Genomic DNA, 123,053 nt, shown 5'->3' on the forward strand with positions numbered 1-123,053 from the left:
ATTTTTACATAAATGAAGCTGAGAGCAAATGTCATTCTTCTACCACGTCCCGCTCTGCTTTTGGCTGGGCGGCGGGCTTGGCTAAGGGGAGCAGCAGTTAGGTTGTGTACAAACATGAACCTTTGGAAAAAATCTGCCCTTTAAGTTTAATTTCTCTGAACCCTGGCTCTGTGAGCTGGCTCTGCCAGGACAGCTTCACCTCAAACGAGGTGACGGGTGCTGCTGTGCTCCCCGCAGAGCCGCCCTGACTGCAGGGACGGGCTCTCCCCTTCGGCTTGGTTTTCAGTTTGCCGTGGACAGAAAAACTGGGAACAACTGGAGGTGCTCCGTAGCCAGGGCGCATCAACCCCAGCGTCCCAGGGCCCGCCGTGAGCAGGGGATTGCTCAGGGGCCTGAGGGCGCAGCAGCACGCTCCAAGGGGGCAGGGAAGCTCTGTGTCCTAGGAAAGGAAAAACAGGGAACAAGGCAACTGTCAAGGAAAGCTGGCAAAATTATAAATGAATGTGAAAATCAACCATTGATATAATAGTAGAAATTTCTTTCAGTGGTTCCAAGCTATGGTGGTTAATGTAGTTTGAGGGAAAACAAAGTCTTAACTCCAAGTTGTGACAAGGGTAGTGGGTGCCTTCTGAAGTTTTAGTGCAGCTGCTTTTTAAATACCTCCCCAACGTTCCTCCAGCTTAGTTGCTTCGGAGTGATTTCATTACTTCTGGCTGCGGTGGTTAACTGGATGTATAAACCCCTCCCAGCCTGTGGCTCTCGGCTCCAGTGCTGTTGTTGGCCTCCAGCAGGACTGGGAGGCAGGACCAGCCTCCCCAGCAGCTCCAGGCTCTGGCAGGTCCCACACCAACTCATCCCACTGCTGTTCAAATGTAAAGTGGGAGTCACTGATGAAGATCCCATCAGCTGAAATCAGAGCTGCCCTCAGCCCACGCCACTATTCCAAGTAATGGCTGGCGGCCCCTTGCATCCAGACCCTTCGTACCTCCAAAATCAGCGGTTGCACAAAGCCAACGGTGCACGTTCCCCTCCGGTGTCTGTGCTCTGGCTGTGCCATCTCCCGCGGCCCCGTTCTTCTCGGAAGTTGGGCAGCCCTCAGCCGCAGTCTTTAAACGCAGCCCCACGGGTGGAAACCCCCTCCCCGGGGTGGGGAGACCTCGCCTATGGGCTGCACAGTCGCTGGGAAAAGGCGAAGGGTGTTGAACAAGCAAAGCTCAGAGCCCTGGTCTCTCTTTCCAAAGGTTAAGCTCCTGACTGGCAGGTAATGACTATTGCTTTCATTCCTCTTATGGCAGCTTTTAGATTAGGCTGTAGAAACAGCCTGTAGGTGCTTTAATGTTTAAAATAAATGAGCGTCTCTTGGTGGGGTTGAGTTAAAAATAACATCTTCATCATGATGAAACCAAGGCAGGGAAAGCTGGAGGTGTTTGCTCACGTTTGGCTGGTGAGTCAGAGCAGGCTGGGGCTGGGGCTGGCTCGCGGGCAGCCTGGGCAATGGCGGTGGGGCTCAAAGGTAGCGCAGGTTGTGCGCACACCAGGCTGTGGTCACGATCGCTTATCGGCGACTGCCACGCAGCTGCCTCGGTGCCTGCAGACGCGTCGCTCTGGGGGGGACGGGAGCGGTGGTGGCGTGTCTGCGGGAAGGACGCGCTGGAGCCCCGTCATGTCGTGTCTTGCGGGTGAGACCTGGGAGCTCTCCCTGGCTGAGCATCGGCTGGTGGCCCCGTGCAGCCCTGCCCAGGGAGCGGGTGGCTGGGTGCTGTCCCAAGCCCGGTGGCGCGACCATACTCGGTGCAGCCGCCCTGCTGGGCGATGCGAGGCAGCAGGGCAGGCAGGGCCATCCCCTCCCTGCCTGCTTTCCTCCCTCTCTGGCACAGCGGCTGCTGTCAGGCTGGCCAGTCTGACCATAGTTTTAGTAGCCCCAAGAATCAAGGAGCTCAGAGGGGACTTTGCAAAGGGGGATTTTGACTAGTGGGGAAACTGAGGCACAAAGCAGGCATGTGAGCTGGCAGCAGTGACAAGGCAGAGCAGGTTTGCTGTCCTCTTGAGCAGTGGAGTGAAACCTGGTACAAGCCCCTGCTGTCTTGGGGAAGAGGCTCTGCAGGGCGTCCTGCCTCTCTCATGGCCTGGCTGTGCCAGCAGGCATCTGCTGGGCGAGGTGCTGTCTCCTCCCGGTGCAGGGATCACCTCCTCCTGGCACAGTCTGCCGGGATGGAAAGGGGGTCTGCTCCCTGCAGCCCCCGCCGGGGCCTGCCCGTGTCACAGCCGTCCCCTGGGGACCTCGCCAGCCCATGCACTGGCTGATGGGAGCGGAGCTGCTGCTGGAAACCCCTTTTCCTTGTTTCCTGTAGCAGCTCTGTTGCATCCTTGGATCAGGCAGGGCTGCTGAGCTGGGGGAAATGCCGGCTCTGTGCCAGCACCCCGGGGTGGCTGGGGAGTTTGGGTGACTCCCCTCGCTCCTGGGCCAACCCCGTGCCTGTGGCCCCATCGCCGGCACAGAAACAGGGAACTGGGGCTGGGCTCAGCCCTGCCTGGCAGTGGGAGCTTCAGGGTGCCATTGCTGTTCCTTGCCGTGGATGATTTTTTGCCATCCGCAGCCAAGGCACCTTGTTGTGGGCTGACGCGGCTGTGGGACGGGCTGGAAGAGGGAAAAGTAACTTCTGGGAGGCTCCGAGCTGCCAAAAGCTCTGCTCTGGGTTCCCCCTGCCTCTCCTTTGCATGGCTCCTTAGTTGTCGAGAAACAGCCACCGGGTTTGCAGCCTGGCAGAACTCGAGGGCCTCTGTAATTAGTAACATCTGCATTGTACTTCTCGGTGGTTCCATATTTAAGAGAGCAGAAAAAAAAACCAAGTTTACACTTGCACGAACTTACAGATGACACCAAATTAGGCTGGGGCTACTAGTACTCGTGGAAAGAGGATTAGAGTTTAATATTGCCCTGATAAAATAGGAAACAATCTAAAGTAACTGCAAGGCAAGTCAATAAGGAGACACTAGTTTTTCTTTTCCAAGCATATTGCTTTAAGTGAAGAAATCCAAACTGCGGATGACTGTCCAAACAAACAACGACTGTCACAGAAAAGTCAATGTATTGGTAAATGAATACGAAAAATTGGTCACTGAAATAATGGTAAAAACTTCTTCTGTTGGTTCTAAAATGAGGATGTTGGTGCATATTTTGAGAGAGAACAAAGCTGTCTTAATTCCAAGTTTTGACAAATGTAATATTTTATTAAGTTTTAGAATGGTTGCTTTTAAATTAAACCAGCCAAATTTGCTCCAATTTAATTGCTTCAAAGTGGTTTCATTAGTTCTAGCTATATCAGTTAATTGCTTCAATTTAATGCGTAAAATTCTTCCCAGCAAACGGCTCTCATCAAGTGTGGGAGCGCTACCGCGATTGCCAGCAGAGGGCACAGACCGATCAAGTCACCTTGGTGGCCGCTACCACAGGGCCGATCTGGTGGTGCAGATGTTTATTTGTCAGGCGACCCATTTCACCGGAATAACAACAGAAATTAGAGGCTATTTTATATTTCAGCACGACTATGGCATAACGCTAAGCTCAGTGTAATAGCATCTCGATCAATGTGCACCTTCCAGTGCCAAGAGACGCTCCCCGAGAGCTTCCAGCCAGCTCCTGGGCTTAAGATCTTCAAGTTGAGAAACTGAGTAAGATGGATGGGTAACTAAAAAGTAATTAAGTCTACTGTTGTCTCGAAGGGTGAAGAAAAGGTCTGATTTTTACACAGCTCCTCTCCTAAGGATAAAGCAAGCACCTATCGCTTTTTCGGTCAATGCCCAAAGCTGAGTTCGTGCCCTGCTCCGGCTCCCGCCAGCGCGTGTTTCTGCTCTGGGGGTAGCAGAGAGAAGCTCTTTGAGCTAACAGGGAGGGGGGAAAAGGGGGAGAAGGGGGTCCTGTATCAGATGTGTTATTTTGGAAATAATGCTCAGACAACACAGGATTCTAAATACATTCTTGACCTTTTATTCCTCCCAGCAGGTAAGCAGTTGATTAAAAACCTTAGTAGCAAAACCAGACCAAAAAATAAGTGTCTCACACTTTCAGAAACAAGCATGTGCACTTGCGTGGCAGACTGACGTGCAGAACTACAATTTGCATTTCAACAGTGAATATGCAAATGACTAATGAGGAATTTGGGTTGGCAGGGAGAGCAAACTGCTGCCTGCGTAACCATGGCAAACGTGCAACAAATGCTGCGTGTCTGTCGAGCTGTATGCAATTTTGAGCAAACGGACTAGGCCGTGCAGACGATACTGCTGATTTTGAAACAGCGTAAGCAGAAGAGAAAAATCATGTTGACAAAGAGGACAGCTTAATGAAAGCTGCTTGGCACTTCCCACCTGAGGCAGCTTCAGCCATGTGCAACATTAACCTTTCTGTATCTGGATTAGGTTTTGCAGACGACTCTTCCTCACATATGCGTGTAGTTCAGCAAGTGAATGATATGAAAAATGCTGCTTTTGCTTCCACTCGAACCTAAAAACTCCACTAGTGAATTCTGGAGTGTTAGGGACACTTCATGAATTAAGCAAAACAGAGCTGCTGTTTTCCAAGATTTGAAGCCAAAGTGCCAGCAAGGAGCAACTGCCGGTTACAGAAACCCAACTGCAACTGGCTTTAGCCAAAGGAAAAAACCCCAACACATTAAAACTAGAATTTCAAATGCAATTCTGTACTGTGTCATACAATCCTTCACTCCCCCAAACCATGCTATAATCAGCACTGTGGATTAGGTACTTCAGTATTAAAAAACAAAACAAAGAAAACACACCAAAAAAACCCCCCAAAACCAAACCCCCCTCCCCCCCATAAAATAGAAATCAAGAATTTCTTAAAGGACAAAACTACCAGTTTTCAGAGGTGCTTCCTTGCACGTGCAATACCTGCTTTTTGTCAAGGTATGTATCTTCTCTGGATTCATAATGTGCAAATCCCGTAAATTATAGATTTATTCCAGTCAGATTCCCTTACTAGTGCTGAAACAAATTCACAGTATAAACTGTCAAGACTCTCCATGCTGTGAATGAATATATATATATAAAAAAAAAATAAAGTGCGATTCATTCTGTTCTGCAGAGTCATACAATGGTTCTGTACTTCAGCGTACCTTTACAGCAGATTTCATGAGAGAAAGAAGAGCCCCCCATTAAACACCGTCATCATTTCACGGCAGATGTTTCTGCTTTTCAATAGGCTGCATGAAATTTGCTGTGCTGTAAAATCTGAATGAAAGGTTCTTCATTCAGTCCAGTGTCTGACACCTATGGGTTTCCATCACTGCCTAGTAATATCAAGCACGGTAGATCTGCGGTTTTATACCTAAACATGTAGCACAAGACATGCCTGAAATCAGAAAGTTCATTCTTAGCTCTCCAGCTTTTGTGCAGGCAGACTCTTGATACTTAAATCCCCTTTTTTTTTAATGCTCTAGTGATAAACTCGTTGCACTCCTGCCCTGGGCTGCTATAGCAGCTCTTGCTCATCATCTTCAGATCCTGAGGGTCCTTGTCGTACCTCTTCATACCATTTGTTTGTGAGGGTTTTCATCTGTATGCGCCCGTGATGCAAGTCCTAAGGCAAAAGCAAACCAGAACAGTTTCTTAGCTGCAACACTACTTGTGTGTTAGAGCAACAGAGAAAGACTAGTTTAACATATTCCTTAGGAAATAATCCACTCCTGGTCTCTAAGCATGCAAAGCAATTCTGTTTCCTACAAGAAAATACTTATCAAGTGTTCAATCAGTAATTATTTCCATGGACGGTATTTTTGATGATAGGTATTTTACCTGTGTTTTCTACACAGTCCTGTTCTGTGGGTTTCAAAAATCCTATTGCTCTCTGGATGGCCTGGCTTTGAATCTCACTCCTCTCTGTGTTCCCAGGGACAGTGGGAAGCTTGTGGCCTGCTTTGGTGATTCACATACTTATTTTTCTAGCCCTTGGTTGCAATTTGGATGGGAGCCTGTGCTTTTGGCTACGAACTACGAATCAGATGCTTACTCTGGTTTCTTGATTCCTCTTTGGTTTTGAAAAAAATGCCTTTAGTTTTTGTGGGAAAGTGCTGAAAGCATTCTTTCGAAAAGAAAGGTACAAAACAAGAGGAAAAATAGTACTTTTGTGCAGGCTAGGAAAATGGAATGTGCACACTTTACACAAAAATGATCAACTCGACAGCAAAAATGCTTAATTCTATGGCAAACTGGAAAAACAGTGAGTTATACAGCCAAGGAGTCTCAGGTTTCTGAGGCGTGGAGTGAAAATGGCATAGTATTTACACCTCTTGGAGCCACTCAGTGTTAAGTTACATGTTCAGCCTGGTGTCATTTTGCATTTACAGCTTCAAAGTCTTGGTCTCCCAGTGAAGAAGTCTTAAAAGCAAAGGCTGCAATTCTGGTGCATATTTCCAAGATTAAAAGTGCACTCTGCAGAAAAATCACAACTCCAGAATTCACAGGACCATGTCCAGCAAAAGGCAGCAACTTTGTGTGATAGCACTTTAAAAACTCTGCATGAGTCGCATCAGCTTTTTCTAGCAACAGTAGTAACTAATAACTCCTGATACTCCTCATGGTTTTCTGCAAGATTAAAGACAAGTTCAATAAATCCATACGCCTTTTAAAGTTTAATTGTGGTAGCCCTGAGAGATGCTCATTTAATCCAACCTGCAGTTTTACAGTGCAGCTTTTCATTACAGCTGCTCTACATATGCACAAGTAATGTATTACAAGGCTCACTGTTCTGGTGTTGAAATTGCATGGCTACACTACGAGCCTTGAATGGTGCAGAGTGAAACGACAACCACCTCTACCAGAGTTTCTTTTCTTCAAGAAAACAAGACAGACTTACTTCTTGTGTGAGTCTTCTGGTGAAGAAAGGATTCAAATACTTGGCATCAAGCCACATAAACCCTTTGAGGTCCTGGCGCTTTATGTACTGGGCTTCATATTCCTCCTCTGTGAGCTCTGATAAATGTTCAGATTCTATGGTATTTCCCTACGAAAGATCACAAATATTGGAATAACCTGAGAAAAGTGGCAGTCATCCCTCCAGCTTGCTTCAGACCCCTGCTCTGTGCTCTCCCTTCTCACAACCAATTCCCATGCTGGAAATTATCACCCCCGCCTACCAGGGCTTATGGCTGTATGAATCTGTCCAGCTGTTGATTCCTAGAGCCACTTAGCTTCCCTTTTCGTGTTGAAAGGTAAAGGACCTCAAATATTCCATGTTTTGTATTGTTACTATTGCTGAGAACAGATTTCTAGTGTGCAGGTTTTCTCTTGTGAGCTGGACAATGCTTTTATCCAGCAAGCAACATTAATGTCATTGTCTCACTGAAAACAAGCCCTGTATCAGAACACGTCCTATCCCTGTGCTCTTCCTCTACACACCTCCCTACGGGGACAGAGTAAGGTAATTCTCAAGACTGCAAACTTTTTGAAACCTCATGCCAAGAGGAGCTGTTCATCAGATCCTACCCTGAGAGTACTGTTTGATGGTTTGGGGAAAAACGGGCAAATGCTCTGGGATACTTTAGGTACTTCAGCCTTTTCCACAGGAGGTTTCAGACTGGCTCTTAGTTTTCTTCAGTACTCTTGCTTAGCCAGAAATTGCTTTAAAATAAAACCCAGTCAGAAGGGTGCTGTTGTTACCACCTTCTCATGGCCTTTGCTATGACTTTTGAAATATTCCCATCTGCCTTTTATGATTAATTCATGACTCACACTGTACTAGCTACTTTCCCTCTGTATATGACTCAATCCTGTATCATCTCCTTTATGCTTTTGCAGGGGTTACTTTAATTTGTATGGATTAATTTATAATTAGATTAAGAGACTATTTCTCCTCCTTTTGTCCAAACAGTTATTTTGTGTAAACACTAACCAAGCTCTGTCTTTGGGATATTTTAAAATTATATTGCTTGGCTTTTTCCTACCACCTTGGCTTTTTCCATTGCTTTCGTTTTACTTTTTAGTAAAAAATAATGTACTAGTCATGGAAAATGTAAAAATTAAAAAAAACCCAAAACCAAAAAACAACCAGTGATCCCCGGAATAAAAAACCCAAACAAACCATCTTCTCTGTCTTGCTAAGATTAATGTCCTTCTTGTTCCTCTTGCGTGCTTTGGAGTCCTCAATGTCAATCAGTCTGATGAGGGGCATGGTTCCTCCTCCCAGCAGCAAAATCGTGAATAGCACTATGATGATCGTTGTTGTCCCAATGAGCTGCCGCTTCTCTATTGGCTCCAAGCCCAAATGGAGGCTGAGGGCATAGGGAATTGCACCACGTAAACCTTATCAGACAGAACAATAAATCAATGAAGACTGAACCAACAGCTACATTGGTCCACAGCACCCTGATAATTCAACAGGAATTCTCCATCTTTAAAAGATTTTTGCAATCCTATACCATGTCCATTTATCAGTCAATTGGTTACCACCCTAAAATGAATCTGAGCTCTTCAGATACTGTTGTTCAGTGAAGTTGCTAGACCTAGAAAGAAAAGTAAGGTTCTTTACAGAAAAGATCCCTTTAGTGGAGATCACCACTGCCTAGTCCTCTAGCACAAAGGGGAAAGGGAACATATCTATTGCACTTGGGTTTGAGAACAGTGCAAATGTTCAGTTGAGTTTTGCTCCGCTGATTAAAAACCAGTTCTTCCCAGAGCAGCCCACGCAATGAAAAAGATAAAGCATTTTTTCCAGTTCTCCATACTTTGAGCTTTAACTTACCACTAAACCACATGATAAACATCATTTTGGGCGTGATTTTGTGATCACGGAAAAAGTTGAGTAGGTAGGAAAGTGGGAATATATTCACTGCTCTACCAAACAGAACAAGTACCTGAAAAACAGAAATGAAAGCGAAAGACCATTTGATGTGTTACAATCACACAGGCCCCAGTTGCATCTGGGTTGTACAGGGTAAGGTGAATACGCTCTTTTCGCTCCCACGTCTTGCAAGTAGGTGTGCTGCTAAACTAACGTAAAGAAATCTCTAAGCATAGGCCAGTGTGAAATTTAGCTTTTTAAACATTTTGTCTGCTTAACTGAAATTAAACCAGACTTGTCAGTGACAGAGACCAGACACTACTTTACTTATAATACATAAATGAAACCCAAGAGGCATTCCAGGGAGACCAAGAATTACTTTGGGTAAAAGCTCTCCTCAGTTCAGTCAGTTTAGCTCCTTTAATCATTCCCTTGGCGCAGCAACTAAGAGGCAGTAAGATATTTCTGTTGCCTCCCCATGGACCAGCTCCTCAGAGAAAAAGGCCAGAAGCCAAACAAATAGCATGTAATCTGGTTCCTCAACACTTCCCTGGGTATGGTTGTAAAACATACCACACATTGAAGCAACATTTTGAGAGGGGGAGAAAAAAAAAGTACTATTGATTTAATGGCAAACAATTAACAAATACAGTAAAAACTTTAACTCAGAAAAGCAAAGGTTTTCAGAATGGCACTGCTTTTAAGCTCCACCACAAGCAGAACTTGGTAAGGTAAATATCCTAGAATTAGTCAGCAGGATCCTTGAAGAGCTGTGCTGTTTCCGTTTATGAATCACCCCAAAGTAACACAATTTGCATTATGCCTGTGAGGGCAATGCTACATAGAAGGAGGTGTCACACCTTAGATATATATTAGATGAGGAAGTTGGGTGTAATGCAGTGAGAGCAGTTCCCCATGCTGATATCGCTATCTGTAAATTGTAGATAACAATTCTTCCCTTGAACCACGGACTAAAATGCGCTAGTATACGTTGCTGTACGCGACTGGAAATGGATTCACATTTCCCTCTTTTGACTCTGCAAAAGAGAATGTGTCTATATGTCTATTCATAGAACACGTCTATTTCATGTCTATATTAAACAATTCTAATAGCAATAGATGTAGGTAACCCCCACGTGAAACATAATTCAAAGTGCCACTACGTAAAGTTACACTGAAATACAGAATGAAAGAAAAAGAATTAAGAATGGAGTCAAAGAATGAATTGGAGAAGGTTTGAGTAAGGATTTCCTCTGAAGAAGGTGAGCTCAGAGTGAAGAAGTGATGTACGGACTAAACAGGTTTATGTAAACAAACTGCAACGATATATGAGAGTGAAAGACTCAAAAGCTGTAGTCCTGGAGAGATGAAATGGAGCAGAGTTTGATACTGGTTTGCGCTGTAGCTTCTACAAACTGCCCATTCACACAAATCGTTCATATGAAGCTAAAGATACGTAAAAACTCAGGATTGTTTTCTGGTAAAATACATTCTGCAATAAAGTGGCACGTATAATAATCTCAACATCTTTTGAGATTTGTTTTCTTTTAATAAATCTAATAGTGTCAAAACAAGCAAGGTTCTTCTCCTTGTTTTTAATGATCTTATACAGAAGGGCTTCAAAATAACAGCAAACTGGAATTCCTTAGAGAAGACTGATGTATTTGTACACCAAATTGCTGAGAACAAGAATAATAATTTCATGCTATTAGTGAGAGTTAACTTCGTGCAATATATAAAAATGTAAAGTATTTTCATAAAAACCTATAAAACATAATAACTATTCTAAAATACTTTAACTGTAAGGTGTCTCCCCCCTCCCCAATACCAAAACCGCATCTAAACAAGTATGGAAGAAAGTAAATACCTACTATGCACCAGATGACAAAGGACATTTCAAACTTGTGAGGAAAACTAAAAATTGACAGGCCAAGAAATGCAAACACACATGTTTCTGAAAAAGAGAAATCACATTTAAATGAAAATTCTATAAAACCTTTTCTACTCCTATTATAAGTTACTACACATGGTACATAACATAGTATTTCCGGACTTTTGAATGCACAAAATAGGCACAAATGCCATCACGCGAAAGGCCAGATTCTTCCACTCTCGCTGTCAGTGGACAGCACCTTAGTCTCTGTGTGTAGGCTTTTTTCAGCTGTAAATTACTAATGAGTATGAACAAAGCTAGCAAAACTTTGTTCTAAAGGCTGAGGAATTTTTTACTTGAGGAATACAGGACAAACTGCAGAACACAAGCTACAGGAGCGACTACTAACGACTTCTGTAGCTTTGATTCAGATTCTATAAAAAGCTGAAACATCAGGCACAATCTCATCTATTGCAAGTTGAACACTATTATAAAGTATTCAATTCATTAAATTCTTGTAAATGGCAGCAGTTCATGACTGTCTTTGCAATAAAATACTGCACTGTATGATCTAACAACCTTTGTATATTCTAATGACCTCTAGAAGGGATGTTTGCAAATCTGAAATAGTACCACCACTGCACAATGACTACAGTAATCCAAACATTTTATTTCCACAGCACCAACCCGTTACCATCAGAGAATCACAGAGTCAAGATGTTTCGTCAGTTCACTGCTGTCGTAGCAAGGTAGGTTCCTTATCATAAAGGCAGTTAAAAACAGGACTGTTTTGGACAGACAGTAGCAATACCCGAGTTACTGCAGCATAAGACATTGTTTGGTCACGCTTTGGGTACTGGCTGCTTACATTTGCATGTTCAAAACCTGCTGCAAACGTGTGTGAAATTGCACAGTATCTTAAATAACTCCTTTACAGTGACTTGAATGAATACGTGCTTTTTTAGCATTTGTAACAGATTAAGACCAAACCCTGATGAGCTACTGGTGCTCAGGTAATGAGTGCTTAAGTTTAGTTTGCAGCAAGGCCACTCCCTGACCATGTTCCAAATGCATGTTCCTGCAAACAATACGGAACACATTCATGCCATCCCCTAAAAAACAGGGATATATTTGTAATACAGAAGCATGTCATTTCTTTGAAAGTTTGGCTTGTAAAAGGCAATGGAAAGGCTACAGGACTCTGAGCTGCTTGTATCACTACTTCCAAAAACTTTTTCACAATTTGTGAAGCTGTTGTTTTTGCAAGCAGCTTTTTATATCCAAAACCAGTTTAAAAAAATACCACTAAAAATCCATCTCCTAAAACTAAAAATAGACCAGAGAACTACAGGAGTCAGAGATCTCTATTCAGTTATCAGTCTTGTGGGAAATCTTAGCAGGAGCCTGCAGGATGGGAGAGAGAGATTTACTGTATGTTTTATCCAGTATGGCAGGAAAGGTGACTTTTGACTGCCTTCCAGCCTCCACTATTAGGAATTCTTCTCTTAAAGACATGTACCACTGACATAAAAATGGCTAGAAGAAAATTCACACCTCTGCCACTCCCATCAGTATCACCATTTCAGGCAAATAAAATTTTAAACTATTAATATTAGGTATTAATAGTAGGTAGCACCTACCACACATGAAAGCAACAGTTCTCAGTGTCTGCTGCATTAAAATCTGCGTAACCGGCGACAAGTTATGGTGTGTATAGTGAGACATCACGATGCCAGAGAAGAGGATTGCCATGATACCTGTAGATAAAAATGTGGCAGTCAACACAAGAATAGCTTGCACTCTGCAAATACCTGCGTTTATAGCCCTTACTAACGCAAAAGCTTACGAGGCAATAAGTGGGGTTTCTGTTACCATTGTTATTCATACTGGTCTCATTCCACTGGTCATATTAAATACTAGGCGGTGCAGTATAGGTCACTTGCAAGCTAGAATAAATCCTTGTTATGTGACGTTTTCCCATAAAAGTGAGGGAAAAAAAAGACAATTCTTGAGTGGTTTTCCTGCTTTTCACTCTCGTAACAGGTAGAGAGGCGAGATCAAAAGAAGAATAAAAACAATTTGAGAATAGCGGAGCTAGAGAACTGTATGATTCAGTTCTCCCAGAAAATGTGTCATTCTTTCCTACCTGCTGATCAGCCAGGCCCAATCACTCCACCAGAAGTAGAATGAGACCAAGAGGGCATGGGTGTGAATCCACTCCCATGTGTAGTATTGGTGCACCACATCTGATACCATAAAAGATTAAGAATGAATAGCACACACAGGTGTCCCCCCAATTTTCTATCAATCTGAGAATCAGAAAAGCTATTGAGACTTGAGAATTCAGGGCAAAAATTACCTTTGTAGGAATCATAGAATCGTTTAGGTTGGAAAAGACCTTTAAGATCATTGAGTCCAACCGTAAGGAAGGTACAGCCTGATATATAGGGCCTGCAAGGAATGCTACTGTGCAGAATGTCCCTTGCCTCCAGCAGAAAGGGTCACTAAACCATCTGCTGTAAGTTACTACAAAGATTAATCTCAGCTATCAGCTATGGGAAAAGCCACCAAATTTTCCATTACAGAGTTCTGTTGCCCTAATGACATGCACAGCTTGGACAGGGGTACAGCAACCGATATCACAGGCCAGAACAGCTACCTCAGATTTCATTATATTTCACAAATCTTTGATTTGTGTTAGGGATTTTTTTTTCCCATCTACCTTGCTTCCAAGCTCTTGGTTATTTACGGGAAGAATCTGAATTTCAACCTATTTTGCTAACTGCTTAAGACATATCACAGACGCTGTCAGTTGTTCACTGTTCATAGGGAGCTGGGTATCTTAAAGGAAGTTTTAAGCATTTCCACAGCTTCTGCCTAGACTTACACCTGCAAAGGATGTCATTTGCGATGATGATTAGGATTGTGGAAAAATTTAGCAGTCTACTTGAACAACAACTACAGTACTCCTTGTGAGGAAATAACTGACCAAAATTGACAATATAACCCCAAAGAAATCAATTGCAATGAAGATCTCGAGAGGCCAGGGTGACATGTGGGAGTATGCCTGCTTTGCCCAAAACAAGGGAAGCTTAAAAGACTGCAGGTATTTGGCTGGAGCTACGTGCCCAGGAGTGGCCCAGATGAACACAACTGGAAGGAGTAGAATAGCTGAGGTAGAGTCAAAAGAATCCTTTGTTTGAAACACAGAGGTGACCTGACTAAGGTCATTAAAAGTTTATATTTCTTGAGAAGTCGTTCTTGAAGGCACTTGAGCAAATTAGAGTGGTTGTCTTTACAAATAAAATGACAAAGAACCTCTGTCATCCTGAGAGTAACTAACTAGGAACCTTACTGTAAATTCATTTTCACTGGATACCAACATACAGATGTGTTGGTTATATAATGCAATGGCACTGCAATTCTGTAATATTTTATTATCATTTTATATTAATAAGCAATATAAATTAGAAATAGAAAAGGCCACATGCTGAGACCCTCCAGAATAATCTTCTAACAAGGCAAAACTTGTTTTTACAGCAATACAAATATTTTAACGTATCAAACTGCTTGCTCAGCTTTCATGTAATTTAATTTCCCTACATATCTGTTGGCCAACGCACACATACAGAGCAGTTCTGGATGCAAGCGGGCAGAATGGAATGTTTGCGTTAGGATTATGCATCTTGATTGTGTAACTGCCATGATTATAGGTCACGTCTTCATACACATAAAAAAATACAACTCCACTGACATCAGTGAAGGTATGCTGATATACACTGCTACAGTTCCATTCCAAAATATTCACATCAGCGCACATGTATGTTTTCAGAAAGTCTGATTTCATACCTGCAGCTCACTTACAAGAAATCTAGTCCTGCTACTACTCCTCACAAACTTGTAACATTCTTATATAGTCCAAGTTGGAGAGCAAATGTATCTTCTAACGCACTTAAACACAAAAAACAACCCAAGGAAAAAAAAAGAAAGAAAACCAAACCAAGCAGATTCCCTAGCTATTTGAATTATACTAACTGCTGCATCCCTTCCCACTTTCCTTTGAGAAATGAGACAGGCTGATTGCCTTAAAAAAACACTTAAATCAGCAAAGGTCAGAAGCATTGGGCATCCAGCAGAACTGGACCCTGTCTTTGTAGCCAATTCTACAGAATGATGGAAGAAGTTCACCTGTAAGCCTCTTCTCGTGGCCTTCAGCAAAACTTCTACCAAGTATTCAGAGATATATACAACACTCAGTGGTCTCAGCTGATTTCCCCAATGGCACTGAAGGACAGGCAGAAAAACAGCTACAGGGTAGTAGGCTGGACATTATCTGAGTTAGCTGATGTAGGCGAGACCTACAGCATGCAGCTGAAATTTTAGTTCTGTGTTAGGTAGAGGTAACTGGGAAGAATACTAATATTTATGTTGGCTAACTAATGCTTATGAAAACTGCAATTACCTTTTCTATACTTTTATAACATGAAGTAGAGATTAAGTGCTTTAAAGTAAGCCAAAGTTAAAAGTAAGAGCACAGGTTAAATGAGAAAACGTGTAAAAAAACCAGGGGCCCTCTTAGACACAAATAATATCTGCTCCCTAAGTTTATCAAAGAAACTTTCACATACTCATTTTGCTACTCACCTGAGAGTGAGATACCTTCTGCAAGTCCATAAGGAAGGTAAGCGAAGATAATCATCATCCCAAACTCTAGGGAGGGTGTCTTCCTTAAATCAATGTGCTTGAGCACGTACACATGAAAACGTTATGGAAAAAATAAATTAAAAAAACTCCAAAGAAAAATTTAAATCTGTGTCATTCCACTACAAAGCAATGATTAGGCTTAATGTAGTTATCTGTCACATAGCCAATAAAGTCTACACATTGGCCTTTGACTCAAGTATGGAAAGATTAATAATTTCTTCCGAGGAGTGTTATAGAAGCTATTGCTTGTAGAAGTCTACCAGAATAGACAGACCTAGAGACAGAAAAGATCTCCTACTGATGCACCTATACCATACTGATAACAACATGCCGAATCGTTTGGATCTAGAAGGGCCATTTCCCTACTTGTTCAGTCTTTAAAATCTCTGCTCCAAAACTATAGCAGAAAAACCGCAGAGGATCATTAAATAGTAAAGGCTTTTCTAAAAATAGGGGAGAGCTATGAAACATCAAATTAAAAGTAAAATAGCTCTCATTTATGTTTTAACAAAAATAACGTCCTTTTGAAACTCAAGATATTTAAAACTTACTTCACATTTGTAGTCATAAACGTGGACATTTGTCAAGGGCCGCAAGTTCTGCTTTGCATCTCACGTACGATTCTGCAGCACAGCTGCCAAGTACAAGTAAATTTTGTCTCAGACATCGTTATTTGCCACACTAAGCATGCAAGCAATCTCCTCTGTTCAGTCACTAGGCTTCTAGTTACTTTCAAATGGATACGATAGATTTGCAGTAATATTAACAGTGAGGAATATTCCTTCAATCACATCCTTGCCTTAATGCTTAAAATACTCCACCTACCATCTTTGTTAAAATTCAGAGGATTAGATGCCTGTGACATGGAAGTTCACATTTCTGCTGGGTCATGAACCAGCAACAACCTTCAACTATACTTATCTGCTGGCAACCAATAAGAGATGTCCTTTGCTGCATTGAAATTTTGCATGCATAGGGTAAATCCAATACTTTAAGGCACAAATAACTGTAATAGGGCAGGTAAGCTGCTTTTCTCTTTGTCTTAATATCATTTAGGTATCAGTGAAAGAGGTGTTGAACATCTGTCTCCCTCTTTTGTTGTGATGTATGGAATAATTTAAAAGTTCATAGAATCAGGCTAATGAACCAAGAGAGGAAATAGGTCTATATTTAATCACTCTATTCTTGTTATTTACAAACAAAGTGCCTAACTGTATGTCCCAGATGACACGAATAACTGTTGTACAAGCCTAGCACAAAAGATTACCTACAGTGAAGTCAGTGTTAACATTAAACAAGCTCTGAAAAGTAACAACGATGTCTGACTTACAACAAACATCCTTCCTAATCTCAGCAGAGAAGCTTCTGGGTTGTTTAGCAACCAATTCATGGAAGCGGAAGAGGCAAAATATAACTCAACGTAAATCCAAATAGAACCGTATTCAGCTGCCTGAATATGATACATAGGGACAAATGAGCTAGTCTGACTCAAAAGCCCTCGGGAAAAGCAGCTTTTTTTCTCTTTTTAATTAACTGTTTTATGTATGTAAAAAAGGAGCCATATGCTTGTAAAAATGGATCAGTATTGAAATGGAATTACCATATTTTATAACACTCCAATGCACATAATATAAGCTACTTAGAGCATTTCAGACCTTAATTATGTTCATAAAAATTTGATGAAACTTTTTAATACACACCTATGCACACTAACATAAAAACAAAATAAGCATGAGAAAATCCTCAGCCAACAAAATAACGTCTAATAAGAAATTTCCCCTAAGAAATGCTGGACAAGATGGGAAAGAAAAATACTATTAGAATGCTGAAGTTCACCAAGTTATACATGTGCATCACCAACATTAAAAAAGGATATTAATGCAGAAATAAGACCAGTAAGTGTGCCAAGCGCTGCAGAGCCAAAGAACATCTTAAGAAAGTATCCTAGTGCCTGTAGAAAGGTTTGCCATCCGCTTACATCTGACATATTTTCTCTTGTCAAACCTTCTGCTGTGCTAGATATAAGGAAAAAATAAATAAAAAGAAACGGTTATAAATTCTAAGCCTGGATCCAAAAATACCAAGCATCTTTTGAGAACAACAACAAAAAAGATTTCCATTTCTTTGTTGCTACCACTCTTAAAAGGCTTTTACTGTGATATATATATATAACAAGAGGAATGTCAAAAGATGTTAAATCAAGTCTTAGTGTAATCCCCAAAGGGAAACCTAATTCTGCTAAAAATCTGGAAATCCAGCATCGCTCTTGTGAAGAATCCCCAGAATGGCGTAAATAGGCTATGATAATGCCCAGTACTGCAAAACAATTTTCAAACTTTGAAAAGGAAAAGAAAACACATTTTGCAGTGGTAAAAACTCAGGGCATGAAAAAGAAAAGAGACAGATCACATGATCTTCGGAGAAGAACAAATGAACAGGACGACCTCTTATCAAATATTTAGGTGTGAATGAAAGACAAGAAGGTCACGTAAGAAAAACGAAGAAGCTCTTAGGAAGAAAGGGGAGAAATCTCTTTGAATTTCAGGAATGTATTTCATCAAATTCTATGCAAAGACGACATGGATTCTAACTAGTGTTCCTTTTGACTGCTGTTAGCCTTCATGGTCTTCCATAAAAGAACCACGACTGTATTAAAAGAAATTAGTTCAAAGAAAAGTTACTAACTTCAGCACCTTCTTAGTATATCTGCTCCTTCTATACATTCAGAGTCACATCTATTGACTTCAGCAATAACATGAAGATTTATCTATATTTTTTTTTTATTCTCTCAGCCCCAAAGAATTATCATGGACAAAGGCTAAGGATGTTGGATGTTCTTCCTCCCTGTGATAGCCTCAACATAAATATAAAACTATTGCATGGATGTTGATGTAGCCCCCTCACACTCCCAACTGAAGTGTGACTCTGGGTATAAGCCAACGATATAGGAGACACGGCTGCGTGTTTGGCAAGGTAAATATTTGTGTGCAAGCCTGAAAGGACACGTGTTGGTTTTCTGTTGTCAGGACCCTCAGATGGAAAGAGAGCTGGTAAATGTATGAACTTAGAAAGCAATCAGTTATCTGGGGTCAATGAGATGAGGTACTGAGGTAGTGGTAATAAGACAACCATTTACTGTCTTCTGCCTGCGCAGTTTATGTTACGGATTGCTTTTAACAAAGAAGGATCATACAAAATTCAGCTTTACACCAGAAATACATGATTTGTTCCAAATGGAGGTAGAAGAATTACTGTAGATCTGAATAACTAATTAACAGAAAATAACGTGGTTGCTGTTTCCATAAACACGTGTAGTTCAAATGCACTTACTTGGTCAAGACAATAGAGACTGCATCATTGAGAATGCTTTCTCCAAAAACCAACATGTTAAGTACAGGATCCACATTGAGGGCATTGAAAATGGCAATAGTAGCCACAGGGTCAACTGCAGATATTAAAGAGCCGAATGCAAAACTGGGAGGACACAAAACAAAAAAGAAAACTAGATGAAAGAAAAATATGTACCTAGTAAACTTACATGAACAACTAGTAACAAAGACGTTACGTGTTATAGTTTCTACATAGTGAAAAGTTACACTCTCTATTCCCATTCATAAAGAACTTGAAGTGACAAAAGGGAAGTTTTTGTTTTTCATTTACTGATACACCAAAGAGAGAAGTAGTTGTCCAGCTGGAAGAGATGTTGGAGAAATACCTATCTCCCAGCTCTCAACAACAGTGTCAATGTCTTACTCCAACTAAATAAGAAAACATCAGAGGAACGGGAAACCAAACAACTTTACAGACACAGCCCAAACCCTGTAGCACACATGCATAGTGTTACCTGTTCAGGAGTACTAGAGAGGAACATTTAAAGGGAACTGCTAAAACTTCATTACTTTGGAATCCAAAGATAGACAATACAGAGGCAATGGGACTGCTCAGCTGTGTAAAGTCAAACACTGGAACCAAGTAAGCAAGATTTCTGCTGTTCATAAATGTTTTACTTGTTATGTTTCTTGCTTGCCACCCAATCTATTTATGGATTTTAACAGAAAACTGCTGCATTGGCTATACAATAAACAAACAAACCCCAAATAAACCAGGAACGAACTTTATATAATGGCAGGGTGGTGTACTCCTAAAAAACTGATTACGTCCTTTGTGAAGTTATTGAAAAATCTACATTATTGACACTGAAAAACTCATTGTGTCTTTTAAGAGAAGATTTGGACAAGGAAGTTGTGCCCTTATCACACATATTAATAATACCAACTAATCAAAGTTTACATATTTTAACTTTAAAGGTTGGCTAAAAAAACCACTATCTTTCCTGTCTAGAAAAATCACTGAGCACAGAATACTATTTGGAAATAAGGGTGTCATAAATAAGGTTTAGAAGAATGCGATCTATTTATTAGTTTCATACACCATGTTGAATCTAAGCAATCTAAACAATAACCAGAAGAGCTGGCCAACTACAGTGCATTTCCCATATACAGTTATCTTCAAGAATGCTTCATTTCATATACTACACCATTTTGCCAAGAGCTTACCTGTCTGTCATGTTGAGTTTATAAATTACATCAGCCTGAAAGAATAGGTAAAACATAAAAAAAAAAAAAAAAAAATCACAATCAACTGTGTTTTTCTGCTGTTTTTAAAAATGAAACTATTCATCAAATCCTAAGTTCGTTATCACGAAAAAAATCACAGTAGTGATGTTACCCAGTCTAACACTGCCCTCCAACAGTGATCTACTGCTACAATTCTGGTCACCCAAAATCAGGGAAGACCAGATGAAACTGTAGCAGCTACATGTGAGTAAGGTAACTAAGGCATTCAAAGGAATGGAAATCTGAGAGGCAAAGAGGAAAGTATGGATTGTTTGCCTACCAAAATGAAGTCTGAAAGAAAATATAATTATGTCTATATCTAATCAATGGGGAAACACCAAAGCAGAGAAGCGAAAAAAATTATTGACAGAAGAACAAACAAGTTTAATAGTGGAAATTAGAAGATGGCTCTAGAGAATACGGGTTTTGGCACAGCCTTCCGATAGGAAGATTGAGTAAGTCAAAAAAAGTAAACCTCAAGTCTTAATTGCTTTTAACACAGAGCATGCTGTATCTGTGGAAGGGGTTGTATAACACTGCCTCTGCGATAGCAGAGAACTGGACTTTGTGACCCAGGAATTCACTTTCACTGTTTGTCTGCTCTTGAAAAATGGACTTTCAAAGAGCAAGCTGGATAAACTTAAGTGCTTCAAAGCAGTTATTCTCACCTGGCCCAGGAAATAAATTCCTCCACCTACAATGAAAGCTGATATTGCAGTGCCAAATACAGAAAACAGAGTGATGGAACCGATGTTCTGAAAAAAATTACCCTGAAACACAACAATAAAGTAAGTAAATTAGTGAAAATGATCTGAGGGAAAACTCATGTTTGGATTTGCATCTAAATTAGATTCTGATTCACAACTGGGATTCCGACAATAAAGCTTTGTTAGTCTGGTTCCAGGTACCCCAGGACATACCTCCACACCATCTCCCTAAAGAGCCTGCTCTCCTGAGGACAACAGCAAATCCTTCTGACACCCCGGACAGGATGGCAGCCTGGTACCCTAACAACAAACCAATCCTCAGACAAGCAGCTGGATATTCACCAGCCCTTTGACATACTCCCCACCTGACAGAACTGTAAATTAATCTATCTGTTGCAGACACGACATGTTGAAAAAGGCTTGTAAACTTCCCAATTGCTAGTCCATTTCTTATGTTGTGATTTTATATGAAAAAATCTTCAGTGCTGGTACCAATTCAGGATATTACTATTGCCCACTGCTCACTCCCTCTCCTGCAGCACAGCTCAAGCAGAAAGGCAGCACACAGGGAGGACCAGAACCACTTCAGCCAGGACAACTGCTGTGAGAAATGCCCATGGAAACACAGGCTCCCAGGCAAAGGGTGAAAACCCTCATAAACATTTTCCTCTTCTTTAGCTATGGAATGACCCCACCTTTCCCACTTCTGATCCTAGTCCTTCCCATTTTGCCTCCTTCACATCAGCTCTTGTACAGCTCTGATGAGGTAAGAAACCTCTCCAGCCAAGGAAAACCGCCTCTGCGCAGTACCTAACACTTTGCCAACATTCAGTTAACAGTACCAAGCTACATTCCCTGCATTCTGGGTTGAAGAGGCTTAAATTCTGCACTCTCAGTTCCCCAATGATTAATATGATGGAATCCAACACAATTATTCTAAACTTCATGAACTAAAAGCAGAATGTGTTCCAAACAAAACCTCAACATGTAAAATGAGTGTCTGGCAGGGGCTAACCTTGTGCAATGAGTATCCAGATTCAAATATAATAGGTGGAAGCAAAAGCAGAAAAAACATATTTGGACGAAACATTTCTTCTTCCTGCAAAACAAAAATGAAGTATAATTTCAAGGATATCATAATTATTGAAATAACAGCAAATCTTCCAAAAGGGAAGTTATTTAAAAAAAAAAAAAATGTTGGAAAATGAAAATGGCATTAATCTTTCTCCCTTCTTATCACAAAATAAGAGACTGAAGAATAGTAAACTACTCCAGGGCTGCTACTTCTATTGGGATTTTTTTATCCAGTGATAGAAATATAGGCCTTACTTATTTTAAATTCCTGTCTCCCAATAAGCTGCACAGAAAACAGGTTATTTATGGCAAAGGAGAAGTATTTCTGTTTCCACAAAAAGTATTCCTGTTTCATCTCACAGTCTCAAAATCTGTCAGGACTGTCAACGCATGGCGACCTCTTGGCCACTGGTTTGCATATAATCTAGGTTAACTGTGATGAAGTACAGTTTCACTAGAAAACTCACCACCTGACAAGAAGAAATCAGATCATCATCTTAGTACACTTGCAAGTGAACAAGCTTAAGATATGTACCACTGTTAACAGTCCGAGGCTTGATTCTTCTTGGCAAATGTAATTTATGCCTGTAATTTAATGGTACTATTCTGATGGTTCCTTTTTACCATCAGAGTGATATAAATTAAACCTACTGTGAAGTAAGATGTTATTTTTTGGTGACCTTACTCTTTTGTCGCCTGTCTCACCACTTGGCTAACACTGCTTTATGGAGTTGTACCCCCAAACTGACACTGATTTTTTTTCTGCTGGCAGACTAGGCACAGAAGGCAAATTAATCACGGCTGAATGTGCCTCTCTCTCTCCTTACCCACCAGGCTCCCTCCTGGTCCCCACAGTTGTGAATACAGCAGAACGTGTCGCCTTTGTAAGTAATGATTAATTTGTTTAAATCCATGTTAAACAGCTGATTGACTGTTCTGTTAATACACCAGCTTTCAAAAAAGAAGTACTCATCTCTTTAAAGTCTCATTCCTGTCTGTACCAGCGATAATCATCTTAAAGGATTTGGGGGACTTAGAAAATAAAACTCATCCTTTATACTGAAATGCTCTAGTCCATTATTCTGCATGCACAATTCCGCGCGTCGAAGGCTAACGCTACCTAGTTTCTGTCAATACAGTAACTGCGCTAGAACAAAAAACCCACATACCTGATTAATCACACTGTTTAAAAGCCCCTGAAAGCAGAGCTGGACAAGGAGGCGAGAAATAATGAAAAGGAAGAACTGCATTTGTGCTGCATTGAAGCAGAGACCACGACAGTAAAACCTGAGGACTGTAATTATCAGCCATGCGAGCCAGCAAGAATTACCAGCAAGTACGAGGTCCACTGAAAACTGAGTAAGTCATGATTGCAAGAAATTGCATTACAAAGTTTTTAGGGCAGGGACATGATCCAAGATTTGCTTTGTACACGGATACAGCCTGCAGTTAAATATCCTATTTTTTTCCGTATCAGATAAACAAAAATTCTCTAGTAGATTTAACAACATTTAGAACCATTTAAAACCATTTTATAAAGTAGATAATAATTCTTGATTAGAACATTTCACATCTGAAATTATGACAGCCTATGTTAAAACCTAAGCTTTAATACAGTGAAAGTAACTTAAATAAGCACATAATAATGTGATTTGTGACCCCATACCTTAGCTGATAACCTGAGCAACCAGCTGCAGCATCCCCAGTGCCTCCCAAGATTTGACCAATGCTTACCAGAAATAACCTACGTAATTCACTAGCTATGATCAGTATTTCCTGTGTTCATGGAATCAGTGCTCAAACCAGAGCATACTTTAAGCTTTCTTTTTTCTTCCTACCTACTGATTATCTTCAGGTTATTTTATTTAACTAATAAGTTATTTTAAAATGCTGATTTTGTGGCTGTTTAACTGACTTTCAACTTTAAGTCAAATCCAGTTGACACAAATCAGGAATGAAAAAACACTAGCTAATGCACTACCCACTGTTTCTAATAAGTAAATGTGTAAAAATGAAATATCACAACATGACTCGAACTATGTAATTGCTTAAATGAATGTATGCAGAATTAGTGTAGTTAGCTGACAAAAAAAAAGTATAATACATAATTAAAAAGCTACATCTGATTGAAAATCTATGCATTTTAATGTATTTCAACTAAGGAGAAAAAAAAAAATCTTCCTTTAGGGAAATAACTGCCAAGAAATATTAAGCTGCAAGCTAGGATTAAAATTCACTACTCAGACCAAGATTTTCAGCTTGCTAATATAAATCCTGTTTAAAACTGGAGATTCACATCACTGTGATTTCAACCAGTTCACTGATCTAATCCTAATAAACTGATCCTATGAAACAAAATCACAATTTAAATACTGCAAGATTTTAAATTAAAGCAGGACTAGTGAAGAGTTCATTGCTTTGATGATGTGGATAAACTGTAGGAGGCAAAATCCTTGCTTCACTGTAGACTTCACTTCTTGGAGATACTTCTGCCAGGATTCTCCCTCTCTGGGGAAGCCTCTGTAACTCCACATGTGCACAGATAAGCCCTCATAGCATTACACGCTAATGCAGGTTGGATGGGACCTCTGGAGGTGTCTGATCCAAGCCCCTGCTTAAAGCAGGGCCAACTCAGAGGAACTTCAGCTGCTCAAGGCTTTTTCCAGCCAAGTTTTGAGTATCTTTGTGGATGGAGATTCCCACAACCTCTCTGGTCATGTGTTCCTATGTTTGGTTGCCATCACTGTTAACATTTTCTTCCTAATACCTAAGTTTGTAAAGCTCCAGGCACCAGGACAAGGACAACCTTCTGCACACAAGCTTTGCCTGTATTTTCTGCTGGAAATAAAGCTGCTCAAGTCATGTTTCCATGGTCTCAGCCAGTGTGAAAAATGCTGCTGCTTCAGGCACGTTGGTTTTGGCAGTCTTTCCATGAGAAGCAACGGAGTACCCAAGAAACATGCCATGCTGAATGGATTGCTTTGTGGACTGTCTGTTCTTAGCACCACAATTTGTTGCAGCTTTAAGTATAAGTAAACAAAAATAAGTAAATAACATGACTTTTAGCACAGCTATTCTGAAGAAGTGCTCCTTTTTACCTCTGTGAAATCTATGCTACCATCTTCAGGTGAAACATGTGACTTTACAACCCATCAAAACACTTTTTTTTTTCCTATGAAAACACCTACAAAATTAAATCCAAAAGGAGGAAGAGGACTAAATACAGTCAAAAAGTATACAAGACAAATAACTGAATTGCTGTATTTTTTACTGTAACTGATTCCAAAGATGCCCAGTACCTTCTTCTACCATGTATCTAATAGGAGCAGATTTGGTATCGTAAAAAGGATTACTCAGGGAAAAAAATATTGTGTAGAAAATGTTCAGCAGGATCGGGACTTCAAACTGCTTGTATTATTATTAAAAAAACCCCAAACTTTGGCATCAAGTATAATGTACATACATTTTTGGAGATTACATCTAAAGAAACTAATATTACAAACAGTCTTATTTTAAACGTTTAAGGATTGTTCTACAATTAAAAATCAATTGCTTTGAATATACCTTCCAGTTGGCCAGCTTTTGAGCCTCTATGATTTTTATAAAAGCTCCCATAAGGATACCTAGGAGAGAATGAGATAACATTCTGAAATATTCACAAAACACATTACTGGTTCCATTAACTGTTTATCGACTCTCAGTCAACAAAGTTTTAAAGGTGAAAACAACGCAAGACATGAAGCAGCAAGTCTTTCATTCCTAAATCACAAAAAACACAAAGTGGTTTTGGGTCCAACATATGACAGTTTCCAATAAGTTACATAATTACATAGCTTCCCTACACAAAAGATTGTCACTTGGGATATCCAAATACTGAACACGCATACTGAGACTGCTGTGTTCATTGGTTCATAAAGGTAACAGGTTTAACTACTCAAAAACACTTCTCATCTGAGCTGCATTCAAATAAAATCCCACCTTTCTTGCTAAAGAACCAGGAAGTTATGAGTTAGATATCTGTGTGGTAGCACAAAGCCTTCATGTCACTTCAATGCTATTTGCAGGGTTAACACGGCTCAAGTGAAATGCGTCTTCTCCACAGAAGTGAATTTTGTCTCAATGAAATCATAGCACTTACTGGCAATGAGGTAGGCAACAAATACTGATCAGGGTGGAGACACTGTCAGAACTATTTCCCAAATGAATTACACATCTTTTAAGTCATGTAGAAATACTAATTTGAGTATAAAAGAATTTTATCAAGGGTGCTGCAAACTCAATGGTTAAAGGTTATAGTGGTCTTTTCTCCTATATATCTTCAAACAGATAAGACAGAAAACTCCAAACTAACAAGATTTCTTCTGGAATTCATGAAGATAATTCATGACCTGTCATTAATTGCTTTCAAGGAGTTATGAGGAATTTCCCTTTAGTCAGATTCCAGATCTATGTTTCTGCATAGTTGTGTTTTATTATTTAGAGAATGGAGACTTCATAGTCAAACACTGGGATGTAGAATTGAAATACATTGAATAAAAGGTAAGAAGTGGCCGAGAAGCTTAAAATATGCTTTCCTGTAACTCATGTGTTTTTATTCTCTCATGCTGTAGCTATCAAAAGAGTCTTACAAATAGCATCACGTGGATTACTCCTGATGGATGTGTCATACACACAAAGCCATGAGGCTTAAGCCTTCTTTCATACAAAAATATGTGAAGGCATTGGTCCCAGAGGATAGAAATAATTGTTCCATGAAATGGTTTCTATGGAAAGGAAGAGCAAAACATTAATGAAGGCACATCAGAGGTCTGCTGTTCTTTGAAGGAGGACAGAATGCAGAGATGCAGCCACTCACATGCCATATAAACACAGGTCTCAGTACTAACAGTCAGGCTTTCCATTTTGGGGTGGAAGCTGTGGCAGAAGCCAAGGACTAGAACATTTCTAATTTTTGCAGAGCAGCATCGTCTTCAACTGGCACAGGCAGTACTTGTATCACTTAACAAGAAATTTATATGCGGAAAAAGCACAACATGACAACCAGAGCCTATACATCTGAAGGCACAGACTTCAGGACGTGTACTTCCTGAACAAACTTCCAGTATTTTATGAATTAGTATTGAGAGCCCTCAAATAAAATTATGTTTAGAGGGGATTTAAAAGAAAAGAGAATCCTTTAAGTCACTTCTGCTGACGTGGAGGGCTCCAGCGCAACTTTGTGAAATTGGACCCCTGTGAGCAGGCCAACCATGGCCTGTGGGCTACAAGCTGGGCACTCCTAAGAGCTCAAGAGGCTTAAGTAAAAGGCCAGTCTCAATCTCTTTTTTAGAGGAAAAGCTAACCACAAACTGAGCCTAACAACAGTGTCATGGACAGACGAGGCCCTTTCATGGTATCAAAAGTTAAATGAACAACAATACAAATGTAAGGCAACAGCAGAGGTTCAGGGAAAAGGAGGAGCGCCTCAATCATACAACTTACACCTTCATATAGCACAAGTTACTTCTAGCTGCATATTACACACAACAGTACTACTAAACTAAGATTATGCTAAGCAAAGTCATGAAAGAGAGCTGCACAAAATAATGCATCACCCAGAGGGTTTAATAGCAGCAGAATCAAACTTTGACGCTGGTTTTCAAAACCTGTCCCAGACATCTTTACAAACTACTCTTCTTTTGTTACTAGATTAATGAAAGCAGTTTTTGTTCAGCTGCTTCCATCTGTTAAATCAGGTAGATCGGTTTTGTTAAGGGACTAATTGGAAAGCTAAGTCTGTAAGAGTTAATCTAAGCCTCATTCTTTTGAAAATGTTATAGGAATTTTCTTATTATAACCAACATTTATTTTGCCTGAGAACATCTTAAACCTTAGTACCAAATCAAAGAGAAAAACTTTTCTGGCACCTACTTTTACCAACAAAATTCCAGTAACTTTTAAGGACGAAGATCAAAATCCAGCCTTAGAGAATGCACTCCTGCCCTGTCCACCAGGAGAGTAACATGGCCTAGAAACTGTAAAGCAACAGCTTAGACAATAGGAGGAAAAACAGTTGTGAAAATCATACTTATCTTCTCTGCTGCCATTATTATTAGCCTTCAATAACTGCATGAGAACATTTGCTTAATTTACAAGTCAAAATAGGACACACCTCACTTTTGGCGCTGCTAGCAAAACTGGATACTTGAAACTCAAGCTGTGCTCTTGCAGCTGTGTAGATCATTACCGGTAACAGAGGTTCACTGACCAGCAATTAGCTGGCAATTCCAATGATTATTACAGATGCCACGTCCTGTCAACAGAGCTGACAGTAGTTTAAATATGACTGAGTCAATAAACTAAATAAATAAGGCTTAAGTGACACAGGACATCTGTTAGCTGGGTTGCTACTGGGTATAACACTCTCTTGACTTCGTGGAATTGCATTTACTGGTATCATCTCATCTGGTTTGGGAGATACACTACAGCGATGCTGTGGTTCACACTGAAAACCAAACTGTGAAAGTTTCCTACATACCCTCTACGAAAATACAAGAGAGGCACTGCTGCTCCTTCTTACCCATCTTGAGTAGCAGTGACAGCCCCAGCACAAAAACTTAGCACTTTCATGAACAAGCTTTTGTTGGGACTGACAGGAGGACAGAACATACCAGCACAGCTAAAATCCTTGTCCTGCTGCTGAGATGCCCAGAACAAGAAAAAGAAGAGTGTCTGTACCTCTGCTGCTCTCTGCAAAGCTCAGCAGGAGCAGTGACACAAGCTTGTCTAACACCTCAGCTCAGCACTGCCCAGTAGCTGGCTTGGGGCAGAATATAAGCAACGATAGTAAAGAAAATCCAAAACTATGCCAGCAATGGCAATCAATATACTGCTGCATGTTAAATTGGGGATTATGCTTAAGTTTAGATTAGCTATTTAATAACAATGGTAACTAACCTGATTAGAAGCCAAATCAACACCTTTCACCTGGATTTTTGTGTACAAAGAGGATGGACACAGTAATGTCCTTTTGGAACCTTTCAAGACACTGGAAGATATACTACACAAGAGATCTCACCTGTCCACAGCAATAATCTAAGAAGGGAAGGAAAGAGAAGTGTGTCAATAGTGAATCAAATACTGCACGGTTTCTATGGGGATAACAAAGTAAGTCAGGATGAGCTGCAGCAGCTCTGATCTCTCTATGTCATACTATGGTAGACAGAAGCATAAACGCACAAAGTCTGATGGATGCTGTTCCTATAAAGATGAGGTGTGCGTGCAATACCCAGGAAATCCATACCAGCACTATGACAGATGTCTTACAGTTTGTGCTGGTTTTGGCTGGGATAGAGTTCATTTTCTTCATAGCAGCTAGCATGGGGCTATGTTTTGCATTTGTGCTGGAAACTGTGTTGATAACATAGGGATGTTTTCGTTACGGCTGAGCACTGCTTACACAGAGTCAAGGCCTTTTCTGCCTCTCACCCCACCCCACCCCACCCCACCCGCGAGCTGGCTGAGGGTGCACAGGAAGTTGGGAGGGGACACGGCTGGACAGCTGATCCCAACTCACCAAAGGGATGTCCCATACCATATGACATCATGCTCAGCATATAAAGCTGGGGGAAGAAGAAGGAAAGGGGGGACGTTCAGAGTGATGGTGTTTGTCTTCCCAAGTAACCGTTACGCATGATGGAGCCCTGCTTTCCTGGAGATGGCTGAACACCTGCCTGCCAATGGGAAGTAGGGAATGAATTCCTTGTTTTGCTTTACTTGCATGCAAGGCTTTTGCTTTACCTATTAAAACAGTACCTCAACCCACAAGTTTTCTCACTTTTACTCTTCTGATTCTCTCCTACATCCCTCCCGGGGTGGAGTGAGCAAGCAGCTGGGTGGTGCTTAGTTGCTGGCTGGGGTTAAACCACAACATAGGTCTATTTGTTTTTCAGCTGCACAGAAATATTGAAACTCAAATAGGGCCCTGCAAGTGAATGTCTCTTCAAGCTTCAGTACCTTCTACTATACTAGTAACGTGATGTGGTCTGCATCAAATAGAGTTATCTAAAAATTCAGGGAGTGACACCTGCAGGAAAATACGTTTTTCTTTCTGCTAAGTAACAGCTCTAAGATCTTCTCAATCTAGCACCCAAGATGCAAGAAGATTCCTGCTTTCCAGAAAGCATAAGGTACTGACAAGCACCAGAAACCTCATCTCCTCCCACTGAGAAACTGTGTGAAAATACAGTTAAGAAATATGAAAGAAGAAAGTACCAGGGAGTACAGTAGGCAAAGCCCAAGAGAAAGACAAAAATCTACCTGCTCAACAAGTATTACACTCCTCCACACTACGTTTGAATTACAGCTAAGCATCTTTCTCTTTTTGTTGTATTTTTAGAATGGCTGTCAGTGAAAGTGTCACTAGTAACAGAAGCAAAAATATCACAGATTCTTGTAAACAAGTTACAGAGACAGCTGAAAAACTGCTGCTGGGATTAGTTAGACCAGGTTCTTTACATATTACGTTAGGCAGTATGTACAGAAAATAATAAATGTATTTGGCCTGATTTCCTCCTCATTTACACATTTATAAATCAGGAGCAACAGCATACAAATAAATGAAATTATCCTAACATAAAACTACAGGCTTAGGAATACTCCAAATTTAATTCAAATTAACTAAGCACTTGATCTTCATTAAGGGTGGCATTCTTATAGCTCAAGTCACAGGAAGAGTTCGTCATGGTACTACAGGGATAGTTAAGTATCTGGCAGTCCAGGCAAGTTTTCAGGATACAATTTCAGTCCCCAGATAGATTAAAGTCACATATACAGACATAATTCTACTGAAACTCATACAAATACATGTAGCACTTCAAAGGGAAGGCCGGAGTCTCGCTGCCAGGGAGTGCTGCAGTATCTTGTCCTACAGTGCATATGCAAAAATAGAGGAAGCTGCCAAGGTACTTAGGTAGTGGCATCCCTATAGTGCCTATATGTGTCATTTTACTGGGCCAGAGACTTGCTCATCTCTTGATTTCTTCCATGAATTTAATTCTATGAATTGGTTGTTTTCTTCACTGCATCCAGTTTCCTGCATCTTTCTAGTGATGGTTAACACACAACAGAGCATTATTTCAAGTACAGACTACTGAGAGTCCCTGAATTAACACAAATTCAGTATAAAAATGTCATGGTTACTCACCTAAAGAAACAACAGCCACACTCTCTGGTAAAAAATGAAGTCGATATTTTATCAGTAAATGCACCAATATGATGCAGATAGCTGTGAAGGAAAAAAAAATAAATAGTAGATTTAGAAGTCTTAGAAGAGAATAAAATATACTTTTAAGTAGTATTTCTAAAATACATGCAGCAAAACTTCTCCTAATGATTTAGTAGAAATCAACTAATGCAAGTAACCAAATTTTAGTTCAAACCTAATTCTCACTGAAGTACGTAAATGGATCTACAGATGGCAGAAAATAACTAAGACAAATTTTAGGATTTAAAATTATCTTCTAAAAATACCAGTATTACTACTTTTAGAGCCTGATTCAGCTTACAAGAAAACCTTCTCTGGGCAGTAGCTGTAAAAAATGTCAGTTATACAGAATACACTGTTGTAATAACGTTTTTGGTAAACATTTCCTGTTTTTTTAAACAAAACATACATGTACACATGGCCTCAATTAAAATTTCAAAGCTACATACTTTCACATCTGAGTCCCTCTGAGCAGATGGGCTTTACCCAAATGAATAATCACAGAATCAGAAAAATTCACACTGGAAGGGATCTCTCGGGGTCATCTAGTCCAACTCCCTGCTCAAAGCAGGGCAAACTTCTAAAGTCAAAGAAGGTTGCCCAGGGCCTTGTCCAGTCATGTATGAAAAGCTCTGAAGATAAAGAGTCACAACCTCTCTCAACCCCAGTTCCAGTGCTTAAGTCTCATGGTGAAGAATTTTCTTCTTCTCTCGAATCCGCATTTCCCTTGTTGCAAGTTGTGACTGGTGCTTCTTGTTCTTTTGTGCACCTTAGAAGAGTCTGGCTCCATAGCCTCTGTAACTCCCATTCAGTGGGACTATGAGGTTGCAGAATGGGTAACAGTTTAAATATCCTAGCTCTCATAACAAGCATCAGCCAAATTCTTATCCAAATCAGCAAGAGACATTTACTGCTGAGCATTGGTAAAAGTTAAATCAGTGAGGGGAAAGGACCAGTGTAGAAAAATACAGAACAGATTTGGCTTGAAGTTAAAAAAAAATCTGAATTTAAATCTGATGCAACACTCACTTTCTGTTTTTAAAAATTTAGTTTTATACTGTAGTAATGTCTTTCACCCAGTAGGGAGAACGTCTGTGTCTCACAACAAAAACAAAGGTTACAGTAATATGAAGATCCCATCACAGCCTCTATGCCAATGCCAAAGGCAAATTACAAAGGATCTACAGCAGATCTGGGTACCATCCGTGGGTACGGCTGGAAAACACCACTTGATTCTTCCAGAACTACTGCAGACAGGAAACTTAGCTATAAGAATCAAATAATCCTGGATCATTAAATTCCTAACAATTTTGATCTGAATATTCCCCGCATTGAAAGTACCACAATTCTTTCATTTTAATTTAGCTCAACAAAGGGTCAAACAAAGAAACAACGTCTGGCCTGCGTGTCTGTAATACATGTATTTCGCTCTATTTGCTAACAAATCATCCTGCAGTGGCCTGGGATATAAGCAGTATTACTGCTCGCGTTTTGTCAGAAAGCAACTGAAGCTCAAGCAAAGTCAATAGCATTTGATATACTGGAATCAAGTTGTGGCCTGTTAATCACAGCAGAAACTGTTTTAAACTGTGTATCTAGCAAACCTGCTCATAACTGCAATGGGAATCTTCATTCTCCTTGTGCCTTGTGTCTGTGACTCTCACCCTATTGCAGTGTGGGCATGGGCAGCACAGTGCCAGGCCACACTACAACGGCACACATTCTGAACTTGGGAATGAATTAGCTTCTTGGAACTGCTCTTAGTGATTCGGTTTAACAGCTCCTTCTAGTTAACTAAAAACCAAACAGCTACTCGCAGATGGTTCAGAAGAATTTCAGTTTACAACCTGAAAAGGTGCAAAATGGTCAACAGGTAGTTCTGAGCACTGGCGTGGTTTGCTGGATCACACCACCTGTGAACTACTGAGGTCTACAACATGATCTGTATTTACTACGCAGTGTCACAAAAAAGTACAAACCTCATAAATACAAATCTCACTTTTCATCATCCTACTCTCCACTATGGTGCTAAGGAATAGGTATGACACTGATGCCTGCATTCTCCCACTTGTTAACTCATACACCCAGTTCATACACAACATGGTGAGCATTTCATTGATGTGCATGTGAATAGATGGACGGGCTTACGAACTGAGCAAGAACTCATGAAAAACAGTAACGTTTGCTCAATTACTGGCATGGAATTTGTTCAGGGCCAAAGCTGCACGTTTGGAGTGATGAGCAGGGACGGCTCCATTCATGAAGACTGGCAGGGCTCCATTCCCCACGTATTTACCCCACTTCCACTCCACCAGTCTTTATGATATCGATCAATCAGTTCTCAAAACACCTGAGTTTACAGTACAATACTTTAATGCAGACTCAAACTGGTGTTTACTTTAAAATGCTGTACTAGAAACTGCAGCAGTTCAGAAGCTGACTAACAACTCAGACATTTGGCCGCCAACTGCTAAACAGACTATGCGAGCAATAGCTTCATCGTGTATCCCAAGCAAAGTTTTTATTCACCTGTCAATCAGTATTATTGAGTTTCATATCAATTTCCTGCCTGTTAAACATGAAAAATATGTATCCAGTAAAGACATTACATTAGGATTACTGCGTTAAAAGCATTCTATACTACTCTTTGGGATAGATCCATAAAGGCATCTGGACAATACTGATTTCCAGCAAACTCCAATGCAAGCACAAACATGCTTTCTATTTAGCAGATCTAATCACCAGCTCCCTTCTAGCAGCTTTTGACTACTTTGCTTTGGCAATAAAAGAAAAAGCAACCATAGTCTAAGAAGTAACTCCCACCACCATAAATATTATGGCAGCCTGGTATATCCTTTAGCTGTTGATCACTCATTCCTTCTGGAAGACTGCTCAGTTTGTATCTGGCAGCGTATCATCTGCTCCAGGCACTTGCACGTATCAGGAGTGTAACATCAGGCAAAAGGCTGGAAAAAGCAGTGTCCTGGACAGGCTAAAAGAACATTTGAGTGTCCCCTTAAGGAAGAGCACAGTAAAAGCATATAACATAACAGAAAGGAATTCATGGATCACATGAACATGGCAGAATAGAGGTATGACTTCGAAAGTGAAGCAGTGTTTGAACAAACAAACAAGCCATAGAAATCTGGGGTCAGAGACTAACTCATGCTACTTCAGGCACTTTAAAATTACAGCTTGGCTTTGACACAACACAGCTCAGAAGGGATCTGCTTCTGGGTCTGTTCCAGTTTAGAACATTTTAAAGGCCATTTTACAGCTCACGACATCCAGATTTAAGAGTACTGTGGACACATTCATTTCCACCCTTCCTACACCCTTAAATCAGAGATTATGAATGGGAGTAACTATGAACAATAAGCTTTTATACTGGCTTTACTTTGTTCAGGAAACTCCCCTGTCCTGAGGGTGATGCTTTTAAGATCCATCAAGCTATCAGACTGGCATAAATAGGCTAGAACACAGCCAAAAAAAAATCATAGCTCTGTTCGTAAGTCATAGGAATACAACTTTACCATGAATGGCCCTTTTAAAATCCATGAGACACACATATTCAGAAATTTTATTTTATCTTAGAAGTCTTCTGATCTACTGCATTTTGCTTTGGCCTTTCTTTTGTTTCTGTTCAAATTCTAATATGCCATTGACCTCTGGAAAAACATTAACCCTCTTTGAAGACAAATAGATACTATAGAAATAAGCAGAAGCCTTCTACTTTTTGCTGCACTTAAGAATAGTTATTTATAGGAGACAAAATTTTATTTTTTTTAAACCCAAATGACTGGCAGAAGTTTCTGCATTGCTGTCAACTCCATACCTATTATTTTCTCTATTTGCTACTGGAAAGAATAACCACTTAGAAGACTACGTGACCCATGTGTCACAGAAAAGTCTCTCAGTTTAGCTTGCTTTGGAGGAACCAAGCACACAAACACACAAAGGAAAACGGGCAACCCTTAACCCTCCATCAAAGTTTTGTTGTTACAGTTTTGACTACAGCATCGCTCTAAGCAGACGGTGAGAGATAACTATATCCTATTAAAGAAAGATAACAGCCCAGACTTACAGAAAAGTTGGGCGTGCATCTGCCATTCAAAACGCCTATATATGTACAACAGATGTTAATATAATTATGGCAATCTACATGTTATTATTGCACTCTTGTAGGAATGTAAGAAAGTAAGGAGAGACAGAAAAATAGATACTGAACTTTAGTACTTGTGCATGTAAATCTGACTGCCTTGTATTGTCTTATATAACAAAATACCTGAGGGCTGTCCAGAAGTGCTAGAAGTAGTTAAACTGACATCTGTCTAGTACACTGTCCTCAAAGACAGCTGCCAGCACCATGGAGTATTCCAACAGGGTCTTTTTCATACATGAACACATGCCATGTGCTTGATAAAGACAGCAAAGACAATTAAACATGTTGTTTGCACTTTGAGACCATGGTGAAAAGGTTTGCAATGGTCCTCAGCGTCCCACAGCTTTGGGAGGTTCAAGTAGTTATACACCCAACTTCCTAACTCCCTGTGCCTGTACAACATTCCACTTCATAGAGAAAAAAACAGAGGAGAAATAAAAAGCTATGATTTTGAAAACTGGCCTATGTCCTCAGACACAGACCATGATTAACAGAGATTAAAAGACATTCAGTTCATCATTCACCTAAAACAAGAAGACTAAAAAAAATCGTCATGCCACTAGATTGCTCCTCTTGCTGTGCTTGGACTCCAGTCTGAACTGGAAGGATGGGTTTAGCAGGTGTAGGTACCACCAGTTTGGTAGTAGCAGCCAGCGTAGTGTGGAGGGTGACATTGATGACGTCATGGGTGGTATTTGCAGACCTGCCAGGATAATATAATACGTGATTACACTGGATGGGAGCAGCACGATAAAGACTTAGCCTACTGAAGACGCACGCACATGAAACAACCACCAGATCATACTGAATTTATACTAGTGACCAACACGTTAAGGTTGCTTTTTAGAAGTGGTCTCTGGTCACAGACAAATACTGGATGTTCAGATTCAGACAAGTACTGGATGTTAAGATTCATGGAGCTGATTATTGCTGAGTTCCTTCATGCACCGCAGGCACCAAATATCCTGCACTGCAGTGTGGGATGCAGGTGAAAGCCTGACACAGAGATACCGAACTAGCCCACTAAGCCTGTCGGGGGTGACAAACCCGCTGCGCCAGGGACGGCGCTTGCCAGCTCCCACAGCCCTCCCTGCCGCGCAGGGCCGCTTCGGAGCCCGCCTCCCCCTCCCGCGGGTAGGGTGCTCCTGGACCCCCTCCAGGGGCCCGCGCCGCAGCCCGGGGGCAGGCACTGTCGGGCTGTCCCCGCTACACGGCGGGGCGGGCCGCCCCGCAGCCCCAGCCGCCGTGCGGAGCGGAGGGGCCGGCACCGACGGGCTGAGGACACCGCTCCCCGCCGCAAGCCGCTGCTGAGGCAGCGAGGCCGTGCCCCGGAGGCGACGCTTTCCGGCCAGCGGGGCCCAGGGGAGCGGAGCGAGCCGACCCCTCCCGCCGCCCGCGGCCCGCCCGCCACCACACTCACTCCGCCATCTTGCCGGCCGCCGGCTCAGACCTCCCACCGCGCTCCGGGGGGCCGCCCCGCACGCAGCCACTTCCGGGGCTCCTAGGCGACGCTCTAGCGAGCGCGTCCGCGATCTCTATGATCGGGCCGGGCAGGGTCGCGGGGGCGAGAGCGCGCATGCGTGCAGGGTCGCGGCCGCCGCCGGCGTCCTCCAGGCGGGCGCGTGAACGCGGGGGGGGTGTCACGTGAGAGCGGGGGTGGGTATGCGCGCGCGGGGGGGCGAGCCGTCCTGCCGTTGCGTGGCGACGCCGCGTCGTCACGGCCCGGTGCCGGGGTGTGATGTCACCCTGCCCGGCCGCCCCCGCGCTCGCGCTGGGGACAGGCCTTCCGCCGCCATCGCCCGGCGGCTCCTTCTCCCTCAGCCCCCTCAGCCATCGCTGCCTGGCACCGTGTCCCTCAGAGCCACCATCGCCCAGCGGCTCCTTGTCCCTCAGCCATTGCCGCCTAGTGCCATGTCCCTCAGCCGCCGTTGCCCAGCAGCTCCTTCTCCCTCAGCCATCGCTGCCTGGCACCGTGTCCCTCAGCCGCCATTGCGCAGCAGCAACTTTTCCCTCAGCCATCGCTGCCTGGCATCATGTCCGTCAGCCATCATTGCCCAGTGGCTCCTTGTCCCTCAGCCATCACTGCCTGACATCATGTCCCTCAGTTGCCACTGCCTAGTGGCTCCTTGTCCCTCAGCCATGGCTGCCTGGCGCCATGTCCCTCAGCTGCCATCGCCCGGCGGCTCCTTGTCCCTCAGTCGCCACGGCCTTGCACCTTGTCCTTCAGTTGCCATTGTCTAGTGGCTCCTGCTTCAGCCACTGTTGCCCAGCAGCTCCTTGTCCCTCAGCCGCAGTCACCCAGTAGCACCTTGTCCCTCAGTCGTTGTTATCTGGCAGCTCCTTCCCTGACGCTATTGCCTGGCTCCTTTCCCCTCAGCTGCCATCACCCTTGTGCCCACTTCATCCATGAACTGTCATTGCCTGGTGGCTCCTTGTCCCTCAACTGCCATTGCCCAAGCTCATAAGTAACCCCTTGTGCTTAAACAGAGACTGAGGTCATGGTGGCACAGGGTTATTGTTTCAGAGGGTGTGCTGGAAACCTGGGTATAATGACTACAAAAGTGTGCTGAAGCATCATGTCAAAATATTTTTTTGACATGACAAAGGCAGAAAATAGATCCTGACTTTTTAAGTAAGCCATGTTCAACCCGCAGCTCCCCTAACCTTTCCTGCTGGCTGGGAAGAGGAGATCTGGGTGAGTGCACAGGTGACCGATGGTCAGCTTTCACTGCTCAACCACAGGCTGAGAACCTAGCCTTACGGCAAAAAGAAAGTGTCAAATTAGCATTTATCCCATTACTATCAAGCTGAATCAGAAAGCCACTGCCTTAAAATCAGTGTCAAAATGCTCTTGAATAAAAATATCGTCGAGTTGTCAGCCTTATCTGGTGTAAGTTTCAAATGCCCTTCTCTGGCACAGGCTGCTGCTGTGACTTGGGTCTCCAAGCTCTCCCACGCATCAGTTCTTACCTGGAAATGGGGCTAATTAGCACCTCCAGCTTACAAAGCCAGTCATGGACATCCATCCATCCAGTCTGTGAAAGTCTGAGATGCCGAGATGACGGGCAGTATGGAAACAAATAGTATAACAGCACCACATGCATTTCTGTTCATTTCCGGTTTGACTTCCGCAGGAAAAAAAAAAAAAGGGGGGGTTGTACAAACAGACATACTGGTTTGCGTACCTCAGGTTGTTTTGAAGGCCCTTTAGAATAGCAGCTGTGCACTTTAATAAAAATCAGTTTGTAGATTCATGACAGACACACTGACACTCATGCGATCCATTTACAAGAAAGTGAAAGCCATTCAAATAGGAATGAACATGCGTGAGTTTTAAAGAACAGTGAGATTTGGGCAGCAGCTGTTTTTCTCTTTGTGTCACAGGCGGGGCAGAGCTGGAGAACGTCTGATTTCCTGCAGTGAGACTGAACCCACACCTCCTCCTCTGCTCTCATCTTCTCATGTGGTTTTGTGATGACCTACTTAACGACAGTCTTACTACAGTTATACTAATTTTTCATACTGGCTAATTTCTGACAGTCTACAGTTTGGTAATCCCCATCTGCTTTAACTCATTCTCTCCATCCCAGTAGCGTTTGGGACGGTTTAAAGTGCGTGACTTCAGCTTAGGCACGTGTGATGTGGCACACTTAAAGCTCACTGGTGCCAGTGAAAAATAAGGATGGCACTTTGCAAGGTGGTGCAAGCTGATTTCCAGAGGTGATGTGCACATCTTACTCCATTTGGAAACTGGGGGGACTGTGGGCCTCCAATACATCAGAAGCTCAGGCGCTTCTGCTCTTTGATCTGTTTTCACGATGCTCTGGAGCGGAGATTATGAACAACACTTCATCCATAAATAATGATGCTTGATCCAGAATGTGTTACACTTAAGTTGATGCAACACAGGAAATTTCCTTGTGAATGCTGTCTTCCTTTTTTGTGCAAAAAGTAAAATTCAGAGTTTGCCAAGCCTTGTCCAATTTCAGTATTTCTGAAGCGCTCCAAATGTGCTGTGTCAAAACACCGGAGGGGTATGGAGTGTCGCTTCAGTACGAACAGAGGCTGGTGTGGGTCACTCTAGATGGCTGGAAGTAGCTGGTCGCTAAAAGGTGTATTGTCAGTATTTCCCTTGAGAATATCTCTAAAAAGAAGTTGATCTTCTGCAGATTTGCATGTTTTTAGCTCATAATAACTTTGGGGGTTTTTCTTTTGCTTTTCTGGGAAGGCCAGTGAAAATGCAAGAAGTTAAACTGAAAGAGATTGAGGAAGAAGGGGTAGGAATGTGGCAGAGAAGGACAGTGGGGCCACACGCATCTCAGCTCCATGCAGTACGGCTCGTGCTCTGGGTCATACGACGGGAAGAAGCTCCCCTGCTGTGCAGCCCAGTCCTCCTCCCCTGGTCCTTATCCTGTCCGCCTAGAAATCAGAGAAAAAATTGTTGAAAGGCATCTCTGGAGAGCTCCGGTCCAACCTCCTGCTCAAAGCAGGGCCAGCTTCAAAGTTAGAGGTTGCTCAGGGCCTTGTGCAGAGAAATTTTGAAAATCTCTAAGGATGGAGAGTCCCCGGCTGCTCTGGGAGACCTGTCCCCATGCTGCACCGCTCTCAGGGTGAAGAACTTTTTCCCTGTTGTGCAGCTGGAAGCCCCCTTGTTGCACTTCATAACTGGTGCCTCTTTTGTTGTGCAGCACTGACAAGTCTGCTCCTCCTCCCTGTAGCCCCCTTCTTCCATATCTTAGGGCTGCTCTGGGTTAAAAGGAGTAGCTGCATCCGTCTGCAAGGGCAAAGTTTCTTAAAAGCAAATCAGCAAATGGTGGAAGAAGTAGAGCCATTGCAGCAGTGTAGGTCAGGGAAAAGGGCATGGCTAGAGTCCCGTGTGATCTTCGCCTGTTTCAGTGGGCTCTTGCAGTTGTCACCAGAGCAATGTTCAATTCTGTACCAGAGTGGTGCAGAATAAAGAAAATCTTAAAGCTATCTTTCGTAGTCACTCGAGTTTTGCTTGGTGTGAAGAGTAGGTCATCTGGCCTAAGAACGAAGGCCAGAAATTTTAGCTGTTTTGCTTTCTCTGCTTTTTATTTGCTTTTGTTTTGTTCTGGGTTTTTTTTGGTTTTGGCCTCATTTTTTCGGTTGTTTTTGTTCCTTAAATCTTTAAACTGGCATGATCGGGAAACTCCATGCTTGTTTTGTTTTACTGGCCTTGTAGCTGTCATGTGCTTTTAATCATGAGAGATTGATGTAGAAAAGGGATGACTGCAGATCTAAGTCTTCAGGGTGTGAGCTGACCTTCTCCTCGCTGTGTCTGCTGGCTCTGGCCGAAGGTGAACCACAGATGGGTGTTGGAGGGCCTGGGAAGGGTTCAGGAAGGGGCATGGAATGAAGAAGGATTGAGCCGGGAACGTAGAAGCCTGGGAACCTAGAGAAACACAAACTTAGGACTGAACCTCACAAAAGCCAGGATCTGAAGGGGAAAAAAAAAAGAAAAAGGAAAAAGGTAGAAGGAGGACAAGGATCCCAGGGACCCCTGTAGGAGCGGGGAGCATCAGAGCGGCTGGAAGGACCAAGGGCTGCTGGGTCAAGCGACTGTGTGAGAACAGGAGGCCGCAGGCACCCGGAGGTGCAGCCGGTCAGCTTCTCTGAATTGTCACATTTCCACTGAAATGAAGTGTCATGCCTCAGAGCAGAGCACTATGGGTGAAGCAACCACAGGTGATACCAAATTGTAATGTCTAAAATGTACTGTGTGAAGAGATGGCGGTGATTTTCATGTCTCTTCTCTGACTCATCAGCAGGAAATAAATAAAACTGCTTGCTTGACCTGTTGTTGCCACTGAGAAGGGGTAAGTCAGACTTACTACCACTGAGGGAACTGCTGAACCAAACACCGGTCTAGCATCTCTGTACAGGTGGTTTTTCAAGGACTCAGTTGCAACAGAAAGCAAACATTTTGGTGGGAGGCCTTTCACCCGGCTTCTCACTTGTGGTTTTCTCATGCACAGCTACTGAGCATCTGTTGATTAATGTGTGCGCTGAACGTTGCTTTTAGTAGATCCCAGGAATTTCACAGTTGTTTAAGCTCATCTAAGATGATGTGGCTGTAGGTAACATAGTGTTTAGTTTTAATTCTCAAATTATGCAGGGCAGCCTAAATAGATAGCTATGTGGAACACTGAGGGCAGGCACAGATGAGTAAGTGACCAGCTGTAACCTTGTGCTGGAATCGCAGGGGAAGGCACTAATTTACAGGCACAGGACTTTGTTCTCTTTTCCAAGTGGAGGCCGTGGGCTCTAAAGAGCAAGGGCATGCCAGATTTACTTTAGTGAGTGGGTTTAGCAGTTACGGCAGTCTTTGGCCTTGGAGAGATCTGTGTTAGCTTTTTAGATTATCTATAAACACTGTGATCTGAGGTGGGTTGAACAGTCACCCTTGATTGAAGTCCTTCTGAAATAGAGAGCCCTGGACTTCCTCCTGCAGCGCTGGGTAGTTTGACGGTGGGAGGAGGCTGCCAGATGTTGTAGGGAAGGTGGGAGTGCTTCACCTAGATTTACTGTAGAACTATCCTACAAATATTTAATCCAATCACCTTCATAGCTTGGCTTTATAGCAAAAATAAAATATTTTCCAGGGTGCAGAGAGGGGTTCAGCTCTAAGCTCACCTGAAGCCAGATTCTGATTCTGGCATGCAATACGGTATGGGCCAAACAACAAGATGAGCCTGGGATTTTAAAGACATCAGGCAAAATCAGCAATATCAACAATACCAAAATCAGCAGTGGTCTTAAAATGTCAGTATCTGTAGGCTGTGTGTGAGGAAACGCCTATGGCTATGGCACCGAAGTGACAACAGGGCACTTACTGCTTACAAAAGACCTGCCTCTTGGGGGCTTCATCATCCCCCAGATCAGCTCCATCATAGCTCCTGAAGATGTTGGCAGGCTGGGATGTGAATGTCAGGGAGCTGCACTGGCCTGAAAACAACCTCTGTGGAAAAAGATCATTTCCTCCCACTCCCTTCTCTTGATTTTCCTGCAGTCCAGCATGAGACTGAGAGAACTGATTGTACTTTAAAAGGAAGGATGAATGATCTCTATTATCAAACTCAGGACATTTATTTATTATACAGGTGAAGGTTAAGCATGCCGCTAAGAAGGTAGGGAAAGTCAGCCGTGTAATTTGCTTGCTTTATTGCTTTTGGGCAGATGGGAAGGATTCTCTTAGGCTGACTGATGAAATGCTGAAAATTGTTTTAAACCCTTCACTGTATAGATTTGTTTTTATATCTTCTTAATGTGTCTTAGTATATATAGCATCTTATTCTCTTGTTCTCTAGATATATGCAGTAGGCATATGCCTGTGTGCATACATATACACACACTTATGTGTATAAATATAAACAAATGTATATAGAGACAAATTCCAGGCAGGAGTTCTCAGCAGATAATGTCTCTCCTGTTGCTTTGGTATTTGTTGTTTGAAACTATTGGATGCTTGGTTTGTTTGCTTTTCATTTCATGTTTTGTCTGTTTTTGACATGCTAAATCTGGAGTTTATCCAGGAGGAAGCAGTGACAGAGAGAAGCACATCGCACGGCTGTAGTCAGTGCCCAGCAAGATGCGCTGCTATAGCCAGTTGCCAGAGGTTGTGATCTGCCTCAAATGCGAACAAATGGGATCAGCCCTTGGGAACAGGGACCCAAAGGGCAGCAGGAGGGAATATACCCAAGGACACTGTCATGTCACCTGCTGGCACTGCTAGTTGAGTGGCTGAATACACGGGCTGAGGAGACTGAACTCCTCCCTTGCCTTGGACATGGGCATGGTGTGAGGAGTGCCTTGTCGAGAAGTGACAGCTGACTTCTCCAGCCCTGTTTGCCCTTCAGGGAAACGCAGCCCTCCTGACCCCAACCTCATTTCCTCATTTTCGGCACTGGATGCTTGTTCATGCTGGCTTGTGCCCTGCCACGCACCAACAACTGTTCTGCTGGGTAGGCAGACACAGAGGACAGTCCCCATCCAGAGCTTGCCGCCCTCCCAACAGACAGGCTCTGTTGGGTGAATGGTTCAAACACTGTCAAGAGGGGACAGGAGGTGCTGCCCCAGAGGCAGGACACAGAGGGATTGTCCTCCCTTGGTTTTGCTTTTAAACAGTGAATTTTTTTGCTCCGAGAACTCAGGCATTTCACATGTTTCAGAGCTGGTGCTGTGCTTGTGCGCCGTGACTCATCCGAGTCCGCTCTCGCAGGGGTGTGTGATGGGCCTTCTGTCTCAAGACGTGACTCTCCCAGCGTGAATGGGTTATGCTTAGTGACAGGCTTCGGCAGAAAGCAGTTGCTATTTTACAAATGCCTAAACTGAGGCACAGAGAGGCTGGAGAAACGGCCCTGAAACAGACAGCAAGTCGATGGGTGAGCTGGGACGCACATATCGAAGGGTCCCCTGCCCTCTGAGCAGCACTTTATCTTGAGGGCCACAAAGACTGGGGAAATCTGCTCCCACTTTTCCACCCTAATCTCCCAGTAAACAAGTTTCTGTTTGTTTACCAGCACAGACAGCTCTCACTAATACCACTTACTTACCTGACCTTTCTGGCTACCGCAGGCAACCAGCCACATGGGCTGACTGTACCATGAGCTGGAGCCCAGCGTGATGCAGCTCCACGGTTGTGTCTTCTGCCAGGCCAGGGATGCAGCCGCACTGTGTCAGGCCAGCAGGTCCTGCAGGCCCTGGGTCTTCTTTCCAGCAGTGGCCTCCAAATGCTTATGCACGCTCAGAAAATGAGGCGAGAGAAGGCAGTGATGACAAAGTACCGCCCTTTTCCATTTCTTCCTGAATGTCTTCCTCAAGTCAGTCTAGTTTCTTCTTTAACGGGCTGTTCAATGCTTAATTTCAAACAAGCATTGCAAGTTCAAGCCTCCCACACCCTGCCACAGGTGTAATTTCTGGAGTGTATCTATATATTTGATAAACGTGTATCCATCCCAGAATTTGATGGCACTTTGCATGTGTGCATGTGTAGAGGGGACGACAGGGAAAGAAGATGCCAGCAGTAGAAACTGTCATTTGTAAATTAAGAAAAACAAACAAAATAACCAAGAATGGAAAAATCAATTATGGTCAGTCTAGAGTTAGAATTTAAAAAAAGAACACCCACCGCTTCCCCTACAAAAAGCCAGCAGAGGCTGTAAGCAGAGATCTCGAGAGACAAAGAGCAGGGCAAGCAGATGCAGTCCTGCTCCCGATAGCCTCTCCAGCTACTCTTCAGTATATTGAAATTGTGGAAACTTACAGTATCTGCAGCTTCCTCTGGCAGCCAGTCCCCTGTCTGCATCAGGCTGTGAGCAGAGCCACCTCCTTTTCTGCTCTGGACCTGGCCGCCACCAGCTTCCCTGGACACGGGTCCATGCGCTGGGGGGGACCATGAGCGTTGTGTCCACCGTCGCCCTTGGTGGCCAGGCGGCAGCTGCTTCCCGGCCAGAAGCCATTCATCACCCGGGAGGTGAAACCCAAATACCAGCTGCAGGAAGCTTGGCCTTGCCTGTCCCCTGTGTTCCTCCCTCCCACAGCAGTCCTTCACTGCCTGCCCCTCCGTCGGGGGTTGTTTTTAATGCTGAATACCTTTTTGTTGAGGGCAGTGTTTAGGTATTCTCTGGATTACATTCTTGTTGGCATATAAATTAAAAGTTCTTCCTCCTTCCTTATTACAGACTATCCCAAAAGCTCTTCTGTCAGTGGGAATTAACAAATCTTTGTGACAACTCTGATAGAGTGTTTTGTTAGCTGGATTACCGATACCAGCCCGAAATGAGCCCAAGTATCCGTTGTACTGGTGAGAAGCATCTGCTATGACATGTCTACAAGCAAATGGCAATGGAAAAAGAGAACAACTGTACAAACAACTGCATTTCTCGCTCACAGTGGTAGCCCGGAGGTGCTGGGCACTCCCAGGACTTGTCGCCTCACGCTCACACGAGCAGCCTGCTCTCGAGCTGCCTCCAAAACCTGCCAGCCCTTGCAGGAGGCAATGCAGGGCCCTTCCAAGAAGGATGCCAGTCTTCTCTGCCCTTTGCCAGGAATGGGATGGCACGGCAAAGGCAGCTGGGACACGGGGAGGCACCTGGGGTGGGCACTCCGAAGTGTGATTAATGACAGTGTGCACACAGATTTCCTGCGGGCTGGGTCTTCCCAGCCTCCAGCCTGCTTCTGCTGAGTAGCCCTGATGCAGCCAGAAAAGCGGAGAACTCTGCCCAGTGCTGTTTAGCAGATTGTTGGGAATCCAAGCAGTAGGATCTAGATTTTTTAGGTACACTCCATTACCCTTCCCATGGTGCCTCTGCTGAGGGAGAGAAATTTCACAGCTGGAATGATGGAGGTATCCAGCTCAGATGTCCAGATATCCAGCAAAGTGATAGCAGAGAGAAAAATAATAACCTGAATGTGCTGACTCCTGCTCTGACGATCGGGCCATGCTTCCTCTCATGTCTCCTTTCCATCAGAGGCGGTGGTTTTGTAGGCATTCCTCTGAAGCATCTCCCTAGAAGAACGTTCTGCTACTTCTGTTATCTCTGTAATCCCTGCCAGGACAGCAGTTGCTTTGTTGATAAAACACAGCTCCTGTTCACACCTACTCCACAAATCACTTTGACACACAACATGCAGGCCCTGTATCATAGAGGGGTGTCCCCTCCCATGGCTGTGTGGCCTTTCTTGCCCTGGATAGAGCAACATCGCTCCTGCAGCCTGGAACAGAAGGGGAGCAGTGCAGATTTAAGAGAGGTAAAGTGAAAAAGCAACAATAACAAAGAATTAATGCTGGCAAGAGCGGTAACTATCTCATAGGACAGAGGGGATATATAACAAAAGAAACAGAAAGGATGAATGGAAGGAAACCTATCTAGTGTGGTGGGCTGGTAAGCCCCCACCCAGCTGCTCGCTTCCCTGCAGTGGGATGGGGGAGAGCATCAGAAGGGCAAAAGGGAGAAAAAAATAGTGGGTCAAGATAAAGACAATTTAGTAAGTGAAGCAAAGCTGCACAAGCAAGCAAAGGAACATAAGGAACTCATGCAGCACTTTCCATCAGCAGGCAGGTGTTTGGCCGTTCCTAGGGAAGTGCATAGGGGTTACTTGGGAAGACAAACACCACAACCCCGAGCATCCCCCCTTCCTCCTGTCCCTTAGCTTTTATTGCTGAGCACAATGTCCTGTGGCATGGAATATCCCTTTGGTCACTTGGGTCAGCTGTCCCGGCTGTGTCCCCCCCCCCCCCCCCAGCTTCTCACCCTCCCAGCCTCCTCGCTGCAGGGGCAGAGTGGGAAAAAGAAAAGGCCTTGATGCTGTGCCAGCCCTGCTCAGCAGCAGCTAAAACACTGGGGTGTTATCAGCACTGGTTTAGTCACAAATCCAAAACACAGCACCCGACCAGTGCCTCTGAAGAAACTCCACTCCGCCCCAGCCAGACCCAGTCCAGCAGCAAAGAGCCGGCAGCGCTGGAGGAGGAGAGCCTGGTGAAGAAACAGCAGGAGCCGAGGGCAAGGGAATTGTTTCCTTTCCTTGGCAAGGCCATTCTCCTTGGATCCTCCTCTCTTTCCAAGAAGAGAGCAGCTCTGGCAGCCTCCTTTCACCCCTGCAATGACTCTTCCAACACATCCAGCCACTCCTTCTCTCTGTCACATCCACCCAGCTGTGGCACAGATTGAAGTGGGTGCCTTGCCCACTGCCATAGTGCTGCTGCCCACATCTCTCCCCAGCTGTGGGGCGAGATGAAGCTGTAACCCAGCAGCTCCCCCCTGCTCTGAAAGCCAAAGCAAAGCCCGAGGGTCATGCTCACTCAGGGCTGACACTCAATCCAGTGTATTTCAGGGACACTGCCAGAAAAATGGTTGCATGGTCTCAGGGTTTCGGCTGCGATGTATGACATCCCATCCCTCCGTCCCAGCAAAGCGGTACTGGCTCAAAGTGATCAGTGCTATTCTAAATCTAGAAATCTGCAGCGCTAGTGAAAATGTTAACAAAAAGCTGTTTGTTTAGTTTAAAATACCCTTACAGACTAAACAGCTTACATCCAGGTTGTGTACAATGACCTGTAAAATTTTTTTTCTTGGTTTATCTGAGAAAAATATGCCCATGGCAAAGCCAGTCCCGGTTTGTTGTTGTAACTAGGCACTGTTCTTAGCAAACTCGCCTGCTAGCCGCAGTTGGCTGTTGTGAATAACTAATGGAGGTTGCATAAGATGAGAAACTCTGTGAACCTGGCTGAAACCAGCTGTCACGCTGGTAATGCAGGGAGTACCGCTCTTCCCTATGAATCATGAGGTGGTGGTTGTTTGGGGACACAGAGCAGTTAGGGCCAGCAGAGCCATTAGGTCATCGCAGCTGGCCACCTCTGTATCACAGGCCATGTCGTATCGTCTGTAAAACCCTGTAATGAATCCCATAGCCTGTTTCAGGAAGGTAGGATGTGTGGCTGATGCGTGAATTCCAGAGAATTATACTGCTTTAACTGGGTGATGTCAAGAAATAAAGAACCTATCACTTCCACTTTTGCTCTTACAAAATTCAGCCTGATTTGTAATCGGAATATTTCTGGCTGCAGTTATGTTATGTAGCCACTCAGGTTGTTCATAACAAGCAGATATGAGCCCTGGTGCCTTGATTAAATTCCAGTTTAGATGATTGTATTCTGCTTTGCTACAGTTTCCACCGTTTCTGTACTCGCTGGTGATGCTCTGCCTTTCCTGCCCTGCCCTGCGTGCCAGGGCCATTCTGCGCTGTCAGCTGCAGACCCTGGCCTGGGCTTGGGCTGAGCTTCCTGGAGGAGATACCAGAGCAGGCTCTGCCCGGTCGTGGCCCGCAGCCCTTGTTCCCGTTGTTCGGATGGATACACAACATACCGGCAGCACAAATAGTGCCATGTCACAGTATCCAGGTTGGGCACAAACAACCCCGTCACACCAGAAACATGGTCTCCATCAGGAAACACTCTGCCTCTTTCAAGGTCCACCCTGGCACGACTGTGGGTGAACAGGACCGCTGCTGTCCCGTGGGGGGGACCAGGGCCGGTGCCTTTCTTTGTGGCTTTCCTGGGCAGGTGGTTTGTACACGCTCAGCAAATCCATTGCGCTTGAAAGGTGCTGATCCATCACACACACGTACGCAGCTGCCCAGCACCTCCACAACAAATCTGATGCTTCCAGAAGGTGTTGGTCTTGCAATACATTCCCTGTGTGATGGACAGAAAAACGCTGTACTTTTTCTTCCTGATTTTTGCTGTGTGTGGCAGCACAGCTGGGGCTGCTGTACAGCGCTGCCAACCAGACTGTAAATCCCGGGCTGCTGTAAGTCACTCTTCTCTTCTCCCCAGGTAAAACATTTAGGCTGAAAAAGAGCATGTGTCTGGGGAAATGCAGGCAGGCAGCAAGCTCGCCTCGGGGGATGGCTGCAGTTCTGAAATAAGATGCTTCCAGGTGCCTTAGGATCCCTTGCACTGAGGGCATTAAATCAATACCTATTTCACTCCTGTAGGCAGGGTCCTGTTTATGTCAACAGCTGATGCTTCAAAGCATTAAGTAATTGCAAAAATGAACTGCCCTGTAGTGAGATATGCGATAAAGATCTATTTAGACCAGATTGTCGTGACTGATGCTGTGTAAACCTCCGAAGCCACTCGAGAGATACTTTGCCCTTGAATTCTGTGAAGAAAGACAAAGGATTTGTGTCTGGCACCTCCTGGCCTTGCGTGAAGGTCGTTGGAGGGATGACTCTGATGAGTGTTTTCCAGCATCAGTACTGCGAAGACGGTGTGTGAGGGGTGGTGGGGGTGCTGTGACGAGCAGGTGTGTGCCCTGCCCTTGGTGGCAGCTCAGCTCTTCGACACCGGCCCTATACTGTTGAAACTGCTCATGTACTTTCTTCTGCTCAGCAAGTCAAGCCAGTACCCTGGGACCAGGCAGTGCCCTTGCCCTTGCTTTGCCCTGGACTTCTGCAGCAGCGTTGGCCTTACAGCCCTGAATGCCGGGGGCCTGGGGCGGTCTGTGTTTATAGTTTGCAACCCCATATTCAGCGTCCTGCTGTTTTAGCTGTTACAAATAATCCTACATTCAAACCAACTGGCCCTGAGTTTCACTTTCTGCTCCATGCTGGGGAATTTCTGGTTGTTAATTTTTCAGAGGCACCCAGCGAAGCTGAGGAATGCAGGGAAGCAGCCTCAGACTGCCTGAGCGTGGAGGAAGCTGGCATTCGAGAAAATGTATGCAAATAGCTTTTCCTAGGCGTTCTCATCACCATCCACGTTGAAAGCAATTAAACCTCCCTCAGAGTGACACTTCCATGCAAAAAACATGATACAGCACGTCGCCAAACTTGAGAACAGCCAAATAAATCATTAGAGGCAACAATTCTGGGCTCTGAACTGTTGTTCTCCAGATGAGGTATAAATCAGTTGCAGCAGCAAGAGCAGCAGCTGTTTTTAGAGCTGGTAAAGGTCTTTTTAGCTTGACTTCACCTTTTCTGCTCTCAGTCACACTCGCTCCTGCAAAGACTACAGAGTCAGATATTTATAGAGCGACAGCAGGAGTCCTGCTGCAAACAGGAACAAAATCAAGCATGAAAGAAAATCATTAGGATTTCCTCCGAATAAAATAAATATAGTAAAGGTGCAAATGCTCCTTCAGGGAAAAATAAAGACATATGGCACAAATGGTGCCAGTGCCAAAAGCAGGCAGTAATTAAGCCTCGAGGAGAGGGAACCCGAAAGGGCGGCGTTGATGGTTCTAGCAGATCGCTCTCACGGGCTGAGCTGCTTCCTAAGCCTTGATTCAGCACATGCCTAAGCCCTGCTGAAGTCGGTGACTTTTAAGCAGGTATTTAAGTGCTCTGACAAACCGCAGGTTACAGAGGGGAAAGGGAACACAGCCGAAACGGTTGCCTCTAGTCCGGTGCCGTCACTGATGTGCAGCCCGACACACAGCCCGACACCCGGCTCCTGTCAGCACCACGTCAGTGCTCTACACAGGAGGAAAACATCCAGAGTATGGTCCTGCCTGGTACCCACCATGCCGGAGCTCTTCCCGCAGCTACGTTACGGCTCATGCCAGCAAACATTTAGCCAGGCAGTCACTGCTTGCGGATTGCTGCGGGAGCCAGCAGCATGCAGGCAAGCGTGGGCCAGCAGCGCCAGCTTTCCAGCCCTGTGGTTTTCATGGGGATATGAGTGATGTGGGGACCTGGAAAACAAATGCCCAAGCTCCTGTTGGCTGTGGGGGGCAAAGCAAGCCTTCCCTCCCCTCGTCAGACCAAGATGAGCAGGAATCACTTTGTGCAACGTTCACCAAGCTGCTTCTGAGCGACAAACCCCAAAGCAGAGCCCGACCTCGCTACGATTTTAAGAGAAATGAAAGGCTGCACATGTTTTAAGAAAGTCCTACAAGCCCTTTCCTTGTACATCAAAGGGCAATGACTACAGAGGCAACGCCTGGGTGGTCAAGAGGTTCAGCTCTTTGCCTTTCTAATTAAATATTTATTCCAGTTAATCAAAATCCAAGCTGGGAAAAAGGTTAAGATGGCTGGAAGCCTTTATACTTTACTCCAGCAAAATACCCAAATATATTCACAGAATTAATGAGGATTCAGCTGTGTGGCTGGACGTGCAAGGAAGCATCCAGAATGGAGCCGTTTCGTAGGGTCACCTGGGTAGTTTGGCACTGTCAGCGATGGAGTGGAAATGGTTAAAATCCCCTCGGTTGTAGCTATTGAAGGTAATGGGCATTTTTTGCTGCACAGCAGAAGAATTTATATTCTGTATTTGAAACACCATATTTCGTGTAGCTCTGGAAGGTTCTTATTCACCATGCAACTGTCTTCCCCGCTTGGGAATCCAATTAAGCTGTTGGCCTTTGAGAGTTAATTTTGCATTATGTAATTATGAGTTAATAGAAAGCAATTTCCTCTGAAATGTTCTTTTGTTCCTGGTTGTCCTTGTCCCCAGATTTCTGGAAGGCAGTCACATTTCTACACGGTGTGAAGTCCTGAACTCTTTTTTTACAGGTGGCTTCAACAGAGGCAAAATTTCATCCCACTTTCTTGCCTCCGGTGTTAGTTTTGAAATCCAGCTCTGTTTCTGAAGAGTCCAGATGTTTCTTTTCCATCCCTGTCACCTGGCAGGAGTTAGGCAGCGTTTCACTTCTGCCTGCACTGCCCTTTCATCTGCTTTTGCCCGATGTCCCTGCAATCCCTCACAGAGCAGGGAAGAGCAGCACTCTTCCACACCATCCACAAACAAGGCTGGCCCCAAGGGAGAATTTCCTGGCATCCCCATTTTGACCTCCTGGTGTGCTGAAAACAGCCTGTTTATTTTCTGACTCTCAGGCAGTTTGGGCTGTTTGGCAGTATTTTAGCCCAGCCATCGTCATAGCTTTTTGAGAGGGACTTTGTTAAGTGATATTTTAAAATCTGGGTAAATTACACAATTTACGCTAAATTACACAATAATTTTCTCTCTTGTCTGCTGAAGTTTCCTTCCTTGGGAAATTTTGGAAAGTACAGCCCTCGACAGAATATTTAGATCTCAAAGGCATTTTATGAGTCTTTGCGCAAGTCCACTTTGACGGGGATAGATCACCAGCCTTCAGAGGTGGGCTGACGCAAACAGAGGCAATGAAATCAATTGAATCTCTGCAAAGTGCTGTGACAAGCTTAATATTTTAGCATATTTTTCTGATGACAGCCACCTTCCAAGTGAACATGGAGCTCTGCAAAATCATTTCCGTCGATATTGCCTCCTTTTGGCAGGTATGACGCATCTGTTGACTGTGGCAGAATGAGCCATCCCTATGGTTAGGCACGTGTGCAGGTGCTATTAAGATCAGAGCCCTAATGGCCTTGTTAGAAAGTGTAGTGGGTGGCATAATCCGAGAACTGGTCTACAGCAATCCTGCTTGCGAGGAGCACCTTGCAGCATTCGGTGGAGTTCTTCCATCTTAATAAACAAATATCTGCCTATCCTTTCTGTTACTGCCAACACATTGATGTGAGATAAAATAGCAGCGCCCGTGGGTGGCAGTGGTCTAATACCCAGCTGAAAATGCCAAAGCCACTTAGGTGTGCTCTTATTGCCAAATTAAGTACACACCCTGTTGTGTCTTTCTGAAAACCTGCTGCATCAATAATTATGTCCATGATCTGGCACACAGCAAACGATATGCTAAGTGAATGTTTATTGCATACGCTTTGTCTGTGGGTGTACATGTAGAAAATATTTACATTCCTACTATGCATGCAGCCTCTGTGTCCTGCTCCTGCTCAAAGCCGGTGATGACACTGTGTTGGAGCTGGAGCAAGCCCCACGTTGAAAAGAGACTTTTAGTAAAAAATAGAGAACATTGCTTTTGCAAAGCCGAGAGCTGGTCAGCATCCAGTCCACCTCAAGTCTCTGTCTGAGCGCCACAGCTCAGGTTCCCACTTTGCTCACAAACCATCTGGCAGCAGAAACTCCAGGGAAGATCGAAAGCAAACACCATTGCCGAGCAGCTGGAGGGCTGACATGGTGCGATGCTGACTGTCCTCACCTTTATACATGGAGGCATTTTTCTAATCACAGGACAGAGTCTTTATTCTGGAAAGTCTCTACCATTGGGGCTGCAGGTGCCAGAAGCTCCAGAGACCGCGATAAAGACTGCAAAACGCTAGCAAGAGCTGTGACATCCTTGCTACAATCTGTCCTTCACAGAAGTGGCAGAAGATTATCCTCCCGGATTAGATAGCCCACTGCATAAAGTGACAATGAGATGTGCAGTCAGAGCAGAGCAGCCCTTTAATGACCATTTCCAACCCCAAAACTGAGGATTACATTCTCCGCAGCAGCTCTTTTGCCTGGCTGCCTGCTCTGGGATCAGCTCCTGTGCAGGGCTGTGCTGCTGACCCTGCCGGGCAGCAGTCCCCAGCCCTGCCGGCTCCCCGCTGGCCCTCGGGAGCACGTGGCACTGCCCGTCCGAGACCTTGGGGCCCTTCCTCGGCACTGTCCCACGGCGGCTCTGGTGCTCTCGTGGCTGGGTGCAGGATCTGGCCTGCAGATGCCCAGCCTGGTCGTGCCAGCCGTTCATCAGGAGTGAGCCATGATAGTTGCCAGGTTCGTCTCCCACACACAGCACTTGAGCAACTGTGTCGGTGCCACTGTGAATATGGAGCTCCAACCTCTCCAGACTGCGCGTGGTGCAATAGTGTCCGTATCCTCCCTCCGAGCACCACGCTTGCGCCGGGGCACCCCCAAGCCATCAAAACGGAGCTCTCCCTCCAGTGATGCAAAATGCCTTTTATGTGGAGACGTGCTCTAAGGGTGCAGCTACATCTTCTTGCGAGTGCAGGTGCTGGCAGGACCTGTCCCTCCATTTCTGCTCATGGCCACGCACCAACAGACCTTACCTTCCCCTTCAGGCTGCTGGCAAAGCTGCGCATACAAGCCCTCCTTTAAGTGTCTCAGACACCATCGGTAGGTTAAACCCTGCAGAAAGAAGGTCTTTGCTCATCCACCCCAGGCTGGGAGGGCTGGAGTAGCTGGTGCAGGCTGGAGCACGGCAGGCGGAGGAAGGTGGGGGGGCAGAGCCAGGACTCGCGTGCTCCCGGTGACAGCCCTGGTTGGAAGTGCTCCCACCCTGAAGTCCTAACCTGGCCCTATGGAATAATCCCAAACTTTTAAACCCTTCTTCCTGTTTCATCTTATTTTATTGGAAAAGGGCGAAGGGAGGGAGAATGGCTTTGGTTGGTGTTGCTAACCCTTAGCTGGGATGCAACGGAGGGGCAGGGCAGGGAGAAGAGGGAAAGATAAAGTAAGCAAAAAGAAAAGGGGGAAAGTGAAGTGGATTGACTGGGGCTGAGCTGAGCCCTGGGAGAGAGGGAGAGGGGAGGTGAGTCAGCGCCGAGGCAGCGAGGCAGGCACACTCTGGCGTGGCTCCAGGGCTTCCCTGACTTCACTCCTCCGTGACAGTCCTTATTGCGGCAGCCTGGGCCTGGGAGCGAGTTTCTGGGTGGCTCCTCCAGCAATGTCATTGCTAATTAAATATGTTCAAAAGGTTAGATTATTGGTTGCGACGATGTCTCACCTTTGACCATGTCTGCATCAAACAAATCAAAAACCAAGCAAGAAATCTTCTTGGGTTTCCTTGCCCAAGGCATCCTTTTAGGAGTTGGATAAAAGCTATTTTGTGAACAGCAAATCCAGCCACCACTTGGCCATGCAGTTCTGCTGGAGTATTGTGGGCTCCCAGAAACTAACAGGGCTCAGGATTTAATTTATTTCATTGAAGGTGGTGGTGTGGCAGTCCTGGAAAATTAGTTCCAGTTTCCTTGTTCCTGAAGTTAATGCAGCTCATGCAGCCTCTCCAGGGAAATCCCTGCTTTCCTCTGCCTCCTGGCTCTTGAGGATCCTCTGTCCTCAAGATCCTTCTGCACCTTGGCACATTAAGAAAATTAATGTCTCACCTTTTAAAGAGAGATTTCTACTTTTCTGCTAATCCCTGCTCTTTTTTACTTTATTTTTATCTCCTCCCTCCTCTGACAATCTATGTATCTAACAGGAGGGTGTTTGTCTCCCATTTGTTGAACATGGGAACTGTTTTCTTTATTTGCCCTTACTGCATCCAGACTGGAAGGGGGGCTAATCCTTCCCGGGATTACTGTGATACACAGCTGTACCTGGAGAATCCTTTATCCCATCGTCTGGCCCGGGGCTGACGTGGGGCCGGCACTGGGCACCCGCAGCCCGCAGCCAGGCAGTCACCGTCTGGCTGGGTCGGAAGTTTGGATTGAGCAATGCCTCGTTCCCTGCCGGGGAGAGGCTCACCCCCGGGGTGCAGAGGCAGTCGGGGACACACCGGGCACCCCCTGGCAGATGGTCTGTCCCCATCTCCCATGCCACAGCCCATCGTTCCTGGAGGTGCCGCTGCCTTTCACTGCCCACCCTGCTCCGCAGCCCTGCTTCCCGCCCTGGGCCTGGAGTCCCTGCTTGGTTTTCTCAGCTCTATCTGTTGGTGAAATAAGGAATTACCTCTTCCTCCAGCCTCCCCCAAACAAAGTCTGAGTTACACAGATCCTGCAATCATAAATGAGGCAAAAAACACAGCTCTGTGGGCTGGACTGGGCCCCATCTGCTCTGCAGCTACTTCTCCCGGCCCCCCTGATGGGGATGGTGTTTCTTCTCTCCCATTTTTTCATTTTCAGGCATCTCCGTATCTCCTTCCAACTCCTCCTACACACAACAGAGGAACTGCCCACAAACATATGCAAGACTACTTAATTACTCTTTAACTGACTGGGCTGCTGATTGCTGCTAGTGCTAATTATTACATGGACCGTGGCGACTTTGCCCCCTCTTCACTTCCCCCCATCTGTGCCCATCACCTCCTCTCAGGCTGCGCCTCCTCCCACGCAATGTCTGGGGGGCACCCAGCACTCGTCGAAACAGACCCCTGCTGCCTGGTGGGCTGGGGGGGTCAGCCCTTGCTCTTCTGGTGTTGGCTGCCCCAGGTTCATTACTGGGTGTCCCAAGACCATAGCTGGGTGCCCTGAGCCATGGCTGGGTACCCTGGGCCATGGCTGGGTGTCCCAGGACCATGGCCGGGTGCCTTGAGCCATTGCTGGGTGTCTTGGGGCCATTGCAGGGTGTTCCAGGAACATGGCCGAGTGTCCCTGGACCACTGAGTGTCCTTGGACAATTGCTGGGTGCCCTGGGCCATTACTGAGTGTCTTGGGGCCATTGCAGGGTGTTCCAGGGCCATTGCCGGCTGCCCTGGGCCATTGCTGGGTGTCCTGGGGCTACTGCCCCATGGCCCTGTACCATCAGTGGTACCCCAGGACCATGGCCAGGTGTCCTGAGGCCATTGCCTGGTGTCTCAGGACCATCAGTTGTGCCCTAGGTTCATGGCTGGGTGTCCTAATGTCATTGCTGGGTGTCTGAGGACCATTGGCAGGTGTCCTAGGCCCATGGCTGGGTGTCCCAAGGCCATTGCTGGGTGTCCCAGGACCATCATCAGTGGTGCCCCAGGTCCATGGCCGGGCATCCTAATGTCATTGCTGGGTGCCTCAGGCCCATCAGCCGGTGTCCCAGGCCCGTGAGTGGTGCCCCAGGCCCGTGGCCAGATGTCCCAAGGCCACTGCCCGGTGTCCCAGGCCCACCAGTGGTGCCCCAGGCCCATGGCTGGGTGTCCCGAGGCCACTGCCCGGTGTCCCAGGCCCACCAGTGGTGCCCCAAGCCCACGGCCGGGCGCCCCAGGCCCACCAGCAGTGCCGCAGGGCCGCAGCCGGCGGCCCCGGGAGCGGGGCGGTCTCTCCCGAGGATCCCCGGGCGCCGCAGCAGCAGCGGCGGCGGCGGCAGCGGCGGCGGCGGCGGCGGCGGCGGGAGTTTGCAGCCGGTCCCCGCGGCGCCCCGCCCCGCCCCGCCCCGCCCCGCCCCGCCCCGCGCTTCCCGCCCCGCCCCGCCCCGTCCCGTCCCGCCGCCGCTCATTCATGCGGCGGCGCTGGGCGCGGGCGGCGGCTCGGAGCGGCCCCGGCGCGGCGCCTTCCGCCGGGCCTCGGCGCATGTGAGCGGCGGCGGCGGTGCGGCGGCAGCGGCAGCAGCAGGGCGGCGGCGGCGCATCGGCCATGCGGTGGCCCCGCGGCCCCCGCGGCGCCTGGCGGCTGCTGCCCCGGCGCTCGCTGCTGGCCGCGCTCTTCCTCTTCTCGCTCTCTTCCTCCTTCCTCTACTTCGTCTATGTGGCGCCGGGCATCGGTAAGCGGCGGGCCGAGGCGCGGGGCGGGGGCGGGGGCTGCGCCGTCTGCCGCTGGAAACGCTGAGTAATCCGCGGGCCGCGGCATCCCCGGCGGCCGCTGCCCGGAGAGGGGCGGCCCGGGCCCGGCGCCCCCGGCTGCGGTGCCCCGGGGCTCGGCGCAGGGCAGCGCTTCTCCGCCTCCCGCCGGCGCCGGGGAGAGCCCGCAAGCCGGGGGAGGGGGGGGGCTTTCCCCGGGGCGGGGGGGGTGTCCGGCGCCCCTCGGGGCCGGCACAGGCGGGGGTGCCGGTCCCCGCTGCGTGGAGGGGCCCGCGGGAGCTGCCGGCCGCTCCCCGCGGGGCTTCCCCGGGCTCCGGGGCCGGAGCGGTGCCGCTGCCAGGGCCGAGCAGGGGGGCGGCGAGCCCGCTGCCTGCCTGCTGCCTGCCTGCTGCTCGCTGCCTGCCCGCTGCCTGCCTGCCGGAGAGTTTGTTTTGAAGTGGAGCGTTGTCCAAGTGTTTGTGGTCTAAACTCGCTCTCTGGTGGAAATCCTGCTCTTTTTGTAAGAGGGAGGGTGAGAGCTGTGTATTTTAGAAGGAGAGCGTACCCGTTCCTATCTTCTTTTTCATAGTGCACTTCACAGGGGACTGGAGTAGCCGCGTATGAAAATGGCCAGCACCGTGTGCCGGTGCCTGCGGGGCTGCGCGCCCGTCGCCGTCGTGCCTCGGAAAGCAGCTGTTGTCTTCGTACGGCGTATCTCATTTCTGCGAGGAGCCAAGGCTCGCGGTTTGGCCTTCAATTGGACTTTGACAACAATTAATTTTTAAAAACAATCCCTTTAAAAAAAAAAACATCTTGCAAGTGGGAGTTTCTCCTTGAAATGTCATTGGCATTGCTCATGCCATCCCTAGCTTGGACACCCCAGGGAGACCTGCGTGTGCTTTCCAAGGTGACTTCTGCAGGTTTTATTTACAGATGATGTCCCAGGGCTGCCACTGGGCTTTGGGAGCCTTTTGTGGGGCTAAGCAGGGGTTGGCTGGTGCGTGAAGCCCTGCTCGTGGGCCTCGTGTCCTGGGGACAGCCCGAGTGAGGACACGCATCCGGGGCCTCCCCACCACGCTCCTCCCTGGCTTGGTGGCCCAGGGCTGTGCTGTCCCCATGGGCTGGCCGGTGGCCTCGGAGCTGCCGAGCCACTCTCTTGCCTCCGTTGGAGGACGATTTCACACTGGTGCTAACAGGTGGCACAGCCGCCGCCTGCTCCCTCTGCGAACGCAGCCTGGCTCGGCCTGCACATGTGCTGTCATGGGGCTGGCAGTTGTTTTACCAGATGCATCCTGCAGCCCTTCGCAGGGCGGGCGCAGGGGATGTCTTCTTTAAGAGCCATGGCGTGGCTGTGGATGGGCTTCTCTGGGCCCAGAGGGAATAGCTGTACAGTTTCAGAAAGAAACTTCTCTTATAAGGATGGTTTTGTTTCTTTTGTAGAGTTGTCTAATTCATTTTGTGCCCCTTCTGTGTGGTCACCAGTCCTAGAGGTGCTGGAAATGCTGTAGGGTATAAAATGCTGCTTAAAACCAGCTCTGTGCCCAGAGGCTTTTCCCTACGTGGACCTCAGATAACATGGTCACATCCCACCCCGTTTTCCTGCTATCTGTGATGCTGGAAGAGAAGGCAGAGAGGTGAAGGGTGGTCCCTGTCTGCACCCGCCCGTGGATGTCAGTGATGCTCTGAGTCATCTCCCCATCAGGTGACAGAAAATCTGCTTCCTCTTTTCCCCCCCCTCCCCCCCTTTGTCTTTCAGCCAAAAATGTTTCGGCATGAAAACCCAGCCCAGCATCCCTGGGGCAGCTGGGCTCGTCCTCCCGGCACTTGGAGGGAGTTGTTTTCAGGCCAGAACAGTAAGGAGAAGCTTGAAAGAAAAGTCAGTGAGATAGGACATGAGCAGAGCTGGGGATTTTAATAAATGGACCGCGTGGTGTGCGATGGAGAGATGCTGTCAGTGGGGCGTTCTGGGGGCCTTTGGCCTGCCCGCCGCCTTCTTGTGCGGTGGGGTAGAGCTGGGCTGGTTTGCTCTGGCTGCTGAAGGGCCTGAAGAAGCCTCTGCCCTAAAACTGTCCCTTGCTGGACATGTTGGGGAAGTGACTGAAGAAGGGCTTGCAGCTCATCGGCTAAACCATGGGCAGAGGAGTGATTAATCCATTCCTTGATTGTACCTTAATTAAAAAATCCAAATAAACAGGACCTGAAGCTGCAAGCGAGCTTGAACCAGCTGGAGACTGGGCCTGGAAGGGTTTTCATCTGCCTGGTCCTGCAGGCTTCTGGGAAGGGGCTTCTACAGCAAACCTCTGGTCATGGGGGTCAGTGACCGGCGGTGCCAGGGCTGGAGCCAGCCTGCCCTGCTGGGGTGGCATAGGCCCCTCTGGGTTGGGAATGGCCCCATGGCGGGACGGCAGCGAGGATCCGGGCATCCCTGTGGTAGGGCGTGCTGTCACCGTGGCGGAGGGCAGAGCTGTGCTGAGCCTGTCCCTGAGCCCCTGGTTTGAGAGGCAAAAAAAATTCATTGGCGTTGCTGAGGTTTGTTGTGTTCAAGCAGTTGTGCGCCAGTGCCGGGAGAAAACTGGGACAGTTGCACTTCTGGGTGCTGTCTCAGCGCATTGGTGTGGAGCTGGCACGCTTGCCGGCTCCCTTGCTGGGTGGGAAAGCTGGAAGACTGCTCCTGGTGCCCTTTGGGGATGGGGAAGGGGGGCCCAGCCTGGGCTTTGGGTTGCCTACCCTGGTGCTGGCCCATTGCCCAGCCAACGGTTGTGTTTGGCTCCTTGCAAACGAGGTAACGCCAGCGTGCCCTCGGTCTGCTTGAGACGGAAATGCAGGAAGAAATTAATGTTTACTGTCAGCAAATCACCCTGCTTGGTACCCACAGGGAGCCCAGAGCTTTTGGGGCTTATGTTTGCATTGTGTCCTGGTTTATGCAATGCCTGGGGTATCTCCTTGCTTCTGTCCTTCACCAAGGTTTCCTCCTACAGAACTGAAATTTTCTTGTGGCCTCAAGTTTGTGCAGAGCAATCCAATGTAAACAGCCAGTGCCGCCTCCTTCCCAGCGCTCGCATCCAATACCCGCGTGTCCTCCCCACCACACCACCCTAACAATTTACGTCCCTGGGCTCCCAAAGCCACCTTGGAAATTAAATTGCCAGAGACCCAGCTGATGGCAGAAATACAGCAGGCTCCCCTTTTATTCAGCGTCGTTCCCCGGCGTCTGCTCGCTTTTGTCCCTGCTGTGGCTGGGGTGATTATGTGGGTCTGTCTCATCGTGGCCATTGTGCGCTGGATGAGGCAGCCGATTGTTCTGCTCTGCGGTGAGCTGGGGCCGAGGCACGGCGGGGCTGGTGGAGATGCAGTGGCTGGAGGCTCCAGGAGATGCTCTCGTGTCCGCACGGGTCCCCACTGCCTGCCGGGGAAGCCCTGTGAGCAGCAGGTATGAGGTGATGCTTGTACAGGTGGGGAGGTTGCTTTTGCTCACTGCCTTGCTCAGAGGTCTTGTGAGTGGCAGCAGCAGGGTAAAGGGCTGCGAGGCAAACTGTGCTTTAATTATGTGCAATGGCGCTGGCCTTGTCTTTGGAATAAGCAGAGCTTGGCATGGGGCGAACCGTTCTGTTCTGCTCTGGAATCCAGTGTGCATCTTGGCAGGTTTTTTTTGCAAGGCTCATTCCCGGCACTGAGGCTCTCGCCCTCCTGGGACAACTGCCCTGCGTGCCTCTTGCTTCTCCAGAGGGGATGTGCAGAAATGGGCTTGCCAGAGTTATTCTGTCCGTGCCCAGGCCCTGGTGTTGGAGCAAAGGTCCTCCAAGGAGCTAAGCTACAGTCCCTGAAAATGTCTTATCTTGCTGGTTTTGTGCTCTTTTAACAGAGCGTGTGAAATCAAGGGAATTCCTTCCTGCAACTGAAAACAGGGATGCTTTTACAAGCTGCTTGCACTGCCAGTTGCTGTTTCATCTTGATAACTCTCGCTGCAACAGTAGGAATTTCTCAGACCTTGGACTTGGTCCTCGTGGAGAGGATGGCTGCTGCGTGGCTGGGAGGAGGGAGGTCAGGGGCCTTCCCTCGTGCTCGGGTAGCTGCTCTTGGCTTTTCCCTTGTTGTCTCTCCAGATGTTGGAGCTTTTTTATTTTATTTTAATTTTTTTAAACTTAGCTTTGCACAGGAGTCTTGCTTGGTTGGATCTGATGTAGGAAAATAATGCAGAGAATTTAAATTATTGGGTGAAAGATTGTTAGCTTTGTGAGAGAGCCGCAATTCATTCTGGCTTTACTTCCTCAAAACTTACCAGGAGTTGCTCCTGACCGGTCATGCGGGGCACAAGGTAGCAGCGTGAGCCCTGAATTACGTTTATGGCACCAGAACTTGATTTCGATAGGCAGGAGTGCTTTAAAACGCTATTCCTCCACGCTGCGTTTCAGTGGACAGCAGAGCAGTGCTGTGGAGACCACAGCTTCTGTTGTATGGCTCGTTTGCTGCTTTGGTCCCATGCAAGAATATTACATGGCTGAACGTGACCGATCTGGTTTGGTTATTTAATACATCAGCCTGGCAAATCTTAGCACAGAGGAGCTCCAGGGGTGAAAATTGCAGGAAATTTTGCTACCACCAGCTTGCCCCAGATTGAGAGGACCACGGTACTGTGGGAAGTGGTTGAGTTGCCCTTGGTGGTGAGGAACAGCGGAAAAGTGGTGGCTGTGGTCCCAGGAAGGGCGATGGCGCTGTGGGGACACAGAGCCAGGGCCGGTGAATCCGGGCGAGGGGAGCGGGGAGGTCGTGTGGGGGAGTGGGTAGCTGCTGCTTTTGCCTTCTGTGCACTTCTCATGGGGACGTCAGCAGGAGGGGCCTGGTCGGACATGGGGGAGAGAGGCTGAAAGGGGATGGTGGTGCAGAGTCCCGAGCGAGGGGGCCGGGGATGCCGGCCGCAGCGGGGTGCTGGTGCCCAGCTCATCCACGAAGCTCACCAGTGGGCCATGGTGGCCTTGGCTCGGCCAGGCAGAGGCTGGGCACAGGTGTCCTTTTGGGTTTGCCAGTGGCTTGCTGGGTGGCTGGGCACTGCTCGAGCAGGGACAGAAGCTGAAGGTGCAGTTTGGAATATGAAAACGAGGTTTGTGCTGTTGTAGTCCTGGCTTTCATCTTCTAGGTCTTCCCTCTGCATTGTAAGGGAGCATGGTATCTTACTACGAAGGCACTGGCAGCACTGCCCTCCTTCACCCTCCTCTCTCCGAAAGATCTGCCAAGCAGCATTTTGCAACCTAAGGAAGGAACAGCCCGGTTCCTCAGCGTATCCCACTGAAGTCTTTGCAGTCATCAGATCAGACAGTGACTGGGGGTAGCAAGAAATCCTCTAGTGTTTCTTGATAGGAGAACTTGAGCTCAGGATCTCTTGTGCTGTGTGTGGAAGGAGACTGGTGGCAGCTGTGGGAAATAGCTCTTTTGGTAGCACTGCTTTCTTCCAGCAGTCTCCTAAAAGGCACACGCAGGCAGGAGAGCGGCTGCAAGCTCTGCTTGCGCAGAGCTGCTCCTCTGCCAATGCACCCAAGGCACTGGTGGTGCAGAGCATTGGTTGGAGACCACCTTTTGGTCAAGGCTAATAAATTACAGGGTTTCTTTGATGGCAGGTGAATTACTAGGTTTTCCTTGCCTGTAAACACCCATGTTGTCTGTCAGGCATGTCTGGTTTGGGTTATTTTGTTGGTGGCTTGCCGGGTGTTGCAACTGCAGAGAGTATGTGAAGAGTTTACATTTCATCCGTCTATCTCTGGAAGGCCTGGCTTGTGGAAGCTGATCAGCACTCACAAACCTTCCGTGTACCAGTTCATTCCTGCAAATTAAATGCACCAAAACTTCAGTGATTTGCAATGGACCAAACCGTACAGCCAACCGTGAGTGCTGTCAGCCCAGACTTCAGGAGACCTGATCTTCATGGGACTGGGAAGCTGTGGAAGGCCAGGGCTTCAGCAGGTGCTCGGTCACTTGAGGTAGCTGCTGGCTGTGGTAGAGATAAGGGCTCTGACACTGCTGCTTTGTTTCCTAAGCTGATTGTCTGCCTCTTTTCCAGGTGGACTCATTAATTGCATTAACTCAGGCAGCGTCTGCTCTGCAGGGTACGATGAACACCCTGGGGACCACTGGAGGGAATGGAGATGAGCAATGTGGGGAGCTGTATTTTTGCACTTGTCCCTATTTGAATGCTGTTACTGTTGGTGGATTTAATATCCAAGCAGTGCATGGAGTCTTTAAATGCTTAATTTTATTGAAACTTGTAGGGACCCTCACAAGGGTGGCATCAGTGACCCTCAACCGGTGGTGCTGGCTGGGGCCGATGGGCTGTTGGCTGGGTAAGGCTCTGCAGAGCCCTCTGCTCTCCCTGTGGCAGCACCAAGGGATAAATAGTCTGGAAGAGAAACTGGTACGCAACTATACAGAGCGAGAAAATCTTTCCCTGAACAGCTTTATTTTTAAGGCATCATTGTCACAATAAAATGTGTGTTTACTTTGACAAAACCTTTGCTGGGTTATTTTAGTAAAGTTTATTTTCATACTGGCTTTTCCTTCTCCTTTGCATTTGGGCTGTTCTGACCGTGGTTTTGTCTGACAGCATTTTGAATACTGGTGCGTTAGGATGGTTGATGTGTGTTTGAACGTTTTCTAGCACTTGCTCTGAATACTGTGGGTATTAGTCCTGTTTTGAGAGATGGAGCAGAAAATGTATAGTGGACTGTGCTGTTGAAATGCAAAAAAAAAAAAACGCAAATCAGAAATTTTTGAGATGTTTATGGGTGTGGTTTTTTTGGAGAACATTAAAAACGCCAGGGCTTTTGGCATTACTCTGGAGCTGCTATTATTTTGAAAGGAAAGGTAGACTGAAAAGCTGAGGGGTGATGTCAGTGCCCGGCAGGAAAACTGCTCCCGGCCATCCTCATCTGCTCCTTGGAAGGGTCCCAGGGGTGACGGAGGGACAGCACGTGTAACCCCCGTCTCGGTGGGCAGCGTCCTCGTGGGCGCAGCTATGGTGCGGAGTGTGACGGGCAGGGCGGTGGTGCCCTTTTTCCCTTGCAAAAGGAATTTTCTGGGGTTTGCTGGTCTTGCTCAAACCCAAAGTGAAGTAGCGGGCTGTTGTGCCTGGGGGGCAGGCAAGTTTGTGGGATCCCTTGTGCTCTGTAGTGACTGCAGGTATTTTGTATAAAGCCACAAGCTTTAGTGCACTTTATTTGACACTTTGTTTTTCCAAGGCATGTAAATATTACTTCAGGGGTGCAAGAAGCTCAGTTTGAGCTCCTACCTCACTCCTGGCTACACGGGGGAGGCTAGGGGGGTTAGCGCTTGCTTGGGCTGGGCTTTAGCTGAATGCATGTGGCCATGTTGTGCATGACTTCCTGAAGCTCATTTTTCTAGGTTTTTGGTTTTGAGGCCCAAAACCAATGGGCTCTTACCTTTGCAAGCCTACAGTTGTATGTGGCGTCCCCAGGCTGGCATGAACCCCACCAGAGCCCTTGCCCCACATGCGGGTTGCATCCCTGGGCCCCTCTGAAAAGCCTCTGCAGCAGAGGGGACCCCAGCCGGGGTGCCCGTCCCTGTCCCCCCGGCTCTTGCTGCAGGGGAGAGGCTGCTTCCAGGGGATGTATGTTCAAATAGCACCACGGGTTTTTTCTCTGGGTTGTATCTCAGTTTCCCTGCTTGGTGGGAGCTTGCTGTGTTAGCAAACTGCAATTTTCCTGCCCCAATGAGTGGGTGCACGGCTGTGCGATGCTTGCTTGGGCTGTGCGCTCCCAGCCTGCTGCAGGAGGGCTGCGTGTGAGACGGCGCCTGCAAAGCTGTTCCTTCCCTGTGCCTTTTTAATCTGAAAGGTAAAGATTGGGAAATATTTCTGTATGGAGGATGCCACTGCACACGTAATGGAAGAAAGCAAATACAGGCAAAAACCCCGTTGCACAGCTGTGGGTTGGGCTGTGGTATAAGCAGTCTTCAGCCAGTGTTTGTTTGCATATCTAGGGAATTTTATGGCAAAATAATTGATCTGTTTTACTTGAATGCTATTGCCATACAAACAATCAAAGGAACCTCTCGAATCCTGGCACTGCATTAGCCACCTCCTTTGCTTTGGAGAGGCTGGGGACCAAGCTGTGCTGAAACTTTAAATATGCTGATACGCTGCCAAAAGGCTCCTGTGCAGGGATCGGAGGGTTACCCTGCAATGAGGAGGACAAGCTGGCGGAGGTCTGTGTGATGCCGGCGATAGGGGAGCATGCACTCTTAAATTGTGGTGTCTTCCCTCAGCAGCAGGTTGGGAGAGGCCGTGTCTTGAGCAAGGATTTTGGATGGAAAATGGTGAAGATGGCTACGTGAATGCCAGCATTTATAAAGTGCCTCTGAAAAAAAGGTACAAAGCATACAGAATAAAAGAGGAAAGCAAACACTGCAGTGCACCGGGTAGTCAAGTGCTAACTGATGGTTTGTTTTTTTTCCCCTCACCTACCTGGCAGGAAAAGGAAAGCATTTCAGTGCCGTTCCTGCCTTTCACGCCCTCTGCGTCAGTGGACGTGCTGGCAGGAGGCTGCCGGCTGTGGCGTGGGAGCCTTGGGCACGCTGTGCAATGGCTGCCCTTGCTAAAATAACCATGGCAATGGCGTGTCTGGGGCTCTGCCAGGGCAGGGCTGGGGGGCTGCCTGGGGTGGGATGCAAAGGGGGTCGGAGTCGGCAAGTGATGCACAGACCACAGGTAAATAAACTGTCTAAAATGGCTGTATTCCATGGCAGGAAAGCCCAGAGCTGTCGCAGATTGAAACTGGTGTGAGCCATGCCCAAGGCGTGTGGTGTTTCCTGCACTAGGGCTGCAGCAACCTGCTCCGAGGGAGAAAATAGTGGATATTAAGTTCCTATGAGCAAATGCGGGGTTCCCTTGGAGCTGGGGACCCCACGGAGGGGCACAGGGTGGCCCCTGGCCGCAGCAGCCCTGCGAGCACAGCAGCTCCTGCAGGAGTGTGAAATGCTTCCACACATGCAGCTCGCTCTTATTCTGCAGTCATATTTTTTTTTTCCCCTCAGTGTTTTTCCAACTCATGTCTTGCTGCCAGAGTCCATATTAATAATGCATGACTTTTTTTTTTTTTTTTATGGTGCTTCCTTCCCGGCATCCCTTTCAGCTGCTGAGTCAGAGAAGATTGTTACAGCAGCAACCTCTGAAGTGGTGAAATGCCCCTGCAATGCTCAACTGCTGTCATTTATCATCCCGGCTGCTCTGCGGGCAGCCCTTTTCCTTGCCCGGCTCTAGGTGAGGATACCAATGCTAGAAGGCTGATTCCTGCTATGCCAGCTGGTGGCTGGCAAGATCTGCTCTGCTGAGCCTTCCTGGCTAGTATTTGATTAAAGCAGATACTGCCTCTGTTGGCTGCTTTTTTTTTGGTTTTGAAATCCTGTGAAGTTTTTTTCCTGATCTGCCTGAGACTGTGCTTTGTGAGTGTGCCCGAGACTCCCCCCCCCCCCCCCCCCGTGCTCCCCCTGAGACCTATGCCTGGGCTTTTTAAGGTAATTGAGATGACAGAAGCCACATAACGTGTTAACATGGTTAAATTAACTCAAAATCCTTCCAGAGGCTGTTGAAACGTGCCTGGCTGCTGCGGGAAGCCTCGGAGCTGCTGATGCAGCATGGAGCAGGGATTTGCAGGGCTCCTGCCTCCAGGTTGGGATCAGCCCCCGGGTGGGGGGGGGGGGTCCCTTCCCCATGGAGCTTGTCCCCACCTGCTGGGTCTGAAACCTGGAGAGAAATAGGGAGCAAGAGTGTTTTTCAGGGAATTTGTTGTCTAATGACTCAACAAATACGCTGTAATCTCAGGAGCAGATCTCTCCTGTCCCACATCCTAGCGTGATTTTCTGTTTGGGTGGAAGCGGCCGCAGGGTGAATAGCTGGTGGGGAGCGGGGTCACGCAGCCTCAGGCTGGGGAAGAGCACCCTTGGGGCTGGGAAACAGCATCCTCATAGTCCTCCCCCATTCGGTGTTCTGCTTCTGTGTGCTTTGAAAGACTCACCTGTAAATTTATACAGTTATCCCAGAGCCAAGCAGGAGAGGAGCGGGGCTTGCCTGGGGAAGGAGGGTTTCTTCTTGCCAGACTTCCCAAACTGCCTCATTCCCCCATGTCCCGCTGTTGGGGACAGCACCAGCACGTGTGCATCCGTGCTGGCGTCTGCGCTGGGAAGTGCAGGGAGGCAGCCTGGGAGCTGGGAGAGAAGTGGTGCTGCTTTTCCTTGTCACAGCTGGTGAGAGCTGACCGGAGCAGCCAGACGGCGATGCCGCCCTTGGGAGCAGGGCGTGTGTGTGAGGCTGACCCTGGCTGCACGCCTCCATCTCGCCCAGAGCCAGGCTCTTGCCTGTCCGGCAGCAGGGATAGTCACCCTTGTCGTGGCATGCTTCCCACTCGGCACCCAGGCCTTTCTGCTAAGGTTCTACAAATGCTGTGCTACTGATTTATTCCTCCAAGGAAGGGGAAGCATGATCGATATGGTGTGAAATTCCCCCAAAGCTGCAGTGCATCCTCCTTCCACGCTGCAGCCTGGCTCCCTTGCTCAGGGTCAGTGTTTCTCTTGCTGTGGATTTTTTTTTTTTTAGGGCTTTGCTGGCTGTTGGGTGCCCACTGCCCTGGCCGCAGGGTGAGCCCAGAAGCGCCCCACCTCTGCTCTCCAGCAGGGAGGGGGCAAGCTCTTTCTGTGGGTGGCTTTTGCCCATTATGTGGGGGGAAGCTTTGCAGAAGGATCCCATGAACTTCTGTGCCTTGAAATTGTATGGGCTTGCTGGAGCGGCAGTGGCAAGCAGTGTTCCTTCTTGCTGTGGTCACCAGCTTCCCCAGTGCTTCTGCCCGTCTGGGATGTGCCCCCGATGGGTACCTTCGTGCTGCAGGCAGCCCCGATTGCCTGGTGGCGAAATGCAATGCCACCCACAACTAGTGAGATGAGCGACTTGCTTCTCAGCTAACAAGATTTAGGTGGATTATGCTATGTATTTAATCAGGGGCTAAGCTCATTGCCTTATTTGAAATGGATCAAAGCCCTTGAAAATGCTGGCCTGGAGATGAGCTATTGAGTCAGAATGTTATTCAGCTGTGTTTCTGTGTGGCCAGGCTTGCTTTCGAAGAAGCTGGGTAGTTCAACAGGCAGATTTCAGACCACAGCAGTGACCAGATGGGAAAAGTTTGAAGTGATGAGGAGGTAGGAGCGTGAATGTTGTTAGTCATTCAGCATCCTGGAGGATCTGGGGAAAAAAGGCTTCCTTTTCTAGGTTTCAGTTTGCAACCATGTTTCCAGATATATAAAACTCCATACTAGCAGGTAAGGGTGATACTCTGGCATTTGGCAGTCAGGCTTTCACCTTCTAAAAAAGAAGCTGTGACTTTTGTGTGAGCTTGCGTGGCTCTGCAGCAAGGACCAGATTCTCCAGCGCTTTCACAGGGAGCCCCGCAGGCTCCTGCCGTGGCCATCAGCAGCGCTGGAGCTCACAAGGGTCTTGTCTCCCCTTGTCCTGGTCCCTGCAGCAGCTTTGTCGTGGGACCCCACAGGACTTTGGCTGTGACAGCGGAGGAGCTCATGCTGGTTGCAGAGGAATAAAGCAGACGATGCTCCTTGCTGCTCTTTTAGCCTAGAGGCACTCGCTCCTTGCTCTGGCCTTTGCTGTGCTGGAGGCACACGGTGCGGTGGGTCTTGCAGCAAGAGCAGCCCTCCCCGTTTCCTGGGGTAGCAGGTTGCCGGCCACGGGGCTCCTGTGCAGCTCAGCACGGGCAGGCACTGCTCTGCCCACAGCCTGCCGCAGCGCGAGGCAAGGAGGTGCCTGGCCCCCTGCTCGCACCCTGGCAGCGTGCGCGGGGCAGGAGGGGCCCGGGTGGTAGACCAGGCAGAAGGAAGCATCGCTCTAAGCAGATATTGAGGCAAGTTTAAAATGATTTTCCGGTTAAGAGCTGTTGCACTTGCCAGGGTCTGTTTGGAGTGGTAGGGCAAGGGCGTCCAAGGGGCACGGCTATCTCTTTCTTGCAAGATTAGAGTTTTTTTGCTGAGAGGTGTGTTGGTGCTCGTGGGTGCCCTGTCCCCCTGTCCGTGGTCGGCGTGCTGCAAGCACACCCAGTGCTGCTTCACCTGCATGCAGTGAGCTGTCCCAACTTAGCTGAGCGAGCTGCTGAAAATACACCAGCTATTCAAATCACCTTTCCTCTTTCTTAAAAAGAGAAGTTTATTCCAGTAACCATCTTCCGTCTTGATACCATTCAACATAAGAAGGGCAACCGCAGCTCACAGCTCTCCCACTCCACGAACACGACTGTCTGCGCTGCCTGCAGAACAGAAAATACCGCATGGCTTGTCTGGAGGAGTCGGGGCTGGGGGACAGATACTGGCAACTTGTGCTTTGAGGTAAAGCAAACTGTGCAGTTCTCACGCAGCAGCAGGTGCCGGTGCTCCCCACAGCATCGCCGGTCCTTCCCCTTCACTTAAAGCAGTGCTGGGGCTTTGCAAACTTCTCTCCCCTCCCATTCTCAGACCTCCTCGTGTTTTTGCCTTGCTGCATGCTGCAGCAGAGATAACACTATGGTAAAGGCAGGGAGGTAAGTTCAGCCCTGTCCCCTCTGTGCTGCAGGTGGGGGGGCCTGAGCCCTCGTGTGGGGCTGACTGAGCTTCATGTGTGACAGCCAGGTGCAAAGTGTTCCCGTGTTCAGTTTATTGCGAATCAAACCTGCAAATGAGGCTTTGCCTCAATTCTCCTCCAGCCCAAGCCCATTGTGCATCCTCCTGCCCTAACTTGCATTTATAATTACAGGTAAGGATTGGTCAAGCATCCTTTTGTGTTTCAGAGGCCTTGGCAGGCTTGCTAGCTTGCAGTCATCCTGTCAGCACCGGCTTTCTGATGTCTTGGGTTGTATCAAATGGTCTTACAGTTTCTAGGCCACAGCAGTGGGGTGTCTGCTGGTACCTGGCCCTGTTAAGCAGCTCCAGGCTTGCTGCTTCTGTGCATGGGGTTGGGAAGGGCCGTAGGGTAGGAGCAGATGGAGGGAGCTGTGCCAGGGGGGCTGCCCAGCTTCAGGGTGCTCTAGGTTAACTCTGCTTTCACCTAATTAAAAAAAAAAAACAAACCACCAGTCAACATAGTAATTGTCTCGTTTGCTGCTGTGCTGCAGAAAGCTGATAGCAAAGCAGGGCTCACAGCGGGTGCTGACACCAGCCCTTTCCCCCTGCGCTGCCCTCCCCCAGCTGCTGTCCCCTGCCCTGCCTTGGGCTGCAGCCGCTGTGTCCCTGGGCTGCGCTGGGGGCACAGCGGGTTCCTGGTCGTGGCCAGGGCTCTCGGTGTCGCTTGCATTCGATGGGTACCAAAACTCTGCAGGTGGAAGTTCCCACATGAGGCTTGTGTCCTTCCATCCCGGTGCGGCAGCGGGCTCCTGGAGTCGGGGCTGGGGAAGCTCCCCTGCCAGCTCGGCTCCTGAGCCTGCAAAAGGGTTAAAAACCAGCACTGATGGAAGAGGACTCCGCTACAGTCAGCGAAAAGGTGTATTTGCAGGCCAACAACCTGTATTAAATTTCTCTGCTGTTTCCCACCTTTGCATGTGGGGCACTGCATCTGCACCTGGCTCGGGAGTGGGTCAGAAATCCCCCAAATTGCAGGGTGCTGCTGAAGAGCTTCGTGGCGTTTGTAGGGCTGTGTCTGCAAAGCACTGCCAAGGGCTCGGCCGAGAGGAGGATGGGGGGAGCGGAGGAGGATGGTGTTTAGCTGTAATACCTTGGAGAAGCAAACATGACGTGGACAAATTGGGTAACTTGAGTGGATAAATTGGTGTAATCTAAAATCTCGTTATCTGGTGTGGAGGGAAAGGCTGGTGCCTTAGCTAGGAGGAGGGTGGGCTGCTGCATTGCTGGAGGCTGGTGCCGTGCTCGTTGGGTTGGAGGGGCTGGTGTGGGCAGGGTCCGTGGGACGCCAGCCCTGATCAGCTCCTTCCCCACAGCCGCTCGGGGCTGCCCTGGCCTGGTGGGGCCCTGCCCTCGCCTCCTGCCCAGCTCATTTCTGCAGCCCTCCCAAACCTGGGGGTGTCTGCAATAGCCAGCCCTGCATGTTTGAAGGGAGATGATGTTTGCAGAGGGAGAGGAGAAGGTTGTTAAGCCCCTGACGAAGCTGCCTTTGCTTCCAGCCATCCTGCATGGGGTCTGCTGGCACCTGCCAAGGCGATGCCGTGCTGCCCCGTGCCCGAGACCACCAGGGAGCTGCTCTGGTGCATCTTCATGAGATGCACATCGAGATACGTGGTGTTCTGGTGCATTTTTTTAGGAAGCAAAGGAAACGTGCCATCCCTAAGACCTCATAGCATGCTTGATGCACTTGCGAGTTTAACTTTCCAGTAGTGACGTGGGGAATGGAGGCCAAGGAGGCTCTTAAATGGGAGCTGGGTGTGAGAGGGGACAGAAATGGGAAGCTGGTACCTCTGGGCTCTGTGTACGGTCACAGGGAGTTGCTTGGGTAAGGGCAGGGAAGCCCATGCCAGGGTCACAGCTTCAGCTGAGCACAGGGACTTCCCTCTCTGTGTCTGAGACTGAGGGCAGGGAGATGCCACGGGTCTGGCACTGCCTCCGTGCAGGAGGTGGCCAACATTTGCTTTTAGTCGTCATATTTCTGAGCCATCCCACCCTCCCCGTTTGCAGGCCAAGCATCCCCTTGGGCTGCGGTGTCTCACCCTGCCTCTTCCCTGGGATTTGGTGGTGCAGGAGGGTGCCAGCATGCTCCCGGTGTTCCCAGAGCCCACCCTCGTGCTCTGGTGGCAAAGCACCGAGCTGCTCCCCAGCTCCCACTCTGCCTTGCTCTTGCCCACCCAGGTCCTGTTTGCAGGCTGTGGTGGGGGCTGGAGCAGCCTCTGGGTGCTGTGTGCCCACACCAGCTCCCCGTGGATGGGCTCCCAGAGCCACCATGTCTAAACCCTGCTCCTGAACCCAAACCAAGGGATGTGCCCACCTGTCAGAAACTAATTTCCCTCCTCGTTTGCAAGTGCTGCCTCGTTATCCCAAGGAGTTTGTGCAGTAGGGGCAGGCTGGGGCAGTGCAGGCCGAGCTGGGCACGGCGGGGGATGCATCCCCTGTGGGGCTGAGGAGGGCTGCTCGGCCCGGGGAGCGCTGGCCTCCTGTTCCCAGTGTGTTTATCTTTTCCAAGGTAGCCAAATGTCTGAGTCTTAACTTGTTTGCAGAGCTTGACTTCTGGGCACAGGCAGGCTGGAATTGATTATTTTTTTTTTTCCTCTGCCCTGTTGCTCATATCAATGAGCGAGTGGTCAGATCCCTCAGTAAACATGCAAGTCTCTTAAAGAAACTGCTGCTGCTGTGTGTGAGGAGCTTAAAGGTGTTTCTGAGGGGGAGGAATGGAAGGGAGGGGGTTTGTGCTATCTTCAACGTGCCCTCGTGTGTGCTCATCCCTCTCCAGGGCTGCGAGGAGGGGTGACACAGAACTTTGGCTTGAAAATCCCCAAGCAATTGCAGAGCCATTGCATAGATGAGTGGTGGTGACTTGGGGCAGGAGGGGACAGTGACGGCCGTCTCCTGCCTGCGATGGGATGGGCAGGGTGCTGTGTGCCCTGTGCTGCTGGGAGGCTGCGGGCAGCCGGGCTCGGTGCCCAGTGCCCCATCCCTGCAGCCTGCTGATGGGCAAGCTGCACCAGCAGCTGAAATGCTGAACTTGCACTGGGTTTTTCCCCTGTTCGCATAAACCCAGCAAAACCTGGTGGGGTGGGAGTCTGGGGACCACAAACTTCCCATCCCTTGTGGTCGGCAGTGTCCCCATTGCCCCGTGATGGATCCTGAACCCTGGTTACAGCTTGAGGCTGTGGATGCTCTTATCGCTTGCTGAGCTCGCTCACTTAATAGCCTTGTTTCTGCTTATCTAGGATTAATATGTAACTTAATGGTAGGTAGCGCGTTAGGCACAATTCTGCAAGTGTCGTGCTTGTGGTAAAGGGCGGTGTGAATCTGGTTTCTGATGCCAGGGCACTTTATTCCACCCCCCACTTCCCGTGATAAGGTTTAGAGTTTTCTTATGACTGGCGCCGGGGTGGCAGCGCTGTTAGCAAATGTGTGTCGTGGCTGAGCAGGAGGGACGAGTCAGCAGAGGGTGGGAGAGGAGGAGGATGATCCTGGGGGAAGCCACGGGGCGTGGTGCTTCCCTGTACTGACCTCCCTGGAAAGGGGTCTGGCATGTGCCGAGGTCTGGTCCCGAAGCACATGGCAGAGGTCTGTGGTGCGGGGTGATGGAGACAAGGGTTTTTCCATTTTCCCCTATTCAAGGCATCCCAAACTGCTTCTCATGCCATTGTTTTTCTGCTGACACCCAGGAAGGCGTCACACAGGTGGTGATGCGATGTGTAGTCTCTTAGTTAAGTGCTAAATAATTTCATAGATAGAGGGATGAATTATTTCCAATGAAGTCATTCCCTACTCTGATAATGGAATTGGTTAATTTATTTACAGCAGCTGTATTACCAGTTTGCTTGTCAGGCAGAAGAAAACCATATCAAAAATGTTACGTATTCCAAGGCTACATGGCTTACAACAAAGCTAATAAATTTCTTGGGACATCAGAGTTCTTACAAAATCCCATAGGTAATGATTTGTATGCTGGAACTTCAAAGTTGCATCCTCCTTCTGATAGCTTTTTTTTTGTCCTATAAAAACACAGCAGCTGTACCGACTGTTTGCAGCACAGTCTTTAATTATTGCAGACAAGAACAACTCTGTAATCGTACTGCGGAGGCCAAGCTGCTGTGGGTCTTAATGGCACTCTGTGGTGAAAGTACCCTTGGCAGGGAGCTCTGAGCTGCTGCCTTTTAAAATCTCGGACAACAATAATCCCACGTGATTGAAGAATTTCAGCTTGGAGAATTTTTTAGGAGTTGAAAGGGCTGACAGGCTCTCCAGCAGACGAGCCAGGCTGAGGCGTAGCGTGGAGGTGGGGCCGTGGCAGTGCTCCTTCCCTGGCGGCTGAAAGGGCTGCTTTCCCAGGACCTGGCAATGTATGGAAAAGAAACCACAACAGGGACAGTCTTGGGGTATGGCTACAGAGGGATCTCTCCTTAGATGCAGTCTCCGCGGTGCAAATCATGCTTGCTGCAAGGCAGCCTTTATGCTTTCCCGGCTGAAGCAGTTGCAGGATACTTTATTTTCACTAGCAGGTACTGACCGCAGTATTGCAGTGTGTGCTGCTGGCTCTGGGGTTTTTAGCACCAGCAAGGAGTCGAAACGCCCAGCGTCAGGTCAGACGAGAGCCTGTGGCTTCTGGTGGTGGACGCTGCCCTGCTGCTAGGAGTAGTCATCCTGTTGCTGGGGCATTACCAGGCTAAACGCGTTAGTACGGGCTGAGGGTTGCACTCTGCGACCTGCCTTGCACCTCCCCTGGGGTGGTTCGTGGCGAGTGTCCCCGCCAGCACGCCCTGTCCTGCCGAGCTCAGAGACACGAAGCAGCCAGCGGCTTGGCATAGGCAAGCCCACCGCCAGGACGAAAATCTCCGCCTTGGGTTTTGCCATTCCGATAGCGAGAAGTGGGTCCCCTGGGGCGTGTGCATCAGGGGCTAACTAGGCAGGGAGCAGGACTTTCTCCATGCTAATTTTTTCCAGAGATGAAGATGTAAATAAGAGCTGGACCATGCTTTAGCCATAAATGGCAGTGGAAGATGTACCGCTGAATTGAGCGAAGAATGAATGCCATCCTGGATGTTGTAACCACAGATCCTGCGCCTGCATTTAAGCATGACAACTGGGAGGGCGTATTGTTTCATGCGTGTTAACTGGGATGGTCCATCCTGGTGTAAGAGGCAAGCCACTGACCAGAAACATCTCGGGCCCCTGTTTGGAACAGCTCAGTTGCAGCAAACATGAGGCTGTACATGTGATAACCCTTTTTGTTCAGCCATGCTGAACTTGTAAAACATGCTTGAAAAATCAGGTCTTTGTCTGTTTTTTTGGGAATATCCTAAACAACGGTCCCATTCTCTCTTCCTCCATCAAAGTCAGGGTGTTAGAGCTTCAGACAGTGCAGCTTGTACCGTGTGAACTGAGTCGGTAAATCCAGGACTCTCTTAAGTGGTTTTTATCTTGACAATTTTGTACTCTCCAATGGGTATCGTTAATCTCCTCATTTGGAAGACTAACAAATCGGTGATTTCAAAATCTATTTAAATGGTGTGTGATGTATATAGAAATTTTAAATCCAAATCCAACCCGTCGTCTGTTCTCTGCTGTGGTCTGGCTCTATTCTAGATTGCTTCAGCTGGTGAAGGACAGCCCCAATGAAAACTCCCTATTGAATGCGTTTCCTGGGCAGCACCACCCCACATGTCCTCTTTTTCCTGCGCGTCCTAAGGCTCTTGTTTGATGAGTAGGGTGCCTGGGTTGGTGGTGGGGGTTGCCTGCAGTAGAGGATTTCCTTTCTTTCTTGCAGCCGTGCCGATTCCCATGACCTGGGAGACAAGGAGCTGTCCCGAGCAGCCCACATCCTTCCCTGCCCTCCTGCTTCAGGAGCAGCGCTGGGGAGTATCTGCCTGTTCTCCTTCTCCCTTGCTTGCCCAAGCGCTCACTTAATTCTTATTTACTATTTTTTTTTAACCAAAGCTCTCCCTCTGTTTCCTCATCCCGATCCTACATGGCTTAGGCATCAGGATTCCTGCTGCTTCGAGATGGTGTCCAGGACGCAGGAATTTCCACTACTTTGTCTCCTAATGAACCTAAGGAACAAACGCTGAACTGTAAATGTTTGCTGTCGGTAGCCAGCAGCAGCTGGAGAGTGCTGCCAGCCAGAGAGGTTAGCAACCATTTCACTCCACCTGCTGAGGAGCCTTTTATTGCGCATTTAACTGTGCGGTGCCCACAAGTGCCCAGTGAGTGCTGTGCTTTTATGCTCTGCGTGCGGAGAAATCTGCGGGCAGCTGATGGTCTTTTTCTCCTTGGAAGCGGCTGCGCTGACCCTGGCGAAGGGAGGCGAGATGGGGAGGGCAGGCTGGCTGTAGGTGGGGAGAGCTGCCCGTCGCTGCGAAGAGGGAGAGATGGAAAATAAACAGGAGATGCAGTCATGTGCAATTGCATCTCCTGAATGGCAATTAAAGTAGGAGAGTCTGAATCTCGCTAGGAAGGGTAATATTTAACTTGGGCAAATGCTTGTTATGCTCTATGCTCCAGCCTATACGTGTCACTACGCCCTTCCTCGGGAAGAGGAATTGCAGCGGAGCCCGGGAGTTGAGCTGCTCTTAGGATTGCAAAGCCCTGTGTGATCTTAGAGCTATCCTTAGTGTTACTGCCCCGGTGCACGGGTAAACTGTGCCCTCTGGTTTCCCCACCATGGAGCCGGGTGCTGTGCGTGCTGGTGCTGGGCTGCTCGCTGCCCCGATGGGTGTGACTGCGCCTGGGTGACCCGGGGCTTAATCTCACTGTCAGCCCTGGCTGCTGCTGGGGTGCAGGGCTCCTTCCATGGGTGCTTTGGTGCTGTAAACGCTCCATGAGTTCCCTTGGCCTTCCAAGTTTTCCCATTTTTGCAGAGCATGTCATGCCTTTCTTGCTGGGTATCCTAAAATCGGTGCAGTGCTCTTCAAAGTGAGTTGCACAAACACCTTAGCTCAGTCAGCTGTGGGATTGCAACTGAAAGTTGCCATCTTAAATGTGTACGTTAAAAAATTAGGGACTATTAGAATAATCTGAATTTTCTTCTCCCTTGCTGAAGCCTCCCCAGCGTCATTTTTCTCTAAGACAGTTCAGATGCAAATTCCCCATATTCAGGTTTTGGTCGAGCATCACTGCAATCTCCCATCTTCCCTGCTTGCTTCATGCACGTGCAGGCTGCGGACTTGCCAATTTTGGGGACGGGTGGTTTGTAATTACCAGCTCAGTGCTGCTGCTGCACTGTTAATTCTTAGACCACTTATCAAATTATTCTTTCCTGTGCTATTTATGGGCAAAGGACTAAGTAACAGTGATGGCATTAATATTAAATTCTCTAAAACTAATAGGAATCTCTTATTTAATTGTTCTGGCACTCTGTATGTCTGGGGAATACAGTGCCACTGGAAGGCTAATAGAGACAGAGGTCTCATGGTATATTAGCAATGGGATGCTGCTAAATTTCCTAGTTAGGGTGTTTACAAGTTAAGACTACTGTAACTGTCTATCTGTTCCTTGGAGGCTTAGTTTGATTAAACCCCTTTGTATTGCTAATGCTCGCAGAGCTGAATTGATGCTGGGGATCTGCTGGGAGAGCTTAACAAAAGGCTTAATGTAGACAGGACTCTGCTGGTTTTGCCGTCTCTGGGCCCCACGGGAGGTGTTTGCAGCGGGCAGGATCTCCCAGCCCTGGCAGGGTGCTAGGGGTGACCTGAGCACCCATCCCTGCTGCCTGCGGGACCTTCATCCCTTCTGGAGTTTCTCTTGCATCTCCCACGTGCAGGCATCCTGCAAGCTCTGCTGGGTGCTTCGTACCTGCTCCGAACATCTGGCAAAGTGGTTCACTCAGCAGCAGCAGTTTCCCTGGTTGTACGTTGATTTATGACTGTGTTGGTTGAGACGTGTGCTCCCGGGGCAGGGCAGGGGCTCGCGGTGGCTGCCCTTGCCGGGATGAGGTCCAGCCGCTCCAGAGCGCTGGGTGCCGGCAGGAGAAGGCTGCACGTTGCAGTGAGACCGTGATAAACTCACAAACAGCCTCTCTGCACTTCTGCAGCGCTGATGGACTAATGAACCAGGAAAAATGCTGAATGTGACAGCCCTAAATCTCAAAGCAGAGGAAGACCGGTTCCTTCCTCAGGAAAGCCTGGCCACTGTGCTGGGTGCTGATACTGCTGCAGGCATGTAGGGCTGCTGTGAACCGCCTGCCCCCTCTTCCTGACCCCAGCCCCGGTGGCTGTCTCTCCCAGCATGGGCCTTGGGGTCCCGCACTGTCCCCTGTGCCGGGGGATGCTGGAGGAAGGTCCTTTCCGCAGGTGGCGGAAGCGTGTTGGGGTCAGGAGCAAGACGTGTCAGGTCTCGTCCCTTCCTGTGTCGGTAGCTGGTGTGGATCATGCTCAGACCTCTTCTGAATCAACTCCCGAGCTGCAAATTACCCTGCTGCCTCTTCTAGTACATATCATCATGGTGGAATTAATTTTCCATGAGAGAGTCAGCTGTTTCTTGATTAGAAGTGCTCCGAAAATACCAAGAGAGAAATGATTACAGGAAGCCTTCAGCACTCATTTATATAATTGGACTTTACCTCCCTGGTTGAAGTTGTTGCATCTACTCCTGGCTTGGATGAGCACGTGCCCTCCCTGTTGCTTGTGAGCAGGGAGGTCGGGGTGCAGCATCCCGAGGGGTGCACCGGCCCTGGGGTGCAGCTGTGTGCCTCTGCTCCAGCTGGTGGCAAGCTGTAGGTCTGATATCCTGATTTCCATGTGTTTAAATCCCAGTGGGGTTGACTTCTCCTTTAACGAACTAACAAGAATAATCTTAAGGCAGTCATTTGGGCAAATGGATTCTTAAATTTTGCTCATTTTCTGTTTAGGTGGTGAGGGTCTGCTGGAAATTTGTAGGAAAAGGGGCATCTTTCCCCCCCCCCCCCCCATACACTGACAGCAGCTAAAATCCCTCTCCTGTCCTTGTCGTGCTGCTCAGCAGCCGTGGCCAGGCTGTTATTGCTTGCATGTATGTGGTCTGAAGTGCTGCGTGCTCAAATGGAATAAAGGCAGAAGGCCAATGTAATTTTCAAGATCATCCTATGTGATTAGATTAGCAATATCTCGCAACACAGAGAATTGCTTTCTGGCTGAACCCGGGTTCAGGCTGAGCATGCATGTGTGCCTGTTCTTCCCCTGGCAGACGGCAGCGGCGGGGATGCTCGGCATCTCCTTCCTCCACTGGTGGTGGCTCCAGCACTATGGCTCTGGGAAATGCTGCCTCTCAGGTAGGGGGGCCCTGGGCTCTGTAGGGTCAGCCAGGTCAGGCTTAATAAATTTAAAATGTGGCCAAATTGCTCATCAAAAGCAAAGTAAACCGAGGAGTGAGGTTTGAGTTCGGTACAGTGATTCCCAAATGTTGGGCCAGACCCAGCCCTGGCCACGGCGGCCCCATGGAGCTAATTTAAGCACCGCGTGGGTATGGAGAGTGGAATGTTTTCAATAATGTGTCTTAAATCTGTTTTTCTGACCCGAATGAATTATGTGTTCTGGATAAGTGTGGGGTTTGGGGAGCTTATCTCATGGTGGCAGGTTGGTTTGGCAGCAGGAGAAGGGGCTCTTGTCCCTGGGCTGGGGTCGGTATGGTCATGGGGGGTTCTTGGTGTTGGGCGTGTGGCATGTTGATGGCACAGCTCGTCCGTGGCCAGGTATCTCCTTAATCGTCTGAGTAAAGGGGTTAATATGTGAAAAGGCAACTGCTGCTTTAAACAAAGCCGGTGTTGTTTGTGCTCGCGCTCCCCTGGGATGGTGGCTGCTGTGACAGTCTGTTCAGGATTCCCACTGCAGCTCCGTGCAAGTCCGACCCAGCAAGCCATGTCATGTGGCTGTGGCGAGGCCCTGCTCCGTCTGCCCGCCGAGGGAGCGGGGAACAAACGGCGCTTTCACTGCACCCGACAAACCTCCCCCTTCCTTAAATTAAGCAGGGTTTGGATGCTGATTCGTGTGTCTCATGTTCTTTCATGCTTCACCAAACCTGGTTCTGCTTTATCCCCCAAGTAGAAGGCATAATGAAGTAGAAAGCTAAATTACTTGTTCAGCATCAGTGAGTTATGCCTTGCCACTGACTCAAACTCCACGAGAGCTGGAAGGTGGAAGCTTGCTGCCCCCCGCCCTTTCCTTTATCAACAGCCTCGTCCTGATAAACATTTCAACTTGAGTGATTTCAGCTACCCTTTGCTCTGTGCAAAGAGGAGAGGAGCTGTGCCCTGGCTCTTGATTAGCCTTTTGGGTTTTTGGAAAGGGAGCTGGGCAGTCTAACCCTCCCTGTTTGCTGATGGCCGAGGTGAGGCTGTGCGGTGCCGCTCTCCTTGTGAGTCCACGCTCTGCTGTGCTTGCTTGGCTTTGGCGGATGCTGTTCCTGTCGCTGGACGTGTTGGTTTGTGCTGCCTCCTGGGAGAGCCTCGCAGTGCTTCTGGCTGCAGCTTGAGCTGGATGCTGTCATTGGGGCACGATGTTATAAGTGTGTCCTTAGGAGCCGTATGCTCCAAGCATTAACCCTTAATATGTTGCCTTTGCAGCCGAGGCAGAGCTGTGATGTGGGCTGATGAGCTGAAGGAGAAGCTGCCCAACTTCTACATCTTGTCATGGTCATCTGGGACACCTGCCCTCTGCCTGGCCTGCACGGGCAGGTCGGCCGGAGCCGCCCTGTGCATTCTGCCCCAGACCCCCAGGCCACGCCAGCCTGATTGCGTCACTCGCTTATTCACCACTAACCCTGAAATAGCCCACTTGCACAAACTTTTATTTTTTCCCCGGAAACTCCCATTTCCCGAAGTCCTGGTTGGCAGCTGCCTGGCGAAGCTGGAGCTGTGACGGGAAGGGATGCTGGGCCTGGACCGCTGGTGCTGGGAGGCGATGCAGTTTCATGCTGAGCTCTGAGCAGGAGATGAGTCCAAGTGCAAGCATGTGAAGGTTTTAGGGCTGGGTGTAAGGCTTTGCATGGGGAATTTAAGCTACATTTGTTTCTGGCCTATGGTGCCACATCAGACTGCCAGCTTTTCCTTGAGCCTTATCCCCTGGGGATCTGCTAGAGCAAATTCCCCCTCTTTCTGAGCAGGAGCAGCCCTCGCTGCCTCTCGCTGTCATTGCAACAGGAGTATCTTGCCAAGAAACTGCACCAGAGCATGTATTCATTTTGTAGCCATCACTAACCGACCCGGCAGTTACTCTGGGTTGCAGAGCTGGCCCCATGAGAGGAGGGTGAGCAAAGAGGGTTTGGGTACAGTTTTAGCTGAGGCAGCTCCTGCTTGTTGCTGGCATAACCGCTGGCTTAAGGTGCCATTGCTGGCTCTGCCACGAAGGGTACATGTATGGAAGGGAGAGGCTGGAAACAGGCATTTAAAATTGTATTTCAAGCTGTTTCGTTGCCAAGCACTTAATGCAGCCAACCCCCTTCTTGCTGAAAATCTGGTGGTTCCCCATGGCTTGGAGACAGGCTGGGCAAAGGCAGCGCCTGGGCATGGTGTGGGAGCTCTGGGCATGGTGTGGGGCTCTGCTGCCCTTTCAAATATTTACTTAGCTGCGTGAAAACAAAATACGGTTGGGATTGGGAAATGCATCTGGGCAGCTTTTCTGGAGGCTGACTTGATCTGTGGGTGTAAAAGGGCAAAGCAGGGCAGGGAGACCGGGGGCAGTGCGTCAGCGTGTGTACTAGTGGGCGGTGTTTGGGGGGACCCTTGCTCTCCGATAGTGGTGCCGCCTCCAGGGTGCCCTATCTAATCTGCGCTCCTGGTGACTCCAGCAATGACTGTACCTTCCTGGCACTGGCAGCTGCTGGTTTCGGGCTGCTACAGCTTGTGATACGCCTGCTGTGGAAATGACCTGTCAGTTATGGATGTTTCCTGGTGATATTTCATCGGTCACTGCCCTTCTCTAGGCAGGGTCTCTGTTTCCTTGGCCTGGTGCCCTCTTCCTCCCTCCTGGAGTGTCTTTTGACCTGTTTTTTTAATTACTAGTGCAGAATTGGCCTTCTAGATCTCCCCTCCTCCCTATTTTCAAATAAAGATTCCCCCCCGCTTCATTCTTAAGCGTAAAACTTCACTGCAGGGGGGCTGTGGCTGGCACTGCGATGCTGGTGAGGAGTGCTGTGGCATGCACGGTGGCTGTCCTGCTGTCCCTGCAGGTGCTGCTGGTGACGCAGGGCTGTGCTTGCTGCTGTTTGCTCTGGGGCCCATCCCTGCCAGTGACGGGTGTCAGCTTAAACTGAAACCTAAGTAGGCTCTGCCTGAGCGGTGCCAGGGCACGGGGTCAGCGGGAAAGGAGTGGGGGAAGAAGAAACCTGGCTGGGGGGGCCAGCCCCAGGGACCCAGGGGGCTTGTGTTGCAAAATGCCGCCTGCTCTGGGATGTATGGATTGCCGGTGGGCTCAGAGACTGGCAGTTGGATATTTTTTGTGGTGCCCGTTGAGGTACCTCTGCCAAGCAAGTGTCATCCCTTGGTGCTGCAGTCTGGGAATGAATGCCCTTCTCCAGGTGTGCAGCTTAGTTTCCTGTTATAATGATATTTCCTGATTAAACTTCCCTACTTAGGCAGCAAAAGGTACCGTTGTTTAAGCTGCAATGCTGCATTACAGTCTGCGTTGTCAGGTCTAGCTGGGTACGTTCCCCTTGTTAACCAGCTGGGTTTCCAAATGTGCCTTGCGCCTCTCCGACTCTGTGCCCTTCCCAGCTCCTGTCGGGCAACCAAGGCACGTGTGACCCGGGGATCCTCCTGGCAGGAGGGAGCTGAAACCAAGCAGAAGGCGGGGAATCATTCCAAAAGACTCCAATTTCTCTTTTCTACAAAACCTGATGCTCATGGAAATACTCCTTTTTTTTTTTTTTTCTCCCTTGCAGTGAACACCTACCTCTTCATGATGCAAGCCCAAGGCATCATGATTCGTGAAAACATGCGAACAATAGGAGCTCAGGTGTACGAGCAGGTGGTCCGCAGTGCCTATGCCAAGAGGAACAGTAGCGTGAATGACTCAGGTATTTCTTGAATAATTGTCATTTTGATCAAAGGTTCCATTTCCATTGGAAATTGAATTGACCTGAACCACTCTATCTTGAAGGAATTAATTTATGCTGGTAAATGCAGGGTGGGAACTTAGATTAATTGGCTTCTTTTTTTATTTTTATATATATAAATATGTATTATACATAATGTAAAAATACATTATATGTATAATTACTGTGTATATAGACACTATATATATAAACTATATTAATTTCTTTATATAAAAAAAATTCAAATGCTTCTAACTTGTATAAGGGGTGAAAATCTTGGAAGGTCTCAAATGATGGCATGTCAAGCCGAAAACCTCTTTGCTTTCCAGGAATTCAGCTTGTTAGCTTCAACCAGTCTAAGGGTAAACACTTTCAAAATCAGTGCAAGGATCAGGTTTCATACTTAAAAAACAACTTCCCAGGCACACGCGTGCACATGGAGGAGCCTGTGCTCATAAGCTTCACTCTTCCCATGCAAGGATGAACTGAGATGACTTGGCTGGAGATCTGCCACAAATAATATATTGAACTTTGGGCAGAATGCAGGGAGCAGAGTCGCAGGCTCCCACTGCCAGGCTGCTCATCATCCGTAATATAAAGCTGATAACAGGGTTACAAGTTTTGGGGTAAATATGGTACAGCAAAGCATAAATGCACACGGCTGTGTGTAAGCCACGGTGAGGCATTGCCTTCGGGCTGGTGTGACACCGAGCATGTACCTTCCCTGTTGACATGTCACCAGTGTGTCACGCTGGTGTGGTTGGCATCAGGCCGGGGAGCTCAGCTCCTCCGCTGCAATGGTTCATCAGTGGGCGCTAATAGAGTTTTACAAGGCAAGATTGTGTCCTTTTATTAATAAAAAATACAAGCCACGTCCTTGCTGCCCAGCCCGCCGAGGAGGAAGTGGTGTGGCTGCTGGGTCAGCTGTATTCTGACTGGGGATGGGCACGGGAGGGGAATGATCAACTTGCACAAGAGATCAGCACCCCAGGTCACCTCCTCTCCCTGCTGAAGCCATCCGGGGCTGCCAGCCCGGGCTATTTTTAAGGCTGGAAACATCAAGTAAAGCAGACACAGGGCGAGGAAGTAGCTGATCCCTCGAGGGGAGGAGGGTTAGATGCTCCACTGCTGCTGCTTGCTGTGATAAGAGCCTCAGTCCTGCTGCAGTCCTGGCCCTCGGGGCTCTGAGCCCTCTGAAAATCTGCTGTGTGCTCCTGCTGCCTGCAGCAGGCAGGGGAATGGTTACCACATTACCAGCAGCGATACTGGTACTGCTGCTACTGAAATAACTGGCTTTCCTTGGGCCTCAGGTCCATCCCAGCTCTGCAGGCATGGGCTGATACCCCTCCTGCCCTGAGAGCTCCAGCTGCAGGGACGGTTTTAACATATACAAGCACTATTCGGCGTCCTTGGGTGACCTTCCCTGCAGGCAGGTCAAAGCAAACGCGTGATGGATGGCACTGACATCTGGAAGGCACGTGGCACTGTGGCCACAAGGACTATATGAACACCAGGATCAGTATTTTCCCTTCCCGGCTCTGTTTTTGAGTGCCTCGGTGGGATCTGGGTGGGTGGCACTGCCTGGTTAGCGCATCCTCCCCGAGCTGCTGTGGGCAGCATGACAGCCAGGAGAGCGAACCCTCCTGGTACGGCTGCAGGGAGGGACCCAGCAAAGGCCTTGACCATCCCCATCGTGACTCAGAGCTGCTGGCAGCAGCTCCTGGGCTCTCCTGCCCCCATCCTACCCCGCAGGCAGCAGCGGGTGTTGCATCCCTGCCCATCCCTGCATCCCTTCCCCTCTTCCTGGGAGAGGCGTGCAGAGCAGGGGCAGGGATGCTGCTGCCGGGGGTGAGCTGGCACAGGTCACAAACCAATCTGGGAAGCAGAAGGCCCTGTGGCCCCTTTCTGGTTGTCCCTGCCCCAGCTGCATGGCAGCTCCTGGGAAGCAGGAGGTTGCTGATGCTTTCTGAGCTGCAGCCTCTCTCGTGGGTCCTGCATGCCTCTGGCAAGGGGCTGGCGGCGAGCAGCTTTTTGTGCAGTGCTGCCTTGTGTGTGTATCCTCCCGGGACCTGTGTCTTTAATTTCTGGGCAGATTCCATAAAAATGTGATATCCCGCCCTGAATGGCAAGGTGACCAAGCACAGGGGGGTCTCCTGCAAGCACAGTGTGCTTCTGCCCATCTGTCTGTATTTATTCTTTGCCTTTAGCTTTTTTTCCCCCTCCTGTATTAAAATGAGAAAGTAATTTATAACATTTTCAGCATTTTCTAATAGATGCAGTAATAGGTTTCATGGTTGGTGAGCCAAGAGGGGTCCCTTCTCTGCTTCCGCAAGCAAAAAAGGCAGCCCTTCGTGCAAAAAAGGGGAGTTGAGCTTCATGGTGCGTTGTCAGCTGGACTGAGTATTGAGAGCATCTCTGGAAATAGGAGTTTAATGGGAACCTGGTTATTAAAATTTACAGCAGTGTGAAGCATCCAAGATAATATCTATCATACTTGAAAAGCCCTTAGATTCTGTGTACAAGTCCATCTTGAGTCTGAGATAGTCTGGGTACCACTTATTTGAGTGGATAAACAGTATTAATGACATGATGGTATGTACTAGCACAATAAAGCAAGCTGAAATATCAGGCCAGCAATGAGTTGTCCCAATTGATTTAAATGAAAGATTTTGACCTTGCAGGTAAAGGCAACCTTGTGACTAGCTTATTTTTTTTCTTGATATGTCATTAATGTGATTATTAGATGCAGCCTTTCTGCTATGGAGAATGTACAATGCTTATGCAATTTCTTAAATGTCCCTGCCCTTAAATATGACTTAGATTCTTAGCACTTATCTTAGCCGATTCATTCACTTCACTACGTTGTAATTCTGGGTTTATTAAATTGCTCTCACTGTAAAATGTGTGAAACCTTTTCACTATCAATATGTTCTTGAAACTAAATGTATGCTTAATTTGAAATGTTATAGCTGCTGGGTTAAAAAAAAAAAATCTGATTTTTACACTGGCTTCAGTAAAATAACTTAATCTGGCTCCCTACTGTAAATGTACTGGTTGCTGATGGATCACTGCAGCCCTTGTGTCCCAGGCTTTGCAGAGCTGTTTGGACAGCTCTCGGGGGGCAGCGGTGGGGACACTAGACCTTCTTTTGTCTCTGGGTGCCTGAGTACCAGTTGGTTTCTACTGCGCTCATGAGAAACCAGCTCTGCTCTTGCTCTGAGTCAGCCCGGTGAATGTCAGCCCCGTGGCGTGCTTCTGCCGCCAGCTGCTGCAGGAATGGCGATGCACGGTAAAGTAATTGGAACGGATGAGCCCTTTTCATCCTGGTAGGTCTGGGGGCTGCCCGTGATGGAACTAGTTGGCCTCGGCCCCAGACAGCCACTTTCCAGGACCTCTGTGGGGTGTAAGGTTGGTGCTGCTGCTGTGGGACCAAAAGGCCAACTCCCTGCGAAGCACCTGATGCTCAGAGAAAGTGGAGAAGCAGCTGATGCTTTATTGTGGGCAGGGAACTTTTTTCTAGTGCCTAAAATAAAAGTCATGCTTGGCTAAAGTTGCCTTATGCAAAGCTGGTGACTTTACTGTAGAAAGCAGAAGTTCATGGTTATATAAAAAGCTCCTTAAAATATCTCCAGGTGTAACAAGCTGAGGGTTTTACTCAGAAGGTGAAAGGATGCAGGGGAATGAGGGGGCTGGAGAAATGTGCTGAGCTAGGCACTGCTGTGGCTGCTGGGGCACAGGGGCTCCTCTGCTCTTGCGTGATGCAAACCAGAGGAAAGGCTATGTGTAATGTGATCGTTCTTATCGATCCTTTGAGGAGGACGCGAGGCAGGATTTCCCTGCGCGGGCTGCTGTGCTGATGGTCCTTGCTGGCATTGCGACCTGCTTGGGGACTGCCTTCTCTGAGCCTGTGTTAGGAAAGGACCCGCTGGAGGAGCACATCCGCTCTCGCTGTGCTGTGGTCCTTTGGGGATGAGGTGCTAACTAGCTTTTCCTTTCAAGGGCCGTGCGCTCCTTCGCTTTGAGCCCTTTGTGATATCTAAAGGTGACACTCAAAATTCCTCCTCAGGCCAGAAAATGTGAAGGTTTCTTTGGCGTGGCCTCGTCTAAGGCAGCCAGAGATGCTCCAGCCGTCCCACAGCTACCTGCCTGAGGATAGGGATGAGCACCAAGTTGGGTTGCAAGTCTAGGGCTCATGCTGCATGGGGACACCCTCGTGCCATTGGGGACATTCCCAGCTGCAGGTGGCCATGAAGTTTGCTCACAGTGGCACGGGGAGGTGGCTGGAAATAACAAAGACCTGCAGCTCAAATGTACACTTTTCTTTTTTTTATATCCCTTCCCCAGATTATCCTCTTGATCTGAATCACAATGAAACCTTTCTGCAAGCCACAACATTTCTTCCTGAAGACTTTACCTACTTCCCCAACCACACCTGTCCCGAGAGGCTCCCTTCTATGAGTGAGTAGCATCCCAACAGCCCCACGCCCCTCTCCTGCTCCCTGTGGCTTTGGAGGGCACATCGTGGCGTTCCCCAGCTCGCTGGCATTGCACCTTTCCCTGCTGGGCACCTGGGGATGAATGGGAGTGCTGGTCAGAGCCCAATCCCCTCCTGGGAAATCATTGTTTCCCCACTCACATGAATTAATCGCTGCTACGTCAGAGGCACATATCCCCGCTGAAGCAGGAGCCCATTGCTTGGCAAATGCAAACAAAAGAGGGATTGTGCACTGGGAGCCGGTGAAAAGGCTCGGCCAGCCCTTTTCCAGGGGCAGTGGTGGAGAGGTGGCTCCCTTGCCCCTCAGCAGTGCTGCTGGTCCCAGCCCCGAGCTGTGCTGGGTACAACTGGGCAGGGGCTGGTGCGGGAGACAGGGTGGACCCCCCCAAGGGAGCTGCAGTCAGGAGAAGTGCTTCCACCAAAGCGATATTGCAGTGGAAAATTGGGCTTTTGAGGGTAAATGTTTCCTACAAGGGGGAAACGGCTCTCTGCTGAGGTGCAGGGTTTTGTGTGTGCTGGAAACCAGTATGGAGGAGTAAGGGGGAGCCCTGGCTGCTGCAGGTCTCTAATGGAGAGCTGCATCCAACAGCAGCCACAAAGGCTGAACAGAGCCCAGCTGCCAAGGAGATGGAGGTGTTAGGAGTCATGCCAGCAGCATTTCCTAATCATTTTTGTTGGTGCTTTGGGGAAAAGAGGTTGCCTGCATTCAGTGCTGGGGACAGCAGGCAGGGATGCAGCAGAGTGCTGCCCAGAGCAGGCACCGAGCTGCCCCAGGACCATGGTGGTTCCTGACCCCCTGCTCTGCTTCTCCCTGCTGTCTCCACAGAGGGCCCCATCGATGTAAATATGAGCGAGATCACGATGGAGGATATCCACCAGTTCTTCTCAAAAGACCCTTCCATCAAGCTGGGAGGCCACTGGAAGCCGAGTGACTGCCTGCCTCGCTGGAAGGTAACTGGGGAGCTGGGGAGCCCCGTGTCCCTGCTGACTGTGGAGGGTCCTGGGCGGGTGGTGGGAAGATGTTAATGGGAATGTCTCCAACGTGCTGAAGCTCCGGAGTAATGGATATAAGGATCTCTGAAGTGAGGGCCGTAGTGCCTGGGGGGCAAATGCTGAGCTCAGGGGCTGCTGTAGCGATGCGTGAGTTGACTCTGAGCTTCTGCACGGACTGCCAAGGAGTCACGCAGGGAGCTCGCCTGCCTGCTTCCCTGCTGCCGAGCCTCCTGCTCCCCCCGCCGCCCTGTCTGGGGTAAGATTTGACCTGGAGAGGCAAGGTGGCACTGCTGGGGACTCCCATCCCCAGAGGGAGATGGCTTACGGCAGTATGGTAGCAGGGCCTGGCCCCGTTCCTGCTGTCCCCAGTGCTGGGGGGGTGGGCTGCTGGTCTCCCTCCCACTCAAGGTTACATTGAATTTTCCCAAAGCCACAATTCCCCAAAAAGTGAATAGGAATCCATGTTATGGGGGTTGAAAGAGTTTCAGGCTGCTCAGCCCTACATGGGAAAGCTGAGACACCACGTTTAGTGCTGCTCCCCCTCATAGCACCAGGCAGTCCTGCTCCCCAGCCCAGGGGTCGGTCAGTGGCTGGAGCCACTGGTGCGCTGCAGTGAGAGCTGTGTCCTCTCCCTCTCAGGTGGCGATCCTGATCCCATTCCGCAACCGATACGAGCATCTTCCCGTCCTCTTCAGACACCTTATTCCCATGTTGCAGCGGCAACGTTTACAGTTCGCCTTTTACGTTGTGGAACAAGTGAGTGGGCCCTGGGGCGGTCGGGGCGGCAGCTGCTGGGGCATGGATGTGCTGCACTAGAAATGTGTCTGCTGGAGCTTCTGCTGCAGCCAAAGCTGCAAGTGTAGCTCTGCTCCATGTCCTGAGGCATTTACCTACTGGATCACATCATTTATAGGTTTGGGGTTCATGTTGCAATGTTTTTAAGTTGTCCCATTCTGCCTAAAAGTGGCACAGCTGAGATGTGCCCCAAAGTGACTGGTTTTATCTAAAAAATAAAGTAGAGATTCAGTTTTTTATAAAAATCCTGGTTTGGAGGAGATGTTTTTAAAAAAGACAACTTTGAAACAAGCATTTGCACTTTAAATAATGCTTCAGTGTTTTTGTATATCTCTAGTAGTTCTGGGGAGCATCTCCTAGGCACAGGAATGGCCTGACCGGAGTTACACATTTCTTGTCTGGGCAGTATCTAGAAGACTTTCATGAATGTAAACCATAAGACTGTCATTTGATGTATACGTGAACCTGTCACTTAAGCTATCTGGCTTCATCCACCCAGTAAATGTACCTCCATGTTTAGTTCTATCCTAAAAAGATTGATCAAAATTGTTTTTTTTTTTTTCCAAGTGCCTGAGTAATAAGACTTTAGCGTCTTTATTTTTGCTCTTGTACAGTAAATTGAATATTTTAAGTCTTGGTTGATCTCACTAGTCTGTTCCAATACATCATTTCCTTTTGTGGCAGCGATGTGGGAGCTGGTGCCCTCCGCAGTTTTCTAGACAAGACTGAGAACGCACATGCGGAGCACGAGCTGCACTGGGCTCCCCTTGAGAAGGAACTTTCTCCCTCCTAGGCTGGAAACCAACCCTTTAACCGTGCCATGCTCTTCAATGTTGGCTTTCGGGAAGCAATGAAGGACTTGGACTGGGACTGTCTCATCTTTCACGATGTGGACCACATACCAGAAAACGACCGGAACTATTATGGGTGTGGGCAGATGCCGAGGCACTTTGCAGCCAAGCTGGATAAGTACATGTATCTGTAAGCACTGTTCTTCTGCACTACGGTAATAGCTAAGGAGCCAGTGTTAGGTTATTTTGTTTAAAAGGCAGAAGATGAATCTCGGTTTGCTTCTCAGGCTTTGTGCAAAGTGAACATAAGAGGGGAATAGAAGAAAGCATCCTCACAGCTCAGACTTTCCGCACTGCAAGCGGGAGAGCTGCAGCGCTGGCAGGCTCTGCCCTAACCCCCATCTCTCCTGTTTAGGCTCCCTTACAACGAGTTCTTTGGTGGGGTGAGTGGCCTGACTGTCGAGCAGTTTCAGAAGATCAACGGTTTCCCTAATGCCTTCTGGGGCTGGGGTGGCGAAGACGATGACCTCTGGAACAGGTTTGGGCTCAGCTGGTGTCCCTGAACTCTACTTCTGATGGTTCTGCGAGCCAAGCTTTGCATGTGCTGTGAGGGGAAGTGTTGTCACTTCTGCAGCCAGCGCTGGGCTTGCTGTGCCCGATTCCCCCGGGCTGGGGAAGAGCCAGCCTGGCTGCAGCGGCTCGGTGGGAACGGGGGCCTCTCCAGCCTGCACAGGGAGTAGGTTGGATGCAAACAGAGAAGCACTGGTTGGGAAATTATTGGCTTTGTGTGCAATATCCCACACTGCTGAGCTCAAACTGATCTTGGCTGAGCTTCTGAAGCCTCAAGGTGCTGAGTGTCATGGGACTTAACCTGGAGCCCGGGCTGGAGTGGGGAGGTTTGCATAGCTTATCTGCTGGATGGAAAGGCAAAGCTGCGGTAGGAACCCCAAGCGCACTAACTGTGCAGCCCTGGCAAGCGCTGACAGCACAGCAAATGCAATCGTTGATGTTCTGTTCTTTTTTTTAATTTACTCTATTTTTTCCCTTTCTAATGCAGAGTGCAGTATGCAGGCTACTCGGTGACTCGACCAGAAGGAGACACAGGGAAATACAAATCAATTCCCCACCATCATCGGGGAGAAGTGCAGTTCCTAGGAAGGCAAGTAAATTTTTTTTTTTTTTTTTTAAGAATCACAAAGCCCTTCACAGAGCCTATACCATGTACAAGGCTCCCCGCAGCTGTTTGAGGGCAGTAACAGCCTTAACTCATAAAGGAAACTAACTGTCGGGAGATGGAGACAGAGCACTGCCTGGATTCCTCCATCCCTACGTTTTTATACCCTGCATCCCTACGACGAGAGGTCCTTGTGTAGTGGCTGTAGCTGCTTGGATGTCATCCAAAAGAGGGGGTTGTCAGCATGGCAGGCTGGGGGCCTGTCCTGTATCTCCAGGGGGATGTTGCTAAAGGGATGGCTAATGCCAGATGTCAGAGAAGCTTCTATGTTTCTAGAAGAGCCTGATCTAAGTGTTAAAGGAGGCATTGCTCTGCCTGCAGAAGGCAGAGAGTGGAGGCTCTCGTCAGGTATCCCTGGGAACACTAACAAAGTCCAGTAGCAACACCCTGGGTTTGCACTACGAAGGCAGTTGCTGTTGCAGAAGCAACGTCCCCCTGCAGTGCTGTTATTCAGTAGTGGACACTTTGTCTTTTTTCTCAAAAAGCTAAGTTCTCCCTGGAGGTTTCCAGGAGGGCTCCAACCCCTTCCTCCAGAAGCCAAGGTTGTTTCAGGGAGTACGAGGGTTGGTCAGATGGCTGCTTTTGCTGGGGGACCTTGGTGGAATTTGAGTCTTCTGAAAGCTATGCAACAGAAAACCAGAGAAATACCTTTTTCATGAACGACTGCAGGAATTACTACTCATAGGTGATGAGCTGCTAGACAGTGCAAGCTCGGTTCTGCAGAGGGGCTCCTGGCCGCTGCTGGTTTATGTTGCAGATACCATTTGAGCTATCTGCTGGTCTCTTCTTACAGAAGACTCATTTTTGGCAGAGTTTCCATTTGAGGTTTTGTCACCTTTAGCCCTGGTTTTCATTTCTCTGTTGGACAGAATGCAGCCAGTAAGAGACGCTTATCTTGTTTCACTCTTGAAAAAAGGAAGTCCATTTTGGCTTAAAAAGCCATATTTAGTCAAACCCTCGAAGCGTGGAAGGCTGGGAGTGCAGTGGGATCGAGCTCTTGTTCCTAACGCTTCCCTGGTCGTCTCCTGGCCCCAGCCAGGAGCCCTAGTTCAATGTCAGCAGGAGTTGTGGGTCAGTGCTGTGGGAATGGGGGGTCTGCAGTGAGGATAGGCAAGGCAGCAGTTTGCCCCGGTGAGGCTGATACCCGTGCTGCTGAGCAGTCCTGTATGCACTGCTGCATCTGGAGCCCGATGTCCAGCCTAGGCGAGGCTTAGCAATAGATATTCTCAGTGTCCCGCCTCTAAAATCTCTGCTTTCCTGTGCTCTACGCTTACCCACAGGCAAGTACTGACTGCTACCATCTGAAAGCCCTCCTGCTTCTCCCACCCAAGCAGGGAGCAGGGGGACCTGTCATTTTTCACTGTGGAGAAGGAAAGTGTTCATCAAGACATTAAATGTCCTGCCTGTGTCCTGATGCTGTGATCTCTTTGATGCCAGTTTTGGCACTTCCCTCTTTGCTTTGACCCAGTCTTCCTCTTCCTCCCAGCACACCCCTTCCCTGGTGCTTTTTCAATCCCCAGGTCCCAGCCCAGCTCCCACTCGCCCTGGTGCTGCCAGGCCCCCAGAAAGTCAGTGTCCTGTCCTGCCGAGATGTTTCTACTTTAATATTTTATTTTCTCTCTCGCACCGTAGCCCTTATATCTCATCATGCTAAATTTGGTTGAGGCTGGTTTTGTGCACCAGCTGCAGTTTCCTTTCCCCAAACCATCATTCTTCTAGTTTTACTTCCTTGTCCCCCATCCCTCAGACTAAAAGCATTAGTTCTGTTCCTATTTGTGGTCCAGTTTCTTAAAAATGGAAAGGACCACATTGCCCATCAGCTTCTTTTCTTGAGCAAAACATCCTGGTGAGGGCTTGGCAGGACGCCTCCGAGCTCAGCCCCTTCCTGGGATTGGGATCTGCAGGCTTTGGGCAGGAGTTACAGGTTGTTTTGACCGCTGGGTGCTTGCTGGGCTGCCTGGTGGCACAGAGAGCATTTTGCTCTTCATCAAGTGGTGGACTATAATTTTGTGAGGTCTGGGATGTTTACCTGCCAGGAGTATAGAAGCGAATGATGGTCATCTTAAGGGCTCAGAAATGCGTTGGTTTATAGCTGCTGATGGGCCTGGCTGTTTTAAGGGTGTTTTAGTCGTGTTGGGTGGACTTTGCAGGGCTCTGTGGGATACGTGGAAGTGACTCTGGCCTCTGGTTCTCGTTGCACAGGTATGCCTTGCTGAGGAAGTCAAAAGAAAGGCAAGCCCTGGACGGCCTCAATAACTTGAACTACTTTCCAAACGTCACGTATGACGCCTTGTATAAGAACATCACTGTTAACCTGACACCGGAGCTGGCTCTGGTGACCGAATATTAAGAGGAGAAAATAACTTTGCTCTGCCCTTCACCAAGAAAGCACCACGCTAGACTTTCTTTTCCAAGGGTTATCGAGGACAAGCAACACTTTGTCTAATGAAGGATCACAGTATTTTGGAGAATAAGGCTGAAAGTGCGCACACAAATTGCCCTAGCTGTACCAATCCAGCCCGATACTCGTGCAGCGAGCTCAGCAGTCTCTTTCTTTTTTCCGCCACTTGCTTTCTGGGTTTCAGGACAACGGTTTGACCTGCTGCTCTCGTCTCCACATTCCTCCTCCAGCAATCTCCACCACCGGGACTCACCTCGGACGCGCTTTCTCCTCCAGGAAGCAGCTCAGCTGAGGGACTCTGGCTTCCCAACAGCGAATGTCGGGAGCGATTCAGTTGGCAACTGCCCTGGTGGAAGATCAAACAACTTCTGATACCGTTCTTCTATGTCTGTGCAGTTTTTTAAATGACCTGCTTGAAGTATATACAACAGAATCGCTTCTTAAAGAAGTGTAAGTGTAAATATGCTGTGTAAATTGCCCCTTTTTATTTTTCTCCTATGGCTCAAATCCAAGCTAGAGGTTTACATACGGTCACTCATTTTAGTCCTGAATTCTGTAAACACTTGTGTGTGCATCACTGTACTTGTGCAAGGTGTTCCCTTTTAAGCCAGTGAGACTGCTTGCATGATTTAAGCTGTGCATATGCAGAAATGTTCATGGGACAGGGTCCTAAACTTTCCAATGTAGCGGATGAGAAATACAGCCGTGTCATCACTCATTCCAGAAACCCTTTTCCAGGTGGCTTTTTCCAGGGAGAGTGAGGATATGGGAATATTTATGGAAAAACTCCCCTTTCTGTCACTTTTGCAACATGATGTGCAAATGAATCCAAAGCCATACAGAAGAAAATCCCTTTCCTGTTGCTGTATATCCCACTGATGGCACGTGTGAGCTTGGCAGATTGCTCAAGAGCTCATATCCACGCTGCTTTATGAAGCGCAGCCCGGGTTGGCCGCTCCTGCCCACGTGCGGTCCTCGGGATGGGGCAGCTGGCCGCACCGCACCGAGCCCGCCCCGGACCGGCAGCACCCTGCCGTCGCTCCTATAATGTGACGGTATGGTTTGAGAGGTTGTTTTATTTTGTATTTATTGTGTAAATCTAGCAGCACACTGAAGTGCTGTCAGTCAGAGCCAGGCAGTGCGCTTGGTGATCGCTGCCGGCGCCTGGCAGCACTTGCACAAGCCCAGCTGGTGGGGCAGGTTGTCACAGGTTAGTGAGAGTGAGAGAAATGAAGGACACATGAATCAAGCTCATGAAAAAATGAGGACCGGGAACCAGAGAGCTTGGTCTGATGCCCCATCTAACCACCCAAACTGGAGTGCCCCCTCCCTTCTCCCATCTGCCATCCCCACGGCCACTGTGGGCAGACTGGGCGCCGGGCTCTCCTCCCCACTGACACTCAGCCCAGTCCTCACGCAGCACCGACACAGTCACTTTTACTGGACCTCTCTGACTTAAAAGTAAATACATTGGGGGTTGCTTTTTAATTTGTATTTATACAAAACAATGGTGGGTACTTAACCTCCGAAGTACTTTACCTTTGTTTTTATTGCATTGTTTGCCTTCGGTTTCCTTAACTTCTCATGGTTTACATTGTTTTCTTGGTTCCGTGGACGTATGATCCCCATACGCATCTGGTGGGTGTGACTGCCCAGGGCATTCCTAACCTGTATCCAGAAAACGTTAGTTTAGAAAACACGAGTTCTTGTTGTGTAGATCTTATCGGCCGGTATGAGAGGACAGCGAGCCTGCCCTTGAAAAGCGCTGATAAGTTTGTAACTTAGGTTTAAAGTCTTTGAACTTACATGTGCTTTAAACTCGCTTCCCGAGGGGATTCAACCTGGTTATTTATAGGCAGAGATGAGGATTTGCTTTTTATGGCGCATATAGCAATAAAGACTTTTGCTTCTGAATCTCGATCTCTAATTCACGTGGACCCTTTTCAGATGCTGAACCCGTGTTGCCCTGCCCTTCTTTTCTTTCATCTTGAGACCTTGCTAGAAATCTGTCTTTGTTTAATGGTGCTTCAAATGAGGAATGTATTTCAACTAGTCCAAGTTCACTACCCCAGGAATCATGCATGTGTGTGTGAGTAGGTGTTAAACTACCTTAGTCGGGATCCTCAGCCTTTGATGTGTACCTGACACCCATCGCACCTTGTGTTGAACAAAAAGCCGTTACCTCTGCTCAGAAATGCACTCTATGGTTGGCACGAAAGGGTCCATCCCCCCCCCCCCCCCAGCAGCATCCCTCTTCATAGTTCCTTTGTTCTAATCACATGGAATTTTTTTCTCCCTTTTTAAAATGTGGAATATCTGAAAATGTGCACTGTTAATCTTATCAACTATGTCAAATACTGTATAGTAAATGTAACTGTTAAAAGCATACTGTCAAGCGCATGTGCTGTTATGGTGTAAAAATTCTCGTATTAAGGAGAACTTGTACATATTCTGGCAGCTGAAATTCAACAAGGCCACTCGTTCGCCCCTTCCACGTCAACACCGTCGGTCAGCCCCGCTGGAGGGCAGGTCCTGTTCAATGCTGACTTTTTTTTTTTTCTTTGAATGAGCCATGTGGGTTTTATTTGCAAAACTATGTATTGACAGTTAATTATCTGTAAAGCTCTGCTTCTCTAAGGGAAGTACCATCTGAGCAACAGCCACGCGCTTCGGGTCGCTCACCATCAGAAGCGGCTTTAAACTCTAAAGTAGCTTTCCATCATCATGGCCTTTGAGCTTACTGTTATGTTTTTAAGAGGTGCCAGGGGGACATTTTTGCACTGAAGACTAGTGTTTTAAAACACACACACACTTCTCAGCAAAGCAATCCTTTGTGTCATTACATTTATTTACCCATGCGTTTGTACATTTTTGTATTTGTTAATTTATGAATGATTTTTTCAGTAAAAGATACATATTCAAGAACAAAGATTGCAGTGGTTCCTTTTTTTTATAGGAGGTTGGGATTGGGATGTGCTTTTTTTTTTTTTTTTATAGGAGGTAAGATCTGTAAGGCCAGAGGTGTAAGTGCTTATGAGAGTTTATGAATGGAGAAGGGTGAGCCCTGGATGCTAAAAGCTGGTTAGAAATTTCTCATTAGGGCTGGCCAGAAGTAAGTAGAGTGCAGGATGGGGATGCTCCCCAGGCTCTTGCTACTCTGTGTATGCTGAAGTCTTTTATCCAAGCATCTGCTTCATTTTAATACTGATGGAGGGGCTGGCTGCTTTGGGGCAGGTGGGTTTAGGAAGGTACTTGGCTGAAGGTGGTGCAGGGCTCGGAGATGTCGGTGGGGAGCGTTGCAAATCAGATTTTTGATCAACAAACCCAGGCAGACAGACACGCTTCCTTGCAGCAGCTTTAAAATATCTTTCTCCTTCTCTGCAGCGTACAGGCATGCTAGAATAAATAGCTCTGGGTTGTTCCAGGCCTTGCCTTTATTTAGCTCTCCGTCTTCTGGGAAGCTTCCTCCCACCCGTGACACTTGGCTGGAGCCAGCGGGGTGGCAGGTTCCTTCCAGCCGCTGCTGCCCGCCCAGGGACGACGGCCCCGCTTCCCCCTGCGCTTGCAGGAGCGAGGGTGGGAGCCTGGCTGTGCGGTGGTGGGAGTCCCTGACCTCAGTTTGGGGGGATCCCCATGGCCGTGTTCTTCCACAGGTACCCCAGCCGTGGGGGTTTCATTGCCTGTGTCACCCCTGCAGCGGCTGGGCTGGGCAGGGGCTGGAGGAGATGGATGCACACACAGAAATTTGGGGTTGCCCCTCTACAGGAAAAGCAAGAAGGGTAGGGAAGCCTCCAGCCCATGTCCCGGGAGCGTGTGGGACCCCCTCACCGAGGCCAGCTGCAAAAAGAAGAGCTGGCAGTGAACCCCCTTTTGCGTGGGCTGTGCAGGGAGGGTGCCAAAGAGAGGAGTCCTGTGAGGGACCGGCATGGCAGCACAGCTCCAGCACGGCCACCGCTGCAAACCAGCAGCCGCAGAGCCGAGGCTTTCCTCTAGAGCAGCCCACGCCTGCGGGGGAGAGCGCTCCCTGCTCAGGCTGGAAAATAGCTCAGCCTTCTGTGCTGCAAAATCCTCGAGCTTTTCTGCAGAGCGCATAAAAAATCCCCATCCACCAAAGCAGGGTGTTTTCTCCCACTTCTTTCCCCCCTTCATCTCCGTGTGGCACAATAAACCCGCCCGGGATGGCCGGGGCTGGCAGCTGGAGCCGCACACATCCCGGGGCACACGGCTGCCCGGCATCCCTGCCTACCCGGAGCAGCCCAGGGGATGCCCTGCATGGGAGCTGGTGGAAAGGCTGGGCAGGAGCTTGGGGCAGGGGTTTCTCTCCCATTCACATGTATTTTTACAGCACTCCCCAGCCCCAGCGGGCTGGGAGGTGTGAGGGTGGGCACGGACAGGGTCTGGGGAGAGGTGGGGTGCTGGTCCCCGCGCTCCAATGACCATGGGGTGGAAGTGCGAGGCTAATGATGCTTTGCATTTACTCCTTCCCCTTTGGAGCACCTGCTCTAGAAATCAGGCTCTTTCTGAACATCTGATAAATACCACAACAACCATAATGACTTTTTCCCCCCAAAGATTTGTGCAGCAAAACCTTTTCCTGCCAGAGATGGGTCTTTCTAGGCACCAGACCGGGGTGGCTGCACCCACATAACTAAAGACGGGGCTAGGAGAATGATGTGGCCCCTCTGGCCAGGCAGATGGAGATGAGTTACTCCAGCTGTACGTGTAAGGGGCTGATGAGTGCCGACAGCATCCACCCCGGCAGGACAGGCCCGGGCTGTCTGCCCAGCGGCACAGCCCCGCTCCTGGCATGTGGCATCGGTTCGTCCCCTGGTGCTCCTGCACGAGGTGATACCCCTGGTGAAATCTCAGTATGGCTTCAGAGGCTCCTCCAGCACTAGGTTTTTAGGTTAAAAGTTTCTAGTTGCAGCAATTTTCCTCCCCTTTAGGGTTACTAATTTTGTCCAGGGAGTGGGTGGGTTGGGAGACAGTGCCGTGAGTCACCAGCCACGCCAGAGCTTCGTGCTGGTGTGCTGTGGCTCTTGGGTTGGCCTCTCTCCCCCCGCAGAGGGAAAGGTGCTGCTCCCCCGCCGGGCACGGCCGGGGGGTCCTGCTGGCCCCCCGAACCCCTGGGTTTGCTGCTCTGGGTGTGCTCCCCACGGGAAGGGCAGGGTGTCCCGGATATTTATTCTTCCCTTGGGCGAGCAGTGAGACCATATTGACTGTTATTTAAGAAGGGCTCTTGGTAGTCAAGAGGCGAGGAGAAGTAAACAGGAGTGGTGGGGTCACGGAGGATTAACTGTGGCTCTCAGGCAGCTGCCCTTCCTAAATCCTGCTGGGGAAGACTTCCCAAAACACCCCTTTCCTCTGAAAGACTCTCCCAGGTGCACAGCCGAGGGCTGCCAGCAGCCCCCGTTCCTCTCCATGATCAGTACCTATAGGTTCTGATCTAGCTACAGGTAGAGCTCAGCCCCACGGCCATGTCTGCTGCGCTGCTGCCTGCTCTTAGCATCGCATCTCCCGCTGCCCTTGGTGCTCCCTTTGCCCGCCCTGCCTGTGCCCACCGAGCACCCTGCTGTGCCCCCAGCATCACCCAGTGGAGCAAGGAGCCTCGGTGACATCCCTCCAGGGATTTCGGGCACCTCTTGGGCTGTGCCAGCACCCTCCCGAGCTCTCCCAGGAGAGACGAGAGCCCCTGGCACTGCCCCCCTGCACGGCAGCTGGGCTGCCGGAGAGTCAGGCCAAGGCTCCATGACATTCATCCCGGCTTGCAGGGTGTGTTGTCTGGGGAGCGATGAGCAGGGCCACAAGCACCGGTCCACGTCATGGCTCCCAGGCTCTCCAGCACTGCTGATGGCGCTGCGTGCCTGCCAAATTGCTTTTGGATAAGAAAAGAGCAAAAAGGGGAAAACCCAGTAACTTATCCGGTGTCACTTGAGTGAAGCAGGAGCAAACACTCCCTTGTGAGCAGCGGGGACTCGGGCTGGTCCTTTACCCCCACTGACACGGCGGATGCCACCCCCTCCAGCACTGGCGAGGATGCAGGACGAGTGGGTGGGTGGTTGTGCCGAGGTGGCTGGGCCAAACAGGTAGAGCTGGTCAGTCAGGGATAACTATGGGATGCCTGGACATCCAGTTGAAAAATCAGCTCCTTAAGCGCTGTCTCAAGCTACAGGGACAGCAGGCAGGACAGTTTCCGAAGGCCATGAACGTGGTGGCATATTCGGGACTCTTGCACAACAGCCTTCGTCACCAGGACCGCCTGCTCACTGGTGTGGCAGATTCCCAGAGAACAGGAATGCTTCCTCGGCCATAAAACTGTGGGTCACCTTGCGATAAGTGCCTTGCTGTGGGGCCAACGTGAGCAGTGGCAGTGCCCTGCGACCCGCCGGTGGGACCAGGAGGATCCTCCCTCCCCTGCTCTGCCCTGGGAGGTGTCGGGGATGGGCAGTGCCTCCCCAAGAGCATCAGCGTAAAACCGATGGCCTCAGCGCAGCCCTTGCAGCCACATCTCCGCCCTGCTGCGGTTTGCATTTGCCTGTGGGATGGGCTGGGGGGTGATGCAGCCATCCTTGTGCTGCCCAGAAACCACTGCCAGGCTGCCAGGCTGCCAGGCACCCAGGCTCCTGCCTCCTCGCTCTCATCCCGGCACCACTCTCCCTCTGATTGCATTAAAGCAGCTAATTGCATTATAGGGGTGATGGCCCAGGATCCATCACAGGGTACAGGTGTGCCAGGGGCTTTGTTATCATTAACAGCGTCTCCCGCCCATGGCTGAGCCCTAATCCCTGAGCCTGAGCCGAGACCTTTGTCTGACAAAGCAAATTCATTCATAATTCAGAGCTGCTTCTGTAGCTGGAAACTTCATAGGTGATTGAACAACCGGGAGACGCCATGGCCCCCAGCAGCCAGCCCCGGGGCAGACGGGGACCGAATACACCGTCCTTAACAGAGCTTATTTCTGTTGGGGTTTAGAGCCCACGTAGACGGGAGTCAAATGAGCCAGCGCTGGGGTTTACAGCAGCTCGATGGCCAGTAATTCTGTCTGGCACTAGGCACGGGTGGAGCTTGGACCTCTTTGCCTTGGGGGAGCAAGGGGGTTACTTGAACACAGGTCAGCTTTTTCGCCTGGGTGAGTCCCTGCCAAGCTGCTTCTGCTTCGCTGCCAGAAGCATTTAATCCCAACAAAAGCAATTGCATGCCCTGCAGAAGGGGGCTGCACCCCTACGGAGCATGCACGGGGTGGCTGGATCTGCTGCCCTCGGTCTCCCGGCCAAACCTCTGCTGACCCTGGGAGGAGGTAAAAAGGAAAAGCTGCTGAGATCCAGCTCAGCCCCAAACCAGCGTGTGGGAAGGAGGAGAGCAGCCCCCAAGGGCCCTCGCCCAGCTGCAGCCCTTATCAACAGGCTGCAGATAAGGCAGGTGCTTCAGTGTAACCCAGAATAGGCGCTGGGAGAGCAATTAGTGCTCCCGCTGATGAGGAGCTGTGCCCACAGGCCCCGCTGCCCCGAGGGGAGATGGGGCAGAGCCCCACCAGAGCCTGTCCCTGTCCCTGTCCTTATCCCTGTCCCCGCGCCGCGGCCGGGGCGCTGACGGGGCCGAGGGCACCGGGGGAGCAGCGGCGGGTGCCGGCGGGGGTCCCCGGGCTGGGGGCGCGGGGGGAGCCCTGCGGCGGGGGGGGAGGCGGGGATGCTCCTGCGGGGCGGGGCCGGGGCGGGGCCCGGCGGGGCGGGGCCCGGCGGGCGGCGGCGCAGCGCGGTCCTAAAGCCCCACCTGGCGGCGGGCGGCGGCAGGCAGCCAGCCCGGCCCCGGGGTTGGGGACACCCCAAACCTCCGTCCCGCTCCTCCTTAGGCAAGGCTGGGGGGGGCCGGCCGGCCGGCCGGCCAGTTGTTGGGGGCATCCACGCGTGTTTCCCCACCGGCACACGGGAGAAAAGCCGGCCACCCCACCCTGTGTCTGGCCTCGCAGGGTCCGTGTCCTTGCAGCCCCCGGAGCAAGGCTGAGTTCAGCTCCCCTCCTGGGTTTTTCCACAGCAGCCGTGCCCGGTGCCGTCCCCGCGGGACTGGGTGCCACGGTGGGCACCGGGCTGGAGCTGCGCAGTGGAAAAGAGTGAGCTTGAAAGGAGGAAAGCAGAGGGAGCCCGTGGGAAAAGGCCCTCGGGGGGGCGAGGGGATGGGACGGGGCCGGGGGCGCCTGGGGAGGAGGGAATGAAGGCAGAGGAAAGCACCGTAGGGTATTTTTCCATTCCCAGGAGCAAAAGTTTTCAGCTCAGCATCCCTGGCATTTGCTGATCAGGGCACTGATGCGAGGCGGACGAAATAAAAAATAGCTTGGGGAAAAGCTGCGTCCAATTCCTGCAAGATAGAGAGAAATCCCAGATTTTCAGGGGTATTTAAAAATGCAGAGTGAAAGCTAAGTGTGAGTCCCAAAGCGCCCGAGGAAACTGAGCTGCTGGTGGGTAAGCAGCTGTTGGCTTTTGCTTCTTTGGCGTGAGATAAAGTCTGGCCTTGAAAGACGCTCCCGGACACCCTCGTGGTGCTCTCCTGATTTCTGTGGGTGAGTTACTCCTGCTCTTGCAGCTGTCACTGACTGCCAAGAAGAAATCATTGTACCTGATTTTCAGTTGCTTAATTGCTTTCTTATGTACAGTGCCTAGCCATGGGAATGTCTGGTAAGGATCTCCCTTTCCACTGCCCCTCCCCGAGCAGAAGGGTGGATCTGCTCTGGATTTTCTTGTCCCATGACCAAAACCAGGGAAAGTTCTGAGCTGAAGAGAAACATTTGTCCTCAAACTCAGATATGATGTTTCATGTTCATGCTATTTTACTCTTCTATTTAATCCTTTTCTCTATTAATATTTATCAACATAACATTTTTCTTCATTTAAACAAAGTCAAAGCTTTGCTTTAAAGAAAAAAAAAAAAAGTAGAATAAGATTTTTTTAAAGCTTGGACATTTTTCAGCTCCCCTTTTCCTCCTTCCGTGCCTGTTTTCGCCCAAACTGCAGTCTGATTTTAATGAAATATATTATTCTATAGAAACATCAGCTAAACGTGCCTAGGTCTAACGCTGTCAGCCTCCTGAAATGGAGAGCTGCAAGGTCTTCCTCACGCCAGGAGATGGACACAGGGAGGTGAAGCTGCTTCTCCTTCACAAGGATGAGCTTAGAAATCCAAGCGTTCTTGCAGCCAGGCACTAGTCCCAACATCCCTGCTCTCTCCCGGGAGCTCAGCGGGGCTGGATCCCCCTGCCCTGCTCATCACACCAACCTTTCGCAGCCGCCTGCCTTTGTGTCCCTTCCTCTGCCATCGGCATGGGAGTGCTCCTTCCTCTGACTTTTGTAGAAGGGCAGCATCCTCCTGGCTGCCTCCAGGAATCACCGTGGCACTCCTGGCCCTTGGTCCCCCAGTAGAGATCTGGCTAAGCCTAGAAGGGAGCTGAAGTTCCTCGTGCTCTGATGCTTTGTCCGGATAAACCGTGTGGCTTTTGGAGGGAGAGAGCGGGGACCTGGGTCCTCCGTGGCTGGAGGGTCTCTGCAGACGGTGTGAGCAGGTTTGTGATGGTGCGGCTGCCTGCCTGCACAGGAGGAGGTTGGGATGTAGGTTTGGACAATTTGGGAAGGAATTTGGAAAAGGACACAGGTGTTTCTGCATATCCCATGAGTCTCTGTCTTGAGAGTTTTTTTTCCCCTGTGGGAAGTTCACAGGGAATAAAATGTCTCTTGGAAAACCAAAGTGTCTTGAATGCTTAACTTGTGCATCCCTGCTCCCAAACCCTGTGCAAGCTGGCAGCAGTGGCTGCTCCCCTGGAAGCATCTCCTGCCCTGGCTCCGGGAGCACTGGGTCCCACCAGGTGCAGTTTAGGACATGGTGACGTTTTTAAACCTGATGCTGGACTCCTCTCAAGTACTGTCTCCTCTTGAGACACTGCAGTTCATGTTTGTCTTAAGTATAGATGAATATCACAAAGTCTGACAGTGGTTTATGTTGGCAGATTCCTGCTGCCCTTATGTATCTATCTTGTGCAAGTTAGATGATGTGAATCAGTTCTTTGGGTTTTTCATGTTCTTATTTGGTAAACTCAGGTTCATGTTTTGGGAAACACTCCCCAGTGCTCCAGCATAATCTGTGGGTTTAAATCTACTTTGAATTAATGCTCATTGCCAACATTTTTCAAAGTAGATATTGAATGAGAGGTTTTTAGCTAATATAAACCAGAGTCAATTTATGATGACAAAATATTGCTAGATGTGTTGGAGAAAAGACAATCTGCTGAAATGTTTGACTAAAGTCAAGTTAAAAACTGGAATGTTGTTCTTTGTTCAGTGGATTCCCAAAGCCCCGCTGCAGCAGGGCGGGGAGGTCACTCGTCACCAGCCGCCTTTGCCAGCTCCCGGTTGTGTTTCAGGAGGAGGATGGAGACTGACGTTTTCCGACAGCCTTTGGCAGTGAGTGGTAGGTGGGGCCCTTCTGAAACTCGACTGGTCTGTTTTGATGGTGGGCTTGCTTTTTTCTTTTTTGTTTTTTTTTCCTTTCTTTAAGATATCTTGAGTGCAAAATGTGGCTATGGATATTTTGCTTGAGATGAATCTAAAAGTGCAGAGCCTTAAGCATGGTGCTGTACGTAGACTAGCAACTTCCCCACTCTCCTGATGCAAACGCTGAGGGCTGTGCCTCGGACGGGCTGTGACGCTAGCAGCACCCAGGCAGGAGCACCGTCAGGGCCTGCAGTGCCCGGCAGCGATGGCCTGGCCTTGTGAGCTGAAGGTTGCTGAACCTTTTCTCTCCCCTGACACACGGTGGTTAAACTTGCCGAGAGGTTTTGCAGCCTGAGGGGCTGGAGACCCAGCTGCTGCTCAGAAACACCCGGGTCCAGACCTCTGCTCTGCAGTGTCTGTCCGTGCCCCATCACTGCGTGGCTCGGCCGCTGAGCCCAGAAGGCAGCTCGTGCTCTATGAAAACATCTCTTAGTGCTGGCAACCTGTTCATACACAGGTATTGGACTTCATTGTATTTTCATTCCCAAATAACTTGGCTAGAATAGGAACAAAGAGGTTTCTGTGGTCCTTATTGCTCTCCTCACCCTTGCTCTAGGAGTTACTCTGTGAGAGCTGGGACAGCCTTGTTAGCCGACGGCGTACGGTGTCTTCGTTTCCCCTTCCCTAGGGCAGAGAGAAGAAGACAACGTACCTGCCTGTTTTCCCTTGGTTCTCAGCCTGAGGCAGCCGTGGGGCTGTGTGTGCATGGAGCAGGGAGAGATTTATTTGGCTGGGTAGGGTATAACAAGATATCAGCGTTATCAGTTGCCCTTCTTGATTGCTAAAGCAGCCTACAGCTAAAATCATGATGCTGCAACTGGTGTGCCAGGACCGCTGGCTGCAGGCAGGTCACTCCTCTGTGCCCTCCCTCCCATTTCCATGCCTTTTGCCGGGGCTGCCAGGGCTGTGTCCCACCGCGGGGCCATCAGCCCTGCTGCGGTGACCTGAGTCCAGCCTCTCGCAGGAGGCTCTGCTCCCTGCGGGGCACGCGTGGGGATGGAGGGTCCGAGGCCTGCTGTGAAATGTGCTGAGGAATTAAACAGCAGCCTCTCTTCAGGCTGCTACAGCCGTAGCCACGTGCATGGTTTCAACACAGGATATGAATGGAGAGGAGGAACCGCAAGCAATCAGGTGAAAACCGTGTTTTTCCTGGGATGAAAATTATAAATGTCTATCAAATACTTTTTCAAAACTCTCAAGGCTTGCACTATGCTTTGCACATCAGAGCCAAACGAGAGTTCACAATCTGAATCAGTGCTGGTCTGAGAGGATCAGTAGCTCTCAAGAGCAGATTCAAACTTGGAGGGCTTGAATGTAAATAGTTAAATACCCTTCCCTACAGTGCAAGTGTTCTTCCTTGCTTGCCAGCTGTCAGATCTTGTATTATTGTCTGTATGACATGCACTTATGAAATAAAGACATTAATAAGTTACAGAAACAATAACTTTTCCTTCTTTGCAGTGACACTGCTATGAAAGCTCCTCAGAAAGGCCCCTGGGTGGCTGCAGGAGGCTGCGTGTGCTCTAAGCAGCAACTCAGAGTTTCCAGTGGGACATTTTCCATTCAGAATAATCTAACCCATTTCTTATCCAAACATGTACCCAGAAGAGTGATGGCAGAGCTGGACTTTTATATTATTTTATTTTTTTAAGGGAAAGGTGTGCTCACCCTCAGACCCTTATTCAGGGCAGCTACTTCAGGCGTGAGGTCCAGCCTTTGCACGTGTCCCTGTTGAGTGTGGCTGCCTCCGCTGCTTTTAAGGGATTTCTGTGGTGTATTGAAAGATGACTGGGATCAAATCATTGGCAGCTTCTGTTATAGTTTGGGTATTTGTGTGCTGAATCTCTGCACCAGACTGAAAATTAATTGGATAGGGCAGGGTGGCACTGGGGTGAGTCGAGTTCTGTTTCTGGCCCCGTGACCCTGGTTTCTGTCCAAGCCTCTGCGCAAGGTCCTGAGCCAGCCCTCTCTGGCGGTGGTGCGATGCGCTGCTGTCCTTGGACCATGCCAGGGCGAGAGGTCCGGAGCAAAGGCTGGGGGTTAGCTGCCAAAGCACCGAAGCAGTAGTTGCTGTGTAGATCTGGACACATCAGCATCTCAGCCATGCAGTTAAACTGCAGGGTGCTGAAGAAGGGCAGAAAGCTTGCATGGGGCTGGCAGGACTGTCTCTGGGAGGGAGAGATCGTCCTCGAGCCTGTAACAGGCATAACTCAGCTAAGAGCGAGTTACGAACCTGAAAGGTCTGAGTTAGAGGCTTGATGTTTTTATAATTTTTTTTCACATCCTCCTCAGGCATGGAGGTGCTTTGCCAGGGGCCGAGCAGTCACAGGGTGATGGCTTTGCAGGGGGCATGGAGCCAGGTCCCTTCGCCGTGGGATGCTGCAGGAGGTGGGCACAGAGCAGAGACCACTCGCCAGTACCATGCTGTACTGAGTTAGTTGGGCTAAACCAGCATGGTTTCCTCCGAAAGGCTCAGTGCTGTACAGCTCTGGAAATCCCCTGGGTAAGCCCTGTGGCTCCGTGTGCCAAGGAGGATGCGAAATCACTCCCTGGGACACTACTGAGTGGTGTGAACAGAGCAGAGGGTCAGGTCTGGTCACAGCAAGCGGTGCGGGGCTGCTCATTTCTGCGTAGCGCTTGCCGCCCTCGCAGCCTCGTCAGCAGAAATGCCGATCTCTGCCTGGAAGAGGCGTGCTGCAGCAACCAAACCTTTCATCAGCGCCACGGGCCCCACCACCTCAATCGCCATTGAGCCAAGCCCCTAGTGACCTCCCCCACCCTCCTTGAAATGTGGAAGTCATTACCTTGTGGAAATCGAAGTGTGAATATGCTGGGGGCAGTGGGTTGGGCAGTGTTTGTCCTGCCATGATGGCCATGCAACAGCAGATGCCAGATGGCCCATGTGCCACCATCCCATGTGCCAGCAATGCTCATTGCTGCATGTCTGTGGGGAGAGGAGGGACATTTACTGGAAGTATGGGGGATGTTTGTGTTGTTTGTTTTTTTTTAACCAACCTGGTGTGGGTTTTTTTTAACCAGGAGTCTAAAAGTGGGTAGATGTGAGAGTCAAGAGAGACACTGAATGTCAAAATGCTGATGTATCAGATGGCGACATCCATAAACCCAAGGCGTCACACCCTGTGTTTAAAACAACACGAGCATTGATATGTTTTCACGCTTCATCTCAAGTAGAGCTAGGTACCTGACGCTGTCTGGTGATGATGGAGAAAACTGCAGCGGTCCACCGTCTCAAGCTGAAGACCGGACACGTCTATGGGGAGGTCAGGAAAGCAGAGCAGGTTTAATGCCAGCCCAGCCTGTGCTGACCGCAGGTCAGTGCCGGGGCCAGGGGACTGCGCAGCTGCTCTCCTGCACTCCCCCTTGGGCTGGCGCTGCACGCTGATGGCCCAGCGGGATGCTGGAGATAACAACTCCCAAGTGGCTTTGCCCCTCCCCAGATGAGAGACGTGCACCAGCGAGGTCAGAGTGGAGCTGTGGCCCGGGAAGGATGAGGGAACCTCTGACCCTGGGCTCTGATGGGAAACACAGCTCTCGGAGATCACCGTTTGTGGGATTATAACACATGCAGGTATTTTAAACATTAACAGCTTTTCTAAGGCAGAACATGTGGGTCAACTGGGAAGTCCCCCTTATTCCTGCTGGTGGGAATCTGCCTTTTTCTTCTTCTCCCTCTCTGCCTGGACCTGGCCCTCTGCAAAGGAGCCAAGTGTGGCAATAGATGGCACTGCTGGGATGGGCTGGAGCCTCTGCCTGCTGTGCCATGGCCCGAAGGGCACAGCTCTGCCCGGGGCTGAGCAGGGCTGGGGGCTGGGGCCAGCTCCCAGCATGCATGGCCACATCAGTCTGGGCTGTATATACATAAATTGGGCAAATCTGGTGCAAAGTGGCTGCAGCAAGACTGCATTCCTAGCCAAATTTCTGCTGCAGCAAGACTTTACGTTAGCACCTGAATTTCTGCTTCTGTTTCCATGCAGTGCAGAAGGAGGCTGCCAGCATCAAAGAGCATCTCTGGAAACTTCTGTCTGTGAAAAGCCAGAGCAGCAAAGCAGCTGGGAGCTGCCCAGAGGGGCTGGGAGCAGGAGGCGAGCTGCAGGGCAGAACCACAGCTCTGGTCCATGCAGGTAGATCTGCTCGGCCTGGCAGAGGTGAACATGAGTCCGCTCTTGATGCTTGGTGCCACCAGGTTCAGCTGCAGCCTCTCCCTGAGCAGCCACTGGTGGTCAGCACAGCATCTCGGCTGCAAACCCCTCCTTCGCTTTCACATCGCTGGGTTATCATCACCAGGCTGTTTTAACGCAAATAATCCTTTAATTTTCATTGCAATACTCTAATTTATGTGCTTTGAGGCACACAAAACCCATGGAAAAGATCCTCGGCCACTGCGAGCTGGTGAAGCAGGTTGGGGCAGAGCAGCCCAGGTTCCACACATGGACCTGTGTCTCGCAGCAGACATGCAGGTAGATGCTGGTTTCAGGGTGCTGGGCTCTCAAGACTCAGCAGCTTAGGGTAAAAATCCAGGGATTTCAAAATAATGAGCGTTGAGTGCTTTTGATTTACTTTCCGAGCGGCAGAGCTTTATTTTGGGCTGGAATCCGTTTTGTGGAAGTTAATGCTCACACCAGGGCTGAGGTTCCCACTGTGCTGCCCTCGCCTAGGCCAGGTCCATACCCCAGAAACCAGCTGAGAAGCTCCCATTGAGCCAGAGATCCGGGGAAGGAGGGAGAGGGCTGTTGCCTGCCATGTCATTAGGAAGAAAGCAATTAAACCCTTTGAAATCATCTGCACTTTGGTTATCCGCCTTCATAATATCCCTAATTGCCGGGGAGAACCTGCTTTAAGACAGGCACCGAAGCAGATTGATTCTGCATCGCCTTGGCTCTCCACCACTTTGTTCTTTTTTCAGTTTGACCTCAGCAAATGCATCTTCCCCGATGGCTCTGTGCTGCACGGGGGACCGAAACGCGCTCTCATCACAGGACAGACGCGCTCGGCTCATTCACAGCCCCAGCAGTTTGCTGGGTGTAATCTACAGAAAGATGAAAGCCGCTTTATTCTTTCTAATGCATGACCAAGTCAGCTTGCTTCAAACATGAATAATTAAAGGCCCACGTGCATTTGTAAATGCTTACATTTTAATTAAAAAGCAACCCCCTCCTTGAAAATTTAGGCAGCTAAAGTGGCATTGTGCTTACCAAAAGAGAATGAATTATTTATATGATATGCTCTGCTCTTTAAATTACTTGGGTTTAATGTACTGCATAGGCACTCTGTATTGATAACAGCACTATTTTGCTTGCACTTAATCATCACAATTTTATTTATTTATTTATTAACAAGAACAAAAATACCCAACACTGGCTGATCTGATACTTCTCTACTGTGCCACTGATGGGCTGCATTTCCTCCCAGTCTTATGTCGCGATAATCGTGTTTTTGCTGTGAAGAGAGTGTTTCAGAGCCCCCTGTAGTGCTTGATGCCGTGTGCGAAGTGGGACGCTGGCGTTTGTTGCCACGGTGGTGCTGATACTGACCTGTGTTTTGCTCTTTGTGCTTTATGGGCGTTCTGCTGGTTCCAGTTCATCTACTCACCGTTTTCATAACTGCGACTCCTCTCAGGTGTTTTTTTTTATTAGGGTAATGTAGGACCTGCGTTTTTTTTGGCTTCTCCTATTTCTCCTAAAGTGTCCTGCAGCCATGGCAGCAGTTCAAGGTGAATTAGAAAAAGCAGCTAGAAGCAGAGGACAAGCTGCAAAGCTGATGCGTGGATGTAGCCAGGAGATGCCAGATGACATGACGTTCTGGGCTGGTGCGCCTCTTCTGCATATTTTGGTTACCAATAACTCTGAGCTTTACTTTCCTAGAATTGAATTTACCAGAAAAGAAAAATTTTGGACAGCTTAGGAGACTGTGTTCAAGGGGACTGGGTGCCTCGAACAGATGTGCTGCCCCGTACCCATGGTTTGCAGCCACTGCACTGCGCGCACGGTCGTGTCGCTGCATGCAGAGCTGGTGTGGAGTGCAAGGCAAAGAGGTTTGTACAACAGTTTTCAAGGGAAAAAGTGAGAGGTAAGAGTCAGCAGTTCCTGGGGAGTGTAACTCGTGCCCTGCTTTCCCCGTAGCAGCTGCAGAGGTCTTCCAGCCTCTCTTCTGCATCCCAGGTACAGCACGGGCGCAGCTTGCCCCTTTCCTGGCTTACCTAGCCCATAAATTGTCCTTTTCCGTATACAGCTATCCGCCTGCGCTCGCTGCACAGTGTGAGCACGCGGTGCTGCCAGGACCACTCGGCCCTGGTTTCGTGGCATTGCTGCACAGGTTTCATGAACGTTTTTTGCCGGAGGCTTGCCCGGAGGAGGGGCAGCGCTGTGCCTGCGGAGCTGCCGTCTCCCCCAGCTGGGTCCCAGACCTAGAAGCCCTGGCTATGTGTTGAGGGCAGTTTGGATCTGACTTTGATACTAAGCAGAAGGTTTTTGATAGAGCTGGGTAGAAGCAAACTTTGGCGGTTTGATTTAATTTACTTTTCCTTCCCATTTGGAAATAGACTGCAAAGTCATCAAAGTTATTTCAGATAAGGTCAGTCACTACTTTCTTGTGATAATTTAAAAATATTTCATTTCAATTTTGACACCCCCCCTTCATTTTCTCTCTGTTTCAATTATCAATTGTTGGTTTTTTTGTATTTGCAATTCAAATCAGCTGGGATACAAACTGCCCTGTTGCTCAGCAGCCTTTCCGTTGGGATCTCCGTGTCGCTGTTAATGTGGTACCACCCCCCGTTAGAGCTGCACACCATTCAGGCGCACAGGGGTGCTGTGTGCAATCTCCTGACTTCTTTTCCACAGTCTCTTAGTAAGCAAAGGAGTTTTGACTCTTGGTAAGATGCAATGAGCTGCTGTTAATTCCAGAACAAGCAAGACTGTTTAGCAGCAGCAGCTTAGAAAACCAGGAATTGATGGGCTGCAGGAAAGGTGTTCCTGCATTACAGCCATTTCTAAGTGCTGGGTCGTGTTTGATAGATTAATAACAGGTCTTGCTAGTTTAAGGTGAAAGAACATCAGCTGGGAGAAAATGGAGCAGAGAGACCTGTGAATGCTGCTGCTGGGGACACTGAGCTTCCAGGCTGATGTGGCCGTGAAAAGGCAAGCTGAAAATTGCTGACTGTGCAAAGTGAGGTGGTTCCAGGGGTGACACTGAAAACTTTAGCTGCCTTCTGAAGCAGCAGACCTAATTCCAGTTACTGCAATCAAGAAGACTCTGATTGCTATACATGGCTGCTGAGGTGTGTGTAAGATCAGTGTGTAATTGTAATGCACAGGTGAGGTTCTCACAGAAAAATCACAGCTATGTGGGGCAGGAAGGGACATGAAGCCGTACCCTAATCCATCCTCCTGTACCAAGCCAAGATCCATATGTCTAGATCATCCCTGACAGAAGCTCAAGCACCTTTTTCTTGAAAGTCTTAATGATGTCTCCACACTCCAGTCTCTTGGGCAATCTACCCCAGGGCTTTACTGGACTTCTGCTTTGAAAGTTTTTCCCAACAGCCATCCTAATTCTTCCACCCTATTATTTTCTGTCTGATTCCCAGCAGATCTGGAAAGCACGTCATTGCTGTCTTCTACAGAAACTTTATATGAATGGAAAACTGTTACCCCATCTCCGCTCTGCCTTCCACTTCCATGAGTTAATTGACCCTTTTCCCTCCATCTCTCCTTAGAGGCTGTTTTCTACATCTCTGGTCACTCCTATTGCTGTCCTCTGGGCTCTCGCCAGTTGGGGCATGTCTTTCTTGACGAACAGTGCCCAAACTTGGATGCAGGACTCCAGCTGACGCTTTAGTAATGGGGAAGGGAAAGTTTACTTCATGTGTCTCACATACAGCTTTTCTGTTTATGAATTCCAGCATGATAGCTGCAAAAAAAAAGCAAACAATGTCCTGGTGGCCCTTGCGATTTCGGCACGGTGGAGATGAGGACCATATAAGTACATAGATGGATGCGTGGATGAAATGCAGACTTTCACCGGTCAGAAAAAAGAAGCGGAACTCGGGGAAGTGGCACCGCGAGGGACGGACTGCTGCTAGCGTCTGTGCGAGCCTCAGGTCTGCCCCGGGGAGGAGCAGCCGTGGGTGTGGAAGGAGGGGTTCACTCCCATCCCGCCAGGACGCACCCCGTGAGCACCTCGCCCACCTCAGGACCCATGCAGTTGTCCCCCCTGGGGGGACACCAGGTGGGTTTCATCACGCTGGTGGCTCCCAGCCCCTGTGAACTCCATGAGCTGAGGGGGTCTGTGCCTTTCTGCTGCTAGACTTGGCTTTCAGTGCTTGTATCTGTAGGCATATTTATTTAAGCTGTTCTTCTCATTTGCTTTTCACTTCTGGAGGAAAAAGCTTTCTGTGAAAAGATGAGTTGCACATTTTTTTTTTTTCCCTCCCCTTCAGCCCAAGTGTTAGGCAGGAGGCTGGTGAGCGATGCAAAGTTGGGCTCTGCAGAGGATGGCAGGGAGGCGTTCGGAGGAGCCCGCGGTGGTGGCTGGAATTCCTGTTGCCATAACAACCCGATGCAGGCCTTAAATATAGAACCGGTTTTACCCCATAGCCCCCCTCTGTCCTTTCTTCTGTAACACAGGAGCAAACAGGCTTTGCTTCCTTCTTGTGGCAACGTGTTAGAGTCCGCAAGGTCAGGACCGAGGCCACCTCTGCAGCAACGTAAACCCTGGCCAGTGCAGTGTGTGAGGTCAAGAGATCGACTAGGAACGGGTTTGATGGTCCTGCTCCATTCGGAGCTTTGGTGTGTGGGCTCCAAGTACTGGTTTAGTTTGGTGAAAATCCTCAGACAGGTTGGACTGAAAGAAAAAATCCCCTAGCAAGACTGGAAAACATTTATCTGCTGAAGCAGCTGCTTCCCTGCTGCAGCTTTGGCCATGGCGGGCGGGAGGGGACCATCGCCGCTTTGGGGCTGGGCAAAGGGTAGAGCTGGGCAGGGACGGGGACAAACCACACCAGAGCATCACATCAAGCTTACTCTGTACAGGGACTTCTTGCAATTTTCCAAAGGAAAGCTTTGCTGAAGAAGCTAGCCTGTTTTTTTTTTCCTTCACAGATGCTGTCCAAAGGACTGTCCTATCTGGGGTCTTCCTTCCCGTGACCCCGGCTGCTGTCCCATTCCCACGAGCACTAGGAGACTGCAAAGGATCAGTGGCCATGCACCTGTGTCAAGCAAGAGCTGGCTGCACCAGGGACAGATCAAATAGCTGGGACATGGCATTATTATCTTTCAGGAACTTAAATACAGCAGATCCCTCAGTGAAGACAACACTGAGAAAGATTTCTAGAAGGGAGGAGAAAGGCTCAGTACTGCGGCGTGCCGTGGGGAGCAGGAGCGAGCAAGCGCGTTGGACAGCCGCGTGCACTCAGTAGCATCAAGCAGTGAGCATGCAGCGAGTCCGCAGAGCGCGGCTCTCCTCCCCAGCGCGCTCCTGGTGATGGTGATGCTAACGAATCCCGCTGAACTCCCTTAGCTTGTGAGAAAGGTCATCACATAGAAAATTCACCAGATGCCTTTGGTATCTCCAGCGTATGATTACATAGCAAAACCATCTGCTAAACTTACGTTTATTCCTCAGCAAACTGTATAGATGCTTTTAGAAATTCATACTTATCTTTTTCATTAAAGATTGGGGTTTATACCATAGATCAGGAGGAGTCCTAAACTGTGGGAATGATTTACTGGTGCAATACAGCGGGAGAGCTCCCAGGATCCTGATTCCACTGTAGTGTTGGTTTCATTCTGTTAGTTTAGTTAGTGTAATTTCATTCTCTTAGTTTATTATATTAGAAGGATATTTGGATTGCAAAATCAAGCAGCTGATTGATATGGAATGCTAAAATTAAGCTTTTCCCATAAAATTCTATTCCCTCTCCCTTCTTCATCTGCAGAGAGTGTAACCTGCAGATGTCAGATGAATCCCTTATTTTTTTTCTTCTCCAATAACAATCTCATTCCTGTTAATGTTGTGTACTTTTCCCCTGATCTGGTCATTGAAAATAGCTAATTTTCCTGAAATTGCCTTTGATTCCTACTACAGACCAACAAATAGCATGGAAAATTCCAACCTAAGCAGTTTTAATTTTGGCAAAGTTACAAGTCACTGAATACAGAATAACTTGGGTGGGTCAAGCAGGTATCTTCCAAATGCAGCAATAGAAGGCAGCTCTTCCAAATTGGCTGTTTTATAATTTTAGATTTATTTTCCTCCTGTTGAACTCTCCTGAGCTGGAGTTGAAAGACATCAGGTCACAAAACCCAGAGCTTAATGAGGAAAGATACTGCTTTGGGATGTTACAGCCTGAAAAGGACGTCAGGGTTCAATATGAACTGAAAATTGAATAAAACAGCAAGGACTTGCCTTCCATCAGCTGGTCATCTTCTTCCACTTGTCTGTATGTTTGTCAAGAATTGTTGCTGTGCTACTTTTTAACCCAACTATGTATTGACTAGTCCATTGGGGTGAAGAACTGGTAGAAAAAATTGCACTCAAAAATACCATTGCTGTACATCAGCTTTGTAGCTGTGAGACTGCAGCTTTGATGCTGTCTGAGGGTGCTTGGGGGGCTCCAGCATGCTGTACAGTCATTCTGAGTAACTAAACACTCATTCAAAGAGAATTGCATCCTGGAGGCATATTTCAAGGGAAAACATAACTGTCAGAATCTATAGGATGTAACTTGCAATTAAATTTGCACATTCATCCATTTTCTTGCAAATCCTTGGGTAGATGGGAACTAAATATAGCTAATGGACTCATGAGCTCAAGTACACACAACGCTGTGCTTTTATTTCTACAGAGTGAGCCCCAGGGTCTGGGCAGAGGGTTGATGTTCCTTGACGGCAACATAACGAGTGAGAACTGGAGGGAAGACGCTCTGGAGTGACTCAGCATCATGACTGTATGTATAAAGTGCATTAGTGCAATATTTAGCCACTGGAAAAAAGTCCTGTTGGAATTTGGGCTCCCAACCCAAGCAGCGGTGGCTCAGAAGACCTGCACGCAGCACAGCTGGGCAGGAGATGCTCAGATGGGTGTTTAAAAGTTTCTGCTGTGTTTGTATTGGTGTTTCCCAAGGGCTGGAGCTGCTGTGCACAACCTGCCTGGCTCAGAGCAGCTGGGGTGCCTTCTCACAGCACCAAGGAGCTGCTGCCCTGTGCAGCTTTCCTCTGACAGCCCGTTTATGCCTGAAGTAGGGAAGAGGAGGAGGCAGCTGATTTTATCACCCTTTATTCCAGACCTGGGCAGACCGATTTCTCTCTGAGAGCCAAGCAGGACTTTCCAGTGCCTTTGGTAAGCCTGGTGGTACCTAGTGCGAAGGCACTGAATGACTAGGGATTGCTTTGCCTGTAATTGCTGATGTTTTTCTGTGCCTTCCTGCAAGGCGCTGACTGGAAAGCACATTTCTTCCCAGGCTGCAGCTTTCCAGCTGCTCAGTGCTGAGACAGCCTCCTGCTCTCTTTTGGGGGTGCTCCTTCAGGGTCTGGAAAGAACACATTTAAACCTGGGAACTGCGAGCAGGCCAACAGATTTGCTTGTATCTACAAAGTCACCCCCCCTAAAATGTGCTTTAGTCCACACTAGGGCCGGAGCATTACATTTCTCCTGATCAAGCAAATGGTTGGGAGACTCAGTCTCAGGTTGCACTGCAAAGACTTGTAAAGCAAACCACTGAAGTTCCTGGGATGGTTGCCCCGACATTGCTGCTTGTTTGTGCTTGTTTGTATCCTAATTAATCTTTTTCCATAGGGAAACCCTTGTTTTAGTTGATTTCTTGCAAATTGAACTGCCTTTCTTGGTTTACTAAATTAAAATCCATGAAGAAGGATGCTTTAAGAATAGATGCTTTGAGACCGGTTGTTCGCATTGTTGATTCTGACTTTGCAGCAGGATGACTGGTGCGCATCCTCTCTGCACACCCATCGGTACGTGATGAAGCCAGGTCCTTCGGTAGGCAAGAAAGAGACACCGAGGGACAGCGTTTCAAATGTCACATGCTCAGTGGTCTGGGACTGCCAGGGTGAGTCGTACCTGCGCAACATTACTTCAGGTCTTTGCATGGCTGCAGTACGACACGCTCCTTGACTTAAAGGAGCTACTGATGGGTCCTTCTACAGGCACCCATCCATGGCCAGTGTCGTCTCAGCAGCCACAGAGAAGAGGTGGAGAAGAGCTGCTAGCACCCAGTGCTGGGGATGCAGAACAGCTGAGCTATCCTCAAGTTATTGTTACGGAAGCTTCAAGCAAGTCTAGTTTTTATTATGGAGTAAAATGCTTATATTTATTACCCAGAAGGAACTATGCAAGCTCAAAAATTGTGCTTTTTACAATGCATCTTTATTGAATTCCCTTGTCTGCAGTGTTCCTGGGGCCCATTAGCTGCTTTAACTGGAAAAGCAGCTGCTGGGACCCTGGGCATTTGCTCTCAGAGGCGGCACGTTCCCTGCGGCCCCCAGTCCCTGGGATTCACTCAGCCCACATCAGCCTCCAAACTGCTGCCATCCGCCTCTCTTCCTCCTTTCCTTTGAAAGCAGGGTTCAGGAGAGTAAAGACCAGGGCGGAAAGGGTTGTTCAGCCACATGTGGCACCCCAAATGTCAATTCACATCTTACCAGGACTTTTTCCACAGAAAGGAGAAAAACATCCATGTAGGACAAACAGCTTTGGGCTAGGAATAAATCGTAGCTGCTTTGTGGCGCTTAAGATCTATTGAAATGATACTTGTGTTGCCCTTGGTAATCAGAAGAGCCGAATTGCTGCTTGGCTTCCCTAAGCTCACCCTGCGCAGGCTTTGATGTGTTGCTGAGCAGAGGTATTTAATTAACCTCCTCTATTGATTTTGATGCAGAACCACCTTCACTTTTTATGTGCAAGAGAAAAAGAGACTGTCTGAAGAGCAGCCATCTGTAAGACGGCCAAGCAAGAGCTGGGATGGCTTCGGTTCACTCACCTCTGGTTTTCCAGTGCAAGACTGTGGTCGACCTTTGCGAACATGCCAGAAAATAGAGACAGGGTGAGGGAGCTGAAGAAAACTGGAGAGAATATCTCCACAAGCCTTATGTCCCCCCAGCAGGCAGGGTGGTACAGGAGATGTGGAGAAACCCCCATCTCCTTCCAGCAACCGAGCAATGGCCTCTGAGCAGAGACAGCACGTGCAGAGGATCTGCTCTGCACTGGGATCAAGGGGAAAAGGGAAGGTGGGCATGCCCTAGCATCAGCTGCCAGGCAGAGGGTGTCAGTGCTTCCAGCTGTGGGGATCCCCAAGGCGGAGGTGTGAGTGGGTCACCCCTCAGCAGCCTTACACAGCCCGCAAGGGCCGGTGGCTGCCCGGGGCTATGGCTGGGTGCTCTGCCTTGTTCCACATCACATCAGGAGCGAGGAGGTAGGTTGAAAATGTGGGCTAAGCTTGAGCTTGAAAGGCCATCAAAGGGTTTTGGAGAACAATTGTGAAATATTGAAATGGCTGCTTGCTCTTCAAACATGATGGTGGGTGAGAAATTTGGGAGTTTGCTGGGATTTCCTGATTTACTGGGGCGTAACTGCTTGAATTGAGGGCCTTTTAAATTTTGCATTACGTTGGCTGGGTTGTTAATATTTAATGCATGGAAAAAGACAAAGGTGGGTAGCTGACAACTTTCTTAAAATAAAAATATCTCTTATGATAATCCTGAGGAATCTTTGCTATTATTATTACTTCGGTTACTGGAATGGCAGAACATAAATGTGAGGAGCAGGGAGGGAAACCTCACTGTGCCAGGGACCATGTGAATGGAGGGAGTCAGAAGCTCGCAGTCTGAAAGACAAGGAGGACATGGGGACAGGAGTTTGTCCCCAGTTAATGAAGGCTGTGACCGCGTCAACTCCTTGCATCTCATCACTGTGCTTAAACCAGCCCTCCGTGATGTGACTCGCTGGGCTGAGGACTCACAGCCCTGGGCTTGCCTGGGTGTCCCTGCCCCATGGGTGCGACACCCTCTGTGGGGCACCTGTGACCACCATGCCACTGCATGAAGCAGGAAAACTTCCCAAGTTTGGGATCACGCTGCTGCTGCTTAACCTGGGGCCTTTTCTCCCCTTCCCTTTGGACCCTTGCCCTTCCCAGCCTGCAGAGATTTGAATAGCAGGTGGGTGGGAGCTGCTCCCCAAAGGCACTCACCACCTGCGAAGCAACAGGAGCTCAGCCAGACAGTGTCTTTTCATCTGCTTAAAACCAGGTGACAATAATTTCTGTCTTCCACAGTGGATCTGAGTTCTGCTGAATCCCCCTCCAGAGCTGGCAGGAGCACAGGCAGGGATTTCAAAGGCCTCCCTGCCAGATCCTCTGCCCTTTCCACAGAAGCAGCCTAATGTGCTTCACAGAAAAGCTGCATTGCAACTGCTTTTTGCAGAAAATAAAGCATTCATCAGAACTCTTAATTCTGTGTTATGATGAGGAGTTCGGACAGCAAAATGCTTTTCAGAGCACTCCAATGGTAGGAGTTCAGAGATGATGATAGTAAATCTCCATTTCTGAGCTATTGACCTTTTTAGATGTTTAGTCACACTGGAAAATGAGTCTCAACGGGGCACAGACAGTTGGGTCACACATTGTGGTAAAGGTTTTGTTCCAAGGTTGTTGGGAATTTTGGTGCCTAAGTCTGAAGCAGTTGAGGGCAGGGGGTGGGTTTAAGACTCCTTGGGCTGAAGGACTTGAGCAGGGGGCTCTGCTCTCTGAACAAGCGCTCATCGCAATTAAAAAATCTGCTTTGCCCCCACCTTTTCCAGCTGCATCTTTAAAAAACAAAGTGACCAGTGAGCAACGTGCTGATGGAAGCAGCACACAAAACCACCTTTAGGAGAGGGCCTCAGGCTGCAGAGCCCAAGGGGAAGGAGAAATGTCCCTGGTACCCTCAGAGAAGGGTCAACCAAGCATCCAAGAATGTGATCTTAAGATAACTCCTTGCTCCATTGCTGGCTCTTCCCAATCCTGCTCCACTGCTCTGTGCTCCCCATGGGCACTGTGCAGTAGCCTGGTGTCGAAATCCAGACCTGCAGCACCCTCTGAGCTGGGCGCTGCAGTGATACCCGCTCTGCTCTCAGCATCCTCCGCTCCTGCTGAGATCAAGGAAGCAGAGCTGCATTTTTGGTAGGTTATTGCAGTGTTTTCATTTTGTACGATTACATCCAATTTGCTATTTTTGGTTATCTGGGGCTGGGTATTATTCCCCTGCAGAACTCCTGTGTACAGCAAGAAGGGGATGTTTAGAAGAGCTCATTAAAATTCATGGGGAGTAGTGCTGTCCCATGTGAAGAAGTTTAATCCGAGACAGACTTCAAGAATGGCTTATTGCAGCTTTCTGCATCACCCACAAACACTTTGGGGAAAAACAGGGAAGGAGAACAGAGAGATAAGCTGCTTTAAAATGATCTTTATAATCCTGCAAATTAAAATGTATTTTATTAAAGACAAGTTACAGATGCAAAATAACACAAGAAAGGCTGGAACTGACCCTTCCCAGGGACAACTGATACTATTCCTGCAGCTGTGACTGGATGTCACTGAAATCAAAGCTCTCCCCCCTCCAAGGGGCCAGCCCCATCGGTGGCCGCCCAGATGCCCAGCCCTTCCTGCAGAACCTGCCCCCAGGGGAGCTAGGCCCCCTTAGTACTAGAAATAACGTTAAATAGTTGCTTGAAATCAGATTTGACCCCCCGCCATGTCACTTTGCAGCCATTGGCATGAGGTTTCCTGACCCCAAAGCAGCTCCAGCTTTTAATGTTGTTGAATGGCACAAAGGAGGGGAGAAGGAAGAGTGTGTTTACTCCAGGCTTAGGCCAATTCAGATCAGGGACTGGCCAAGAAGTTCTGGGTTCATGCAAGTTTTTCAAATCCTGCCTATTTTCTGCCGGTTCCTCATAAAAGATGAGCAACAAAAACCTTTAACTGTTGGGTACCACCATGAGCCTTATTCTCAGAGAGATGTGCAAGTCTCGTAAAAGCTTCTGCTGCTGATGGCAGGAACCTCTGACAAACGTGCTCCCCGTTAGCTGCAATAACAGGGACAAGGCAAACATCCTTGGTAGGAATCACTAAAGGATATCTCCTAAGATTTAAAGTACATTTAGCTGCTCATTCATCCCCCACACCATGCAGCTTTTGGCAGGTCGCTTTAATCCTTCTCTGTCTCAATTTCCCTCAGTCTGAAAGGGGATATTATGGTACTTTCCTCCCAGGAACCATGTGAAATTGCTCCCTGACTGCGGAGTCCTTTTAGGAGCCACATATGCAGGAGCAGAGCAATTCTTACTCTCATTATCCTGAGAAAACTCACCACGCTTCAGGATAGTCAAGCGATGGCATTTTTCCAGCATTAAACCCCAAAGTAGATTTTATCTGCTGGCTGAGTTATGTGTTTGCTTTGCCTCTAAGGCTGAGCCCTCAGCCTGTGTTTGTTAAAGAGAAGCGGGCAAGAGAAGCCAGGGATGGAAATCAGGTGCCTGTGGGGGCAGGAGCGAATCCTAGCAGGAACATGCTTCAGGTCACAGCTACCTGTTGCCACCTCTCCGCATCAAGGAACCATGTCCCCAAGCTCAGGTGGACGCTGTTTAGGGAGGGGACCTGACTTTTCCTTCCTGCTGTGAGGATACTGTGAGCAGCTGCATCCTGAGTGCCCTTCAGAGCTCCGGCTCCTCCACAACATCACTTGTTTGCACAGGGAAAATGCTGCCAGGGACTGGAACGGGGGAGCTCTTTAGCAGACCCACCTGCTAGCTATACTGCTTGGAGTCTTCTTCCCAAAAGCCTTTCCTGAAACAGCTGAGCCGGCATATTCTCTATTAGGTGAAGGTGGACTCTTTGCTCCCCCACTGCTCTTTCTCAGCACTCCTGCCCTCGGTAGCAGGCGAGGGCTCCCCACCGCCTGTTGCGACACGCTTCGAGCAGGCTGGTTCTCCGAATGCTGGTTAAAGCAGTCAGGCTTCCCCCAACCCAGGGAGAGAAACAGCACCCACCGCCTCTGAATCAGAGAGACTTGTGTGTAATGTGCAGGGCTGGTGGCAAGTGTGGCAGGGTCAATGGCATTTATCTAGTTACTGTTACACCCCTATTTCTGTCTTCTCTTCAGAACTGGGACTTCATCTTGTCAGCAGCTGCTCCATCACATCTGCAGCCCCTCGCCTGGCTGTGCGAGGGATTTTCCCCACAGCAAGCTCCCGCCGTGGCTGGGATCCCTCTGGCAGCCGGGGGAGGCAGCTAGGCTGAGGGATCCCAGCCATGGGGGGAGCTTAGGGAGGGCAGGCAGGGCCTCCTGCCCATGAATTCCTGGGAATGATACTGCAGCTAGGTCCTGGATCCTCACTCTCCCAAAAAGCTGCCCAGCCTGCCTGCAGTCAGCATGGGGCTGGTGTGCTGCAGACCCCAAGGGTGTGAACATCTGCAGGGCCATTTGCAGTCCACTGCAGCTAAGTGGAAAGCAGCCCAGATGGACGGGCACTTGGTTACCCCTGCGAGAGAGAGCGGTTACATCTCCACCACTGCGAAGACTGGCCGACCCCTCTAGCTCTGCTGCCCTCCCTCCTGACTGATGGCGAGGTGACTAACGCGAGCCTCCAGCCGTTCAGGGGCTAATAAATCCGCAGTTGCCAAATAACATAGCAAGTGCGATTGCTTTACAGAGCTCGGTGCTTAAAGCTAAATGTTAGCTAATGTATTATAGGCAGCTGTTTTTCCCTCAGTGCCAGCCCTGCCTGAACAGCACAAGTCGGGAGGATAAAACGTTCCCCCTGGCCCCTCCATGGGGGGTGGAGTCCCACTGCCACCGGTCCCTCCTGGGCATGGGGACCTGGGGCCCCAAGGATTTGGCTCATGGTATTGATAGGTAGGAGAAAATTGACTTCTCAGGTCATTTTGCAAATTCTCTAGCAGGTGGGTGCAGGGACAAATTGGTCCATTGGGGGCTTTTTATTCCTCAACCAGCAGAAAAGTTTGTGTATTTTTCCTCCCTGAAGTAATTGTATTTGGTCTCAAACCTGATGTGAACAAAACAGATGCAGCCAGGAGGTGATGTTTTACACACCCGACCACCTTAGGGAACAGGCTGGCGCTTCCATAGCTTTCAGTCAGTCCCCCAGACTCATCAAGACAAGAGGAAAGGTGGTCTGATGGAGCCGTTCTGGGAAGAGGAGCCACGGGTGTGTGCTTGTGGTCAGTGAGCACTGAGAGGAGACCTAATAGATGTGCGGGAGGAAATGCACATCCTGGGAAAGGCAGAAAGCTGGAGCCAAGGGGGATGGCTCTGAATGCGTTTTGTGGGAACCTGAACCAGAAACTTCTCTGATAAGCAATTTGCACTGAAGTGTTTCCTACCCTCTTCCCGAAGGCAGAAGGAGCCCAAGGCTGACTAAGCACCAAGAGCCATTTGCAGAGCCGTGCCAGGCAAGTGGGGATGCAGCTCTGGTCTGCCCCTCCTCGAGGCGGCAGGAGGGAGGGAAGTCTGCCTGCAGTGGGGGGGACTTTGGGCACTCCTGGGACTTCAAAATGCATCTGGAAAGTTTAGGTAAGCTGAAAACTTCGGCTCTTTGCAGAACAGGGTCCCTGTGTGGCTACCCAAACATGAGAGACGGCTGCCCTCACCTGTCTTTTCTCTTCCATAGCTGAGAGTCTGCAGAGACTTTGCCCCCTGCCAAGGGGCATCTGCTCTCTGGTCCCTGCTGAGACCGCTCTGCCCTTCCTTCCTCCATCTCCCACTTTTGCAGATATCCAGTCCAGCAGCTCAGCCCTCTCAGATCCCTTGGTGCTTCTCTGAGGACCCAGAGAGCACAGCAGAGGTCAGGCCCTGCTTTCTGGACCAACAAGCTGTTATGGACTTATAAATATACATAAATAGTTTGGGAAAGGCTTTCTTTCACCATGGTGAGAGAAGGAGCTGGGCTGGTAGAAGGCAAAAGTGAATGGTGGAGCCTGCTGTGGGGACAGGCCGGGGCCAGGAAAGCCGTGGCTACCAAGGCTTCCCCCTTGCACGCAGAGCCCGGCCCCCCGCGGCAGCGTAGGTTGGCAGCTACAGCTGAGCAACTCCGAAAGGGGCTTTCAGCAAGGGAGAATGTGATGATGGAGCCCAGCTGCTGCTGACGTTGCCATCTGAGCTCTGCCTGGGATTTTTGAGG

General features: G+C 48.7%; 2 protein-coding genes across 4 annotated transcripts; one reads left to right on the forward strand and one right to left on the reverse strand.

Annotated features, from left to right (window-relative positions):
• Nucleotides 1-3,965: 3,965 nt before the first annotated feature.
• SLC9A8 (solute carrier family 9 member A8) lies at nt 3,966-36,800 on the reverse strand. The gene is made up of 16 exons (XM_087749673.1): nt 36,595-36,800; nt 35,699-35,877; nt 30,953-31,033; nt 25,333-25,391; nt 21,710-21,793; nt 20,656-20,757; nt 19,928-19,962; nt 18,702-18,845; nt 17,248-17,386; nt 15,312-15,417; nt 12,308-12,424; nt 10,666-10,748; nt 8,756-8,867; nt 8,096-8,316; nt 6,872-7,018; nt 3,966-5,596 (listed from the first exon to the last, which is right to left on the reverse strand). Exons 1-16 carry the CDS (start codon nt 36,750-36,752, stop codon nt 5,489-5,491), a joined length of 1,875 nt encoding a protein of 624 aa, XP_087605799.1. The 5' UTR covers nt 36,753-36,800; the 3' UTR covers nt 3,966-5,488.
• Nucleotides 36,801-56,676: 19,876 nt separating this feature from the next.
• On the forward strand, nt 56,677-96,235 carry B4GALT5 (beta-1,4-galactosyltransferase 5). 3 transcript variants are annotated; one of them, XM_087750297.1, is made up of 9 exons: nt 56,677-56,922; nt 82,451-82,585; nt 86,948-87,061; nt 87,925-88,049; nt 88,731-88,847; nt 89,680-89,867; nt 90,093-90,215; nt 90,735-90,836; nt 93,114-96,235. In XM_087750297.1, the coding sequence occupies exons 1-9, from the start codon at nt 56,796-56,798 to the stop codon at nt 93,259-93,261; spliced, it is 1,179 nt and encodes a 392-aa protein (XP_087606423.1). In that variant the 5' UTR covers nt 56,677-56,795; the 3' UTR covers nt 93,262-96,235. The 3 variants fall into 3 exon arrangements, with proteins under 3 accessions (XP_087606423.1, XP_087606424.1, XP_087606426.1); XM_087750298.1 differs by lacking the exon at nt 56,677-56,922 and adding an exon at nt 58,622-58,640; XM_087750300.1 differs by lacking the exon at nt 56,677-56,922 and adding an exon at nt 80,201-80,246.
• Nucleotides 96,236-123,053: the final 26,818 nt, after the last annotated feature.

Source organism: Nipponia nippon, unplaced genomic scaffold (assembly GCF_047370975.1).
Source record: "Nipponia nippon isolate SJK-2023a ecotype South Korea unplaced genomic scaffold, ASM4737097v1 scaffold_13, whole genome shotgun sequence".
NCBI lineage: Eukaryota > Metazoa > Chordata > Aves > Pelecaniformes > Threskiornithidae > Nipponia > Nipponia nippon.

Coding starts and splice junctions, on each gene's coding strand:
- SLC9A8 (XM_087749673.1), bottom strand. CDS start 36,752: ATGCGCGCTCTCGCCCCCGCGACCCTGCCCGGCCCGATCATAGAGATC. Junction 17,387..18,701: donor GTCTCTATTGTCTTGACCAA/GTAAGTGCATTT, acceptor CCTTATATCTAG/CACAGCAGAAGGTTTGACAA. Junction 5,597..6,871: donor CCAGAAGACTCACACAAGAA/GTAAGTCTGTCT, acceptor CTTTTGCCTTAG/GACTTGCATCACGGGCGCAT.
- B4GALT5 (XM_087750297.1), top strand. CDS start 56,796: ATGCGGTGGCCCCGCGGCCCCCGCGGCGCCTGGCGGCTGCTGCCCCGG. Junction 82,586..86,947: donor CAGTAGCGTGAATGACTCAG/GTATTTCTTGAA, acceptor TCCCTTCCCCAG/ATTATCCTCTTGATCTGAAT. Junction 89,868..90,092: donor CTGGATAAGTACATGTATCT/GTAAGCACTGTT, acceptor TCTCCTGTTTAG/GCTCCCTTACAACGAGTTCT.